This window comes from Phyllobates terribilis, unplaced genomic scaffold, assembly GCF_046119375.1.
Source record: "Phyllobates terribilis strain yellow unplaced genomic scaffold, ASM4611937v1 Scaffold_28__1_contigs__length_16237799, whole genome shotgun sequence".
Classification (NCBI taxonomy): domain Eukaryota; kingdom Metazoa; phylum Chordata; class Amphibia; order Anura; family Dendrobatidae; genus Phyllobates; species Phyllobates terribilis.
In genome coordinates, this window is record NW_027362788.1 from 13,474,657 (window position 1) to 13,618,835 (window position 144,179).

Here is a 144,179-nt window from a genome sequence, read left to right on the forward strand (position 1 = left end):
TTCCGCTGAAGTTTAAAAATGCTTTGGAACTCTTCAATTGTTCTCGGAATTCTGCTGACGTTTAAAAATGCTTCGGAACTCTTCTATTGTTCTCCGAATTCTGCTGAAGTTTAAAAATGCTTTGAAACTCTTCCATTGTTCCCGGATTTCTGCTGAAGTTTAAAAATGCTTTGGAACTCTTCCATTGTTCCTCAAATTCTGCTGAAGTTTAAAAATCCTACGGAACTCTTTCATTCTTGAAGGAAATCCGCTGATGTTTAAAAATGTTTTGGAACTCTTCCATTGTTCTCAGAATTCCGCTGACGTTTAATAATGCTTCGCAACTCTTTCATTGTTCTCGGAATTCAGCTGACATTTAAAAATGCTTCGGAACGCTTACATAGTTCTCGGATTTCCGCTGACATTTAAAAATGCTTCGGAACTCTTCCATTGTTCTTGGTATTACGATGACATTTAGTAATGCTTCGCAACACTTTCATTGTTCAAGCAATTCCGCTGAAGTTTAAAAATGCTTCGGAACTCTTCCATTGTTCTCGGATTTCGGCTAACGTTTCAAAATGCTTCGGAACTCTTCCATTTCTCGGAAATCAGCTGAAGTTTAAAATGCTTCAGGACTCTTCCATTGTTCTTGGAATTCTGCTGAAGTTTTAAAATGCTTCGGAACTCTTCCATTGTTCTTGGAATTTCGTTGAAATTTAAAAATGATTCAGAACTCTTCCATTGTTCTCGGAATTATGCTGAAGTTTAAAAATGCTTCGGAACTCTTCCATTGTTCTCGGAATTCCGCTGACGTTTAATAATGCTTTGCAACTCTTCCATTGTTCTCGGAATTCCGCTGACGTTTAAAAATGCTTCACAACTCTTCCATTGTTCTCGGAATTCCGCTGACCTTTAAAAATGCTTCGGAACTCTTCGATTGTTCTCCAAATTCCGCTGAAGTTTAAAAATGCTTCGGAACTCTTCCATTTTTCTCAGAATTCCGCTGACGTTTAAAAATGCTTCGGAAATCTTTCATTGTTTTCAAAAATCCGCTGACGTTTAAAAATGCTTCAGAACTCTTCCATTGTTCGCGGAATTTCCCTGACATTTAAAAATGCTTCGGAACTCTTCTATTGTTCTCGGAATTCCGCTGACTTTTAAAAATGTTTCGGAACTCTTCCATTGTTCTCGGAATTCCGCTGAAGTTTAAGAATGCTTCGGAACTCTTCCATTGTTCTCGGAATTCTGCTGAAGTTTAAAAATGCTTCGGAACTCTTCCATTGTTTTCAGAATTCCGCTGACATTTAAAAATGCTTTTTAACTCTTCCATTGTTCTCGGAATTCTGCTGACATTTAAAAATGCTTCGGAACTCTTCCATATTTCTCGGAATTCGGCTGACATTTAAAAATGCTTCGGACCTCTTCCATTGTTCTCGGAATTCTGCTGACGTTTAAAAATGCTTCAAAACTCTTCCATTGTTCTCGGTATTCCGCTGACTTTTAAAAATGCTTCGGAACTCTTCCATTGTTCTCGGAATTCCGCTGAAGTTTAAATATGCTTCGGAACTCTTCCATTGTTCTCGGAATTATTTTGAAGATTAAAAATGCTTCGGAACTCTTCCATTGTTTTCAGATTTCCGCTGACATTTAAAAATGCTTCGGAACTCTTCCATTGTTCTCGGAATCCCGCTAACATTTAAAAATTCTTCGGAACTCTTCCATTGTTCTCGGAATCCCGCTAACATTTAAAAATTCTTCAGAACTATTCCATTGAACTCAGAATTCCGCTGACGTTTAAAAATGCTTCGGAACTCTTCCATTGTTCTCAGAATTCTGCTGACGTTTAAAAATGCTTCACAACTCTTCCATTGTTCTCGGAATTCCGCTGACATTTAAAAATGCTTCGGAACTCTTCCATTGTTCTCAGAATTCGGGTGAAGTTTGAAAATGCTTCGGAACTCTTCTATTGTTCTCGGAATTCCGCTGAAGTTTAAAAATGCTTCGGAACTCTTCCATTGTTCTCGTAATTCCGCTGAAGTTTAAAAATGCTTCGGAACTCTTCCATTGTTCTCGGAATTCCGCTGACGTTTTAAAATGCTTCGGTACTCTTCCATTGTTCTCGGATTTTCGCTGACATATAAAAATGCTTCGGAAATCTTGCATTGCTCTCAGCATTCCGCTGATGTTTAAAAATGCTTTAGAACTCTTCCATTGTTCTCGCAATTCCGCTTACGTTTAAAAATGCTTCAGAACACTTCAATTGTTCTTGGAATTCTGCTGAAGTTTTAAAATGCTTTGGAACTCTTACATTGTTCTCGGAATTCTGCTGACATGTAAAAATGCTTCGGAACTCTTCCATTGTTCTCGGAATTCCGCTGAAGTTTAAAAATGCTTTGGAACTCTTCAATTGTTCTCGGAATTCTGCTGACGTTTAAAAATGCTTCGGAACTCTTCTATTGTTCGCCGAATTCTGCTGAAGTTTAAAAATGCTTTGAAACTCTTCCATTGTTCCCGGATTTCTGCTGAAGTTTAAAAATGCTTTGGAACTCTTCCATTGTTCCTCAAATTCTGCTGAAGTTTAAAAATCCTACGGAACTCTTTCATTCTTGAAGGAAATCTGCTGATGTTTAAAAATGTTTCGGAACTCTTCCATTGTTCTCAGAATTCCGCTGACGTTTAATAATGCTTCGCAACTCTTTCATTGTTCTCGGAATTCAGCTGACATTTAAAAATGCTTCGGAACGCTTACATTGTTCTCGGAATTCCGGTGAAGTTTAAAAATGCTTCGGAACTCTTACATTGTTCTCAGAATTCCGCTGAAGTTTAAACATGCTTTGGTACCCTTCTATTATTCTCAGAATTCTGCTGACTTTTAAAAATGCTTCGGAACTCTTCCATAGTTCCAGGAATTCCGCTGAAGTTTAAAAATGCTCCGGAACTCTTCCATTGTTCTCGGAATTCCGCTGACGCTTAAAATTGCTTCACAACTCTTCTTTTGTTCTCGGAATTCCGCTGACTTTTAAAAATGCTTCGGAACTCTTCCATTGTTCTCGGAATTCCGCTGAAGTTTAAGAATGCTTCGGAACTCTTCCATTGTTCTCGGAATTCTGCTGAAGTTTTGAAGTTTAAAAATGCTTCGGAATTCTTCCATTGTCCTCGGAATTCTGCTGACGCTTAAAAATGCTTCACAACTCTTCTATTGTTCTCGGAATTCCGCTGACTTTTAAAAATGCTTCGGAACTCTTCCATTGTTCTCGGAATTCCGCTGAAGGTTAAGAATGCTTCGGAACTCTCCCATTGTTCTCGGAATTCTGCTGAAGTTTAAAAATGCTTCGGAACTCTTCTATTGTTTTCAGAATTCCGCTGACATTAAAAAATGCTTCGGAACTCTTCCATATTTCTCGGAATTCCGCTGACATTTAAAAATGCTTCTGAACTCTTCCATTGTTCTCAGAATTCGGGTGAAGTTTAAAAATGCTTCAGAACTCTTCTATTGTTCTCGGAATTCCGCTGAAGTTTAAAAATGATTCACAACTCTTCCATTGTTCTCGGAATTCCGCTGACTTTTAAAAATGCTTCGGAACTCTTACATTGTTCTCAGAATTCGGGTGAAGTTTAAAAATGCTTCGGAACTCTTCTATTGTTCTCGGAATTCCGCTGAAGTTTAAAAATGCTTAAAATCTCTTGCATTGTTCTCGGAATTCTGCTCATATTTAAAAATGCTTCGGAACTCTTCCATTGTTCTCGTAATTCCGCTGAAGTTTAAAAATGCTTCGGAACTCTTCCATTGTTCTCGGAATTCCACTGACTTTTTAAAATGCTTCGGTACTCTATCATTGTTCTCGGAATTCCGCTGACATATAAAAATGCTTCGGAAATCTTGCATTGTTCTCGGCATTCCGCTGATGTTTAAAAATGCTTTAGAACTCTTCCATTGTTCTCGCAGTTCCGCTGACGTTTAAAAATGCTTCGAAACACTTCAATTGTTCTTTTTAATTCTACTGAAGTTTTAAAATGCTTTGGAACTCTTACATTGTTCTCGGAATTCCGCTGAAGTTTAAAAATGCTTTGGAACTCTTACATTGTTCTCGGAATTCTTCTGACATTTAAAAATGCTTCGGAACTCTTCTATTGTTCTCCGAATTCTGCTGAAGTTTAAAAATGCTTTGAAACTCTTCCATTGTTCCCGGATTTCTGCTGAAGTTTAAAAATGCTTTGGAACTCTTCCATTGTTCCTCAAATTCTGCTGAAGTTTAAAAATTCTTCGGAACTCTTTCATTCTTGAAGGAAATCCGCTGATGTTTAAAAATGTTTCGGAACTTTTCCATTGTTCTCATAATTCCGCTGACGTTTAATAATGCTTTGCAACTCTTTCATTGTTCTCGGAATTCAGCTGACATTTAAAAATGCTTTGGAACGCTTCCATTGTTCTCGGAATTCCGCTGAAGGTTAAGAATGCTTCGGAACTCTCCCATTGTTCTCGGAATTCTGCTGAAGTTTAAAAATGCTTCGGAACTCTTCTATTGTTTTCAGAATTCCGCTGACATTTAAAAATGCTTCGGAACTCTTCCATATTTCTCGGAATTCCGCTGACATTTAAAAATGCTTCTGAACTCTTCCATTGTTCTCAGAATTCGGGTGAAGTTTAAAAATGCTTCAGAACTCTTCTATTGTTCTCGGAATTCCGCTGAAGTTTAAAAATGATTCACAACTCTTCCATTGTTCTCGGAATTCCGCTGACTTTTAAAAATGCTTCGGAACTCTTACATTGTTCTCAGAATTCGGGTGAAGTTTAAAAATGCTTCGGAACTCTTCTATTGTTCTCGGAATTCCGCTGAAGTTTAAAAATGCTTAAAATCTCTTGCATTGTTCTCGGAATTCTGCTCATATTTAAAAATGCTTCGGAACTCTTCCATTGTTCTCGTAATTCCGCTGAAGTTTAAAAATGCTTCGGAACTCTTCCATTGTTCTCGGAATTCCACTGACTTTTTAAAATGCTTCGGTACTCTTCCATTGTTCTCGGAATTCCGCTGACATATAAAAATGCTTCGGAAATCTTGCATTGTTCTCGGCATTCCGCTGATGTTTAAAAATGCTTTAGAACTCTTCCATTGTTCTCGCAGTTCCGCTGACGTTTAAAAATGCTTCGAAACACTTCAATTGTTCTTTTTAATTCTACTGAAGTTTTAAAATGCTTTGGAACTCTTACATTGTTCTCGGAATTCCGCTGAAGTTTAAAAATGCTTTGGAACTCTTACATTGTTCTCGGAATTCTTCTGACATTTAAAAATGCTTCGGAACTCTTCTATTGTTCTCCGAATTCTGCTGAAGTTTAAAAATGCTTTGAAACTCTTCCATTGTTCCCGGATTTCTGCTGAAGTTTAAAAATGCTTTGGAACTCTTCCATTGTTCCTCAAATTCTGCTGAAGTTTAAAAATTCTTCGGAACTCTTTCATTCTTGAAGGAAATCCGCTGATGTTTAAAAATGTTTCGGAACTTTTCCATTGTTCTCATAATTCCGCTGACGTTTAATAATGCTTTGCAACTCTTTCATTGTTCTCGGAATTCAGCTGACATTTAAAAATGCTTTGGAACGCTTCCATTGTTCTCGGAATTATGCTGAAGTTTCAAAATGCTTCGGAACTCTTCCATTGTTCTCGGAATTCCGCTGACGTTTAATAATGCTTTGCAACTCTTCCATTGTTCTCGGAATTCCGCTGACCTTTAAAAATGCTTCGGAACTCTTCCATTTTTCTCAGAATACCGCTGACGTTTAAAAATGCTTTGGAAATCTTCCATTGTTTTCAAAAATCCGCTGACATTTAAAAATGCTTCGGAACTCTTCCATTGTTCTTGGTATTACGATGACATTTAGTAATGCTTCGCAACACTTTCATTGTTCAAGGAATTCCGCTGAAGTTTAAAAATGCTTTGGAACTCTTCCATTGTTCTCATAATTCCGCTGACGTTTAATAATGCTTCGCAACTCTTTCGTTGTTCTCGGAATTCAGCTGACATTTAAAAATGCTTCGGAACGCTTCCATTGTTCTCGAATTTCCGCTGACGTTTCAAAATGCTTCGGAACTCTTCCATTTCTCGGAAATCAGCTGAAGTTTAAAATGCTTCAGGACTCTTCCATTGTTCTTGGAATTCTGCTGAAGTTTTAAAATGCTTCGGAACTCTTCCATTGTTCTCGGAATTCCGTTGAAATTTAAAAATGCTTCGGAACTCTTCCATTGTTCTCGGAATTATGCTGAAGTTTAAAAATGCTTCGGAACTTTTCCATTGTTCTCGGAATTCCGCTGACGTTTTAAAATGCTTCGGTACTCTTCCATTGTTCTCGAAATCTTGCTGACATATAAAAATGCTTCAGAAATCTTGCATTGCTCTCGGCATTCCGCTGATGTTTAAAAATGCTTTAGAACTCTTCCATTGTTCTCGCAATTCCGCTTACGTTTAAAAATGCTTCGGAACACTTCAATTGTTCTTGGAATTCTGCTGAAGTTTTAAAATGCTTTGGAACTCTTACATTGTTCTCGGAATTCTGCTGACATTTAAAAATGCTTCGGAACTCTTCCATTGTTCTCGGAATTCCGCTGAAGTTTAAAAATGCTTTGGAACTCTTCAATTGTTCTCGGAATTCTGCTGACGTTTAAAAATGCTTCGGAACTCTTCTATTGTTCTCTGAATTCTGCTGAAGTTTAAAAATGCTTTGAAACTCTTCCATTGTTCCCGGATTTCTGCTGAAGTTTAAAAATGCTTTGGAACTCTTCCATTGTTGCTCAAATTCTGCTGAAGTTTAAAAATCCTACGGAACTCTTTCATTCTTGAAGGAAATCCGCTGATGTTTAAAAATGTTTTGGAACTCTTCCATTGTTCTCAGAATTCCGCTGACGTTTAATAATGCTTCGCAACTCTTTCATTGTTCTCGGAATTCAGCTGACATTTAAAAATGCTTCGGAACGCTTACATTGTTCTCGGATTTCCGCTGACATTTAAAAATGCTTCGGAACTCTTCCATTGTTCTTGGTATTACGATGACATTTAGTAATGCTTCGCAACACTTTCATTGTTCAAGCAATTCCGCTGAAGTTTAAAAATGCTTCGGAACTCTTCCATTGTTCTCGGATTTCGGCTAACGTTTCAAAATGCTTCGGAACTCTTCCATTTCTCGGAAATCAGCTGAAGTTTAAAATGCTTCAGGACTCTTCCATTGTTCTTGGAATTCTGCTGAAGTTTTAAAATGCTTCGGAACTCTTCCATTGTTCTTGGAATTTCGTTGAAATTTAAAAATGATTCAGAACTCTTCCATTGTTCTCGGAATTATGCTGAAGTTTAAAAATGCTTCGGAACTCTTCCATTGTTCTCGGAATTCCGCTGACGTTTAATAATGCTTTGCAACTCTTCCATTGTTCTCGGAATTCCGCTGACGTTTAAAAATGCTTCACAACTCTTCCATTGTTCTCGGAATTCCGCTGACCTTTAAAAATGCTTCGGAACTCTTCGATTGTTCTCCAAATTCCGCTGAAGTTTAAAAATGCTTCGGAACTCTTCCATTTTTCTCAGAATTCCGCTGACGTTTAAAAATGCTTCGGAAATCTTTCATTGTTTTCAAAAATCCGCTGACGTTTAAAAATGCTTCAGAACTCTTCCATTGTTCGCGGAATTTCCCTGACATTTAAAAATGCTTCGGAACTCTTCTATTGTTCTCGGAATTCCGCTGACTTTTAAAAATGTTTCGGAACTCTTCCATTGTTCTCGGAATTCCGCTGAAGTTTAAGAATGCTTCGGAACTCTTCCATTGTTCTCGGAATTCTGCTGAAGTTTAAAAATGCTTCGGAACTCTTCCATTGTTTTCAGAATTCCGCTGACATTTAAAAATGCTTTGGAACTCTTCCATTGTTCTCGGAATTCTGCTGACATTTAAAAATGCTTCGGAACTCTTCCATATTTCTCGGAATTCGGCTGACATTTAAAAATGCTTCGGACCTCTTCCATTGTTCTCGGAATTCTGCTGACGTTTAAAAATGCTTCAAAACTCTTCCATTGTTCTCGGTATTCCGCTGACTTTTAAAAATGCTTCGGAACTCTTCCATTGTTCTCGGAATTCCGCTGAAGTTTAAATATGCTTCGGAACTCTTCCATTGTTCTCGGAATTATTTTGAAGATTAAAAATGCTTCGGAACTCTTCCATTGTTTTCAGATTTCCGCTGACATTTAAAAATGCTTCGGAACTCTTCCATTGTTCTCGGAATCCCGCTAACATTTAAAAATTCTTCGGAACTCTTCCATTGTTCTCGGAATCCCGCTAACATTTAAAAATTCTTCAGAACTATTCCATTGAACTCAGAATTCCGCTGACGTTTAAAAATGCTTCGGAACTCTTCCATTGTTCTCAGAATTCTGCTGACGTTTAAAAATGCTTCACAACTCTTCCATTGTTCTCGGAATTCCGCTGACATTTAAAAATGCTTCGGAACTCTTCCATTGTTCTCAGAATTCGGGTGAAGTTTGAAAATGCTTCGGAACTCTTCTATTGTTCTCGGAATTCCGCTGAAGTTTAAAAATGCTTCGGAACTCTTCCATTGTTCTCGGAATTCCGCTGACGTTTTAAAATGCTTCGGTACTCTTCCATTGTTCTCGGATTTTCGCTGACATATAAAAATGCTTCGGAAATCTTGCATTGCTCTCAGCATTCCGCTGATGTTTAAAAATGCTTTAGAACTCTTCCATTGTTCTCGCAATTCCGCTTACGTTTAAAAATGCTTCAGAACACTTCAATTGTTCTTGGAATTCTGCTGAAGTTTTAAAATGCTTTGGAACTCTTACATTGTTCTCGGAATTCTGCTGACATGTAAAAATGCTTCGGAACTCTTCCATTGTTCTCGGAATTCCGCTGAAGTTTAAAAATGCTTTGGAACTCTTCAATTGTTCTCGGAATTCTGCTGACGTTTAAAAATGCTTCGGAACTCTTCTATTGTTCTCCGAATTCTGCTGAAGTTTAAAAATGCTTTGAAACTCTTCCATTGTTCCCGGATTTCTGCTGAAGTTTAAAAATGCTTTGGAACTCTTCCATTGTTCCTCAAATTCTGCTGAAGTTTAAAAATCCTACGGAACTCTTTCATTCTTGAAGGAAATCCGCTGATGTTTAAAAATGTTTCGGAACTCTTCCATTGTTCTCAGAATTCCGCTGACGTTTAATAATGCTTCGCAACTCTTTCATTGTTCTCGGAATTCAGCTGACATTTAAAAATGCTTCGGAACGCTTACATTTTTCTCGGAATTCCGGTGAAGTTTAAAAATGCTTCGGAACTCTTACATTGTTCTCAGAATTCCGCTGAAGTTTAAACATGCTTTGGTACACTTCTATTATTCTCAGAATTCTGCTGACTTTTAAAAATGCTTCGGAACTCTTCCATAGTTCCAGGAATTCCGCTGAAGTTTAAAAATGCTCCGGAACTCTTCCATTGTTCTCGGAATTCCGCTGACGCTTAAAATTGCTTCACAACTCTTCTTTTGTTCTCGGAATTCCGCTGACTTTTAAAAATGCTTCGGAACTCTTCCATTGTTCTCGGAATTCCGCTGAAGTTTAAGAATGCTTCGGAACTCTTCCATTGTTCTCGGAATTCTGCTGAAGTTTTGAAGTTTAAAAATGCTTCGGAATTCTTCCATTGTTCTCGGAATTCTGCTGACGCTTAAAAATGCTTCACAACTCTTCTATTGTTCTCGGAATTCCGCTGACTTTTAAAAATGCTTCGGAACTCTTCCATTGTTCTCGGAATTCCGCTGAAGGTTAAGAATGCTTCGGAACTCTCCCATTGTTCTCGGAATTCTGCTGAAGTTTAAAAATGCTTCGGAACTCTTCTATTGTTTTCAGAATTCCGCTGACATTTAAAAATGCTTCGGAACTCTTCCATATTTCTCGGAATTCCGCTGACATTTAAAAATGCTTCGGAACTCTTCCATTGTTCTCAGAATTCGGGTGAAGTTTAAAAATGCTTCAGAACTCTTCTATTGTTCTCGGAATTCCGCTGAAGTTTAAAAATGATTCACAACTCTTCCATTGTTCTCGGAATTCCGCTGACTTTTAAAAATGCTTCGGAACTCTTACATTGTTCTCAGAATTCGGGTGAAGTTTAAAAATGCTTCGGAACTCTTCTATTGTTCTCGGAATTCCGCTGAAGTTTAAAAATGCTTAAAATCTCTTGCATTGTTCTCGGAATTCTGCTCATATTTAAAAATGCTTCGGAACTCTTCCATTGTTCTCGTAATTCCGCTGAAGTTTAAAAATGCTTCGGAACTCTTCCATTGTTCTCGGAATTCCACTGACTTTTTAAAATGCTTCGGTACTCTTCCATTGTTCTCGGAATTCCGCTGACATATAAAAATGCTTCGGAAATCTTGCATTGTTCTCGGCATTCCGCTGATGTTTAAAAATGCTTTAGAACTCTTCCATTGTTCTCGCAGTTCCGCTGACGTTTAAAAATGCTTCAGAACACTTCAATTGTTCTTGGAATTCTGCTGAAGTTTTAAAATGCTTTGGAACTCTTACATTGTTCTCGGAATTCTGCTGACATGTAAAAATGCTTCGGAACTCTTCCATTGTTCTCGGAATTCCGCTGAAGTTTAAAAATGCTTTGGAACTCTTCAATTGTTCTCGGAATTCTGCTGACGTTTAAAAATGCTTCGGAACTCTTCTATTGTTCTCCGAATTCTGCTGAAGTTTAAAAATGCTTTGAAACTCTTCCATTGTTCCCGGATTTCTGCTGAAGTTTAAAAATGCTTTGGAACTCTTCCATTGTTCCTCAAATTCTGCTGAAGTTTAAAAATCCTACGGAACTCTTTCATTCTTGAAGGAAATCCGCTGATGTTTAAAAATGTTTCGGAACTCTTCCATTGTTCTCAGAATTCCGCTGACGTTTAATAATGCTTCGCAACTCTTTCATTGTTCTCGGAATTCAGCTGACATTTAAAAATGCTTCGGAACGCTTACATTTTTCTCGGAATTCCGGTGAAGTTTAAAAATGCTTCGGAACTCTTACATTGTTCTCAGAATTCCGCTGAAGTTTAAACATGCTTTGGTACACTTCTATTATTCTCAGAATTCTGCTGACTTTTAAAAATGCTTCGGAACTCTTCCATAGTTCCAGGAATTCCGCTGAAGTTTAAAAATGCTCCGGAACTCTTCCATTGTTCTCGGAATTCCGCTGACGCTTAAAATTGCTTCACAACTCTTCTTTTGTTCTCGGAATTCCGCTGACTTTTAAAAATGCTTCGGAACTCTTCCATTGTTCTCGGAATTCCGCTGAAGTTTAAGAATGCTTCGGAACTCTTCCATTGTTCTCGGAATTCTGCTGAAGTTTTGAAGTTTAAAAATGCTTCGGAATTCTTCCATTGTTCTCGGAATTCTGCTGACGCTTAAAAATGCTTCACAACTCTTCTATTGTTCTCGGAATTCCGCTGACTTTTAAAAATGCTTCGGAACTCTTCCATTGTTCTCGGAATTCCGCTGAAGGTTAAGAATGCTTCGGAACTCTCCCATTGTTCTCGGAATTCTGCTGAAGTTTAAAAATGCTTCGGAACTCTTCTATTGTTTTCAGAATTCCGCTGACATTTAAAAATGCTTCGGAACTCTTCCATATTTCTCGGAATTCCGCTGACATTTAAAAATGCTTCGGAACTCTTCCATTGTTCTCAGAATTCGGGTGAAGTTTAAAAATGCTTCAGAACTCTTCTATTGTTCTCGGAATTCCGCTGAAGTTTAAAAATGATTCACAACTCTTCCATTGTTCTCGGAATTCCGCTGACTTTTAAAAATGCTTCGGAACTCTTACATTGTTCTCAGAATTCGGGTGAAGTTTAAAAATGCTTCGGAACTCTTCTATTGTTCTCGGAATTCCGCTGAAGTTTAAAAATGCTTAAAATCTCTTGCATTGTTCTCGGAATTCTGCTCATATTTAAAAATGCTTCGGAACTCTTCCATTGTTCTCGTAATTCCGCTGAAGTTTAAAAATGCTTCGGAACTCTTCCATTGTTCTCGGAATTCCACTGACTTTTTAAAATGCTTCGGTACTCTTCCATTGTTCTCGGAATTCCGCTGACATATAAAAATGCTTCGGAAATCTTGCATTGTTCTCGGCATTCCGCTGATGTTTAAAAATGCTTTAGAACTCTTCCATTGTTCTCGCAGTTCCGCTGACGTTTAAAAATGCTTCGAAACACTTCAATTGTTCTTTTTAATTCTACTGAAGTTTTAAAATGCTTTGGAACTCTTACATTGTTCTCGGAATTCCGCTGAAGTTTAAAAATGCTTTGGAACTCTTACATTGTTCTCGGAATTCTTCTGACATTTAAAAATGCTTCGGAACTCTTCTATTGTTCTCCGAATTCTGCTGAAGTTTAAAAATGCTTTGAAACTCTTCCATTGTTCCCGGATTTCTGCTGAAGTTTAAAAATGCTTTGGAACTCTTCCATTGTTCCTCAAATTCTGCTGAAGTTTAAAAATTCTTCGGAACTCTTTCATTCTTGAAGGAAATCCGCTGATGTTTAAAAATGTTTCGGAACTTTCCATTGTTCTCATAATTCCGCTGACGTTTAATAATGCTTTGCAACTCTTTCATTGTTCTCGGAATTCAGCTGACATTTAAAAATGCTTTGGAACGCTTCCATTGTTCTCGGAATTATGCTGAAGTTTCAAAATGCTTCGGAACTCTTCCATTGTTCTCGGAATTCCGCTGACGTTTAATAATGCTTTGCAACTCTTCCATTGTTCTCGGAATTCCGCTGACCTTTAAAAATGCTTCGGAACTCTTCCATTGTTTTCAGAATTCCGCTGACATTTAAAAATGCTTTGGAACTCTTCCATTGTTCTCGGAATTCTGCTGACATTTAAAAATGCTTCGGAACTCTTCCATATTTCTCGGAATTCGGCTGACATTTAAAAATGCTTCGGACCTCTTCCATTGTTCTCGGAATTCTGCTGACGTTTAAAAATGCTTCAAAACTCTTCCATTGTTCTCGGTATTCCGCTGACTTTTAAAAATGCTTCGGAACTCTTCCATTGTTCTCGGAATTCCGCTGAAGTTTAAATATGCTTCGGAACTCTTCCATTGTTCTCGGAATTATTTTGAAGATTAAAAATGCTTCGGAACTCTTCCATTGTTTTCAGATTTCCGCTGACGTTTAAAAATGCTTCGGAACTCTTCCATTGTTCTCAGAATTCTGCTGACGTTTAAAAATGCTTCACAACTCTTCCATTGTTCTCGGAATTCCGCTGACATTTAAAAATGCTTCGGAACTCTTCCATTGTTCTCAGAATTCGGGTGAAGTTTGAAAATGCTTCGGAACTCTTCTATTGTTCTCGGAATTCCGCTGAAGTTTAAAAATGCTTCGGAACTCTTCCATTGTTCTCGTAATTCCGCTGAAGTTTAAAAATGCTTCGGAACTCTTCCATTGTTCTCGGAATTCCGCTGACGTTTTAAAATGCTTCGGTACTCTTCCATTGTTCTCGGATTTTCGCTGACATATAAAAATGCTTCGGAAATCTTGCATTGCTCTCAGCATTCCGCTGATGTTTAAAAATGCTTTAGAACTCTTCCATTGTTCTCGCAATTCCGCTTACGTTTAAAAATGCTTCAGAACACTTCAATTGTTCTTGGAATTCTGCTGAAGTTTTAAAATGCTTTGGAACTCTTACATTGTTCTCGGAATTCTGCTGACATGTAAAAATGCTTCGGAACTCTTCCATTGTTCTCGGAATTCCGCTGAAGTTTAAAAATGCTTTGGAACTCTTCAATTGTTCTCGGAATTCTGCTGACGTTTAAAAATGCTTCGGAACTCTTCTATTGTTCTCCGAATTCTGCTGAAGTTTAAAAATGCTTTGAAACTCTTCCATTGTTCCCGGATTTCTGCTGAAGTTTAAAAATGCTTTGGAACTCTTCCATTGTTCCTCAAATTCTGCTGAAGTTTAAAAATCCTACGGAACTCTTTCATTCTTGAAGGAAATCCGCTGATGTTTAAAAATGTTTCGGAACTCTTCCATTGTTCTCAGAATTCCGCTGACGTTTAATAATGCTTCGCAACTCTTTCATTGTTCTCGGAATTCAGCTGACATTTAAAAATGCTTCGGAACGCTTACATTTTTCTCGGAATTCCGGTGAAGTTTAAAAATGCTTCGGAACTCTTACATTGTTCTCAGAATTCCGCTGAAGTTTAAACATGCTTTGGTACCCTTCTATTATTCTCAGAATTCTGCTGACTTTTAAAAATGCTTCGGAACTCTTCCATAGTTCCAGGAATTCCGCTGAAGTTTAAAAATGCTCCGGAACTCTTCCATTGTTCTCGGAATTCCGCTGACGCTTAAAATTGCTTCACAACTCTTCTTTTGTTCTCGGAATTCCGCTGACTTTTAAAAATGCTTCGGAACTCTTCCATTGTTCTCGGAATTCCGCTGAAGTTTAAGAATGCTTCGGAACTCTTCCATTGTTCTCGGAATTCTGCTGAAGTTTTGAAGTTTAAAAATGCTTCGGAATTCTTCCATTGTTCTCGGAATTCTGCTGACGCTTAAAAATGCTTCACAACTCTTCTATTGTTCTCGGAATTCCGCTGACTTTTAAAAATGCTTCGGAACTCTTCCATTGTTCTCGGAATTCCGCTGAAGGTTAAGAATGCTTCGGAACTCTCCCATTGTTCTCGGAATTCTGCTGAAGTTTAAAAATGCTTCGGAACTCTTCTATTGTTTTCAGAATTCCGCTGACATTTAAAAATGCTTCGGAACTCTTCCATATTTCTCGGAATTCAGCTGACATTTAAAAATGCTTCGGAACTCTTCCATTGTTCTCAGAATTCGGGTGAAGTTTAAAAATGCTTCAGAACTCTTCTATTGTTCTCGGAATTCCGCTGAAGTTTAAAAATGATTCACAACTCTTCCATTGTTCTCGGAATTCCGCTGACTTTTAAAAATGCTTCGGAACTCTTACATTGTTCTCAGAATTCGGGTGAAGTTTAAAAATGCTTCGGAACTCTTCTATTGTTCTCGGAATTCCGCTGAAGTTTAAAAATGCTTAAAATCTCTTGCATTGTTCTCGGAATTCTGCTCATATTTAAAAATGCTTCGGAACTCTTCCATTGTTCTCGTAATTCCGATGAAGTTTAAAAATGCTTCGGAACTCTTCCATTGTTCTCGGAATTCCACTGACTTTTTAAAATGCTTCGGTACTCTTCCATTGTTCTCGGAATTCCGCTGACATATAAAAATGCTTCGGAAATCTTGCATTGTTCTCGGCATTCCGCTGATGTTTAAAAATGCTTTAGAACTCTTCCATTGTTCTCGCAGTTCCGCTGACGTTTAAAAATGCTTCGAAACACTTCAATTGTTCTTTTTAATTCTACTGAAGTTTTAAAATGCTTTGGAACTCTTACATTGTTCTCGGAATTCCGCTGAAGTTTAAAAATGCTTCGGAACTCTTCTATTGTTCTCCGAATTCTGCTGAAGTTTAAAAATGCTTTGAAACTCTTCCATTGTTCCCGGATTTCTGCTGAAGTTTAAAAATGCTTTGGAACTCTTCCATTGTTCCTCAAATTCTGCTGAAGTTTAAAAATTCTTCGGAACTCTTTCATTCTTGAAGGAAATCCGCTGATGTTTAAAAATGTTTCGGAACTTTTCCATTGTTCTCATAATTCCGCTGACGTTTAATAATGCTTTGCAACTCTTTCGTTGTTCTCGGAATTCAGCTGACATTTAAAAATGCTTCACAACTCTTCCATTGTTCTCGGAATTCCGCTGACCTTTAAAAATGCTTCGGAACTCTTCCATTTATCTCAGAATACCGCTGACGTTTAAAAATGCTTCGGAAATCTTCCATTGTTTTCAAAAATCCGCTGACATTTAAAAATGCTTCGGAACTCTTCCATTGTTCTTGGTATTACGATGACATTTAGTAATGCTTCGCAACACTTTCATTGTTCAAGGAATTCCGCTGAAGTTTAAAAATGCTTCGGAACTCTTCCATTGTTCTCGGATTTCGGCTGACGTTTCAAAATGCTTCGGAACTCTTCCATTTCTCGGAAATCAGCTGAAGTTTAAAATGCTTCAGGACTCTTCCATTGTTCTTGGAATTCTGCTGAAGTTTTAAAATGCTTCGGAACTCTTCCATTGTTCTCGGAATTCCGTTGAAATTTAAAAATGATTCAGAACTCTTCCATTGTTCTCGGAATTATGCTGAAGTTTAAAAATGCTTCGGAACTCTTCCAATGTTCTCGGAATTCCGCTGACGTTTAATAATGCTTTGCAACTCTTCCATTGTTCTCGGAATTCCGCTGACGTTTAAAAATGCTTCACAACTCTTCCATTGTTCTCGGAATTCCGCTGACCTTTAAAAATGATTCGGAACTCTTCGATTTTTCTCCAAATTCCGCTGAAGTTTAAAAATGCTTCGGAACTCTTCCATTTTTCTCAGAATTCCGCTGACGTTTAAAAATGCTTCGGAAATCTTCCATTGTTTTCAAAAATCCGCTGACGTTTAAAATTGCTTCAGAACTCTTCCATTGTTCGCGGAATTTCCCTAACATTTAAAAATACTTCGGAACTCTTCTATTGTTCTCGGAATTCCGCTGACTTTTAAAAATGTTTCGGAACTCTTCCATTGTTCTCGGAATTCCGCTGAAGTTTAAGAATGCTTCGGAACTCTTCCATTGTTCTCGGAATTCTGCTGAAGTTTAAAAATGCTTCGGAACTCTTCCATTGTTTTCAGAATTCCGCTGACATTTAAAAATGCTTTGGAACTCTTCCATTGTTCTCGGAATTCTGCTGACATTTAAAAATGCTTCGGAACTCTTCCATATTTCTCGGAATTCCGCTGACATTTAAAAATGCTTCGGACCTCTTCCATTGTTCTCGGAATTCTGCTGACGTTTAAAAATGCTTCAAAACTCTTCCATTGTTCTCGGTATTCCGCTGACTTTTAAAAATGCTTCGGAACTCTTCCATTGTTCTCGGAATTCCGCTGAAGTTTAAATATGCTTCGGAACTCTTCCATTGTTCTCGGAATTATTTTGAAGATTAAAAATGCTTCGGAACTCTTCCATTGTTTTCAGATTTCCGCTGACATTTAAAAATGCTTCGGAACTCTTCCATTGTTCTCGGAATCCCGCTAACATTTAAAAATTCTTCAGAACTATTCCATTGAATTCAGAATTCCGCTGACGTTTAAAAATGCATCACAACTCTTCCATTGTTCTCGGAATTCCGCTGACTTTTAAAAATGCTTCGGAACTCTTCCATTGTTCTCAGAATTCGGGTGAAGTTTGAAAATGCTTCGGAACTCTTCTATTGTTCTCGGAATTCCGCTGAAGTTTAAAAATGCATAAAATCTCTTCCATTGTTCTCGGAATTCTGCTCATGTTTAAAAATGCTTCGGAACTCTTCCATTGTTCTCGTAATTCCGCTGAAGTTTAAAAATGCTTCGGAACTCTTCCATTGTTCTCGGAATTCCGCTGACGTTTTAAAATGCTTCAGTACTCTTCCATTGTTCTCGGATTTCCGCTGACATATAAAAATGCTTCGGAAATCTTGCATTGCTCTCGGCATTCCGCTGATGATTAAAAATGCTTTAGAACTCTTCCATTGTTCTCGCAATTCCGCTGAAGTTTAAAAATGCTTTGGAACACTTCAATTGTTCTTGGAATGCTGCTGAAGTTTTAAAATGCTTTGGAACTCTTACATTGTTCTCGGAATTCTGCTGACATGTAAAAATGCTTCGGAACTCTTCCATTGTTCTCGGAATTCCGCTGAAGTTTAAAAATGCTTTGGAACTCTTCAATTGTTCTCGGAATTCTGCTGACGTTTAAAAATGCTTCGGAACTCTTCTATTGTTCTCCGAATTCTGCTGAAGTTTAAAAATGCTTTGAAACTCTTCCATTGTTCCCGGATTTCTGCTGAAGTTTAAAAATGCTTTGGAACTCTTCCATTGTTCCTCAAATTCTGCTGAAGTTTAAAAATCCTACGGAACTCTTTCATTCTTGAATGAAATCCGCTGATGTTTAAAAATGTTTCGGAACTCTTCCATTGTTCTCAGAATTCCGCTGACGTTTAATAATGCTTTGCAACTCTTTCATTGTTCTCGAAATTCAGCTGACATTTAAAAATGCTTCGGAACGCTTACATTGTTCTCGGATTTCCGCTGACATTTAAAAATGCTTCGGAACTCTTCCATTGTTCTTGGTATTACGATGACATTTAGTAATGCTTCGCAACACTTTCATTGTTCTCGAAATTCAGCTGACATTTAAAATTGCTTCGGAACGCTTACATTGTTCTCGGATTTCCGCTGACATTTAAAAATGCTTCGGAACTCTTCCATTGTTCTTGGTATTACGATGACATTTAGTAATGCTTCGCAACACTTTCATTGTTCAAGGAATTCCGCTGAAGTTTAAAAATGCTTCGGAACTCTTCCATTGTTCTCGGATTTCGGCTGACGTTTCAAAATGCTTCGGAACTCTTCCATTTCTTGGAAATCAGCTGAAGTTTAAAATGCTTCAGGACTCTTCCATTGTTCTTGGAATTCTGTTGAAGTTTTAAAATGCTTCGGATCTCTTCCATTGTTCTCGGAATTCCGTTGAAATTTAAAAGTGATTCAGAACTCTTCCATTGTTCTCGGAATTATGCTGAAGTTTAAAAATGCTTCGGAACTCTTCCAATGTTCTCGGAATTCCGCTGACGTTTAATAATGCTTTGCAACACTTCCATTGTTCTCGGAATTCCGCTGACGTTTAAAAATGCTTCACAACTCTTCCATTGTTCTCGGAATTCCGCTGACCTTTAAAAATGCTTCGGAACTCTTCGATTTTTCTCCAAATTCCGCTGAAGTTTAAAAATGCTTCGGAACTCTTCCATTTTTCTCAGAATTCCGCTGACGTTTAAAAATGCTTCGGAAATCTTCCATTGTTTTCAAAAATCCGCTGACGTTTAAAATTGCTTCAGAACTCTTCCATTGTTCGCGGAATTTCCCTGACATTTAAAAATGCTTTAGAACTCTTCCATTGTTCTCGGAATTCTGCTGACTTTTAAAAATGCTTCGGAACTCTTCCATATTTCTCGGAATTCCGCTGACATTTAAAAATGCTTCGGACCTCTTCCATTGTTCTCGGAATTCTGCTGACGTTTAAAAATGCTTCAAAACTCTTCCATTGTTCTCGGTATGCCGCTGACTTTTAAAAATGCTTCGGAACTCTTCCATTGTTCTCGGAATTCCGCTGAAGTTTAAATATGCTTCGGAACTCTTCCATTGTTCTCGGAATTATTTTGAAGATTAAAAATGCTTCGGAACTCTTCCATTGTTTTCAGATTTCCGCTGACATTTAAAAATGCTTCGGAACTCTTCCATTGTTCTCGGAATCCCGCTAACATTTAAAAATTCTTCAGAACTATTCCATTGAACTCAGAATTCCGCTGACGTTTAAAAATGCTTCGGAACTCTTCCATTGTTCTCAGAATTCTGCTGACGTTTAAAAATGCTTCACAACTCTTCCATTGTTCTCGGAATTCCGCTGACATTTAAAAATGCTTCGGAACTCTTCCATTGTTCTCAGAATTCGGGTGAAGTTTGAAAATGCTTCGGAACTCTTCTATTGTTCTCGGAATTCCGCTGAAGTTTAAAAATGCTTAAAATCTCTTCCATTGTTCTCGGAATTCTGCTCATGTTTAAAAATGCTTCGGAACTCTTCCATTGTTCTCGTAATTCCGCTGAAGTTTAAAAATGCTTCGGAACTCTTCCATTGTTCTCGGAATTCCGCTGACGTTTTAAAATGCTTCGGTACTCTTCCATTGTTCTCGGATTTTCGCTGACATATAAAAATGCTTCGGAAATCTTGCATTGCTCTCAGCATTCCGCTGATGTTTAAAAATGCTTTAGAACTCTTCCATTGTTCTCGCAATTCCGCTTACGTTTAAAAATGCTTCAGAACACTTCAATTGTTCTTGGAATTCTGCTGAAGTTTTAAAATGCTTTGGAACTCTTCCATTGTTCTCGGATTTTCGCTGACATATAAAAATGCTTCGGAACTCTTGCATTGTTCTCGGAATTCCGCTGAAGTTTAAAAATGCTTTGGAACTCTTCAATTGTTCTCGGAATTCTGCTGACGTTTAAAAATGCTTCGGAACTCTTCTATTGTTCTCCGAATTCTGCTGAAGTTTAAAAATGCTTTGAAACTCTTCCATTGTTCCCGGATTTCTGCTGAAGTTTAAAAATGCTTTGGAACTCTTCCATTGTTCCTCAAATTCTGCTGAAGTTTAAAAATCCTACGAAACTCTTTCATTCTTGAAGGAAATCCGCTGATGTTTAAAAATGTTTCGGAACTCTTCCATTGTTCTCAGAATTCCGCTGACGTTTAATAATGCTTCGCAACTCTTTCATTGTTCTCGGAATTCAGCTGACATTTAAAAATGCTTCGGAACGCTTACATTGTTCTCGGAATTCCGCTGAAGTTTAAAAATGCTTCGGAACTCTTACATTGTTCTCAGAATTCCGCTGAAGTTTAAACATGCTTTGGTACCCTTCTATTATTCTCAGAATTCTGCTGACTTTTAAAAATGCTTCGGAACTCTTCCATTGTTCCAGGAATTCCGCTGAAGTTTAAAAATGCTCCGGAACTCTTCCATTGTTCTTGGAATTCCGCTGACGCTTAAAATTGCTTCACAACTCTTCTTTTGTTCTCGGAATTCCGCTGACTTTTAAAAATGCTTCGGAACTCTTCCATTGTTCTCGGAATTCCGCTGAAGTTTAAGAATGCTTCGGAACTCTTCCATTGTTCTCGGAATTCTGCTGAAGTTTTGAAGTTTAAAAATGCTTCGGAATTCTTCCATTGTTCTCGGAATTCTGCTGACGCTTAAAAATGCTTCACAACTCTTCTATTGTTCTCGGAATTCCGCTGACTTTTAAAAATGCTTCGGAACTCTTCCATTGTTCTCGGAATTCCGCTGAAGGTTAAGAATGCTTCGGAACTCTCCCATTGTTCTCGGAATTCTGCTGAAGTTTAAAAATGCTTCGGAACTCTTCTATTGTTTTCAGAATTCCGCTGACATATAAAAATGCTTCGGAACTCTTCCATATTTCTCGGAATTCCGCTGACATTTAAAAATGCTTCGGAACTCTTCCATTGTTCTCAGAATTCGGGTGAAGTTTAAAAATGCTTCAGAACTCTTCTATTGTTCTCGGAATTCCGCTGAAGTTTAAAAATGCTTAAAATCTCTTGCATTGTTCTCGGAATTCTGCTCATATTTAAAAATGCTTCGGAACTCTTCCATTGTTCTCGTAATTCCGCTGAAGTTTAAAAATGCTTCGGAACTCTTCCATTGTTCTCGGAATTCCACTGACTTTTTAAAATGCTTCGGTACTCTTCCATTGTTCTCGGAATTCCGCTGACATATAAAAATGCTTCGGAAATCTTGCATTGTTCTCGGCATTCCGCTGATGTTTAAAAATGCTTTAGAACTCTTCCATTGTTCTCGCAGTTCCGCTGACGTTTAAAAATGCTTCGAAACACTTCAATTGTTCTTTTTAATTCTACTGAAGTTTTAAAATGCTTTGGAACTCTTACATTGTTCTCGGAATTCCGCTGAAGTTTAAAAATGCTTTGGAACTCTTACATTGTTCTCGGAATTCTTCTGACATTTAAAAATGCTTCGGAACTCTTCTATTGTTCTCCGAATTCTGCTGAAGTTTAAAAATGCTTTGAAACTCTTCCATTGTTCCCGGATTTCTGCTGAAGTTTAAAAATGCTTTGGAACTCTTCCATTGTTCCTCAAATTCTGCTGAAGTTTAAAAATTCTTCGGAACTCTTTCATTCTTGAAGGAAATCCGCTGATGTTTAAAAATGTTTCGGAACTTTTCCATTGTTCTCATAATTCCGCTGACGTTTAATAATGCTTTGCAACTCTTTCGTTGTTCTCGGAATTCAGCTGACATTTAAAAATGCTTTGGAACGCTTCCATTGTTCTCGGAATTATGCTGAAGTTTCAAAATGCTTCGGAACTCTTCCATTGTTCTCGGAATTCCGCTGACGTTTAATAATGCTTTGCAACTCTTCCATTGTTCTCAGAATACCGCTGACGTTTAAAAATGCTTCGGAAATCTTCCATTGTTTTCAAAAATCCGCTGACATTTAAAAATGCTTCGGAACTCTTCCATTGTTCTTGGTATTACGATGACATTTAGTAATGCTTCGCAACACTTTCATTGTTCAAGGAATTCCGCTGAAGTTTAAAAATGCTTCGGAACTCTTCCATTGTTCTCGGATTTCGGCTGACGTTTCAAAATGCTTCGGAACTCTTCCATTTCTCGGAAATCAGCTGAAGTATAAAATGCTTCAGGACTCTTCCATTGTTCTTGGAATTCTGCTGAAGTTTTAAAATGCTTCGGAACTCTTCCATTGTTCTCAGAATTCCGTTGAAATTTAAAAATGATTCAGAACTCTTCCATTGTTCTCGGAATTATGCTGAAGTTTAAAAATGCTTCGGAACTCTTCCAATGTTCTCGGAATTCCGCTGACGTTTAATAATGCTTTGGAACTCTTCCATTGTTCTCGGAATTCCGCTGACGTTTAAAAATGCTTCACAACTCTTCCATTGTTCTCGGAATTCCGCTGAAGTTTAAGAATGCTTCGGAACTCTTCCATTGTTCTCGGAATTCTGCTGAAGTTTAAAAATGCTTCGGAACTCTTCCATTGTTTTCAGAATTCCGCTGACATTTAAAAATGCTTTGGAACTCTTCCATTGTTCTCGGAATTCTGCTGACATTTAAAAATGCTTCGGAACTCTTCCATATTTCTCGGAATTCCGCTGACATTTAAAAATGCTTCGGACCTCTTCCATTGTTCTCGGAATTCTGCTGACGTTTAAAAATGCTTCAAAACTCTTCCATTGTTCTCGGTATTCCGCTGACTTTTAAAAATGCTTCGGAACTCTTCCATTGTTCTCGGAATTCCGCTGAAGTTTAAATATGCTTCGGAACTCTTCCATTGTTCTCGGAATTATTTTGAAGATTAAAAATGCTTCGGAACTCTTCCATTGTTTTCAGATTTCCGCTGACATTTAAAAATGCTTCGGAACTCTTCCATTGTTCTCGGAATCCCGCTAACATTTAAAAATTCTTCAGAACTATTCCATTGAATTCAGAATTCCGCTGACGTTTAAAAATGCATCACAACTCTTCCATTGTTCTCGGAATTCCGCTGACTTTTAAAAATGCTTCGGAACTCTTCCATTGTTCTCAGAATTCGGGTGAAGTTTGAAAATGCTTCGGAACTCTTCTATTGTTCTCGGAATTCCGCTGAAGTTTAAAAATGCATAAAATCTCTTCCATTGTTCTCGGAATTCTGCTCATGTTTAAAAATGCTTCGGAACTCTTCCATTGTTCTCGTAATTCCGCTGAAGTTTAAAAATGCTTCGGAACTCTTCCATTGTTCTCGGAATTCCGCTGACGTTTTAAAATGCTTCAGTACTCTTCCATTGTTCTCGGATTTCCGCTGACATATAAAAATGCTTCGGAAATCTTGCATTGCTCTCGGCATTCTGCTGATGTTTAAAAATGCTTTAGAACTCTTCCATTGTTCTCGCAATTCCGCTGAAGTTTAAAAATGCTTTGGAACACTTCAATTGTTCTTGGAATGCTGCTGAAGTTTTAAAATGCTTTGGAACTCTTACATTGTTCTCGGAATTCTGCTGACATGTAAAAATGCTTCGGAACTCTTCCATTGTTCTCGGAATTCCGCTGAAGTTTAAAAATGCTTTGGAACTCTTCAATTGTTCTCGGAATTCTGCTGACGTTTAAAAATGCTTCGGAACTCTTCTATTGTTCTCCGAATTCTGCTGAAGTTTAAAAATGCTTTGAAACTCTTCCATTGTTCCCGGATTTCTGCTGAAGTTTAAAAATGCTTTGGAACTCTTCCATTGTTCCTCAAATTCTGCTGAAGTTTAAAAATCCTACGGAACTCTTTCATTCTTGAATGAAATCCGCTGATGTTTAAAAATGTTTCGGAACTCTTCCATTGTTCTCAGAATTCCGCTGACGTTTAATAATGCTTTGCAACTCTTTCATTGTTCTCGAAATTCAGCTGACATTTAAAAATGCTTCGGAACGCTTACATTGTTCTCGGATTTCCGCTGACATTTAAAAATGCTTCGGAACTCTTCCATTGTTCTTGGTATTACGATGACATTTAGTAATGCTTCGCAACACTTTCATTGTTCTCGAAATTCAGCTGACATTTAAAATTGCTTCGGAACGCTTACATTGTTCTCGGATTTCCGCTGACATTTAAAAATGCTTCGGAACTCTTCCATTGTTCTTGGTATTACGATGACATTTAGTAATGCTTCGCAACACTTTCATTGTTCAAGGAATTCCGCTGAAGTTTAAAAATGCTTCGGAACTCTTCCATTGTTCTCGGATTTCGGCTGACGTTTCAAAATGCTTCGGAACTCTTCCATTTCTTGGAAATCAGCTGAAGTTTAAAATGCTTCAGGACTCTTCCATTGTTCTTGGAATTCTGTTGAAGTTTTAAAATGCTTCGGATCTCTTCCATTGTTCTCGGAATTCCGTTGAAATTTAAAAGTGATTCAGAACTCTTCCATTGTTCTCGGAATTATGCTGAAGTTTAAAAATGCTTCGGAACTCTTCCAATGTTCTCGGAATTCCGCTGACGTTTAATAATGCTTTGCAACTCTTCCATTGTTCTCGGAATTCCGCTGACGTTTAAAAATGCTTCACAACTCTTCCATTGTTCTCGGAATTCCGCTGACCTTTAAAAATGCTTCGGAACTCTTCGATTTTTCTCCAAATTCCGCTGAAGTTTAAAAATGCTTCGGAACTCTTCCATTTTTCTCAGAATTCCGCTGACGTTTAAAAATGCTTCGGAAATCTTCCATTGTTTTCAAAAATCCGCTGACGTTTAAAATTGCTTCAGAACTCTTCCATTGTTCGCGGAATTTCCCTGACATTTAAAAATGCTTTAGAACTCTTCCATTGTTCTCGGAATTCTGCTGACTTTTAAAAATGCTTCGGAACTCTTCCATATTTCTCGGAATTCCGCTGACATTTAAAAATGCTTCGGACCTCTTCCATTGTTCTCGGAATTCTGCTGACGTTTAAAAATGCTTCAAAACTCTTCCATTGTTCTCGGAATTCCGCTGAAGTTTAAATATGCTTCGGAACTCTTCCATTGTTCTCGGAATTATTTTGAAGATTAAAAATGCTTCGGAACTCTTCCATTGTTTTCAGATTTCCGCTGACATTTAAAAATGCTTCGGAACTCTTCCATTGTTCTCGGAATCCCGCTAACATTTAAAAATTCTTCAGAACTATTCCATTGAACTCAGAATTCCGCTGACGTTTAAAAATGCTTCGGGACTCTTCCATTGTTCTTGGAATTCTGCTGAAGTTTTAAAATGCTTCGGAACTCTTCCATTGTTCTCAGAATTCCGTTGAAATTTAAAAATGATTCAGAACTCTTCCATTGTTCTCGGAATTATGCTGAAGTTTAAAAATGCTTCGGAACTCTTCCAATGTTCTCGGAATTCCGCTGACGTTTAATAATGCTTTGGAACTCTTCCATTGTTCTCGGAATTCCGCTGACGTTTAAAAATGCTTCACAACTCTTCCATTGTTCTCGGAATTCCGCTGAAGTTTAAGAATGCTTCGGAACTCTTCCATTGTTCTCGGAATTCTGCTGAAGTTTAAAAATGCTTCGGAACTCTTCCATTGTTTTCAGAATTCCGCTGACATTTAAAAATGCTTTGGAACTCTTCCATTGTTCTCGGAATTCTGCTGACATTTAAAAATGCTTCGGAACTCTTCCATATTTCTCGGAATTCCGCTGACATTTAAAAATGCTTCGGACCTCTTCCATTGTTCTCGGAATTCTGCTGACGTTTAAAAATGCTTCAAAACTCTTCCATTGTTCTCGGTATTCCGCTGACTTTTAAAAATGCTTCGGAACTCTTCCATTGTTCTCGGAATTCCGCTGAAGTTTAAATATGCTTCGGAACTCTTCCATTGTTCTCGGAATTATTTTGAAGATTAAAAATGCTTCGGAACTCTTCCATTGTTTTCAGATTTCCGCTGACATTTAAAAATGCTTCGGAACTCTTCCATTGTTCTCGGAATCCCGCTAACATTTAAAAATTCTTCAGAACTATTCCATTGAATTCAGAATTCCGCTGACGTTTAAAAATGCATCACAACTCTTCCATTGTTCTCGGAATTCCGCTGACTTTTAAAAATGCTTCGGAACTCTTCCATTGTTCTCAGAATTCGGGTGAAGTTTGAAAATGCTTCGGAACTCTTCTATTGTTCTCGGAATTCCGCTGAAGTTTAAAAATGCATAAAATCTCTTCCATTGTTCTCGGAATTCTGCTCATGTTTAAAAATGCTTCGGAACTCTTCCATTGTTCTCGTAATTCCGCTGAAGTTTAAAAATGCTTCGGAACTCTTCCATTGTTCTCGGAATTCCGCTGACGTTTTAAAATGCTTCAGTACTCTTCCATTGTTCTCGGATTTCCGCTGACATATAAAAATGCTTCGGAAATCTTGCATTGCTCTCGGCATTCTGCTGATGTTTAAAAATGCTTTAGAACTCTTCCATTGTTCTCGCAATTCCGCTGAAGTTTAAAAATGCTTTGGAACACTTCAATTGTTCTTGGAATGCTGCTGAAGTTTTAAAATGCTTTGGAACTCTTACATTGTTCTCGGAATTCTGCTGACATGTAAAAATGCTTCGGAACTCTTCCATTGTTCTCGGAATTCCGCTGAAGTTTAAAAATGCTTTGGAACTCTTCAATTGTTCTCGGAATTCTGCTGACGTTTAAAAATGCTTCGGAACTCTTCTATTGTTCTCCGAATTCTGCTGAAGTTTAAAAATGCTTTGAAACTCTTCCATTGTTCCCGGATTTCTGCTGAAGTTTAAAAATGCTTTGGAACTCTTCCATTGTTCCTCAAATTCTGCTGAAGTTTAAAAATCCTACGGAACTCTTTCATTCTTGAATGAAATCCGCTGATGTTTAAAAATGTTTCGGAACTCTTCCATTGTTCTCAGAATTCCGCTGACGTTTAATAATGCTTTGCAACTCTTTCATTGTTCTCGAAATTCAGCTGACATTTAAAAATGCTTCGGAACGCTTACATTGTTCTCGGATTTCCGCTGACATTTAAAAATGCTTCGGAACTCTTCCATTGTTCTTGGTATTACGATGACATTTAGTAATGCTTCGCAACACTTTCATTGTTCTCGAAATTCAGCTGACATTTAAAATTGCTTCGGAACGCTTACATTGTTCTCGGATTTCCGCTGACATTTAAAAATGCTTCGGAACTCTTCCATTGTTCTTGGTATTACGATGACATTTAGTAATGCTTCGCAACACTTTCATTGTTCAAGGAATTCCGCTGAAGTTTAAAAATGCTTCGGAACTCTTCCATTGTTCTCGGATTTCGGCTGACGTTTCAAAATGCTTCGGAACTCTTCCATTTCTTGGAAATCAGCTGAAGTTTAAAATGCTTCAGGACTCTTCCATTGTTCTTGGAATTCTGTTGAAGTTTTAAAATGCTTCGGATCTCTTCCATTGTTCTCGGAATTCCGTTGAAATTTAAAAGTGATTCAGAACTCTTCCATTGTTCTCGGAATTATGCTGAAGTTTAAAAATGCTTCGGAACTCTTCCAATGTTCTCGGAATTCCGCTGACGTTTAATAATGCTTTGCAACTCTTCCATTGTTCTCGGAATTCCGCTGACGTTTAAAAATGCTTCACAACTCTTCCATTGTTCTCGGAATTCCGCTGACCTTTAAAAATGCTTCGGAACTCTTCGATTTTTCTCCAAATTCCGCTGAAGTTTAAAAATGCTTCGGAACTCTTCCATTTTTCTCAGAATTCCGCTGACGTTTAAAAATGCTTCGGAAATCTTCCATTGTTTTCAAAAATCCGCTGACGTTTAAAATTGCTTCAGAACTCTTCCATTGTTCGCGGAATTTCCCTGACATTTAAAAATGCTTTAGAACTCTTCCATTGTTCTCGGAATTCTGCTGACTTTTAAAAATGCTTCGGAACTCTTCCATATTTCTCGGAATTCCGCTGACATTTAAAAATGCTTCGGACCTCTTCCATTGTTCTCGGAATTCTGCTGACGTTTAAAAATGCTTCAAAACTCTTCCATTGTTCTCGGAATTCCGCTGAAGTTTAAATATGCTTCGGAACTCTTCCATTGTTCTCGGAATTATTTTGAAGATTAAAAATGCTTCGGAACTCTTCCATTGTTTTCAGATTTCCGCTGACATTTAAAAATGCTTCGGAACTCTTCCATTGTTCTCGGAATCCCGCTAACATTTAAAAATTCTTCAGAACTATTCCATTGAACTCAGAATTCCGCTGACGTTTAAAAATGCTTCGGAACTCTTCCATTGTTCTCAGAATTCTGCTGACGTTTAAAAATGCTTCACAACTCTTCCATTGTTCTCGGAATTCCGCTGACATTTAAAAATGCTTCGGAACTCTTCCATTGTTCTCAGAATTCGGGTGAAGTTTGAAAATGCTTCGGAACTCTTCTATTGTTCTCGGAATTCCGCTGAAGTTTAAAAATGCTTAAAATCTCTTCCATTGTTCTCGGAATTCTGCTCATGTTTAAAAATGCTTCGGAACTCTTCCATTGTTCTCGTAATTCCGCTGAAGTTTAAAAATGCTTCGGAACTCTTCCATTGTTCTCGGAATTCCGCTGACGTTTTAAAATGCTTCGGTACTCTTCCATTGTTCTCGGATTTTCGCTGACATATAAAAATGCTTCGGAAATCTTGCATTGCTCTCAGCATTCCGCTGATGTTTAAAAATGCTTTAGAACTCTTCCATTGTTCTCGCAATTCCGCTTACGTTTAAAAATGCTTCAGAACACTTCAATTGTTCTTGGAATTCTGCTGAAGTTTTAAAATGCTTTGGAACTCTTACATTGTTCTCGGAATTCTGCTGACATGTAAAAATGCTTCGGAACTCTTCCATTGTTCTCGGAATTCCGCTGAAGTTTAAAAATGCTTTGGAACTCTTCAATTGTTCTCGGAATTCTGCTGACGTTTAAAAATGCTTCGGAACTCTTCTATTGTTCTCCGAATTCTGCTGAAGTTTAAAAATGCTTTGAAACTCTTCCATTGTTCCCGGATTTCTGCTGAAGTTTAAAAATGCTTTGGAACTCTTCCATTGTTCCTCAAATTCTGCTGAAGTTTAAAAATCCTACGAAACTCTTTCATTCTTGAAGGAAATCCGCTGATGTTTAAAAATGTTTCGGAACTCTTCCATTGTTCTCAGAATTCCGCTGACGTTTAATAATGCTTCGCAACTCTTTCATTGTTCTCGGAATTCAGCTGACATTTAAAAATGCTTCGGAACGCTTACATTGTTCTCGGAATTCCGCTGAAGTTTAAAAATGCTTCGGAACTCTTACATTGTTCTCAGAATTCCGCTGAAGTTTAAACATGCTTTGGTACCCTTCTATTATTCTCAGAATTCTGCTGACTTTTAAAAATGCTTCGGAACTCTTCCATTGTTCCAGGAATTCCGCTGAAGTTTAAAAATGCTCCGGAACTCTTCCATTGTTCTTGGAATTCCGCTGACGCTTAAAATTGCTTCACAACTCTTCTTTTGTTCTCGGAATTCCGCTGACTTTTAAAAATGCTTCGGAACTCTTCCATTGTTCTCGGAATTCCGCTGAAGTTTAAGAATGCTTCGGAACTCTTCCATTGTTCTCGGAATTCTGCTGAAGTTTTGAAGTTTAAAAATGCTTCGGAATTCTTCCATTGTTCTCGGAATTCTGCTGACGCTTAAAAATGCTTCACAACTCTTCTATTGTTCTCGGAATTCCGCTGACTTTTAAAAATGCTTCGGAACTCTTCCATTGTTCTCGGAATTCCGCTGAAGGTTAAGAATGCTTCGGAACTCTCCCATTGTTCTCGGAATTCTGCTGAAGTTTAAAAATGCTTCGGAACTCTTCTATTGTTTTCAGAATTCCGCTGACATATAAAAATGCTTCGGAACTCTTCCATATTTCTCGGAATTCCGCTGACATTTAAAAATGCTTCGGAACTCTTCCATTGTTCTCAGAATTCGGGTGAAGTTTAAAAATGCTTCAGAACTCTTCTATTGTTCTCGGAATTCCGCTGAAGTTTAAAAATGATTCACAACTCTTCCATTGTTCTCGGAATTCCGCTGACTTTTAAAAATGCTTCGGAACTCTTCCATTGTTCTCAGAATTCGGGTGAAGTTTAAAAATGCTTCGGAACTCTTCTATTGTTCTCGGAATTCCGCTGAAGTTTAAAAATGCTTAAAATCTCTTGCATTGTTCTCGGAATTCTGCTCATATTTAAAAATGCTTCGGAACTCTTCCATTGTTCTCGTAATTCCGCTGAAGTTTAAAAATGCTTCGGAACTCTTCCATTGTTCTCGGAATTCCACTGACTTTTTAAAATGCTTCGGTACTCTTCCATTGTTCTCGGAATTCCGCTGACATATAAAAATGCTTCGGAAATCTTGCATTGTTCTCGGCATTCCGCTGATGTTTAAAAATGCTTTAGAACTCTTCCATTGTTCTCGCAGTTCCGCTGACGTTTAAAAATGCTTCGAAACACTTCAATTGTTCTTTTTAATTCTACTGAAGTTTTAAAATGCTTTGGAACTCTTACATTGTTCTCGGAATTCCGCTGAAGTTTAAAAATGCTTTGGAACTCTTACATTGTTCTCGGAATTCTTCTGACATTTAAAAATGCTTCGGAACTCTTCTATTGTTCTCCGAATTCTGCTGAAGTTTAAAAATGCTTTGAAACTCTTCCATTGTTCCCGGATTTCTGCTGAAGTTTAAAAATGCTTTGGAACTCTTCCATTGTTCCTCAAATTCTGCTGAAGTTTAAAAATTCTTCGGAACTCTTTCATTCTTGAAGGAAATCCGCTGATGTTTAAAAATGTTTCGGAACTTTTCCATTGTTCTCATAATTCCGCTGACGTTTAATAATGCTTTGCAACTCTTTCGTTGTTCTCGGAATTCAGCTGACATTTAAAAATGCTTTGGAACGCTTCCATTGTTCTCGGAATTATGCTGAAGTTTCAAAATGCTTCGGAACTCTTCCATTGTTCTCGGAATTCCGCTGACGTTTAATAATGCTTTGCAACTCTTCCATTGTTCTCGGAATTCCGCTGACGTTTAAAAATGCTTCACAACTCTTCCATTGTTCTCGGAATTCCGCTGACCTTTAAAAATGCTTCGGAACTCTTCCATTTTTCTCAGAATACCGCTGACGTTTAAAAATGCTTCGGAAATCTTCCATTGTTTTCAAAAATCCGCTGACATTTAAAAATGCTTCGGAACTCTTCCATTGTTCTTGGTATTACGATGACATTTAGTAATGCTTCGCAACACTTTCATTGTTCAAGGAATTCCGCTGAAGTTTAAAAATGCTTCGGAACTCTTCCATTGTTCTCGGATTTCGGCTGACGTTTCAAAATGCTTCGGAACTCTTCCATTTCTCGGAAATCAGCTGAAGTTTAAAATGCTTCAGGACTCTTCCATTGTTCTTGGAATTCTGCTGAAGTTTTAAAATGCTTCGGAACTCTTCCATTGTTCTCAGAATTCCGTTGAAATTTAAAAATGATTCAGAACTCTTCCATTGTTCTCGGAATTATGCTGAAGTTTAAAAATGCTTCGGAACTCTTCCAATGTTCTCGGAATTCCGCTGACGTTTAATAATGCTTTGGAACTCTTCCATTGTTCTCGGAATTCCGCTGACGTTTAAAAATGCTTCACAACTCTTCCATTGTTCTCGGAATTCCGCTGACCTTTAAAAATGATTCGGAACTCTTCGATTTTTCTCCAAATTCCGCTGAAGTTTAAAAATGCTTCGGAACTCTTCCATTTTTCTCAGAATTCCGCTGACGTTTAAAAATGCTTCGGAAATCTTCCATTGTTTTCAAAAATCCGCTGACGTTTAAAATTGCTTCAGAACTCTTCCATTGTTCGCGGAATTTCCCTAACATTTAAAAATACTTCGGAACTCTTCTATTGTTCTCGGAATTCCGCTGACTTTTAAAAATGTTTCGGAACTCTTCCATTGTTCTCGGAATTCCGCTGAAGTTTAAGAATGCTTCGGAACTCTTCCATTGTTCTCGGAATTCTGCTGAAGTTTAAAAATGCTTCGGAACTCTTCCATTGTTTTCAGAATTCCGCTGACATTTAAAAATGCTTTGGAACTCTTCCATTGTTCTCGGAATTCTGCTGACATTTAAAAATGCTTCGGAACTCTTCCATATTTCTCGGAATTCCGCTGACATTTAAAAATGCTTCGGACCTCTTCCATTGTTCTCGGAATTCTGCTGACGTTTAAAAATGCTTCAAAACTCTTCCATTGTTCTCGGTATTCCGCTGACTTTTAAAAATGCTTCGGAACTCTTCCATTGTTCTCGGAATTCCGCTGAAGTTTAAATATGCTTCGGAACTCTTCCATTGTTCTCGGAATTATTTTGAAGATTAAAAATGCTTCGGAACTCTTCCATTGTTTTCAGATTTCCGCTGACATTTAAAAATGCTTCGGAACTCTTCCATTGTTCTCGGAATCCCGCTAACATTTAAAAATTCTTCAGAACTATTCCATTGAATTCAGAATTCCGCTGACGTTTAAAAATGCATCACAACTCTTCCATTGTTCTCGGAATTCCGCTGACTTTTAAAAATGCTTCGGAACTCTTCCATTGTTCTCAGAATTCGGGTGAAGTTTGAAAATGCTTCGGAACTCTTCTATTGTTCTCGGAATTCCGCTGAAGTTTAAAAATGCTTAAAATCTCTTCCATTGTTCTCGGAATTCTGCTCATGTTTAAAAATGCTTCGGAACTCTTCCATTGTTCTCGTAATTCCGCTGAAGTTTAAAAATGCTTCGGAACTCTTCCATTGTTCTCGGAATTCCGCTGACGTTTTAAAATGCTTCAGTACTCTTCCATTGTTCTCGGATTTCCGCTGACATATAAAAATGCTTCGGAAATCTTGCATTGCTCTCGGCATTCCGCTGATGTTTAAAAATGCTTTAGAACTCTTCCATTGTTCTCGCAATTCCGCTGAAGTTTAAAAATGCTTTGGAACACTTCAATTGTTCTTGGAATTCTGCTGAAGTTTTAAAATGCTTTGGAACTCTTACATTGTTCTCGGAATTCTGCTGACATGTAAAAATGCTTCGGAACTCTTCCATTGTTCTCGGAATTCCGCTGAAGTTTAAAAATGCTTTGGAACTCTTCAATTGTTCTCGGAATTCTGCTGACGTTTAAAAATGCTTCGGAACTCTTCTATTGTTCTCCGAATTCTGCTGAAGTTTAAAAATGCTTTGAAACTCTTCCATTGTTCCCGGATTTCTGCTGAAGTTTAAAAATGCTTTGGAACTCTTCCATTGTTCCTCAAATTCTGCTGAAGTTTAAAAATCCTACGGAACTCTTTCATTCTTGAATGAAATCCGCTGATGTTTAAAAATGTTTCGGAACTCTTCCATTGTTCTCAGAATTCCGCTGACGTTTAATAATGCTTTGCAACTCTTTCATTGTTCTCGAAATTCAGCTGACATTTAAAAATGCTTCGGAACGCTTACATTGTTCTCGGATTTCCGCTGACATTTAAAAATGCTTCGGAACTCTTCCATTGTTCTTGGCATTACGATGACATTTAGTAATGCTTCGCAACACTTTCATTTTTCTCGAAATTCAGCTGACATTTAAAAATGCTTCGGAACGCTTACATTGTTCTCGGATTTCCGCTGACATTTAAAAATGCTTCGGAACTCTTCCATTGTTCTTGGTATTACGATGACATTTAGTAATGCTTCGCAACACTTTCATTGTTCAAGGAATTCCGCTGAAGATTAAAAATGCTTCGGAACTCTTCCATTGTTCTCGGATTTCGGCTGACGTTTCAAAATGCTTCGGAACTCTTCCATTTCTTGGAAATCAGCTGAAGTTTAAAATGCTTCAGGACTCTTCCATTGTTCTTGGAATTCTGTTGAAGTTTTAAAATGCTTCGGATCTCTTCCATTGTTCTCGGAATTCCGTTGAAATTTAAAAGTGATTCAGAACTCTTCCATTGTTCTCGGAATTATGCTGAAGTTTAAAAATGCTTCGGAACTCTTCCAATGTTCGCGGAATTTCCCTGACATTTAAAAATACTTCGGAACTCTTCTATTGTTCTCGGAATTCCGCTGACTTTTAAAAATGTTTCGGAACTCTTCCATTGTTCTCGGAATTCCGCTGAAGTTTAAGAATGTTTCGGAACTCTTCCATTGTTCTCGGAATTCTGCTGAAGTTTAAAAATGCTTCGGAACTCTTCCATTGTTTTCAGAATTCCGCTGACATTTAAAAATGCTTTGGAACTCTTCCATTGTTCTCGGAATTCTGCTGACATTTAAAAATGCTTCGGAACTCTTCCATATTTCTCGGAATTCCGCTGACATTTAAAAATGCTTCGGACCTCTTCCATTGTTCTCGGAATTCTGCTGACGTTTAAAAATGCTTCAAAACTCTTCCATTGTTCTCGGTATGCCGCTGACTTTTAAAAATGCTTCGGAACTCTTCCATTGTTCTCGGAATTCCGCTGAAGTTTAAATATGCTTCGGAACTCTTCCATTGTTCTCGGAATTATTTTGAAGATTAAAAATGCTTCGGAAATCTTCCATTGTTTTCGAAAATCCGCTGACGTTTAAAAATGCTTCAGAACTCTTCCATTGTTCGCGGAATTCCCCTGACATTTAAAAATGCTTCGGAACTCTTCTATTGTTCTCGGAATTCCGCTGACTTTTAAAAATGCTTCGGAACTCTTCCATTGTTCTCGGAATTCCGCTGAAGTTTAAGAATGCTTCGGAACTCTTCCATTGTTCTCGGAATTCTGCTGAAGTTTAAAAATGCTTCGGAACTCTTCCATTGTTTTCAGATTTCCGCTGACATTTAAAAATGCTTCGGAACTCTTCCATTGTTCTCGGAATCCCGCTAACATTTAAAAATTCTTCAGAACTATTCCAATGAACTCAGAATTCCGCTGACGTTTAAAAATGCTTCGGAACTCTTCCATTGTTCTCAGAATTCTGCTGACGTTTAAAAATGCTTCACAACTCTTCCATTGTTCTCGGAATTCCGCTGACATTTAAAAATGCTTCGGAACTCTTCCATTGTTCTCAGAATTCGGGTGAAGTTTGAAAATGCTTCGGAACTCTTCTATTGTTCTCGGAATTCCGCTGAAGTTTAAAAATGCTTAAAATCTCTTCCATTGTTCTCGGAATTCTGCTCATGTTTAAAAATGCTTCGGAACTCTTCCATTGTTCTCGTAATTCCGCTGAAGTTTAAAAATGCTTCGGAACTCTTCCATTGTTCTCGGAATTCCGCTGACGTTTTAAAATGCTTCGGTACTCTTCCATTGTTCTCGGATTTTCGCTGACATATAAAAATGCTTCGGAAATCTTGCATTGCTCTCAGCATTCCGCTGATGTTTAAAAATGCTTTAGAACTCTTCCATTGTTCTCGCAATTCCGCTTACGTTTAAAAATGCTTCAGAACACTTCAATTGTTCTTGGAATTCTGCTGAAGTTTTAAAATGCTTTGGAACTCTTACATTGTTCTCGGAATTCTGCTGACATGTAAAAATGCTTCGGAACTCTTCCATTGTTCTCGGAATTCCGCTGAAGTTTAAAAATGCTTTGGAACTCTTCAATTGTTCTCGGAATTCTGCTGACGTTTAAAAATGCTTCGGAACTCTTCTATTGTTCTCCGAATTCTGCTGAAGTTTAAAAATGCTTTGAAACTCTTCCATTGTTCCCGGATTTCTGCTGAAGTTTAAAAATGCTTTGGAACTCTTCCATTGTTCCTCAAATTCTGCTGAAGTTTAAAAATCCTACGAAACTCTTTCATTCTTGAAGGAAATCCGCTGATGTTTAAAAATGTTTCGGAACTCTTCCATTGTTCTCAGAATTCCGCTGACGTTTAATAATGCTTCGCAACTCTTTCATTGTTCTCGGAATTCAGCTGACATTTAAAAATGCTTCGGAACGCTTACATTGTTCTCGGAATTCCGGTGAAGTTTAAAAATGCTTCGGAACTCTTACATTGTTCTCAGAATTCCGCTGAAGTTTAAACATGCTTTGGTACCCTTCTATTATTCTCAGAATTCTGCTGACTTTTAAAAATGCTTCGGAACTCTTCCATTGTTCCAGGAATCCCGCTGAAGTTTAAAAATGCTCCGGAACTCTTCCATTGTTCTTGGAATTCCGCTGACGCTTAAAATTGCTTCACAACTCTTCATTTGTTCTCGGAATTCCGCTGACTTTTAAAAATGCTTCGGAACTCTTCCATTGTTCTCGGAATTCCGCTGAAGTTTAAGAATGCTTCGGAACTCTTCCATTGTTCTCGGAATTCTGCTGAAGTTTTGAAGTTTAAAAATGCTTCGGAATTCTTCCATTGTTCTCGGAATTCTGCTGACGCTTAAAAATGCTTCACAACTCTTCTATTGTTCTCGGAATTCCGCTGACTTTTAAAAATGCTTCGGAACTCTTCCATTGTTCTCGGAATTCCGCTGAAGGTTAAGAATGCTTCGGAACTCTCCCATTGTTCTCGGAATTCTGCTGAAGTTTAAAAATGCTTCGGAACTCTTCTATTGTTTTCAGAATTCCGCTGACATATAAAAATGCTTCGGAACTCTTCCATATTTCTCGGAATTCCGCTGACATTTAAAAATGCTTCGGAACTCTTCCATTGTTCTCAGAATTCGGGTGAAGTTTAAAAATGCTTCAGAACTCTTCTATTGTTCTCGGAATTCCGCTGAAGTTTAAAAATGATTCACAACTCTTCCATTGTTCTCGGAATTCCGCTGACTTTTAAAAATGCTTCGGAACTCTTCCATTGTTCTCAGAATTCGGGTGAAGTTTAAAAATGCTTCAGAACTCTTCTATTGTTCTCGGAATTCCGTGAAAGTTTAAAAATGATTCACAACTCTTCCATTGTTCTCGGAATTCCGCTGACTTTTAAAAATGCTTCGGAACTCTTCCATTGTTCTCAGAATTCGGGTGAAGTTTAAAAATGCTTCGGAACTCTTCTATTGTTCTCGGAATTCCGCTGAAGTTTAAAAATGCTTAAAAACTCTTGCAGTGTTCTCGGAATTCTGCTCATATTTAAAAATGCTTCGGAACTCTTCCATTGTTCTCGGAATTCCGCTGAAGGTTAAGAATGCTTCGGAACTCTCCCATTGTTCTCGGAATTCTGCTGAAGTTTAAAAATGCTTCGGAACTCTTCTATTGTTTTCAGAATTCCGCTGACATATAAAAATGCTTCGGAACTCTTCCATATTTCTCGGAATTCCGCTGACATTTAAAAATGCTTCGGAACTCTTCCATTGTTCTCAGAATTCGGGTGAAGTTTAAAAATGCTTCAGAACTCTTCTATTGTTCTCGGAATTCCGCTGAAGTTTAAAAATGATTCACAACTCTTCCATTGTTCTCGGAATTCCGCTGACTTTTAAAAATGCTTCGGAACTCTTCCATTGTTCTCAGAATTCGGGTGAAGTTTAAAAATGCTTCAGAACTCTTCTATTGTTCTCGGAATTCCGTGAAAGTTTAAAAATGATTCACAACTCTTCCATTGTTCTCGGAATTCCGCTGACTTTTAAAAATGCTTCGGAACTCTTCCATTGTTCTCGTAATTCCGCTGAAGTTTAAAAATGCTTAAAAACTCTTGCAGTGTTCTCGGAATTCTGCTCATATTTAAAAATGCTTCGGAACTCTTCCATTGTTCTCGTAATTCCGCTGAAGTTTAAAAATGCTTCGGAACTCTTCCATTGTTCTCGGAATTCCACTGACTTTTTAAAATGCTTCGGAACTCTTCCATTGTTCTCAGAATTCGGGTGAAGTTTAAAAATGCTTTGAAACTCTTCCATTGTTCCCGGATTTCTGCTGAAGTTTAAAAATGCTTTGGAACTCTTCCATTGTTCCTCAAATTCTGCTGAAGTTTAAAAATTCTTCGGAACTCTTTCATTCTTGAAGGAAATCCGCTGATGTTTAAAAATGTTTCGGAACTCTTCCATTGTTCTCATAATTCCGCTGACGTTTAATAATGCTTCGCAACTCTTTCGTAGTTCTCGGAATTCAGCTGACATTTAAAAATGCTTTGGAACGCTTCCATTGTTCTCGAATTTCCGCTGACGTTTCAAAATGCTTCGGAACTCTTCCATTTCTCGGAAATCAGCTGAAGTTTAAAATGCTTCAGGACTCTTCCATTGTTCTTGGAATTCTGCTGAAGTTTTAAAATGCTTCGGAACTCTTCCATTGTTCTCGGAATTCCGTTGAAATTTAAAAATGCTTCGGAACTCTTCCATTGTTCTCGGAATTATGCTGAAGTTTAAAAATGCTTCGGAACTCTTCCATTGTTCTCGGAATTCCGCTGACGTTTAATAATGCTTTGCAACTATTCCATTGTTCTCGGAATTCCGCTGACGTTTAAAAATGCTTCACAACTCTTCCATTGTTCTCGGAATTCCGCTGACCTTTAAAAATGCTTCGGAACCCTCCGATTGTTCTCCAAATTCCGCTGAAGTTTAAAAATGCTTCGGAACTCTTCTATTGTTCTCGGAATTCCGCTGACATATAAAAATGCTTCGGAAATCTTGCATTGCTCTCGGCATTCCGCTGATGTTTAAAAATGCTTTAGAACTCTTCCATTGTTCTCGCAATTCCGCTTACGTTTAAAAATGCTTTGGAACACTTCAATTGTTCTTGGAATTCTGCTGAAGTTTTAAAATGCTTTGGAACTCTTACATTGTTCTCGGAATTCTGCTGACATTTAAAAATGCGTCGGAACTCTTCCATTGTTCTCGGAATTCCGCTGAAGTTTAAAAATGCTTTGGAACTCTTTAATTGTTCTCGGAATTCTGCTGACGTTTAAAAATGCTTCGGAACTCTTCTATTGTTCTCCGAATTCTGCTGAAGTTTAAAAATGCTTTGAAACTCTTCCATTGTTCCCGAATTTCTGCTGAAGTTTAAAAATGCTTTGGAACTCTTCCATTGTTCATCAAATTCTGCTGAAGTTTAAAAATCCTACGGAACTCTTTCATTCTTGAAGGAAATCCGCTGATGTTTAAAAATGTTTCGGAACTCTTCCATTGTTCTCAGAATTCCGCTGACGTTTAATAATGCTTCGCAACTCTTTCATTGTTCCAGGAATTCAGCTGACATTTAAAAATGCTTCGGAACTCTTCGATTGTTCTCCAAATTCCGCTGAAGTTTAAAAATGCTTCGGAACTCTTCCATTTTTCTCAGAATTCCGCTGACGTTTAAAAATGCTTCGGAAATCTTCCATTGTTTTCGAAAATCCGCTGACGTTTAAAAATGCTTCAGAACTCTTCCATTGTTCGCGGAATTCCCCTGACATTTAAAAATGCTTCGGAACTCTTCTATTGTTCTCGGAATTCCGCTGACTTTTAAAAATGCTTCGGAACTCTTCCATTGTTCTCGGAATTCCGCTGAAGTTTAAGAATGCTTCGGAACTCTTCCATTGTTCTCGGAATTCCGCTGAAGTTTAAAAATGCTTAAAATCTCTTGCATTGTTCTCGGAATTCTGCTCATATTTAAAAATGCTTCGGAACTCTTCCATTGTTCTCGTAATTCCGCTGAAGTTTAAAAATGCTTCGGAACTCTTCCATTGTTCTCGGAATTCCACTGACTTTTTAAAATGCTTCGGTACTCTTCCATTGTTCTCGGAATTCCGCTGACATATAAAAATGCTTCGGAAATCTTGCATTGTTCTCGGCATTCCGCTGATGTTTAAAAATGCTTTAGAACTCTTCCATTGTTCTCGCAGTTCCGCTGACGTTTAAAAATGCTTCGAAACACTTCAATTGTTCTTTTTAATTCTACTGAAGTTTTAAAATGCTTTGGAACTCTTACATTGTTCTCGGAATTCCGCTGAAGTTTAAAAATGCTTTGGAACTCTTACATTGTTCTCGGAATTCTTCTGACATTTAAAAATGCTTCGGAACTCTTCTATTGTTCTCCGAATTCTGCTGAAGTTTAAAAATGCTTTGAAACTCTTCCATTGTTCCCGGATTTCTGCTGAAGTTTAAAAATGCTTTGGAACTCTTCCATTGTTCCTCAAATTCTGCTGAAGTTTAAAAATTCTTCGGAACTCTTTCATTCTTGAAGGAAATCCGCTGATGTTTAAAAATGTTTCGGAACTTTTCCATTGTTCTCATAATTCCGCTGACGTTTAATAATGCTTCGCAACTCTTTCGTTGTTCTCGGAATTCAGCTGACATTTAAAAATGCATTGGAACGCTTCCATTGTTCTCGGAATTATGCTGAAGTTTCAAAATGCTTCGGAACTCTTCCATTGTTCTCGGAATTCCGCTGACGTTTAATAATGCTTTGCAACTCTTCCATTGTTCTCGGAATTCCGCTGACGTTTAAAAATGCTTCACAACTCTTCCATTGTTCTCGGAATTCCGCTGACCTTTAAAAATGCTTCGGAACTCTTCCATTTTTCTCAGAATACTGCTGACGTTTAAAAATGCTTCGGAAATCTTCCATTGTTTTCAAAAATCCGCTGACATTTAAAAATGCTTCGGAACTCTTCCATTGTTCTTGGTATTACGATGACATTTAGTAATGCTTCGCAACACTTTCATTGTTCAAGGAATTCCGCTGAAGTTTAAAAATGCTTCGGAACTCTTCCATTGTTCTCGGATTTCGGCTGACGTTTCAAAATGCTTCGGAACTCTTCCATTTCTCGGAAATCAGCTGAAGTTTAAAATGCTTCAGGACTCTTCCATTGTTCTTGGAATTCTGCTGAAGTTTTAAAATGCTTCGGAACTCTTCCATTGTTCTCGGAATTCCGTTGAAATTTAAAAATGATTCAGAACTCTTCCATTGTTCTCGGAATTATGCTGAAGTTTAAAAATGCTTCGGAACTCTTCCAATGTTCTCGGAATTCCGCTGACGTTTAATAATGCTTTGCAACTCTTCCATTGTTCTCGGAATTCCGCTGACATTTAAAAATGCTTCACAACTCTTCCATTGTTCTCGGAATTCCGCTGACCTTTAAAAATGATTCGGAACTCTTCGATTTTTCTCCAAATTCCGCTGAAGTTTAAAAATGCTTCGGAACTCTTCCATTTTTCTCAGAATTCCGCTGACGTTTAAAAATGCTTCGGAAATCTTCCATTGTTTTCAAAAATCCGCTGACGTTTAAAATTGCTTCAGAACTCTTCCATTGTTCGCGGAATTTCCCTAACATTTAAAAATACTTCGGAACTCTTCTTTTGTTCTCGGAATTCCGCTGACTTTTAAAAATGTTTCGGAACTCTTCCATTGTTCTCGGAATTCCGCTGAAGTTTAAGAATGCTTCGGAACTCTTCCATTGTTCTCGGAATTCCGCTGACGTTTTAAAATGCTTCGGTACTCTTCCATTGTTCTCGGATTTTCGCTGACATATAAAAATGCTTCGGAAATCTTGCATTGCTCTCAGCATTCCGCTGATGTTTAAAAATGCTTTAGAACTCTTCCATTGTTCTCGCAATTCCGCTTACGTTTAAAAATGCTTCAGAACACTTCAATTGTTCTTGGAATTCTGCTGAAGTTTTAAAATGCTTTGGAACTCTTACATTGTTCTCGGAATTCTGCTGACATGTAAAAATGCTTCGGAAATCTTCCATTGTTCTCGGAATTCCGCTGAAGTTTAAAAATGCTTTGGAACTCTTCAATTGTTCTCGGAATTCTGCTGACGTTTAAAAATGCTTCGGAACTCTTCTATTGTTCTCCGAATTCTGCTGAAGTTTAAAAATGCTTTGAAACTCTTCCATTGTTCCCGGATTTCTGCTGAAGTTTAAAAATGCTTTGGAACTCTTCCATTGTTCCTCAAATTCTGCTGAAGTTTAAAAATCCTACGAAACTCTTTCATTCTTGAATTAAATCCGCTGATGTTTAAAAATGTTTCGGAACTCTTCCATTGTTCTCAGAATTCCGCTGACGTTTAATAATGCTTCGCAACTCTTTCATTGTTCTCGGAATTCAGCTGACATTTAAAAATGCTTCGGAACGCTTACATTGTTCTCGGAATTCCGGTGAAGTTTAAAAATGCTTCGGAACTCTTACATTGTTCTCAGAATTCCGCTGAAGTTTAAACATGCTTTGGTACCCTTCTATTATTCTCAGAATTCTGCTGACTTTTAAAAATGCTTCGGAACTCTTCCATTGTTCCAGGAATTCCGCTGAAGTTTAAAAATGCTCCGGAACTCTTCCATTGTTCTTGGAATTCCGCTGACGCTTAAAATTGCTTCACAACTCTTCTTTTGTTCTCGGAATTCCGCTGACTTTTAAAAATGCTTCGGAACTCTTCCATTGTTCTCGGAATTCCGCTGAAGTTTAAGAATGCTTCGGAACTCTTCCATTGTTCTCGGAATTCTGCTGAAGTTTTGAAGTTTAAAAATGCTTCGGAATTCTTCCATTGTTCTCGGAATTCTGCTGACGCTTAAAAATGCTTCACAACTCTTCTATTGTTCTCGGAATTCCGCTGACTTTTAAAAATGCTTCGGAACTCTTCCATTGTTCTCGGAATTCCGCTGAAGGTTAAGAATGCTTCGGAACTCTCCCATTGTTCTCGGAATTCTGCTGAAGTTTAAAAATGCTTCGGAACTCTTCTATTGTTTTCAGAATTCCGCTGACATATAAAAATGCTTCGGAACTCTTCCATATTTCTCGGAATTCCGCTGACATTTAAAAATGCTTCGGAACTCTTCCATTGTTCTCAGAATTCGGGTGAAGTTTAAAAATGCTTCAGAACTCTTCTATTGTTCTCGGAATTCCGCTGAAGTTTAAAAATGATTCACAACTCTTCCATTGTTCTCGGAATTCCGCTGACTTTTAAAAATGCTTCGGAACTCTTCCATTGTTCTCAGAATTCGGGTGAAGTTTAAAAATGCTTCGGAACTCTTCTATTGTTCTCGGAATTCCGCTGAAGTTTAAAAATGCTTAAAATCTCTTGCATTGTTCTCGGAATTCTGCTCATATTTAAAAATGCTTCGGAACTCTTCCATTGTTCTCGAAATTCTGCTGACGTTTAAAAATGCTTCAAAACTCTTCCATTGTTCTCGGTATGCCGCTGACTTTTAAAAATGCTTCGGAACTCTTCCATTGTTCTCGGAATTCCGCTGAAGTTTAAATATGCTTCGGAACTCTTCCATTGTTCTCGGAATTATTTTGAAGATTAAAAATGCTTCGGAACTCTTCCATTGTTTTCAGATTTCCGCTGACATTTAAAAATGCTTCGGAACTCTTCCATTGTTCTCGGAATCCCGCTAACATTTAAAAATTCTTCAGAACTATTCCATTGAACTCAGAATTCCGCTGACATTTAAAAATGCTTCGGAACTCTTCCATTGTTCTCAGAATTCTGCTGACGTTTAAAAATGCTTCACAACTCTTCCATTGTTCTCGGAATTCCGCTGACATTTAAAAATGCTTCGGAACTCTTCCATTGTTCTCAGAATTCGGGTGAAGTTTGAAAATGCTTCGGAACTCTTCTATTGTTCTCGGAATTCCGCTGAAGTTTAAAAATGCTTAAAATCTCTTCCATTGTTCTCGGAATTCTGCTCATGTTTAAAAATGCTTCGGAACTCTTCCATTGTTCTCGTAATTCCGCTGAAGTTTAAAAATGCTTCGGAACTCTTCCATTGTTCTCGGAATTCCGCTGACGTTTTAAAATGCTTCGGTACTCTTCCATTGTTCTCGGATTTTCGCTGACATATAAAAATGCTTCGGAAATCTTGCATTGCTCTCAGCATTCCGCTGATGTTTAAAAATGCTTTAGAACTCTTCCATTGTTCTCGCAATTCCGCTTACGTTTAAAAATGCTTCAGAACACTTCAATTGTTTTTGGAATTCTGCTGAAGTTTTAAAATGCTTTGGAACTCTTACATTGTTCTCGGAATTCTGCTGACATGTAAAAATGCTTCAGAACTCTTCCATTGTTCTCGGAATTCCGCTGAAGTTTAAAAATGCTTTGAAACTCTTCCATTGTTCCCGGATTTCTGCTGAAGTTTAAAAATGCTTTGGAACTCTTCCATTGTTCCTCAAATTCTGCTGAAGTTTAAAAATCCTACGGAACTCTTTCATTCTTGAAGGAAATCCGCTGATGTTTAAAAATGTTTCGGAACTCTTCCATTGTTCTCAGAATTCCGCTGACGTTTAATAATGCTTCGCAACTCTTTCATTGTTCTCGGAATTCAGCTGACATTTAAAAATGCTTTGGAACGCTTACATTGTTCTCGGAATTCCGGTGAAGTTTAAAAATGCTTCGGAACTCTTACATTGTTCTCAGAATTCCGCTGAAGTTTAAACATGCTTTGGTACCCTTCTATTATTCTCAGAATTCTGCTGACTTTTAAAAATGCTTCGGAACTCTTCCATTGTTCCAGGAATTCCGCTGAAGTTTAAAAATGCTCCGGAACTCTTCCATTGTTCTCGGAATTCCGCTGACGCTTAAAATTGCTTCACAACTCTTCTTTTGTTCTCGGAATTCCGCTGACTTTTAAAAATGCTTCGGAACTCTTCCATTGTTCTCGGAATTCCGCTGAAGTTTAAGAATGCTTCGGAACTCTTCCATTGTTCTCGGAATTCTGCTGAAGTTTTGAAGTTTAAAAATGCTTCGAAATTCTTCCATTGTTCTCGGAATTCTGCTGACGCTTAAAAATGCTTCACAACTCTTCTATTGTTCTCGGAATTCCGCTGACTTTTAAAAATGCTTCGGAACTCTTCTATTGTTCTCGGAATTCCGCTGAAGTTTAAAAATGCTTAAAATCTCTTGCATTGTTCTCGGAATTCTGCTCATATTTAAAAATGCTTCGGAACTCTTCCATTGTTCTCGTAATTCCGCTGAAGTTTAAAAATGCTTCGGAACTCTTCCATTGTTCTCGGAATTCCACTGACTTTTTAAAATGCTTCGGTACTCTTCGATTGTTCTCGGAATTCCGCTGACATATAAAAATGCTTCGGAAATCTTGCATTGTTCTCGGCATTCCGCTGATGTTTAAAAATGCTTTAGAACTCTTCCATTGTTCTCGCAATTCCGCTGACGTTTAAAAATGCTTCGAAACACTTCAATTGTTCTTTTTAATTCTACTGAAGTTTTAAAATGCTTTGGAACTCTTACATTGTTCTCGGAATTCCGCTGAAGTTTAAAAATGCTTTGGAACTCTTACATTGTTCTCGGAATTCTTCTGACATTTAAAAATGCTTCGGAACTCTTCTATTGTTCTCCGAATTCTGCTGAAGTTTAAAAATGCTTTGAAACTCTTCCATTGTTCCCAGATTTCTGCTGAAGTTTAAAAATGCTTTGGAACTCTTCCATTGTTCCTCAAATTCTGCTGAAGTTTAAAAATTCTTCGGAACTCTTTCATTCTTGAAGGAAATCCGCTGATGTTTAAAAATGTTTCGGAACTTTTCCATTGTTCTCATAATTCCGCTGACGTTTAATAATGCTTCGCAACTCTTTCGTTGTTCTCGGAATTCAGCTGACATTTAAAAATGCTTCGGAACTCTTCCATTGTTCTCGGAATTCCGCTGACGTTTAATAATGCTTTGCAACTCTTCCATTGTTCTCGGAATTCCGCTGACGTTTAAAAATGCTTCACAACTCTTCCATTGTTCTCGGAATTCCGCTGACCTTTAAAAATGCTTCGGAACTCTTCCATTTTTCTCAGAATACCGCTGACGTTTAAAAATGCTTCGGAAATCTTCCATTGTTTTCAAAAATCCGCTGACATTTAAAAATGCTTCGGAACTCTTCCATTGTTCTTGGTATTACAATGACATTTAGTAATGCTTCGCAACACTTTCATTGTTCAAGGAATTCCGCTGAAGTTTAAAAATGCTTCGGAACTCTTCCATTGTTCTCGGATTTCGGCTGACGTTTCAAAATGCTTCGGAACTCTTCCATTTCTCGGAAATCAGCTGAAGTTTAAAATGCTTCAGGACTTTTCCATTGTTCTTGGAATTCTGCTGAAGTTTTAAAATGCTTCGGAACTCTTCCATTGTTCTCGGAATTCCGTTGAAATTTAAAAATGATTCAGAACTCTTCCATTGTTCTCGGAATTATGCTGAAGTTTAAAAATGCTTCGGAACTCTTCCAATGTTCTCGGAATTCCGCTGACGTTTAATAATGCTTTGCAACTCTTCCATTGTTCTCGGAATTCCGCTGACGTTTAAAAATGCTTCACAACTCTTCCATTGTTCTCGGAATTCCGCTGACCTTTAAAAATGCTTCGGAACTCTTCGATTTTTCTCCAAATTCCGCTGAAGTTTAAAAATGCTACGGAACTCTTCCGTTTTTCTCAGAATTCCGCTGACGTTTAAAAATGCTTCGGAAATCTTCCATTGTTTTCAAAAATCCGCTGACGTTTAAAATTGCTTCAGAACTCTTCCATTGTTCGCGGAATTTCCCTGACATTTAAAAATACTTCGGAACTCTTCTATTGTTCTCGGAATTCCGCTGACTTTTAAAAATGTTTCGGAACTCTTCCATTGTTCTCGGAATTCCGCTGAAGTTTAAGAATGCTTCGGAACTCTTCCATTGTTCTCGGAATTCTGCTGAAGTTTAAAAATGCTTCGGAACTCTTCCATTGTTTTCAGAATTCCGCTGACATTTAAAAATGCTTTGGAACTCTTCCATTGTTCTCGGAATTCTGCTGACATTTAAAAATGCTTCGGAACTCTTCCATATTTCTCGGAATTCCGCTGACATTTAAAAATGCTTCGGACCTCTTCCATTGTTCTCGGAATTCTGCTGACGTTTAAAAATGCTTCAAAACTCTTCCATTGTTGTCGGTATTCCGCTGACTTTTAAAAATGCTTCGGAACTCTTCCATTGTTCTCAGAATTCTGCTGACGCTTAAAAATGCTTCACAACTCTTCCATTGTTCTCGGAATTCCGCTGACTTTTAAAAATGCTTCGGAACTCTTCCATTGTTCTCAAAATTCCGCTGAAGTTTAAAAATGCTTCGGAACTCTTCCATTGTTCTCGGAATTCTGCTGAAGTTTAAAAATGCTTCGGAACTCTTCCATTGTTCTCGGAATTCTGCTGACGTTTAAAAATGCTTCGGAACTCTTCCATTGTTGTCGGAATTCCGCTGACGTTTAAAAATGCTTCACAACTCTTCCATTGTTCTCGTAATTCCGCTGACTTTTAAAAATGCTTCGGAACTCTTCCATTGTTCTCGTAATTCCGCTGAAGTTTAAAAATGCTTCGGAACTCTTCCATTGTTCTCGGAATTCCGCTGACATATAAAAATGCTTCGGAAATCTTGCATTGCTCTCAGCATTCCGCTGATGTTTAAAAATGCTTTAGAACTCTTCCATTGTTCTCGCAATTCCGCTTACGTTTAAAAATGCTTCAGAACACTTCAATTGTTCTTGGAATTCTGCTGAAGTTTTAAAATGCTTTGGAACTCTTACATTGTTCTCGGAATTCTGCTGACATGTAAAAATGCTTCGGAACTCTTCCATTGTTCTCGGAATTCCGCTGAAGTTTAAAAATGCTTTGGAACTCTTCAATTGTTCTCGGAATTCTGCTGACGTTTAAAAATGCTTTGGAACTCTTCCATTGTTCCTCAAATTCTGCTGAAGTTTAAAAATCCTACGGAACTCTTTCATTCTTGAAGGAAATCCGCTGATGTTTAAAAATGTTTCGGAACTCTTCCATTGTTCTCAGAATTCCGCTGACGTTTAATAATGCTTCGCAACTCTTTCATTGTTCTCGGAATTCAGCTGACATTTAAAAATGCTTCGGAACGCTTACATTGTTCTCGGATTTCCGCTGACATTTAAAAATGCTTCGGAACTCTTCCATTGTTCTTGGTATTACGATGACATTTAGTAATGCTTCGCAACACTTTCATTGTTCAAGGAATTCCGCTGAAGTTTAAAAATGCTTCAGAACTCTTCCATTGTTCTCGGATTTCGGCTGATGTTTCAAAATGCTTCGGAACTCTTCCATTTCTCGGAAATCAGCTGAAGTTTAAAATGCTTCAGGACTCTTCCATTGTTCTTGGAATTCTGCTGAAGTTTTAAAATGCTTCGGAACTCTTCCATTGTTCTCGGAATTCCATTGAAATTTAAAAATGCTTCGGAACTCTTCCATTGTTCTTGGAATTATGCTGAAGTTTAAAAATGCTTCGGAACTCTTCCATCGTTCTCGGAATTCCGCTGACGTTTAATAATGCTTTGCAACTCTTCCATTGTTCTCGGAATTCCGCTGACGTTTAAAAATGCTTCACAACTCTTCCATTGTTCTCGGAATTCCGCTGACATTTAAAAATGCTTCGGAACTCTTCCATTGTTCTCGGAATTCCGGTGAAGTTTAAAAATGCTTCGGAACTCTTACATTGTTCTCAGAATTCCGCTGAAGTTTAAACATGCTTTGGTACCCTTCTATTATTCTCAGAATTCTGCTGACTTTTAAAAATGCTTCGGAACTCTTCCATTGTTCCAGGAATTCCGCTGAAGTTTAAAAATGCTCCGGAACTCTTCCATTGTTCTCGGAATTCCGCTGACGCTTAAAATTGCTTCACAACTCTTCTTTTGTTCTCGGAATTCCGCTGACTTTTAAAAATGCTTCGGAACTCTTCCATTGTTCTCGGAATTCCGCTGAAGTTTAAGAATGCTTCGGAACTCTTCCATTGTTCTCGGAATTTTGCTGAAGTTTTGAAGTTTAAAAATGCTTCGGAATTCTTCCATTGTTCTCGGAATTCTGCTGACGCTTAAAAATGCTTCACAACTCTTCTATTGTTCTCGGAATTCCGCTGACTTTTAAAAATGCTTCGGAACTCTTCCATTGTTCTCGGAATTCCCTGAAGGTTAAGAATGCTTCGGAACTCTCCCATTGTTCTCGGAATTCTGCTGAAGTTTAAAAATGCTTCGGAACTCTTCCATTGTTTTCAGAATTCCGCTGACATTTAAAAATGCTTCGGAACTCTTCCATTGTTCTCAGAATTCGGGTGAAGTTTAAAAATGCTTCGGAACTCTTCTATTGTTCTCGGAATTCCGCTGATGTTTAAAAATGCTTAAAATCTCTTGCATTGTTCTCGGAATTCTGCTCATATTTAAAAATGCTTCGGAACTCTTCCATTGTTCTCGTAATTCCGCTGAAGTTTAAAAATGCTTCGGAACTCTTTCATTCTTGAAGGAAATCCGCTGATGTTTAAAAATGTTTAGGAACTCTTCCATTGTTCTCATAATTCCGCTGACGTTTAATAATGCTTCGCAACTCTTTCGTTGTTCTCGGAATTCAGCTGACATTTAAAAATGCTTTGGAACGCTTCCATTGTTCTCGGAATTATGCTGAAGTTTCAAAATGCTTCGGAACTCTTCCATTGTTCTCGGAATTCCGCTGACGTTTAATAATGCTTTGCAACTCTTCCATTGTTCTCGGAATTCCGCTGACGTTTAAAAATGCTTCACAACTCTTCCATTGTTCTCGGAATTCCGCTGACCTTTAAAAATGCTTCGGAACTCTTCCATTGTTCTCAGAATTCGGGTGAAGTTTGAAAATGCTTTGGAACTCTTCTATTGTTCTCGGAATTCCGCTGAAGTTTAAAAATGCTTAAAATCTCTTCCATTGTTCTCGGAATTCTGCTCATGTTTAAAAATGCTTCGGAAATCTTCCATTGTTCTCGTAATTCCGCTGAAGTTTAAAAATGCTTCGGAACTCTTCCATTGTTCTCGGAATTCCGCTGACGTTTTAAAATGATTCGGTACTCTTCCATTGTTCTCGGAATTCCGCTGACATATAAAAATGCTTCGGAAATCTTGCATTGCTCTCGGCATTCCGCTGATGTTTAAAAATGCTTTAGAACTCTTCCATTGTTCTCGCAATTCCGCTTACGTTTAAAAATGCTTCGGAACACTTCAATTGTTCTTGGAATTCTGCTGAAGTTTTAAAATGCTTTGGAACTCTTACATTGTTCTCGGAATTCTGCTGACATTTAAAAATGCGTCGGAACTCTTCCATTGTTCTCGGAATTCCGCTGAAGTTTAAAAATGCTTTGGAACTCTTCAATTGTTCTCGGAATTCTGCTGACGTTTAAAAATGCTTCGGAACTCTTCTATTGTTCTCCGAATTCTGCTGAAGTTTAAAAATGCTTTGAAACTCTTCCATTGTTCCCGGATTTCTGCTGAAGTTTAAAAATGCTTTGGAACTCTTCCATTGTTCCTCAAATTCTGCTGAAGTTTAAAAATCCTACGGAACTCTTTCATTCTTGAAGGAAATCCGCTGATGTTTAAAAATGTTTCGGAACTCTTCCATTGTTCTCAGAATTCCGCTGACGTTTAATAATGCTTCGCAACTCTTTCATTGTTCTCGGAATTCAGCTGACATTTAAAAATGCTTCGGAACGCTTACATTGTTCTCGGATTTCCGCTGACATTTAAAAATGCTTCGGAACTCTTCCATTGTTCTTGGTATTACGATGACATTTAGTAATGCTTCGCAACACTTTCATTGTTCAAGGAATTCCGCTGAAGTTTAAAAATGCTTCAGAACTCTTCCATTGTTCTCGGATTTCGGCTGACGTTTCAAAATGCTTCGGAACTCTTCCATTTCTCGGAAATCAGCTGAAGTTTAAAATGCTTCAGGACTCTTCCATTGTTCTTGGAATTCTGCTGAAGTTTTAAAATGCTTCGGAACTCTTCCATTGTTCTCGGAATTCCATTGAAATTTAAATATGCTTCGGAACTCTTCCATTGTTCTTGGAATTATGCTGAAGTTTAAAAATGCTTCGGAACTCTTCCATTAATCTCGGAATTCTGCTGACGTTGAATAATGCTTTGCAACTCTTCCATTGTTCTCGGAATTCCGCTGACGTTTAAAAATGCTTCACAACTCTTCCATTGTTCTCGGAATTCCGCTGACATTTAAAAATGCTTTGGTACCCTTCTATTATTCTCAGAATTCTGCTCACTATTAAAAATGCTTCGGAACTCTTCCATTGTTCCAGGAATTCCACTGAAGTTTAAAAATGCTCCGTAACTCTTCCATTGTTCTCGGAATTCCGCTGACGCTTAAAATTGCTTCACAACTCTTCCATTGTTCTCGTAATTCCGCTGACTTTTAAAAATGCTTCGGAACTCTTCCATTGTTCTCGTAATTCCGCTGAAGTTTAAAAATGCTTCGGAACTCTTCCATTGTTCTCGGAATTCCGCTGACATATAAAAATGCTTCGGAAATCTTGCATTGCTCTCAGCATTCCGCTGATGTTTAAAAATGCTTTAGAACTCTTCCATTGTTCTCGCAATTCCGCTTACGTTTAAAAATGCTTCAGAACACTTCAATTGTTCTTGGAATTCTGCTGAAGTTTTAAAATGCTTTGGAACTCTTACATTGTTCTCGGAATTCTGCTGACATGTAAAAATGCTTCGGAACTCTTCCATTGTTCTCGGAATTCCGCTGAAGTTTAAAAATGCTTTGGAACTCTTCAATTGTTCTCGGAATTCTGCTGACGTTTAAAAATGCTTCGCAACTCTTCTATTGTTCTACGAATTCTGCTGAAGTTTAAAAATGCTTTGAAACTCTTCCATTGTTCCCGGATTTCTGCTGAAGTTTAAAAATGCTTTGGAACTCTTCCATTGTTCCTCAAATTCTGCTGAAGTTAAAAAATCCTACGGAACTCTTTCATTCTTGAAGGAAATCCGCTGATGTTTAAAAATGTTTCGGAACTCTTCCATTGTTCTCAGAATTCCGCTGACGTTTAATAATGCTTCGCAACTCTTTCATTGTTCTCGGAATTCAGCTGACATTTAAAAATGCTTCGGAACACTTACATTGTTCTCGGATTTCCGCTGACATTTAAAAATGCTTCGGAACTCTTCCATTGTTCTTGGTATTACGATGACATTTAGTAATGCTTCGCAACACTTTCATTGTTCAAGGAATTCCGCTGAAGTTTAAAAATGCTTCAGAACTCTTCCATTGTTCTCGGATTTCGGCTGACGTTTCAAAATGCTTCGGAACTCTTCCATTTCTCGGAAATCAGCTGAAGTTTAAAATGCTTCAGGACTCTTCCATTGTTCTTGGAATTCTGCTGAAGTTTTAAAATGCTTCGGAACTCTTCCATTGTTCTCGGAATTCCATTGAAATTTAAAAATGCTTCGGAACTCTTCCATTGTTCTTGGAATTATGCTGAAGTTTAAAAATGCTTCGGAACTCTTCCATCGTTCTCGGAATTCCGCTGATGTTTAATAATGCTTTGCAACTCTTCCATTGTTCTCGGAATTCCGCTGACGTTTAAAAATGCTTCACAACTCTTCCATTGTTCTCGGAATTCCGCTGACATTTAAAAATGCTTCGGAACTCTTCCATTGTTCTCGGAATTCCGGTGAAGTTTAAAAATGCTTCGGAACTCTTACATTGTTCTCAGAATTCCGCTGAAGTTTAAACATGCTTTGTTACCCTTCTATTATTCTCAGAATTCTGCTGACTTTTAAAAATGCTTCGGAACTCTTCCATTGTTCCAGGAATTCCGCTGAAGTTTAAAAATGCTCCGGAACTCTTCCATTTTTCTCGGAATTCCGCTGACGCTTAAAATTGCTTCACAACTCTTCTTTTGTTCTCGGAATTCCGCTGACTTTTAAAAATGCTTCGGAACTCTTCCATTGTTCTCGGAATTCCGCTGAAGTTTAAGAATGCTTCGGAACTCTTCCATTGTTCTCGGAATTTTGCTGAAGTTTTGAAGTTTAAAAATGCTTCGGAATTCTTCCATTGTTCTCGGAATTCTGCTGACGCTTAAAAATGCTTCACAACTCTTCTATTGTTCTCGGAATTCCGCTGACTTTTAAAAATGCTTCGGAACTCTTCCATTGTTCTCGGAATTCCGCTGAAGGTTAAGAATGCTTCGGAACTCTCCCATTGTTCTCGGAATTCTGCTGAAGTTTAAAAATGCTTCGGAACTCTTCCATTGTTCTCGGAATTCCGCTGAAGGTTAAGAATGCTTCGGAACTCTCCCATTGTTCTCGGAATTCCGCTGAAGTTTAAAAATGATTCACAACTCTTCCATTGTTCTCGGAATTCCGCTGACTTTTAAAAATGCTTCGGAACTCTTCCATTGTTCTCAGAATTCGGGTGAAGTTTAAAAATGCTTCGGAACTCTTCTATTGTTCTCGGAATTCCGCTGAAGTTTAAAAATGCTTAAAATCTCTTGCATTGTTCTCGGAATTCTGCTCATATTTAAAAATGCTTCGGAACTCTTCCATTGTTCTCGGAATTCCGCTGAAGTTTAAAATTGCTTCGGAACTCTTCCATTGTTCTCGGAATTCCCTGACTTTTTAAAATGCTTCGGTACTCTTCCATTGTTCTCGGAATTCCGCTGACATATAAAAATGCTTCGGAAATCTTGCATTGTTCTCGGCATTCCGCTGATGTTTAAAAATGCTTTAGAACTCTTCCATTGTTCTCGCAATTCCGCTGACGTTTAAAAATGCTTCGAAACACTTCAATTGTTCTTTTTAATTCTACTGAAGTTTTAAAATGCTTTGGAACTCTTACATTGTTCTGGGAATTCCGCTGAAGTTTAAAAATGCTTTGGAACTCTTACATTGTTCTCGGAATTCTTCTGACATTTAAAAATGCTTCGGAACTCTTCTATTGTTCTCCGAATTCTGCTGAAGTTTAAAAATGCTTTGAAACTCTTCCATTGTTCCCGGATTTCTGCTGAAGTTTAAAAATGCTTTGGAACTCTTCCATTGTTCCTCAAATTCTGCTGAAGTTTAAAAATTCTTCGGAACTCTTTCATTCTTGAAGGAAATCCGCTGATGTTTAAAAATGTTTAGGAACTCTTCCATTGTTCTCATAATTCCGCTGACGTTTAATAATGCTTCGCAACTCTTTCGTTGTTCTCGGAATTCAGCTGACATTTAAAAATGCTTTGGAACGCTTCCATTGTTCTCGGAATTATGCTGAAGTTTCAAAATGCTTCGGAACTCTTCCATTGTTCTCGGAATTCCGCTGACGTTTAATAATGCTTTGCAACTCTTCCATTGTTCTCGGAATTCCGCTGACGTTTAAAAATGCTTCACAACTCTTCCATTGTTCTCGGAATTCCGCTGACCTTTAAAAATGCTTCGGAACCCTCCGATTGTTCTCCAAATTCCGCTGAAGTTTAAAAATGCTTCGGAACTCTTCCATTGTTCTCAGAATTCGGGTGAAGTTTGAAAATGCTTTGGAACTCTTCTATTGTTCTCGGAATTCCGCTGAAGTTTAAAAATGCTTAAAATCTCTTCCATTGTTCTCGGAATTCTGCTCATGTTTAAAAATGCTTCGGAAATCTTCCATTGTTCTCGTAATTCCGCTGAAGTTTAAAAATGCTTCGGAACTCTTCCATTGTTCTCGGAATTCCGCTGACGTTTTAAAATGATTCGGTACTCTTCCATTGTTCTCGGAATTCCGCTGACATATAAAAATGCTTCGGAAATCTTGCATTGCTCTCGGCATTCCGCTGATGTTTAAAAATGCTTTAGAACTCTTCCATTGTTCTCGCAATTCCGCTTACGTTTAAAAATGCTTCGGAACACTTCAATTGTTCTTGGAATTCTGCTGAAGTTTTAAAATGCTTTGGAACTCTTACATTGTTCTCGGAATTCTGCTGACATTTAAAAATGCGTCGGAACTCTTACATTGTTCTCGGAATTCCGCTGAAGTTTAAAAATGCTTTGGAACTCTTCAATTGTTCTCGGAATTCTGCTGACGTTTAAAAATGCTTCGGAACTCTTCTGTTGTTCTCCGAATTCTGCTGAAGTTTAAAAATGCTTTGAAACTCTTCCATTGTTCCCGGATTTCTGCTGAAGTTTAAAAATGCTTTGGAACTCTTCCATTGTTCCTCAAATTCTGCTGAAGTTTAAAAATCCTACGGAACTCTTTCATTCTTGAAGGAAATCCGCTGATGTTTAAAAATGTTTCGGAACTCTTCCATTGTTCTCAGAATTCCGCTGACGTTTAATAATGCTTCGCAACTCTTTCATTGTTCTCGGAATTCAGCTGACATTTAAAAATGCTTCGGAACGCTTACATTGTTCTCGGATTTCCGCTGACATTTAAAAATGCTTCGGAACTCTTCCATTGTTCTTGGTATTACGATGACATTTAGTAATGCTTCGCAACACTTTCATTGTTCAAGGAATTCCGCTGAAGTTTAAAAATGCTTCAGAACTCTTCCATTGTTCTCGGATTTCGGCTGACGTTTCAAAATGCTTCGGAACTCTTCCATTTCTCGGAAATCAGCTGAAGTTTAAAATGCTTCAGGACTCTTCCATTGTTCTTGGAATTCTGCTGAAGTTTTAAAATGCTTCGGAACTCTTCCATTGTTCTCGGAATTCCATTGAAATTTAAATATGCTTCGGAACTCTTCCATTGTTCTTGGAATTATGCTGAAGTTTAAAAATGCTTCGGAACTCTTCCATTGTTCTCGGAATTCCGCTGACGTTGAATAATGCTTTGCAACTCTTCCATTGTTCTCGGATTTCCGCTGACGTTTAAAAATGCTTCACAACTCTTCCATTGTTCTCGGAATTCCGCTGACATTTAAAAATGCTTTGGTACCCTTCTATTATTCTCAGAATTCTGCTGACTTTTAAAAATGCTTCGGAACTCTTCCATTTTTCCAGGAATTCCGCTGAAGTTTAAAAATGCTCCGTAACTCTTCCATTGTTCTCGGAATTCCGCTGACGCTTAAAATTGCTTCACAACTCTTCTTTTGTTCTCGGAATTCCGCTGACTTTTAAAAATGCTTCGGAACTCTTCCATTGTTCTCGGAATTCCGCTGAAGTTTAAGAATGCTTCGGAACTCTTCCATTGTTCTCGGAATTCTGCTGAAGTTTTGAAGTTTAAAAATGCTTCGGAATTCTTCCATTGTTCTCGGAATTCTGCTGACGCTTAAAAATGCTTCACAACTCTTCTATTGTTCTCGGAATTCTGCTGACTTTTAAAAATGCTTCGGAACTCTTCCATTGTTCTCGGAATTCCGCTGAAGGTTAAGAATGCTTCGGAACTCTCCCATTGTTCTCGGAATTCTGCTGAAGTTTAAAAATGCTTCGGAACTCTTCCATTGTTTTCAGAATTCCGCTGATATTTAAAAATGCTTCGGAACTCTTCCATTTTTCTCGGAATTCCGCTGACATTTAAAAATGCTTCGGAACTCTTCCATTGTTCTCAGAATTCGGGTGAAGTTTAAAAATGCTTCAGAACTCTTCTATTGTTCTCGGAATTCCGCTGAAGTTTAAAAATGATTCACAACTCTTCCATTGTTCTCGGAATTCCGCTGACTTTTAAAAATGCTTCGGAACTCTTCCATTGTTCTCAGAATTCGGGTGAAGTTTAAAAATGCTTCGGAACTCTTCTATTGTTCTCGGAATTCCGCTGAAGTTTAAAAATGCTTAAAATCTCTTGCATTGTTCTCGGAATTCTGCTCATATTTAAAAATGCTTCGGAACTCTTCCATTGTTCTCGTAATTCCCTGACTTTTTAAAATGCTTCGGTACTCTTCCATTGTTCACGGAATTCCGCTGACATATAAAAATGCTTCGGAAATCTTGCATTGTTCTCGGCATTCCGCTGATGTTTAAAAATGCTTTAGAACTCTTCCATTGTTCTCGCAATTCCGCTGACGTTTAAAAATGCTTCGAAACACTTCAATTGTTCTTTTTAATTCTACTGAAGTTTTAAAATGCTTTGGAACTCTTACATTGTTCTCGGAATTCTTCTGACATTTAAAAATGCTTCGGAACTCTTCTATTGTTCTCCGAATTCTGCTGAAGTTTAAAAATGCTTTGAAACTCTTCCATTGTTCCCGGATTTCTGCTGAAGTTTAAAAATGCTTTGGAACTCTTCCATTGTTCCTCAAATTCTGCTGAAGTTTAAAAATTCTTCGGAACTCTTTCATTCTTGAAGGAAATCCGCTGATGTTTAAAAATGTTTCGGAACTCTTCCATTGTTCTCATAATTCCGCTGACGTTTAATAATGCTTCGCAACTCTTTCGTTGTTCTCGGAATTCAGCTGACATTTAAAAATGCTTTGGAACGCTTCCATTGTTCTCGGAATTATGCTGAAGTTTCAAAATGCTTCGGAACTCTCCCATTGTTCTCGTAATTCCGCTGACGTTTAATAATGCTTTGCAACTCTTCCATTGTTCTCGGAATTCCGCTGACGTTTAAAAATGCTTCACAACTCTTCCATTGTTCTCGGAATTCCGCTGACCTTTAAAAATGCTTCGGAACCCTCCGATTGTTCTCCAAATTCCGCTGAAGTTTAAAAATGCTTCGGAACTCTTCCATTGTTCTCAGAATTCGGGTGAAGTTTGAAAATGCTTTGGAACTCTTCTATTGTTCTCGGAATTCCGCTGAAGTTTAAAAATGCTTAAAATCTCTTTCATTGTTCTCGGAATTCTGCTCATGTTTAAAAATGCTTCACAAATCTTCCATTGTTCTCGTAATTCCGCTGAAGTTTAAAAATGCTTCGGAACTCTTCCATTGTTCTCGGAATTCCGCTGACGTTTTAAAATGATTCGGTACTCTTCCATTGTTCTCGGAATTCCGCTGACATATAAAAATGCTTCGGAAATCTAGCATTGCTCTCGGCATTCCGCTGATGTTTAAAAATGCTTTAGAACTCTTCCATTGTTCTTGCAATTCCGCTTACGTTTAAAAATGCTTCGGAACACTTCAATTGTTCTTGGAATTCTGCTGAAGTTTTAAAATGCTTTGGAACTCTTCAATTGTTCTCGGAATTCTGCTGACGTTTAAAAATGCTTCGGAACTCTTCTATTGTTCTCCGAATTTTGCTGAAGTTTAAAAATGCTTTGAAACTCTTCCATTGTTCCCGGATTTCTGCTGAAGTTAAAAAATGCTTTGGAACTCTTCCATTGTTCCTCAAATTCTGCTGAAGTTTAAAAATCCTACGGAACTCTTTCATTCGTGAAGGAAATCCGCTGATGTTTAAAAATGTTTCGGAACTCTTCCATTGTTCTCAGAATTCCGCTGACGTTTAATAATGCTTCGCAACTCTTTCATTGTTCTCGGAAATCAGCTGACATTTAAAAATGCTTCGGAACGCTTACATTGTTCTCGGATTTCCGCTGACATTTAAAAATGCTTCGGAACTCTTCCATTGTTCTTGGTATTACGATGACATTTAGTAATGCTTCGCAACACTTTCATTGTTCAAGGAATTCCGCTGAAGTTTAAAAATGCTTCAGAACTCTTCCATTGTTCTCGGATTTCGGCTGACGTTTCAAAATGCTTCGGAACTCTTCCATTTCTCGGAAATCAGCTGAAGTTTAAAATGCTTCAGGACTCTTCCATTGTTCTTGGAATTCTGCTGAAGTTTTAAAATGCTTCGGAACTCTTCCATTGTTCTCGGAATTCCATTGAAATTTAAATATGCTTCGGAACTCTTCCATTGTTCTTGGAATTATGCTGAAGTTTAAAAATGCTTCGGAACTCTTCCATTGTTCTCGGAATTCCGCTGACGTTGAATAATGCTTTGCAACTCTTCCATTGTTCTCGGATTTCCGCTGACGTTTAAAAATGCTTCACAACTCTTCCATTGTTCTCGGAATTCCGCTGACATTTAAAAATGCTTTGGTACCCTTCTATTATTCTCAGAATTCTGCTGACTTTTAAAAATGCTTCGGAACTCTTCCATTGTTCCAGGAATTCCGCTGAAGTTTAAAAATGCTCCGTAACTCTTCCATTGTTCTCGGAATTCCGCTGACGCTTAAAATTGCTTCACAACTCTTCTTTTGTTCTCGGAATTCCGCTGACTTTTAAAAATGCTTCGGAACTCTTCCATTGTTCTCGGAATTCCGCTGAAGTTTAAGAATGCTTCGGAACTCTTCCATTGTTCTCGGAATTCTGCTGAAGTTTTGAAGTTTAAAAATGCTTCGGAATTCTTCCATTGTTCTCGGAATTCTGCTGACGCTTAAAAATGCTTCACAACTCTTCTATTGTTCTCGGAATTCTGCTGACTTTTAAAAATGCTTCGGAACTCTTCCATTGTTCTCGGAATTCCGCTGAAGGTTAAGAATGCTTCGGAACTCTCCCATTGTTCTCGGAATTCTGCTGAAGTTTAAAAATGCTTCGGAACTCTTCCATTGTTTTCAGAATTCCGCTGACATTTAAAAATGCTTCGGAACTCTTCCATTTTTCTCGGAATTCCGCTGACATTTAAAAATGCTTCGGAACTCTTGCATTGTTCTCAGAATTCGGGTGAAGTTTAAAAATGCTTCAGAACTCTTCTATTGTTCTCGGAATTCCGCTGAAGTTTAAAAATGATTCACAACTCTTCCATTGTTCTCGGAATTCCGCTGACTTTTAAAAATGCTTCGGAACTCTTCCATTGTTCTCAGAATTCGGGTGAAGTTTAAAAATGCTTCGGAACTCTTCTATTGTTCTCGGAATTCCGCTGAAGTTTAAAAATGCTTAAAATCTCTTGCATTGTTCTCGGAATTCTGCTCATATTTAAAAATGCTTCGGAACTCTTCCATTGTTCTCGTAATTCCCTGACTTTTTAAAATGCTTCGGTACTCTTCCATTGTTCTCGGAATTCCGCTGACATATAAAAATGCTTCGGAAATCTTGCATTGTTCTCGGCATTCCGCTGATGTTTAAAAATGCTTTAGAACTCTTCCATTGTTCTCGCAATTCCGCTGACGTTTAAAAATGCTTCGAAACACTTCAATTGTTCTTTTTAATTCTACTGAAGTTTTAAAATGCTTTGGAACTCTTACATTGTTCTCGGAATTCCGCTGAAGTTTAAAAATGCTTTGGAACTCTTACATTGTTCTCGGAATTCTTCTGACATTTAAAAATGCTTCGGAACTCTTCTATTGTTCTCCGAATTCTGCTGAAGTTTAAAAATGCTTTGAAACTCTTCCATTGTTCCCGGATTTCTGCTGAAGTTTAAAAATGCTTTGGAACTCTTCCATTGTTCCTCAAATTCTGCTGAAGTTTAAAAATTCTTCGGAACTCTTTCATTCTTGAAGGAAATCCGCTGATGTTTAAAAATGTTTCGGAACTCTTCCATTGTTCTCATAATTCCGCTGACGTTTAATAATGCTTCGCAACTCTTTCGTTGTTCTCGGAATTCAGCTGACATTTAAAAATGCTTTGGAACGCTTCCATTGTTCTCGGAATTATGCTGAAGTTTCAAAATGCTTCGGAACACTTCCATTGTTCTCGTAATTCCGCTGACGTTTAATAATGCTTTGCAACTCTTCCATTGTTCTCGGAATTCCGCTGACGTTTAAAAATGCTTCACAACTCTTCCATTGTTCTCGGAATTCCGCTGACCTTTGAAAATGCTTTGGAACTCTTCTATTGTTCTCGGAATTCCGCTGAAGTTTAAAAATGCTTAAAATCTCTTTCATTGTTCTCGGAATTCTGCTCATGTTTAAAAATGCTTCGGAAATCTTCCATTGTTCTCGTAATTCCGCTGAAGTTTAAAAATGCTTCGGAACTCTTCCATTGTTCTCGGAATTCCGCTGACGTTTTAAAATGATTCGGTACTCTTCCATTGTTCTCGGAATTCCGCTGACATATAAAAATGCTTCGGAAATCTAGCATTGCTCTCGGCATTCCGCTGATGTTTAAAAATGCTTTAGAACTCTTCCATTGTTCTCGCAATTCCGCTTACGTTTAAAAATGCTTCGGAACACTTCAATTGTTCTTGGAATTCTGCTGAAGTTTTAAAATGCTTTGGAACTCTTCAATTGTTCTCGGAATTCTGCTGACGTTTAAAAATGCTTCGGAACGCTTACATTGTTCTCGGATTTCCGCTGACATTTAAAAATGCTTCGGAACTCTTCCATTGTTCTTGGTATTACGATGACATTTAGTAATGCTTCGCAACACTTTCATTGTTCAAGGAATTCCGCTGAAGTTTAAAAATGCTTCAGAACTCTTCCATTGTTCTCGGATTTCAGCTGACGTTTCAAAATGCTTCGGAACTCTTCCATTTCTCGGAAATCAGCTGAAGTTTAAAATGCTTCAGGACTCTTCCATTGTTCTTGGAATTCTGCTGAAGTTTTAAAATGCTTCGGAACTCTTCCATTGTTCTCGGAATTCCATTGAAATTTAAATATGCTTCGGAACTCTTCCATTGTTCTTGGAATTATGCTGAAGTTTAAAAATGCTTCGGAACTCTTCCATTGTTCTCGGAATTCCGCTGACGTTGAATAATGCTTTGCAACTCTTCCATTGTTCTCGGATTTCCGCTGACGTTTAAAAATGCTTCACAACTCTTCCATTGTTCTCGGAATTCCGCTGACATTTAAAAATGCTTTGGTACCCTTCTATTATTCTCAGAATTCTGCTGACTTTTAAAAATGCTTCGGAACTCTTCCATTGTTCCAGGAATTCCGCTGAAGTTTAAAAATGCTCCGTAACTCTTCCATTGTTCTCGGAATTCCGCTGACGCTTAAAATTGCTTCACAACTCTTCTTTTGTTCTCGGAATTCCGCTGACTTTTAAAAATGCTTCGGAACTCTTCCATTGTTCTCGGAATTCCGCTGAAGTTTAAGAATGCTTCGGAACTCTTCCATTGTTCTCGGAATTCTGCTGAAGTTTTGAAGTTTAAAAATGCTTCGGAATTCTTCCATTGTTCTCGGAATTCTGCTGACGCTTAAAAATGCTTCACAACTCTTCTATTGTTCTCGGAATTCTGCTGACTTTTAAAAATGCTTCGGAACTCTTCCATTGTTCTCGGAATTCCGCTGAAGGTTAAGAATGCTTCGGAACTCTCCCATTGTTCTCGGAATTCTGCTGAAGTTTAAAAATGCTTCGGAACTCTTCCATTGTTTTCAGAATTCCGCTGACATTTAAAAATGCTTCGGAACTCTTCCATTTTTCTCGGAATTCCGCTGACATTTAAAAATGCTTCGGAACTCTTGCATTGTTCTCAGAATTCGGGTGAAGTTTAAAAATGCTTCAGAACTCTTCTATTGTTCTCGGAATTCCGCTGAAGTTTAAAAATGATTCACAACTCTTCCATTGTTCTCGGAATTCCGCTGACTTTTAAAAATGCTTCGGAACTCTTCCATTGTTCTCAGAATTCGGGTGAAGTTTAAAAATGCTTCGGAACTCTTCTATTGTTCTCGGAATTCCGCTGAAGTTTAAAAATGCTTAAAATCTCTTGCATTGTTCTCGGAATTCTGCTCATATTTAAAAATGCTTCGGAACTCTTCCATTGTTCTCGTAATTCCCTGACTTTTTAAAATGCTTCGGTACTCTTCCATTGTTCTCGGAATTCCGCTGACATATAAAAATGCTTCGGAAATCTTGCATTGTTCTCGGCATTCCGCTGATGTTTAAAAATGCTTTAGAACTCTTCCATTGTTCTCGCAATTCCGCTGACGTTTAAAAATGCTTCGAAACACTTCAATTGTTCTTTTTAATTCTACTGAAGTTTTAAAATGCTTTGGAACTCTTACATTGTTCTCGGAATTCCGCTGAAGTTTAAAAATGCTTTGGAACTCTTACATTGTTCTCGGAATTCTTCTGACATTTAAAAATGCTTCGGAACTCTTCTATTGTTCTCCGAATTCTGCTGAAGTTTAAAAATGCTTTGAAACTCTTCCATTGTTCCCGGATTTCTGCTGAAGTTTAAAAATGCTTTGGAACTCTTCCATTGTTCCTCAAATTCTGCTGAAGTTTAAAAATTCTTCGGAACTCTTTCATTCTTGAAGGAAATCCGCTGATGTTTAAAAATGTTTCGGAACTCTTCCATTGTTCTCATAATTCCGCTGACGTTTAATAATGCTTCGCAACTCTTTCGTTGTTCTCGGAATTCAGCTGACATTTAAAAATGCTTTGGAACGCTTCCATTGTTCTCGGAATTATGCTGAAGTTTCAAAATGCTTCGGAACACTTCCATTGTTCTCGTAATTCCGCTGACGTTTAATAATGCTTTGCAACTCTTCCATTGTTCTCGGAATTCCGCTGACGTTTAAAAATGCTTCACAACTCTTCCATTGTTCTCGGAATTCCGCTGACCTTTGAAAATGCTTTGGAACTCTTCTATTGTTCTCGGAATTCCGCTGAAGTTTAAAAATGCTTAAAATCTCTTTCATTGTTCTCGGAATTCTGCTCATGTTTAAAAATGCTTCGGAAATCTTCCATTGTTCTCGTAATTCCGCTGAAGTTTAAAAATGCTTCGGAACTCTTCCATTGTTCTCGGAATTCCGCTGACGTTTTAAAATGATTCGGTACTCTTCCATTGTTCTCGGAATTCCGCTGACATATAAAAATGCTTCGGAAATCTAGCATTGCTCTCGGCATTCCGCTGATGTTTAAAAATGCTTTAGAACTCTTCCATTGTTCTCGCAATTCCGCTTACGTTTAAAAATGCTTCGGAACACTTCAATTGTTCTTGGAATTCTGCTGAAGTTTTAAAATGCTTTGGAACTCTTCAATTGTTCTCGGAATTCTGCTGACGTTTAAAAATGCTTCGGAACTCTTCTATTGTTCTCCGAATTTTGCTGAAGTTTAAAAATGCTTTGAAACTCTTGCATTGTTCCCGGATTTCTGCTGAAGTTAAAAAATGCTTTGGAACTCTTCCATTGTTCCTCAAATTCTGCTGAAGTTTAAAAATCCTACGGAACTCTTTCATTCGTGAAGGAAATCCGCTGATGTTTAAAAATGTTTCGGAACTCTTCCATTGTTCTCAGAATTCCGCTGACGTTTAATAATGCTTCGCAACTCTTTCATTGTTCTCGGAATTCAGCTGACATTTAAAAATGCTTCGGAACGCTTACATTGTTCTCGGATTTCCGCTGACATTTAAAAATGCTTCGGAACTCTTCCATTGTTCTTGGTATTACGATGACATTTAGTAATGCTTCGCAACACTTTCATTGTTCAAGGAATTCCGCTGAAGTTTAAAAAAGCTTCAGAACTCTTCCATTGTTCTCGGATTTCGGCTGACGTTTCAAAATGCTTCGGAACTCTTCCATTTCTCGGAAATCAGCTGAAGTTTAAAATGCTTCAGGACTCTTCCATTGTTCTTGGAATTCTGCTGAAGTTTTAAAATGCTTCGTAACTCTTCCATTGTTCTCGGAATTCCATTGAAATTTAAAAATGCTTCGGAACTCTTCCATTGTTCTTGGAATTATGCTGAAGTTTAAAAATGCTTCGGAACTCTTCCATTGTTCTCGGAATTCCGCTGATGTTGAATAATGCTTTGCAACTCTTCCATTGTTCTCGGAATTCCGCTGACGTTTAAAAATGCTTCACAACTCTTCCATTGTTCTCGGAATTCCGCTGACATTTAAAAATGCTTTGGTACCCTTCTATTATTCTCAGAATTCTGCTGACTTTTAAAAATGCTTCGGAACTCTTCCATTGTTCCAGGAATTCCGCTGAAGTTTAAAAATGCTTCGGAACTCTTCCATTGTTCTCGGAATTCCGCTGAAGTTTAAGAATGCTTTGGAACTCTTCCATTGTTCTCGGAATTCTGCTGAAGTTTTGAAGTTTAAAAATGCTTCGGAATTCTTCCATTGTTCTCGGAATTCTGCTGACGCTTAAAAATGCTTCACAACTCTTCTATTGTTCTCGGAATTCTGCTGACTTTTAAAAATGCTTCGGAACTCTTCCATTGTTCTCGGAATTCCGCTGAAGGTTAAGAATGCTTCGGAACTCTCCCATTGTTCTCGGAATTCTGCTGAAGTTTAAAAATGCTTCGGAACTCTTCCATTGTTTTCAGAATTCCGCTGACATTTAAAAATGCTTCGGAACTCTTCCATATTTCTCGGAATTCCGCTGACATTTAAAAATGCTTCGGAACTCTTCCATTGTTCTCAGAATTCGGGTGAAGTTTAAAAATGCTTCAGAACTCTTCTACTGTTCTCGGAATTCCGCTGAAGTTTAAAAATGATTCACAACTCTTCCATTGTTCTCGGAATTCCGCTGACTTTTAAAAATGCTTCGGAATTCTTCCATTGTTCTCAGAATTTGGGTGAAGTTTAAAAATGCTTCGGAACTCTTCTATTGTTCTCGGAATTCCGCTGAAGTTTAAAAATGCTTAAAATCTCTTGCATTGTTCTCGGAATTCTGCTCATATTTAAAAATGCTTCGGAACTCTTCCATTGTTCTCGTAATTCCGCTGAAGTTTAAAAATGCTTCGGAACTATTCCATTGTTCTCAGAATTCCACTGACTTTTTAAAATGCTTCGGAACTCTTCCATTGTTCTCAGAATTCGGGTGAAGTTTAAAAATGCTTCGGAACTCTTCCATTGTTCTCGGAATTCCGCTGACGTTGAATAATGCTTTGCAACTCTTCCATTGTTCTCGGAATTCCGCTGACGTTTAAAAATGCTTCACAACTCTTCCATTGTTCTCGGAATTCCGCTGACATTTAAAAATGCTTTGGTACCCTTCTATTATTCTCAGAATTCTGCTGACTTTTAAAAATGCTTCGGAACTCTTCCATTGTTCCAGGAATTCCGCTGAAGTTTAAAAATGCTCCGTAACTCTTCCATTGTTCTCGGAATTCCGCTGACGCTTAAAATTGCTTCACAACTCTTCTTTTGTTCTCGGAATTCCGCTGTCTTTTAAAAATGCTTCGGAACTCTTCCATTGTTCTCGGAATTCCGCTGAAGTTTAAGAATGCTTCGGAACTCTTCCATTGTTCTCGGAATTCTGCTGAAGTTTTGAAGTTTAAAAATGCTTCGGAATTCTTCCATTGTTCTCGGAATTCCGCTGAAGGTTAAGAATGCTTCGGAACTCTCCCATTGTTCTCGGAATTCTGCTGACGCTTAAAAATGCTTCGGAACTCTTCCATTGTTCTCGGAATTCCGCTGAAGGTTAAGAATGCTTCGGAACTCTCCCATTGTTCTCGGAATTCTGCTGAAGTTTAAAAATGCTTCGGAACTCTTCCATTGTTTTCAGAATTCCGCTGACATTTAAAAATGCTTCGGAACTCTTCCATATTTCTCGGAATTCCGCTGACATTTAAAAATGCTTTGGAACTCTTCCATTGTTCTCGGAATTCCGCTGACTTTTAAAAATGCTTCGGAACTCTTCCATTGTTCTCAGAATTCGGGTGAAGTTTAAAAATGCTTCGGAACTCTTCTATTGTTCTCGGAATTCCGCTGAAGTTTAAAAATGCTTAAAAACTCTTGCATTGTTCTCGGAATTCTGCTCATATTTAAAAATGCTTCGGAACTCTTCCATTGTTCTCGTAATTCCGCTGAAGTTTAAAAATGCTTCGGAACTCTTCCATTGTTCTCGGAATTCCACTGACTTTTTAAAATGCTTCGGAACTCTTCCATTGTTCTCAGAATTCGGGTGAAGTTTAAAAATGCTTTGAAACTCTTCCATTGTTCCCGGATTTCTGCTGAAGTTTAAAAATGCTTTGGAACTCTTCCATTGTTCCTCAAATTCTGCTGAAGTTTAAAAATTCTTCGGAACTCTTTCATTCTTGAAGGAAATCCGCTGATGTTTAAAAATGTTTCGGAACTCTTCCATTGTTCTCATAATTCCGCTGACGTTTAATAATGCTTCGCAACTCTTTCGTAGTTCTCGGAATTCAGCTGACATTTAAAAATGCTTTGGAACGCTTCCATTGTTCTCGAATTTCCGCTGACGTTTCAAAATGCTTCGGAACTCTTCCATTTCTCGGAAATCAGCTGAAGTTTAAAATGCTTCAGGACTCTTCCATTGTTCTTGGAATTCTGCTGAAGTTTTAAAATGCTTCGGAACTCTTCCATTGTTCTCGGAATTCCGTTGAAATTTAAAAATGCTTCGGAACTCTTCCATTGTTCTCGGAATTATGCTGAAGTTTAAAAATGCTTCGGAACTCTTCCATTGTTCTCGGAATTCCGCTGACGTTTAATAATGCTTTGCAACTCTTCCATTGTTCTCGGAATTCCGCTGACGTTTAAAAATGCTTCACAACTCTTCCATTGTTCTCGGAATTCCGCTGACCTTTAAAAATGCTTCGGAACCCTCCGATTGTTCTCCAAATTCCGCTGAAGTTTAAAAATGCTTCGGAACTCTTCCATTGTTCTCAGAATTCGGGTGAAGTTTGAAAATGCTTCGGAACTCTTCTATTGTTCTCGGAATTCCGCTGAAGTTTAAAAATGCTTAAAATCTCTTCCATTGTTCTCGGAATTCTGCTCATGTTTAAAAATGCTTCGGAACTCTTCCATTGTTCTCGTAATTCCGCTGAAGTTTAAAAATGCTTCGGAACTCTTCCATTGTTCTCGGAATTCCGCTGACGTTTTAAAATGCTTCGGTACTCTTCCATTGTTCTCGGAATTCCGCTGACATATAAAAATGCTTCGGAAATCTTGCATTGCTCTCGGCATTCCGCTGATGTTTAAAAATGCTTTAGAACTCTTCCATTGTTCCCGCAATTCCGCTTACGTTTAAAAATGCTTTGGAACACTTCAATTGTTCTTGGAATTCTGCTGAAGTTTTAAAATGCTTTGGAACTCTTACATTGTTCTCGGAATTCTGCTGACATTTAAAAATGCGTCGGAACGCTTCCATTGTTCTCGGAATTCCGCTGAAGTTTAAAAATGCTTTGGAACTCTTTAATTGTTCTCGGAATTCTGCTGACGTTTAAAAATGCTTCGGAACTCTTCTATTGTTCTCCGAATTCTGCTGAAGTTTAAAAATGCTTTGAAACTCTTCCATTGTTCCCGAATTTCTGCTGAAGTTTAAAAATGCTTTGGAACTCTTCCATTGTTCATCAAATTCTGCTGAAGTTTAAAAATCCTACGGAGCTCTTTCATTCTTGAAGGAAATCCGCTGATGTTTAAAAATGTTTCGGAACTCTTCCATTGTTCTCAGAATTCCGCTGACGTTTAATAATGCTTCGCAACTCTTTCATTGTTCTAGGAATTCAGCTGACATTTAAAAATGCTTCGGAACTCTTCGATTGTTCTCCAAATTCCGCTGAAGTTTAAAAATGCTTCGGAACTCTTCCATTTTTCTCAGAATTCCGCTGACGTTTAAAAATGCTTCGGAAATCTTCCATTGTTTTCAAAAATCCGCTGACGTTTAAAAATGCTTCAGAACTCTTCCATTGTTCGCGGAATTCCCCTGACATTTAAAAATGCTTCGGAACTCTTCTATTGTTCTCGGAATTCCGCTGACTTTTAAAAATGCTTCGGAACTCTTCCATTGTTCTCGGAATTCCGCTGAAGTTTAAGAATGCTTCGGAACTCTTCCATTGTTCTCGGAATTCTGCTGAAGTTTAAAAATGCTTCGGAACTCTTCCATTGTTTTCAGAATTCCGCTGACATTTAAAAATGCTTTGGAACTCTTCCTTTGTTCTCGGAATTCTGCTGACATTTAAAAATGCTTCGGAGCTCTTCCATATTTCTCGGAATTCCGCTGACATTTAAAAATGCTTCCGACCTCTTCCATTGTTCTCGGAATTTTGCTGACGTTTAAAAATGCTTCAAAACTCTTCCATTGTTCTCGGTATTCCGCTGACTTTTAAAAATGCTTCGGAACTCTTCCATTGTTCTCAGAATTCGGGTGAAGTTTGAAAATGCTTCGGAACTCTTCTATTGTTCTCGGAATTCCGCTGACGTTTTAAAATGATTCGGTACTCTTCCATTGTTCTCGGAATTCCGCTGACATATAAAAATGCTTCGGAAATCTTGCATTGCTCTCGGCATTCCGCTGATGTTTAAAAATGCTTTAGAACTCTTCCATTGTTCTCGCAATTCCGCTTACGTTTAAAAATGCTTCGGAACACTTCAATTGTTCTTGGAATTCTGCTGAAGTTTTAAAATGCTTTGGAACTCTTACATTGTTCTCGGAATTCTGCTGACATTTAAAAATGCGTCGGAACTCTTACATTGTTCTCGGAATTCCGCTGAAGTTTAAAAATGCTTTGGAACTCTTCAATTGTTCTCGGAATTCTGCTGACGTTTAAAAATGCTTCGGAACTCTTCTGTTGTTCTCCGAATTCTGCTGAAGTTTAAAAATGCTTTGAAACTCTTCCATTGTTCCCGGATTTCTGCTGAAGTTTAAAAATGCTTTGGAACTCTTCCATTGTTCCTCAAATTCTGCTGAAGTTTAAAAATCCTACGGAACTCTTTCATTCTTGAAGGAAATCCGCTGATGTTTAAAAATGTTTCGGAACTCTTCCATTGTTCTCAGAATTCCGCTGACGTTTAATAATGCTTCGCAACTCTTTCATTGTTCTCGGAATTCAGCTGACATTTAAAAATGCTTCGGAACGCTTACATTGTTCTCGGATTTCCGCTGACATTTAAAAACGCTTCGGAACTCTTCCATTGTTCTTGGTATTACGATGACATTTAGTAATGCTTCGCAACACTTTCATTGTTCAAGGAATTCCGCTGAAGTTTAAAAATGCTTCAGAACTCTTCCATTGTTCTCGGATTTCGGCTGACGTTTCAAAATGCTTCGGAACTCTTCCATTTCTCGGAAATCAGCTGAAGTTTAAAATGCTTCAGGACTCTTCCATTGTTCTTGGAATTCTGCTGAAGTTTTAAAATGCTTCGGAACTCTTCCATTGTTCTCGGAATTCCATTGAAATTTAAATATGCTTCGGAACTCTTCCATTGTTCTTGGAATTATGCTGAAGTTTAAAAATGCTTCGGAACTCTTCCATTGTTCTCGGAATTCCGCTGACGTTGAATAATGCTTTGCAACTCTTCCATTGTTCTCGGATTTCCGCTGACGTTTAAAAATGCTTCACAACTCTTCCATTGTTCTCGGAATTCCGCTGACATTTAAAAATGCTTTGGTACCCTTCTATTATTCTCAGAATTCTGCTGACTTTTAAAAATGCTTCGGAACTCTTCCATTGTTCCAGGAATTCCGCTGAAGTTTAAAAATGCTCCGTAACTCTTCCATTGTTCTCGGAATTCCGCTGACGCTTAAAATTGCTTCACAACTCTTCTTTTGTTCTCGGAATTCCGCTGACTTTTAAAAATGCTTCGGAACTCTTCCATTGTTCTCGGAATTCCGCTGAAGTTTAAGAATGCTTCGGAACTCTTCCATTGTTCTCGGAATTCTGCTGAAGTTTTGAAGTTTAAAAATGCTTCGGAATTCTTCCATTGTTCTCGGAATTCTGCTGACGCTTAAAAATGCTTCACAACTCTTCTATTGTTCTCGGAATTCTGCTGACTTTTAAAAATGCTTCGGAACTCTTCCATTGTTCTCGGAATTCCGCTGAAGGTTAAGAATGCTTCGGAACTCTCCCATTGTTCTCGGAATTCCGCTGACTTTTAAAAATGCTTCGGAACTCTTCCATTGTTCTCAGAATTCGGGTGAAGTTTAAAAATGCTTCGGAACTCTTCTATTGTTCTCGGAATTCCGCTGAAGTTTAAAAATGCTTAAAATCTCTTGCATTGTTCTCGGAATTCTGCTCATATTTAAAAATGCTTCGGAACTCTTCCATTGTTCTCGTAATTCCCTGACTTTTTAAAATGCTTCGGTACTCTTCCATTGTTCTCGGAATTCCGCTGACATATAAAAATGCTTCGGAAATCTTGCATTGTTCTCGGCATTCCGCTGATGTTTAAAAATGCTTTAGAACTCTTCCATTGTTCTCGCAATTCCGCTGACGTTTAAAAATGCTTCGAAACACTTCAATTGTTCTTTTTAATTCTACTGAAGTTTTAAAATGCTTTGGAACTCTTACATTGTTCTCGGAATTCCGCTGAAGTTTAAAAATGCTTTGGAACTCTTACATTGTTCTCGGAATTCTTCTGACATTTAAAAATGCTTCGGAACTCTTCTATTGTTCTCCGAATTCTGCTGAAGTTTAAAAATGCTTTGAAACTCTTCCATTGTTCCCGGATTTCTGCTGAAGTTTAAAAATGCTTTGGAACTCTTCCATTGTTCCTCAAATTCTGCTGAAGTTTAAAAATTCTTCGGAACTCTTTCATTCTTGAAGGAAATCCGCTGATGTTTAAAAATGTTTCGGAACTCTTCCATTGTTCTCATAATTCCGCTGACGTTTAATAATGCTTCGCAACTCTTTCGTTGTTCTCGGAATTCAGCTGACATTTAAAAATGCTTTGGAACGCTTCCATTGTTCTCGGAATTATGCTGAAGTTTCAAAATGCTTCGGAACTCTTCCATTGTTCTCGTAATTCCGCTGACGTTTAATAATGCTTTGCAACACTTCCATTGTTCTCGGAATTCCGCTGACGTTTAAAAATGCTTCACAACTCTTCCATTGTTCTCGGAATTCCGCTGACCTTTAAAAATGCTTCGGAACCCTCCGATTGTTCTCCAAATTCCGCTGAAGTTTAAAAATGCTTCGGAACTCTTCCATTGTTCTCAGAATTCGGGTGAAGTTTGAAAATGCTTTGGAACTCTTCTATTGTTCTCGGAATTCCGCTGAAGTTTAAAAATGCTTAAAATCTCTTTCATTGTTCTCGGAATTCTGCTCATGTTTAAAAATGCTTCGGAAATCTTCCATTGTTCTCGTAATTCCGCTGAAGTTTAAAAATGCTTCGGAACTCTTCCATTGTTCTCGGAATTCCGCTGACGTTTTAAAATGATTCGGTACTCTTCCATTGTTCTCGGAATTCCGCTGACATATAAAAATGCTTCGGAAATCTAGCATTGCTCTCGGCATTCCGCTGATGTTTAAAAATGCTTTAGAACTCTTCCATTGTTCTCGCAATTCCGCTTACGTTTAAAAATGCTTCGGAACACTTCAATTGTTCTTGGAATTCTGCTGAAGTTTTAAAATGCTTTGGAACTCTTACATTGTTCTCGGAATTCTGCTGACATTTAAAAATGCGTCGGAACTCTTCCATTGTTCTCGGAATTCCGCTGAAGTTTAAAAATGCTTTGGAACTCTTCAATTGTTCTCGGAATTCTGCTGACGTTTAAAAATGCTTCGGAACTCTTCTATTGTTCTCCGAATTTTGCTGAAGTTTAAAAATGCTTTGAAACTCCTCCATTGTTCCCGGATTTCTGCTGAAGTTAAAAAATGCTTTGGAACTCTTCCATTGTTCCTCAAATTCTGCTGAAGTTTAAAAATCCTACGGAACTCTTTCATTCGTGAAGGAAATCCGCTGATGTTTAAAAATGTTTCGGAACTCTTCCATTGTTCTCAGAATTCCGCTGACGTTTAATAATGCTTCGCAACTCTTTCATTGTTCTCGGAATTCAGCTGACATTTAAAAATGCTTCGGAACGCTTACATTGTTCTCGGATTTCCGCTGACATTTAAAAATGCTTCGGAACTCTTCCATTGTTCTTGGTATTACGATGACATTTAGTAATGCTTCGCAACACTTTCATTGTTCAAGGAATTCCGCTGAAGTTTAAAAAAGCTTCAGAACTCTTCCATTGTTCTCGGATTTCGGCTGACGTTTCAAAATGCTTCGGAACTCTTCCATTTCTCGGAAATCAGCTGAAGTTTAAAATGCTTCAGGACTCTTCCATTGTTCTTGGAATTCTGCTGAAGTTTTAAAATGCTTCGTAACTCTTCCATTGTTCTCGGAATTCCATTGAAATTTAAAAATGCTTCGGAACTCTTCCATTGTTCTTGGAATTATGCTGAAGTTTAAAAATGCTTCGGAACTCTTCCATTGTTCTCGGAATTCCGCTGACGTTGAATAATGCTTTGCAACTCTTCCATTGTTCTCGGAATTCCGCTGACGTTTAAAAATGCTTCACAACTCTTCCATTGTTCTCGGAATTCCGCTGACATTTAAAAATGCTTTGGTACCCTTCTATTATTCTCAGAATTCTGCTGACTTTTAAAAATGCTTCGGAACTCTTCCATTGTTCCAGGAATTCCGCTGAAGTTTAAAAATGCTTCGGAACTCTTCCATTGTTCTCGGAATTCCGCTGAAGTTTAAGAATGCTTTGGAACTCTTCCATTGTTCTCGGAATTCTGCTGAAGTTTTGAAGTTTAAAAATGCTTCGGAATTCTTCCATTGTTCTCGGAATTCTGCTGACGCTTAAAAATGCTTCACAACTCTTCTATTGTTCTCGGAATTCTGCTGACTTTTAAAAATGCTTCGGAACTCTTCCATTGTTCTCGGAATTCCGCTGAAGGTTAAGAATGCTTCGGAACTCTCCCATTGTTCTCGGAATTCTGCTGAAGTTTAAAAATGCTTCGGAACTCTTCCATTGTTTTCAGAATTCCGCTGACATTTAAAAATGCTTCGGAACTCTTCCATATTTCTCGGAATTCCGCTGACATTTAAAAATGCTTCGGAACTCTTCCATTGTTCTCAGAATTCGGGTGAAGTTTAAAAATGCTTCAGAACTCTTCTACTGTTCTCGGAATTCCGCTGAAGTTTAAAAATGATTCACAACTCTTCCATTGTTCTCGGAATTCCGCTGACTTTTAAAAATGCTTCGGAACTCTTCCATTGTTCTCAGAATTTGGGTGAAGTTTAAAAATGCTTCGGAACTCTTCTATTGTTCTCGGAATTCCGCTGAAGTTTAAAAATGCTTAAAATCTCTTGCATTGTTCTCGGAATTCTGCTCATATTTAAAAATGCTTCGGAACTCTTCCATTGTTCTCGGAATTCCGCTGACTTTTAAAAATGCTTCGGAACTCTTCCATTGTTCTCAGAATTTGGGTGAAGTTTAAAAATGCTTCGGAACTCTTCTATTGTTCTCGGAATTCCGCTGAAGTTTAAAAATGCTTAAAATCTCTTGCATTGTTCTCGGAATTCTGCTCATATTTAAAAATGCTTCGGAACTCTTCCATTGTTCTCGTAATTCCGCTGAAGTTTAAAAATGCTTCGGAACTCTTCCATTGTTCTCGGAATTCCACTGACTTTTTAAAATGCTTCGGAACTCTTCCATTGTTCTCAGAATTCGGGTGAAGTTTAAAAATGCTTCGGAACTCTTCCATTGTTCTCGGAATTCCGCTGACATTTAAAAATGCTTTGGTACCCTTCTATTATTCTCAGAATTCTGCTGACTTTTAAAAATGCTTCGGAACTCTTCCATTGTTCCAGGAATTCCGCTGAAGTTTAAAAATGCTCCGTAACTCTTCCATTGTTCTCGGAATTCCGCTGACGCTTAAAATTGCTTCACAACTCTTCTTTTGTTCTCGGAATTCCGCTGTCTTTTAAAAATGCTTCGGAACTCTTCCATTGTTCTCGGAATTCCGCTGAAGTTTAAGAATGCTTCGGAACTCTTCCATTGTTCTCGGAATTCTGCTGAAGTTTTGAAGTTTAAAAATGCTTCGGAATTCTTCCATTGTTCTCGGAATTCTGCTGACGCTTAAAAATGCTTCACAACTCTTCTATTGTTCTCGGAATTCTGCTGACTTTTAAAAATGCTTCGGAACTCTTCCATTGTTCTCGGAATTCCGCTGAAGGTTAAGAATGCTTCGGAACTCTCCCATTGTTCTCGGAATTCTGCTGAAGTTTAAAAATGCTTCGGAACTCTTCCATTGTTTTCAGAATTCCGCTGACATTTAAAAATGCTTCGGAACTCTTCCATATTTCTCGGAATTCCGCTGACATTTAAAAATGCTTCGGAACTCTTCCATTGTTCTCGGAATTCCGCTGACTTTTAAAAATGCTTCGGAACTCTTCCATTGTTCTCAGAATTCGGGTGAAGTTTAAAAATGCTTCGGAACTCTTCTATTGTTCTCGGAATTCCGCTGAAGTTTAAAAATGCTTAAAAACTCTTGCATTGTTCTCGGAATTCTGCTCATATTTAAAAATGCTTCGGAACTCTTCCATTGTTCTCGTAATTCCGCTGAAGTTTAAAAATGCTTCGGAACTCTTCCATTGTTCTCGGAATTCCACTGACTTTTTAAAATTCTTCGGAACTCTTCCATTGTTCTCAGAATTCGGGTGAAGTTTAAAAATGCTTTGAAACTCTTCCATTGTTCCCGGATTTCTGCTGAAGTTTAAAAATGCTTTGGAACTCTTCCATTGTTCCTCAAATTCTGCTGAAGTTTAAAAATTCTTCGGAACTCTTTCATTCTTGAAGGAAATCCGCTGATGTTTAAAAATGTTTCGGAACTCTTCCATTGTTCTCATAATTCCGCTGACGTTTAATAATGCTTCGCAACTCTTTCGTAGTTCTCGGAATTCAGCTGACATTTAAAAATGCTTTGGAACGCTTCCATTGTTCTCGAATTTCCGCTGACGTTTCAAAATGCTTCGGAACTCTTCCATTTCTCGGAAATCAGCTGAAGTTTAAAATGCTTCAGGACTCTTCCATTGTTCTTGGAATTCTGCTGAAGTTTTAAAATGCTTCGGAACTCTTCCATTGTTCTCGGAATTCCGTTGAAATTTAAAAATGCTTCGGAACTCTTCCATTGTTCTCGGAATTATGCTGAAGTTTAAAAATGCTTCGGAACTCTTCCATTGTTCTCGGAATTCCGCTGACGTTTAATAATGCTTTGCAACTCTTCCATTGTTCTCGGAATTCCGCTGACGTTTAAAAATGCTTCTCAACTCTTCCATTGTTCTCGGAATTCCGCTGACCTTTAAAAATGCTTCGGAACCCTCCGATTGTTCTCCAAATTCCGCTGAAGTTTAAAAATGCTTCGGAACTCTTCCATTGTTCTCAGAATTCGGGTGAAGTTTGAAAATGCTTCGGAACTCTTCTATTGTTCTCGGAATTCCGCTGAAGTTTAAAAATGCTTAAAATCTCTTCCATTGTTCTCGGAATTCTGCTCATGTTTAAAAATGCTTCGGAACTCTTCCATTGTTCTCGTAATTCCGCTGAAGTTTAAAAATGCTTCGGAACTCTTCCATTGTTCTCGGAATTCCGCTGACGTTTTAAAATGCTTCGGTACTCTTCCATTGTTCTCGGAATTCCGCTGACATATAAAAATGCTTCGGAAATCTTGCATTGCTCTCGGCATTCCGCTGATGTTTAAAAATGCTTTAGAACTCTTCCATTGTTCTCGCAATTCCGCTTACGTTTAAAAATGCTTTGGAACACTTCAATTGTTCTTGGAATTCTGCTGAAGTTTTAAAATGCTTTGGAACTCTTACATTGTTCTCGGAATTCTGCTGACATTTAAAAATGCGTCGGAACTCTTCCATTGTTCTCGGAATTCCGCTGAAGTTTAAAAATGCTTTGGAACTCTTTAATTGTTCTCGGAATTCTGCTGACGTTTAAAAATGCTTCGGAACTCTTCTATTGTTCTCCGAATTCTGCTGAAGTTTAAAAATGCTTTGAAACTCTTCCATTGTTCCCGAATTTCTGCTGAAGTTTAAAAATGCTTTGGAACTCTTCCATTGTTCATCAAATTCTGCTGAAGTTTAAAAATCCTACGGAACTCTTTCATTCTTGAAGGAAATCCGCTGATGTTTAAAAATGTTTCGGAACTCTTCCATTGTTCTCAGAATTCCGCTGACGTTTAATAATGCTTCGCAACTCTTTCATTGTTCTAGGAATTCAGCTGACATTTAAAAATGCTTCGGAACTCTTCGATTGTTCTCCAAATTCCGCTAAAGTTTAAAAATGCTTCGGAACTCTTCCATTTTTCTCGGAATTCTGCTGAAGTTTAAAAATGCTTCGGAACTCTTCCATTTTTCTCAGAATTCTACTGACGTTTAAAAATGCTTCGGAAATCTTCCATTGTTTTCAAAAATCCGTTGACGTTTAAAAATGCTTCAGAACTCTTCTATTGTTCTCGGAATTCCGCTGAAGTTTAAAAATGCTTTGAAACTCTTCCATTGTTCCCGGATTTCTGCTGAAGTTTAAAAATGCTTTGGAACTCTTACATTGTTCTCAGAATTCCGCTGAAGTTTAAACATGCTTTGGTACCCTTCTATTATTCTCGGAATTCTGCTGACTTTTAAAAATGCTTCGGAACTCTTCCATTGTTCCAGGAATTCCGCTGAAGTTTAAAAATGCTTCGGAACTCTTCCATTGTTCTCGGAATTCCGCTGACGCTTAAAATTGCTTCACAACTCTTCTATTGTTCTCGGAATTCCGCTGACTTTTAAAAATGCTTCGGAACTCTTCCATTGTTCTCGGAATTCCGCTGAAGTTTAAGAATGCTTCGGAACTCTTCCATTGTTCCAGGAATTCCGCTGAAGTTTAAAAATGCTTCGGAACTCTTCCATTGTTTTCAGAATTCCGCTGACATTTAAAAATGCTTTGGAACTCTTCCTTTGTTCTCGGAATTCTGCTGACATTTAAAAATGCTTCGGAGCTCTTCCATATTTCTCGGAATTCCGCTGACATTTAAAAATGCTTCGGACCTCTTCCATTGTTCTCGGAATTTTGCTGACGTTTAAAAATGCTTCAAAACTCTTCCATTGTTCTCGGTATTCCGCTGACTTTTAAAAATGCTTCGGAACTCTTCCATTGTTCTCAGAATTCGGGTGAAGTTTGAAAATGCTTCGGAACTCTTCTATTGTTCTCGGAATTCCGCTGAAGTTTAAAAATGCTTAAAATCTCTTCCATTGTTCTCGGAATTCTGCTCATGTTTAAAAATGCTTCGGAACTCTTCCATTGTTCTCGTAATTCCGCTGAAGTTTAAAAATGCTTCGGAACTCTTCCATTGTTCTCGGAATTCCGCTGACGTTTTAAAATGCTTCGGTACTCTTCCATTGTTCTCGGATTTCCGCTGACATATAAAAATGCTTCGGAAATCTTGCATTGCTCTCGGCATTCCGCTGACGTTTAATAATGCTTTGCAACTCTTCCATTGTTCTCGGAATTCCGCTGACGTTTAAAAATGCTTCACAACTCTTCCATTGTTCTCGGAATTCCGCTGACCTTTAAAAATGCTTCGGAACTCTTCGATTGTTCTCCAAATTCCGCTGAAGTTTAAAAATGCTTCGGAACTCTTCCATTTTTCCCAGAATTCCGCTGACGTTTAAAAATGCTTCGGAAATCTTCCATTGTTTTCAAAAATCCGCAGACGTTTAAAAATGCTTCAGAACTCTTCCATTGTTCGCGGAATTCCCCTGACATTTAAAAATGCTTCGGAACTCTTCTATTGTTCTCGGAATTCCGCTGACTTTTAAAAATGCTTCGGAACTCTTCCATTGTTCTCGGAATTCTGCTGAAGTTTAAAAATGCTTCGGAACTCTTCCATTGTTTTCAGATTTCCGCTGACATTTAAAAATGCTTCGGAACTCTTCCATTGTTCTCGGAATCTCGCTAACATTTAAAAATTCTTCAGAACTATTCCATTGAACTCAGAATTCCGCTGACATTTAAAAATGCTTCGGAACACTTCCATTGTTCTCAAAGTTCTGCTGACGTTTAAAAATGCTTCACAACTCTTCCATTGTTCTCGAAATTCCGCTGACTTTTAAAAATGCTTCGGAACTCTTCCATTGTTCTCAAAATTCCGCTGAAGTTTAAAAATGCTTCGGAACTCTTCTATTGTTCTCGGAATTCTGCTGAAGTTTAAAAATGCTTCGGAACTCTTCCATTGTTGTCGGAATTCCGCTGACGTTTAAAAATGCTTCACAACGCTTCCATTGTTCTCGGAATTCCGCTGACTTTTAAAAATGCTTCGGAACTCTTCCATTGTTCTCAGAATTCGGGTGAAGTTTGAAAATGCTTCGGAACTCTTCTATTGTTCTCGGAATTCCGCTGAAGTTTAAAAATGCTTAAAATCTCTTCCATTGTTCTCGGAATTCTGCTCATGTTTAAAAATGCTTCGGAACTCTTCCATTGTTCTCGGAATTCCGCTGACATTTAAAAATGCTTTGGTACCCTTCTATTATTCTCAGAATTCTGCTGACTTTTAAAAATGCTTCGGAACTCTTCCATTGTTCCAGGAATTCCGCTGAAGTTTAAAAATGCTCCGTAACTCTTCCATTGTTCTCGGAATTCCGCTGACGCTTACAATTGCTTCACAACTCTTCTTTTGTTCTCGGAATTCCGCTGACTTTTAAAAATGCTTCGGAACTCTTCCATTGTTCTCGGAATTCCGCTGAAGTTTAAGAATGCTTCGGAACTCTTCCATTGTTCTCGGAATTCTGCTGAAGTTTTGAAGTTTAAAAATGCTTCGGAATTCTTCCATTGTTCTCGGAATTCTGCTGACGCTTAAAAATGCTTCACAACTCTTCTATTGTTCTCGGAATTCTGCTGACTTTTAAAAATGCTTCGGAACTCTTCCATTGTTCTCGGAATTCCGCTGAAGGTTAAGAATGCTTCGGAACTCTCCCATTGTTCTCGGAATTCTGCTGAAGTTTAAAAATGCTTCGGAACTCTTCCATTGTTTTCAGAATTCCGCTGACATTTAAAAATGCTTCGGAACTCTTCCATATTTCTCGGAATTCCGCTGACATTTAAAAATGCTTCGGAACTCTTCCATTGTTCTCAGAATTCGGGTGAAGTTTAAAAATGCTTCAGAACTCTTCTACTGTTCTCGGAATTCCGCTGAAGTTTAAAAATGATTCACAACTCTTCCATTGTTCTCGGAATTCCGCTGACTTTTAAAAATGCTTCGGAACTCTTCCATTGTTCTCAGAATTTGGGTGAAGTTTAAAAATGCTTCGGAACTCTTCTATTGTTCTCGGAATTCCGCTGAAGTTTAAAAATGCTTAAAATCTCTTGCATTGTTCTCGGAATTCTGCTCATATTTAAAAATGCTTCGGAACTCTTCCATTGTTCTCGGAATTCCGCTGAAGTTTAAAAATGCTTCGGAACTCTTCCATTGTTCTCGGAATTCCACTGACTTTTTAAAATGCTTCGGAACTCTTCCATTGTTCTCAGAATTCGGGTGAAGTTTAAAAATGCTTCGGAACTCTTCCATTGTTCTCGGAATTCCGCTGACGTTGAATAATGCTTTGCAACTCTTCCATTGTTCTCGGAATTCCGCTGACGTTTAAAAATGCTTCACAACTCTTCCATTGTTCTCGGAATTCCGCTGACATTTAAAAATGCTTTGGTACCCTTCTATTATTCTCAGAATTCTGCTGACTTTTAAAAATGCTTCGGAACTCTTCCATTGTTCCAGGAATTCCGCTGAAGTTTAAAAATGCTCCGTAACTCTTCCATTGTTCTCGGAATTCCGCTGACGCTTAAAATTGCTTCACAACTCTTCTTTTGTTCTCGGAATTCCGCTGTCTTTTAAAAATGCTTCGGAACTCTTCCATTGTTCTCGGAATTCCGCTGAAGTTTAAGAATGCTTCGGAACTCTTCCATTGTTCTCAGAATTCTGCTGAAGTTTTGAAGTTTAAAAATGCTTCGGAATTCTTCCATTGTTCTCGGAATTCTGCTGACGCTTAAAAATGCTTCACAACTCTTCTATTGTTCTCGGAATTCTGCTGACTTTTAAAAATGCTTCGGAACTCTTCCATTGTTCTCGGAATTCCGCTGAAGGTTAAGAATGCTTCGGAACTCTCCCATTGTTCTCGGAATTCTGCTGAAGTTTAAAAATGCTTCGGAACTCTTCCATTGTTTTCAGAATTCCGCTGACATTTAAAAATGCTTCGGAACTCTTCCATATTTCTCGGAATTCCGCTGACATTTAAAAATGCTTCGGAACTCTTCCATTGTTTTCAGAATTCCGCTGACATTTAAAAATGCTTTGGAACTCTTCCTTTGTTCTCGGAATTCTGCTGACATTTAAAAATGCTTCGGAGCTCTTCCATATTTCTCGGAATTCCGCTGACATTTAAAAATGCTTCGGACCTCTTCCATTGTTCTCGGAATTTTGCTGACGTTTAAAAATGCTTCAAAACTCTTCCATTGTTCTCGGTATTCCGCTGACTTTTAAAAATGCTTCGGAACTCTTCCATTGTTCTCAGAATTCGGGTGAAGTTTGAAAATGCTTCGGAACTCTTCTATTGTTCTCGGAATTCCGCTGAAGTTTAAAAATGCTTAAAATCTCTTCCATTGTTCTCGGAATTCTGCTCATGTTTAAAAATGCTTCGGAACTCTTCCATTGTTCTCGTAATTCCGCTGAAGTTTAAAAATGCTTCGGAACTCTTCCATTGTTCTCGGAATTCCGCTGACGTTTTAAAATGCTTCGGTACTCTTCCATTGTTCTCGGATTTCCGCTGACATATAAAAATGCTTCGGAAATCTTGCATTGCTCTCGGCATTCCGCTGACGTTTAATAATGCTTTGCAACTCTTCCATTGTTCTCGGAATTCCGCTGACGTTTAAAAATGCTTCACAACTCTTCCATTGTTCTCGGAATTCCGCTGACCTTTAAAAATGCTTCGGAACTCTTTGATTGTTCTCCAAATTCCGCTGAAGTTTAAAAATGCTTCGGAACTCTTCCATTTTTCCCAGAATTCCGCTGACGTTTAAAAATGCTTCGGAAATCTTCCATTGTTTTCAAAAATCCGCAGACGTTTAAAAATGCTTCAGAACTCTTCCATTGTTCGCGGAATTCCCCTGACATTTAAAAATGCTTCGGAACTCTTCCATTGTTCTCGGAATTCTGCTGAAGTTTAAAAATGCTTCGGAACTCTTCCATTGTTTTCAGATTTCCGCTGACATTTAAAAATGCTTCGGAACTCTTCCATTGTTCTCGGAATCTCGCTAACATTTAAAAATTCTTCAGAACTATTCCATTGAACTCAGAATTCCGCTGACATTTAAAAATGCTTCGGAACACTTCCATTGTTCTCAAAATTCTGCTGACGTTTAAAAATGCTTCACAACTCTTCCATTGTTCTCGAAATTCCGCTGACTTTTAAAAATGCTTCGGAACTCTTCCATTGTTCTCAAAATTCCGCTGAAGTTTAAAAATGCTTCGGAACTCTTCTATTGTTCTCGGAATTCTGCTGAAGTTTAAAAATGCTTCGGAACTCTTCCATTGTTGTCGGAATTCCGCTGACGTTTAAAAATGCTTCACAACGCTTCCATTGTTCTCGGAATTCCGCTGACTTTTAAAAATGCTTCGGAACTCTTCCATTGTTCTCAGAATTCGGGTGAAGTTTGAAAATGCTTCGGAACTCTTCTATTGTTCTCGGAATTCCGCTGAAGTTTAAAAATGCTTAAAATCTCTTCCATTGTTCTCGGAATTCTGCTCATGTTTAAAAATGCTTCGGAACTCTTCCATTGTTCTCGGAATTCCGCTGACATTTAAAAATGCTTTGGTACCCTTCTATTATTCTCAGAATTCTGCTGACTTTTAAAAATGCTTCGGAACTCTTCCATTGTTCCAGGAATTCCGCTGAAGTTTAAAAATGCTCCGTAACTCTTCCATTGTTCTCGGAATTCCGCTGACGCTTACAATTGCTTCACAACTCTTCTTTTGTTCTCGGAATTCCGCTGACTTTTAAAAATGCTTCGGAACTCTTCCATTGTTCTCGGAATTCCGCTGAAGTTTAAGAATGCTTCGGAACTCTTCCATTGTTCTCGGAATTCTGCTGAAGTTTTGAAGTTTAAAAATGCTTCGGAATTCTTCCATTGTTCTCGGAATTCTGCTGACGCTTAAAAATGCTTCACAACTCTTCTATTGTTCTCGGAATTCTGCTGACTTTTAAAAATGCTTCGGAACTCTTCCATTGTTCTCGGAATTCCGCTGAAGGTTAAGAATGCTTCGGAACTCTCCCATTGTTCTCGGAATTCTGCTGAAGTTTAAAAATGCTTCGGAACTCTTCCATTGTTTTCAGAATTCCGCTGACATTTAAAAATGCTTCGGAACTCTTCCATATTTCTCGGAATTCCGCTGACATTTAAAAATGCTTCGGAACTCTTCCATTGTTCTCAGAATTCGGGTGAAGTTTAAAAATGCTTCAGAACTCTTCTACTGTTCTCGGAATTCCGCTGAAGTTTAAAAATGATTCACAACTCTTCCATTGTTCTCGGAATTCCGCTGACTTTTAAAAATGCTTCGGAACTCTTCCATTGTTCTCAGAATTTGGGTGAAGTTTAAAAATGCTTCGGAACTCTTCTATTGTTCTCGGAATTCCGCTGAAGTTTAAAAATGCTTAAAATCTCTTGCATTGTTCTCGGAATTCTGCTCATATTTAAAAATGCTTCGGAACTCTTCCATTGTTCTCGGAATTCCGCTGAAGTTTAAAAATGCTTCGGAACTCTTCCATTGTTCTCGGAATTCCACTGACTTTTTAAAATGCTTCGGAACTCTTCCATTGTTCTCAGAATTCGGGTGAAGTTTAAAAATGCTTCGGAACTCTTCCATTGTTCTCGGAATTCCGCTGACGTTGAATAATGCTTTGCAACTCTTCCATTGTTCTCGGAATTCCGCTGACGTTTAAAAATGCTTCACAACTCTTCCATTGTTCTCGGAATTCCGCTGACATTTAAAAATGCTTTGGTACCCTTCTATTATTCTCAGAATTCTGCTGACTTTTAAAAATGCTTCGGAACTCTTCCATTGTTCCAGGAATTCCGCTGAAGTTTAAAAATGCTCCGTAACTCTTCCATTGTTCTCGGAATTCCGCTGACGCTTAAAATTGCTTCACAACTCTTCTTTTGTTCTCGGAATTCCGCTGTCTTTTAAAAATGCTTCGGAACTCTTCCATTGTTCTCGGAATTCCGCTGAAGTTTAAGAATGCTTCGGAACTCTTCCATTGTTCTCAGAATTCTGCTGAAGTTTTGAAGTTTAAAAATGCTTCGGAATTCTTCCATTGTTCTCGGAATTCTGCTGACGCTTAAAAATGCTTCACAACTCTTCTATTGTTCTCGGAATTCTGCTGACTTTTAAAAATGCTTCGGAACTCTTCCATTGTTCTCGGAATTCCGCTGAAGGTTAAGAATGCTTCGGAACTCTCCCATTGTTCTCGGAATTCTGCTGAAGTTTAAAAATGCTTCGGAACTCTTCCATTGTTTTCAGAATTCCGCTGACATTTAAAAATGCTTCGGAACTCTTCCATATTTCTCGGAATTCCGCTGACATTTAAAAATGCTTCGGAACTCTTCCATTGTTTTCAGAATTCCGCTGACATTTAAAAATGCTTTGGAACTCTTCCTTTGTTCTCGGAATTCTGCTGACATTTAAAAATGCTTCGGAGCTCTTCCATATTTCTCGGAATTCCGCTGACATTTAAAAATGCTTCGGACCTCTTCCATTGTTCTCGGAATTTTGCTGACGTTTAAAAATGCTTCAAAACTCTTCCATTGTTCTCGGTATTCCGCTGACTTTTAAAAATGCTTCGGAACTCTTCCATTGTTCTCAGAATTCGGGTGAAGTTTGAAAATGCTTCGGAACTCTTCTATTGTTCTCGGAATTCCGCTGAAGTTTAAAAATGCTTAAAATCTCTTCCATTGTTCTCGGAATTCTGCTCATGTTTAAAAATGCTTCGGAACTCTTCCATTGTTCTCGTAATTCCGCTGAAGTTTAAAAATGCTTCGGAACTCTTCCATTGTTCTCGGAATTCCGCTGACGTTTTAAAATGCTTCGGTACTCTTCCATTGTTCTCGGATTTCCGCTGACATATAAAAATGCTTCGGAAATCTTGCATTGCTCTCGGCATTCCGCTGACGTTTAATAATGCTTTGCAACTCTTCCATTGTTCTCGGAATTCCGCTGACGTTTAAAAATGCTTCACAACTCTTCCATTGTTCTCGGAATTCCGCTGACCTTTAAAAATGCTTCGGAACTCTTTGATTGTTCTCCAAATTCCGCTGAAGTTTAAAAATGCTTCGGAACTCTTCCATTTTTCCCAGAATTCCGCTGACGTTTAAAAATGCTTCGGAAATCTTCCATTGTTTTCAAAAATCCACAGACGTTTAAAAATGCTTCAGAACTCTTCCATTGTTCGCGGAATTCCCCTGACATTTAAAAATGCTTCGGAACTCTTCTATTGTTCTCGGAATTCCGCTGACTTTTAAAAATGCTTCGGAACTCTTCCATTGTTCTCGGAATTCTGCTGAAGTTTAAAAATGCTTCGGAACTCTTCCATTGTTTTCAGATTTCCGCTGACATTTAAAAATGCTTCGGAACTCTTCCATTGTTCTCGGAATCTCGCTAACATTTAAAAATTCTTCAGAACTATTCCATTGAACTCAGAATTCCGCTGACATTTAAAAATGCTTCGGAACACTTCCATTGTTCTCAAAATTCTGCTGACGTTTAAAAATGCTTCACAACTCTTCCATTGTTCTCGAAATTCCGCTGACTTTTAAAAATGCTTCGGAACTCTTCCATTGTTCTCAAAATTCCGCTGAAGTTTAAAAATGCTTCGGAACTCTTCTATTGTTCTCGGAATTCTGCTGAAGTTTAAAAATGCTTCGGAACTCTTCCATTGTTGTCAGAATTCCGCTGACGTTTAAAAATGCTTCACAACGCTTCCATTGTTCTCGGAATTCCGCTGACTTTTAAAAATGCTTCGGAACTCTTCCATTGTTCTCAGAATTCGGGTGAAGTTTGAAAATGCTTCGGAACTCTTCTATTGTTCTCGGAATTCCGCTGAAGTTTAAAAATGCTTAAAATCTCTTCCATTGTTCTCGGAATTCTGCTCATGTTTAAAAATGCTTCGGAACTCTTCCATTGTTCTCGGAATTCCGCTGACATTTAAAAATGCTTTGGTACCCTTCTATTATTCTCAGAATTCTGCTGACTTTTAAAAATGCTTCGGAACTCTTCCATTGTTCCAGGAATTCCGCTGAAGTTTAAAAATGCTCCGTAACTCTTCCATTGTTCTCGGAATTCCGCTGACGCTTAAAATTGCTTCACAACTCTTCTTTTGTTCTCGGAATTCCGCTGACTTTTAAAAATGCTTCGGAACTCTTCCATTGTTCTCGGAATTCCGCTGAAGTTTAAGAATGCTTCGGAACTCTTCCATTGTTCTCGGAATTCTGCTGAAGTTTTGAAGTTTAAAAATGCTTCGGAATTCTTCCATTGTTCTCGGAATTCTGCTGACGCTTAAAAATGCTTCACAACTCTTCTATTGTTCTCGGAATTCTGCTGACTTTTAAAAATGCTTCGGAACTCTTCCATTGTTCTCGGAATTCCGCTGAAGGTTAAGAATGCTTCGGAACTCTCCCATTGTTCTCGGAATTCTGCTGAAGTTTAAAAATGCTTCGGAACTCTTCCATTGTTTTCAGAATTCCGCTGACATTTAAAAATGCTTCGGAACTCTTCCATATTTCTCGGAATTCCGCTGACATTTAAAAATGCTTCGGAACTCTTCCATTGTTCTCAGAATTCGGGTGAAGTTTAAAAATGCTTCAGAACTCTTCTACTGTTCTCGGAATTCCGCTGAAGTTTAAAAATGATTCACAACTCTTCCATTGTTCTCGGAATTCCGCTGACTTTTAAAAATGCTTCGGAACTCTTCCATTGTTCTCAGAATTTGGGTGAAGTTTAAAAATGCTTCGGAACTCTTCTATTGTTCTCGGAATTCCGCTGAAGTTTAAAAATGCTTAAAATCTCTTGCATTGTTCTCGGAATTCTGCTCATATTTAAAAATGCTTCGGAACTCTTCCATTGTTCTCGGAATTCCGCTGACTTTTAAAAATGCTTCGGAACTCTTCCATTGTTCTCAGAATTTGGGTGAAGTTTAAAAATGCTTCGGAACTCTTCTATTGTTCTCGGAATTCCGCTGAAGTTTAAAAATGCTTAAAATCTCTTGCATTGTTCTCGGAATTCTGCTCATATTTAAAAATGCTTCGGAACTCTTCCATTGTTCTCGTAATTCCGCTGAAGTTTAAAAATGCTTCGGAACTCTTCCATTGTTCTCGGAATTCCACTGACTTTTTAAAATGCTTCGGAACTCTTCCATTGTTCTCAGAATTCGGGTGAAGTTTAAAAATGCTTCGGAACTCTTCCATTGTTCTCGGAATTCCGCTGACGTTGAATAATGCTTTGCAACTCTTCCATTGTTCTCGGAATTCCGCTGACGTTTAAAAATGCTTCACAACTCTTCCATTGTTCTCGGAATTCCGCTGACATTTAAAAATGCTTTGGTACCCTTCTATTATTCTCAGAATTCTGCTGACTTTTAAAAATGCTTCGGAACTCTTCCATTGTTCCAGGAATTCCGCTGAAGTTTAAAAATGCTCCGTAACTCTTCCATTGTTCTCGGAATTCCGCTGACGCTTAAAATTGCTTCACAACTCTTCTTTTGTTCTCGGAATTCCGCTGTCTTTTAAAAATGCTTCGGAACTCTTCCATTGTTCTCGGAATTCCGCTGAAGTTTAAGAATGCTTCGGAACTCTTCCATTGTTCTCAGAATTCTGCTGAAGTTTTGAAGTTTAAAAATGCTTCGGAATTCTTCCATTGTTCTCGGAATTCTGCTGACGCTTAAAAATGCTTCACAACTCTTCTATTGTTCTCGGAATTCTGCTGACTTTTAAAAATGCTTCGGAACTCTTCCATTGTTCTCGGAATTCCGCTGAAGGTTAAGAATGCTTCGGAACTCTCCCATTGTTCTCGGAATTCTGCTGAAGTTTAAAAATGCTTCGGAACTCTTCCATTGTTTTCAGAATTCCGCTGACATTTAAAAATGCTTCGGAACTCTTCCATATTTCTCGGAATTCCGCTGACATTTAAAAATGCTTCGGAACTCTTCCATTGTTCTCGGAATTCCGCTGACTTTTAAAAATGCTTCGGAACTCTTCCATTGTTCTCAGAATTCGGGTGAAGTTTAAAAATGCTTCGGAACTCTTCTATTGTTCTCGGAATTCCGCTGAAGTTTAAAAATGCTTAAAAACTCTTGCATTGTTCTCGGAATTCTGCTCATATTTAAAAATGCTTCGGAACTCTTCCATTGTTCTCGTAATTCCGCTGAAGTTTAAAAATGCTTCGGAACTCTTCCATTGTTCTCGGAATTCCACTGACTTTTTAAAATGCTTCGGAACTCTTCCATTGTTCTCAGAATTCGGGTGAAGTTTAAAAATGCTTTGAAACTCTTCCATTGTTCCCGGATTTCTGCTGAAGTTTAAAAATGCTTTGGAACTCTTCCATTGTTCCTCAAATTCTGCTGAAGTTTAAAAATTCTTCGGAACTCTTTCATTCTTGAAGGAAATCCGCTGATGTTTAAAAATGTTTCGGAACTCTTCCATTGTTCTCATAATTCCGCTGACGTTTAATAATGCTTCGCAACTCTTTCGTAGTTCTCGGAATTCAGCTGACATTTAAAAATGCTTTGGAACGCTTCCATTGTTCTCGAATTTCCGCTGACGTTTCAAAATGCTTCGGAACTCTTCCATTTCTCGGAAATCAGCTGAAGTTTAAAATGCTTCAGGACTCTTCCATTGTTCTTGGAATTCTGCTGAAGTTTTAAAATGCTTCGGAACTCTTCCATTGTTCTTGGAATTCCGTTGAAATTTAAAAATGCTTCGGAACTCTTCCATTGTTCTCGGAATTCCGCTGACGTTTAATAATGCTTTGCAACTCTTCCATTGTTCTCGGAATTCCGCTGACGTTTAAAAATGCTTCACAACTCTTCCATTGTTCTCGGAATTCCGCTGACCTTTAAAAATGCTTCGGAACCCTCCGATTGTTCTCCAAATTCCGCTGAAGTTTAAAAATGCTTCGGAACTCTTCCATTGTTCTCAGAATTCGGGTGAAGTTTGAAAATGCTTCGGAACTCTTCTATTGTTCTCGGAATTCCGCTGAAGTTTAAAAATGCTTAAAATCTCTTCCATTGTTCTCGGAATTCTGCTCATGTTTAAAAATGCTTCGGAACTCTTCCATTGTTCTCGTAATTCCGCTGAAGTTTAAAAATGCTTCGGAACTCTTCCATTGTTCTCGGAATTCCGCTGACGTTTTAAAATGCTTCGGTACTCTTCCATTGTTCTCGGAATTCCGCTGACATATAAAAATGCTTCGGAAATCTTGCATTGCTCTCGGCATTCCGCTGATGTTTAAAAATGCTTTAGAACTCTTCCATTGTTCTCGCAATTCCGCTTACGTTTAAAAATGCTTTGGAACACTTCAATTGTTCTTGGAATTCTGCTGAAGTTTTAAAATGCTTTGGAACTCTTACATTGTTCTCGGAATTCTGCTGACATTTAAAAATGCGTCGGAACTCTTCCATTGTTCTCGGAATTCCGCTGAAGTTTAAAAATGCTTTGGAACTCTTTAATTGTTCTCGGAATTCTGCTGACGTTTAAAAATGCTTCGGAACTCTTCTATTGTTCTCCGAATTCTGCTGAAGTTTAAAAATGCTTTGAAACTCTTCCATTGTTCCCGAATTTCTGCTGAAGTTTAAAAATGCTTTGGAACTCTTCCATTGTTCATCAAATTCTGCTGAAGTTTAAAAATCCTACGGAACTCTTTCATTCTTGAAGGAAATCCGCTGATGTTTAAAAATGTTTCGGAACTCTTCCATTGTTCTCAGAATTCCGCTGACGTTTAATAATGCTTCGCAACTCTTTCATTGTTCTAGGAATTCAGCTGACATTTAAAAATGCTTCGGAACTCTTCGATTGTTCTCCAAATTCCGCTAAAGTTTAAAAATGCTTCGGAACTCTTCCATTTTTCTCGGAATTCTGCTGAAGTTTAAAAATGCTTCGGAACTCTTCCATTGTTTTCAGAATTCCGCTGACATTTAAAAATGCTTTGGAACTCTTCCTTTGTTCTCGGAATTCTGCTGACATTTAAAAATGCTTCGGAGCTCTTCCATATTTCTCGGAATTCCGCTGACATTTAAAAATGCTTCGGACCTCTTCCATTGTTCTCGGAATTTTGCTGACGTTTAAAAATGCTTCAAAACTCTTCCATTGTTCTCGGTATTCCGCTGACTTTTAAAAATGCTTCGGAACTCTTCCATTGTTCTCAGAATTCGGGTGAAGTTTGAAAATGCTTCGGAACTCTTCTATTGTTCTCGGAATTCCGCTGAAGTTTAAAAATGCTTAAAATCTCTTCCATTGTTCTCGGAATTCTGCTCATGTTTAAAAATGCTTCGGAACTCTTCCATTGTTCTCGTAATTCCGCTGAAGTTTAAAAATGCTTCGGAACTCTTCCATTGTTCTCGGAATTCCGCTGACTTTTAAAAATGCTTCGGAACTCTTCCATTGTTCTCAGAATTCGGGTGAAGTTTAAAAATGCTTCGGAACTCTTCTATTGTTCTCGGAATTCCGCTGAAGTTTAAAAATGCTTAAAAACTCTTTCATTGTACTCGGAATTCTGCTCATATTTAAAAATGCTTCGGAACTCTTCCATTGTTCTCGTAATTCCGCTGACATTTAAAAATGCTTTGGAACGCTTCCATTGTTCTCGAATTTCCGCTGACGTTTCAAAATGCTTCGGAACTCTTCCATTTCTCGGAAATCAGCTGAAGTTTAAAATGCTTCAGGACTCTTCCATTGTTCTTGGAATTCTGCTGAAGTTTTAAAATGCTTCGGAACTCTTCCATTGTTCTCGGAATTCCGTTGAAATTTAAAAATGCTTCGGAACTCTTCCATTGTTCTCGGAATTATGCTGAAGTTTAAAAATGCTTCGGAACTCTTCCATTGTTCTCGGAATTCCGCTGACGTTTAATAATGCTTTGCAACTCTTCCATTGTTCTCGGAATTCCGCTGACGTTTAAAAATGCTTCACAACTCTTCCATTGTTCTCGGAATTCCGCTGACCTTTAAAAATGCTTCGGAACCCTCCGATTGTTCTCCAAATTCCGCTGAAGTTTAAAAATGCTTCGGAACTCTTCCATTGTTCTCAGAATTCGGGTGAAGTTTGAAAATGCTTCGGAACTCTTCTATTGTTCTCGGAATTCCGCTGAAGTTTAAAAATGCTTAAAATCTCTTCCATTGTTCTCGGAATTCTGCTCATGTTTAAAAATGCTTCGGAACTCTTCCATTGTTCTCGTAATTCCGCTGAAGTTTAAAAATGCTTCGGAACTCTTCCATTGTTCTCGGAATTCCGCTGACGTTTTAAAATGCTTCGGTACTCTTCCATTGTTCTCGGAATTCCGCTGACATATAAAAATGCTTCGGAAATCTTGCATTGCTCTCGGCATTCCGCTGATGTTTAAAAATGCTTTAGAACTCTTCCATTGTTCTCGCAATTCCGCTTACGTTTAAAAATGCTTTGGAACACTTCAATTGTTCTTGGAATTCTGCTGAAGTTTTAAAATGCTTTGGAACTCTTACATTGTTCTCGGAATTCTGCTGACATTTAAAAATGCGTCGGAACTCTTCCATTGTTCTCGGAATTCCGCTGAAGTTTAAAAATGCTTTGGAACTCTTTAATTGTTCTCGGAATTCTGCTGACGTTTAAAAATGCTTCGGAACTCTTCTATTGTTCTCCGAATTCTGCTGAAGTTTAAAAATGCTTTGAAACTCTTCCATTGTTCCCGAATTTCTGCTGAAGTTTAAAAATGCTTTGGAACTCTTCCATTGTTCATCAAATTCTGCTGAAGTTTAAAAATCCTACGGAACTCTTTCATTCTTGAAGGAAATCCGCTGATGTTTAAAAATGTTTCGGAACTCTTCCATTGTTCTCAGAATTCCGCTTACGTTTAATAATGCTTCGCAACTCTTTCATTGTTCTAGGAATTCAGCTGACATTTAAAAATGCTTCGGAACTCTTCGATTGTTCTCCAAATTCCGCTAAAGTTTAAAAATGCTTCGGAACTCTTCCATTTTTCTCGGAATTCTGCTGAAGTTTAAAAATGCTTCGGAACTCTTCCATTGTTCTCGGAATTCTGCTGAAGTTTAAAAATGCTTCGGAACTCTTCCATTGTTTTCAGAATTCCGCTGACATTTAAAAATGCTTTGGAACTCTTCCTTTGTTCTCGGAATTCTGCTGACGTTTAAAAATGCTTCGGAACTCTTCTATTGTTCTCCGAATTTTGCTGAAGTTTAAAAATGCTTTGAAACTCTTGCATTGTTCCCGGATTTCTGCTGAAGTTAAAAAATGCTTTGGAACTCTTCCATTGTTCCTCAAATTCTGCTGAAGTTTAAAAATCCTACGGAACTCTTTCATTCGTGAAGGAAATCCGCTGATGTTTAAAAATGTTTCGGAACTCTTCCATTGTTCTCAGAATTCCGCTGACGTTTAATAATGCTTCGCAACTCTTTCATTGTTCTCGGAATTCAGCTGACATTTAAAAATGCTTCGGAACGCTTACATTGTTCTCGGATTTCCGCTGACATTTAAAAATGCTTCGGAACTCTTCCATTGTTCTTGGTATTACGATGACATTTAGTAATGCTTCGCAACACTTTCATTGTTCAAGGAATTCCGCTGAAGTTTAAAAAGGCTTCAGAACTCTTCCATTGTTCTCGGATTTCGGCTGACGTTTCAAAATGCTTCGGAACTCTTCCATTTCTCGGAAATCAGCTGAAGTTTAAAATGCTTCAGGACTCTTCCATTGTTCTTGGAATTCTGCTGAAGTTTTAAAATGCTTCGTAACTCTTCCATTGTTCTCGGAATTCCATTGAAATTTAAAAATGCTTCGGAACTCTTCCATTGTTCTTGGAATTATGCTGAAGTTTAAAAATGCTTCGGAACTCTTCCATTGTTCTCGGAATTCCGCTGATGTTGAATAATGCTTTGCAACTCTTCCATTGTTCTCGGAATTCCGCTGACGTTTAAAAATGCTTCACAACTCTTCCATTGTTCTCGGAATTCCGCTGACATTTAAAAATGCTTTGGTACCCTTCTATTATTCTCAGAATTCTGCTGACTTTTAAAAATGCTTCGGAACTCTTCCATTGTTCCAGGAATTCCGCTGAAGTTTAAAAATGCTTCGGAACTCTTCCATTGTTCTCGGAATTCCGCTGAAGTTTAAGAATGCTTTGGAACTCTTCCATTGTTCTCGGAATTCTGCTGAAGTTTTGAAGTTTAAAAATGCTTCGGAATTCTTCCATTGTTCTCGGAATTCTGCTGACGCTTAAAAATGCTTCACAACTCTTCTATTGTTCTCGGAATTCTGCTGACTTTTAAAAATGCTTCGGAACTCTTCCATTGTTCTCGGAATTCCGCTGAAGGTTAAGAATGCTTCGGAACTCTCCCATTGTTCTCGGAATTCTGCTGAAGTTTAAAAATGCTTCGGAACTCTTCCATTGTTTTCAGAATTCCGCTGACATTTAAAAATGCTTCGGAACTCTTCCATATTTCTCGGAATTCCGCTGACATTTAAAAATGCTTCGGAACTCTTCCATTGTTCTCAGAATTCGGGTGAAGTTTAAAAATGCTTCAGAACTCTTCTACTGTTCTCGGAATTCCGCTGAAGTTTAAAAATGATTCACAACTCTTCCATTGTTCTCGGAATTCCGCTGACTTTTAAAAATGCTTCGGAATTCTTCCATTGTTCTCAGAATTTGGGTGAAGTTTAAAAATGCTTCGGAACTCTTCTATTGTTCTCGGAATTCCGCTGAAGTTTAAAAATGCTTAAAATCTCTTGCATTGTTCTCGGAATTCTGCTCATATTTAAAAATGCTTCGGAACTCTTCCATTGTTCTCGTAATTCCGCTGAAGTTTAAAAATGCTTCGGAACTATTCCATTGTTCTCAGAATTCCACTGACTTTTTAAAATGCTTCGGAACTCTTCCATTGTTCTCAGAATTCGGGTGAAGTTTAAAAATGCTTCGGAACTCTTCCATTGTTCTCGGAATTCCGCTGACGTTGAATAATGCTTTGCAACTCTTCCATTGTTCTCGGAATTCCGCTGACGTTTAAAAATGCTTCACAACTCTTCCATTGTTCTCGGAATTCCGCTGACATTTAAAAATGCTTTGGTACCCTTCTATTATTCTCAGAATTCTGCTGACTTTTAAAAATGCTTCGGAACTCTTCCATTGTTCCAGGAATTCCGCTGAAGTTTAAAAATGCTCCGTAACTCTTCCATTGTTCTCGGAATTCCGCTGACGCTTAAAATTGCTTCACAACTCTTCTTTTGTTCTCGGAATTCCGCTGTCTTTTAAAAATGCTTCGGAACTCTTCCATTGTTCTCGGAATTCCGCTGAAGTTTAAGAATGCTTCGGAACTCTTCCATTGTTCTCGGAATTCTGCTGAAGTTTTGAAGTTTAAAAATGCTTCGGAATTCTTCCATTGTTCTCGGAATTCCGCTGAAGGTTAAGAATGCTTCGGAACTCTCCCATTGTTCTCGGAATTCTGCTGACGCTTAAAAATGCTTCGGAACTCTTCCATTGTTCTCGGAATTCCGCTGAAGGTTAAGAATGCTTCGGAACTCTCCCATTGTTCTCGGAATTCTGCTGAAGTTTAAAAATGCTTCGGAACTCTTCCATTGTTTTCAGAATTCCGCTGACATTTAAAAATGCTTCGGAACTCTTCCATATTTCTCGGAATTCCGCTGACATTTAAAAATGCTTTGGAACTCTTCCATTGTTCTCGGAATTCCGCTGACTTTTAAAAATGCTTCGGAACTCTTCCATTGTTCTCAGAATTCGGGTGAAGTTTAAAAATGCTTCGGAACTCTTCTATTGTTCTCGGAATTCCGCTGAAGTTTAAAAATGCTTAAAAACTCTTGCATTGTTCTCGGAATTCTGCTCATATTTAAAAATGCTTCGGAACTCTTCCATTGTTCTCGTAATTCCGCTGAAGTTTAAAAATGCTTCGGAACTCTTCCATTGTTCTCGGAATTCCACTGACTTTTTAAAATGCTTCGGAACTCTTCCATTGTTCTCAGAATTCGGGTGAAGTTTAAAAATGCTTTGAAACTCTTCCATTGTTCCCGGATTTCTGCTGAAGTTTAAAAATGCTTTGGAACTCTTCCATTGTTCCTCAAATTCTGCTGAAGTTTAAAAATTCTTCGGAACTCTTTCATTCTTGAAGGAAATCCGCTGATGTTTAAAAATGTTTCGGAACTCTTCCATTGTTCTCATAATTCCGCTGACGTTTAATAATGCTTCGCAACTCTTTCGTAGTTCTCGGAATTCAGCTGACATTTAAAAATGCTTTGGAACGCTTCCATTGTTCTCGAATTTCCGCTGACGTTTCAAAATGCTTCGGAACTCTTCCATTTCTCGGAAATCAGCTGAAGTTTAAAATACTTCAGGACTCTTCCATTGTTCTTGGAATTCTGCTGAAGTTTTAAAATGCTTCGGAACTCTTCCATTGTTCTCGGAATTCCGTTGAAATTTAAAAATGCTTCGGAACTCTTCCATTGTTCTCGGAATTATGCTGAAGTTTAAAAATGCTTCGGAACTCTTCCATTGTTCTCGGAATTCCGCTGACGTTTAATAATGCTTTGCAACTCTTCCATTGTTCTCGGAATTCCGCTGACGTTTAAAAATGCTTCACAACTCTTCCATTGTTCTCGGAATTCCGCTGACCTTTAAAAATGCTTCGGAACCCTCCGATTGTTCTCCAAATTCCGCTGAAGTTTAAAAATGCTTCGGAACTCTTCCATTGTTCTCAGAATTCGGGTGAAGTTTGAAAATGCTTCGGAACTCTTCTATTGTTCTCGGAATTCCGCTGAAGTTTAAAAATGCTTAAAATCTCTTCCATTGTTCTCGGAATTCTGCTCATGTTTAAAAATGCTTCGGAACTCTTCCATTGTTCTCGTAATTCCGCTGAAGTTTAAAAATGCTTCGGAACTCTTCCATTGTTCTCGGAATTCCGCTGACGTTTTAAAATGCTTCGGTACTCTTCCATTGTTCTCGGAATTCCGCTGACATATAAAAATGCTTCGGAAATCTTGCATTGCTCTCGGCATTCCGCTGATGTTTAAAAATGCTTTAGAACTCTTCCATTGTTCCCGCAATTCCGCTTACGTTTAAAAATGCTTTGGAACACTTCAATTGTTCTTGGAATTCTGCTGAAGTTTTAAAATGCTTTGGAACTCTTACATTGTTCTCGGAATTCTGCTGACATTTAAAAATGCGTCGGAACGCTTCCATTGTTCTCGGAATTCCGCTGAAGTTTAAAAATGCTTTGGAACTCTTTAATTGTTCTCGGAATTCTGCTGACGTTTAAAAATGCTTCGGAACTCTTCTATTGTTCTCCGAATTCTGCTGAAGTTTAAAAATGCTTTGAAACTCTTCCATTGTTCCCGAATTTCTGCTGAAGTTTAAAAATGCTTTGGAACTCTTCCATTGTTCATCAAATTCTGCTGAAGTTTAAAAATCCTACGGAGCTCTTTCATTCTTGAAGGAAATCCGCTGATGTTTAAAAATGTTTCGGAACTCTTCCATTGTTCTCAGAATTCCGCTGACGTTTAATAATGCTTCGCAACTCTTTCATTGTTCTAGGAATTCAGCTGACATTTAAAAATGCTTCGGAACTCTTCGATTGTTCTCCAAATTCCGCTGAAGTTTAAAAATGCTTCGGAACTCTTCCATTTTTCTCAGAATTCCGCTGACGTTTAAAAATGCTTCGGAAATCTTCCATTGTTTTCAAAAATCCGCTGACGTTTAAAAATGCTTCAGAACTCTTCCATTGTTCGCGGAATTCCCCTGACATTTAAAAATGCTTCGGAACTCTTCTATTGTTCTCGGAATTCCGCTGACTTTTAAAAATGCTTCGGAACTCTTCCATTGTTCTCGGAATTCCGCTGAAGTTTAAGAATGCTTCGGAACTCTTCCATTGTTCTCGGAATTCTGCTGAAGTTTAAAAATGCTTCGGAACTCTTCCATTGTTTTCAGAATTCCGCTGACATTTAAAAATGCTTTGGAACTCTTCCTTTGTTCTCGGAATTCTGCTGACATTTAAAAATGCTTCGGAGCTCTTCCATATTTCTCGGAATTCCGCTGACATTTAAAAATGCTTCGGACCTCTTCCATTGTTCTCGGAATTTTGCTGACGTTTAAAAATGCTTCAAAACTCTTCCATTGTTCTCGGTATTCCGCTGACTTTTAAAAATGCTTCGGAACTCTTCCATTGTTCTCAGAATTCGGGTGAAGTTTGAAAATGCTTCGGAACTCTTCTATTGTTCTCGGAATTCCGCTGACGTTTTAAAATGATTCGGTACTCTTCCATTGTTCTCGGAATTCCGCTGACATATAAAAATGCTTCGGAAATCTTGCATTGCTCTCGGCATTCCGCTGATGTTTAAAAATGCTTTAGAACTCTTCCATTGTTCTCGCAATTCCGCTTACGTTTAAAAATGCTTCGGAACACTTCAATTGTTCTTGGAATTCTGCTGAAGTTTTAAAATGCTTTGGAACTCTTACATTGTTCTCGGAATTCTGCTGACATTTAAAAATGCGTCGGAACTCTTACATTGTTCTCGGAATTCCGCTGAAGTTTAAAAATGCTTTGGAACTCTTCAATTGTTCTCGGAATTCTGCTGACGTTTAAAAATGCTTCGGAACTCTTCTGTTGTTCTCCGAATTCTGCTGAAGTTTAAAAATGCTTTGAAACTCTTCCATTGTTCCCGGATTTCTGCTGAAGTTTAAAAATGCTTTGGAACTCTTCCATTGTTCCTCAAATTCTGCTGAAGTTTAAAAATCCTACGGAACTCTTTCATTCTTGAAGGAAATCCGCTGATGTTTAAAAATGTTTCGGAACTCTTCCATTGTTCTCAGAATTCCGCTGACGTTTAATAATGCTTCGCAACTCTTTCATTGTTCTCGGAATTCAGCTGACATTTAAAAATGCTTCGGAACGCTTACATTGTTCTCGGATTTCCGCTGACATTTAAAAATGCTTCGGAACTCTTCCATTGTTCTTGGTATTACGATGACATTTAGTAATGCTTCGCAACACTTTCATTGTTCAAGGAATTCCGCTGAAGTTTAAAAATGCTTCAGAACTCTTCCATTGTTCTCGGATTTCGGCTGACGTTTCAAAATGCTTCGGAACTCTTCCATTTCTCGGAAATCAGCTGAAGTTTAAAATGCTTCAGGACTCTTCCATTGTTCTTGGAATTCTGCTGAAGTTTTAAAATGCTTCGGAACTCTTCCATTGTTCTCGGAATTCCATTGAAATTTAAATATGCTTCGGAACTCTTCCATTGTTCTTGGAATTATGCTGAAGTTTAAAAATGCTTCGGAACTCTTCCATTGTTCTCGGAATTCCGCTGACGTTGAATAATGCTTTGCAACTCTTCCATTGTTCTCGGATTTCCGCTGACGTTTAAAAATGCTTCACAACTCTTCCATTGTTCTCGGAATTCCGCTGACATTTAAAAATGCTTTGGTACCCTTCTATTATTCTCAGAATTCTGCTGACTTTTAAAAATGCTTCGGAACTCTTCCATTGTTCCAGGAATTCCGCTGAAGTTTAAAAATGCTCCGTAACTCTTCCATTGTTCTCGGAATTCCGCTGACGCTTAAAATTGCTTCACAACTCTTCTTTTGTTCTCGGAATTCCGCTGACTTTTAAAAATGCTTCGGAACTCTTCCATTGTTCTCGGAATTCCGCTGAAGTTTAAGAATGCTTCGGAACTCTTCCATTGTTCTCGGAATTCTGCTGAAGTTTTGAAGTTTAAAAATGCTTCGGAATTCTTCCATTGTTCTCGGAATTCTGCTGACGCTTAAAAATGCTTCACAACTCTTCTATTGTTCTCGGAATTCTGCTGACTTTTAAAAATGCTTCGGAACTCTTCCATTGTTCTCGGAATTCCGCTGAAGGTTAAGAATGCTTCGGAACTCTCCCATTGTTCTCGGAATTCCGCTGACTTTTAAAAATGCTTCGGAACTCTTCCATTGTTCTCAGAATTCGGGTGAAGTTTAAAAATGCTTCGGAACTCTTCTATTGTTCTCGGAATTCCGCTGAAGTTTAAAAATGCTTAAAATCTCTTGCATTGTTCTCGGAATTCTGCTCATATTTAAAAATGCTTCGGAACTCTTCCATTGTTCTCGTAATTCCCTGACTTTTTAAAATGCTTCGGTACTCTTCCATTGTTCTCGGAATTCCGCTGACATATAAAAATGCTTCGGAAATCTTGCATTGTTCTCGGCATTCCGCTGATGTTTAAAAATGCTTTAGAACTCTTCCATTGTTCTCGCAATTCCGCTGACGTTTAAAAATGCTTCGAAACACTTCAATTGTTCTTTTTAATTCTACTGAAGTTTTAAAATGCTTTGGAACTCTTACATTGTTCTCGGAATTCCGCTGAAGTTTAAAAATGCTTTGGAACTCTTACATTGTTCTCGGAATTCTTCTGACATTTAAAAATGCTTCGGAACTCTTCTATTGTTCTCCGAATTCTGCTGAAGTTTAAAAATGCTTTGAAACTCTTCCATTGTTCCCGGATTTCTGCTGAAGTTTAAAAATGCTTTGGAACTCTTCCATTGTTCCTCAAATTCTGCTGAAGTTTAAAAATTCTTCGGAACTCTTTCATTCTTGAAGGAAATCCGCTGATGTTTAAAAATGTTTCGGAACTCTTCCATTGTTCTCATAATTCCGCTGACGTTTAATAATGCTTCGCAACTCTTTCGTTGTTCTCGGAATTCAGCTGACATTTAAAAATGCTTTGGAACGCTTCCATTGTTCTCGGAATTATGCTGAAGTTTCAAAATGCTTCGGAACTCTTCCATTGTTCTCGTAATTCCGCTGACGTTTAATAATGCTTTGCAACACTTCCATTGTTCTCGGAATTCCGCTGACGTTTAAAAATGCTTCACAACTCTTCCATTGTTCTCGGAATTCCGCTGACCTTTAAAAATGCTTCGGAACCCTCCGATTGTTCTCCAAATTCCGCTGAAGTTTAAAAATGCTTCGGAACTCTTCCATTGTTCTCAGAATTCGGGTGAAGTTTGAAAATGCTTTGGAACTCTTCTATTGTTCTCGGAATTCCGCTGAAGTTTAAAAATGCTTAAAATCTCTTTCATTGTTCTCGGAATTCTGCTCATGTTTAAAAATGCTTCGGAAATCTTCCATTGTTCTCGTAATTCCGCTGAAGTTTAAAAATGCTTCGGAACTCTTCCATTGTTCTCGGAATTCCGCTGACGTTTTAAAATGATTCGGTACTCTTCCATTGTTCTCGGAATTCCGCTGACATATAAAAATGCTTCGGAAATCTAGCATTGCTCTCGGCATTCCGCTGATGTTTAAAAATGCTTTAGAACTCTTCCATTGTTCTCGCAATTCCGCTTACGTTTAAAAATGCTTCGGAACACTTCAATTGTTCTTGGAATTCTGCTGAAGTTTTAAAATGCTTTGGAACTCTTACATTGTTCTCGGAATTCTGCTGACATTTAAAAATGCGTCGGAACTCTTCCATTGTTCTCGGAATTCCGCTGAAGTTTAAAAATGCTTTGGAACTCTTCAATTGTTCTCGGAATTCTGCTGACGTTTAAAAATGCTTCGGAACTCTTCTATTGTTCTCCGAATTTTGCTGAAGTTTAAAAATGCTTTGAAACTCTTCCATTGTTCCCGGATTTCTGCTGAAGTTAAAAAATGCTTTGGAACTCTTCCATTGTTCCTCAAATTCTGCTGAAGTTTAAAAATCCTACGGAACTCTTTCATTCGTGAAGGAAATCCGCTGATGTTTAAAAATGTTTCGGAACTCTTCCATTGTTCTCAGAATTCCGCTGACGTTTAATAATGCTTCGCAACTCTTTCATTGTTCTCGGAATTCAGCTGACATTTAAAAATGCTTCGGAACGCTTACATTGTTCTCGGATTTCCGCTGACATTTAAAAATGCTTCGGAACTCTTCCATTGTTCTTGGTATTACGATGACATTTAGTAATGCTTCGCAACACTTTCATTGTTCAAGGAATTCCGCTGAAGTTTAAAAAAGCTTCAGAACTCTTCCATTGTTCTCGGATTTCGGCTGACGTTTCAAAATGCTTCGGAACTCTTCCATTTCTCGGAAATCAGCTGAAGTTTAAAATGCTTCAGGACTCTTCCATTGTTCTTGGAATTCTGCTGAAGTTTTAAAATGCTTCGTAACTCTTCCATTGTTCTCGGAATTCCATTGAAATTTAAAAATGCTTCGGAACTCTTCCATTGTTCTTGGAATTATGCTGAAGTTTAAAAATGCTTCGGAACTCTTCCATTGTTCTCGGAATTCCGCTGACGTTGAATAATGCTTTGCAACTCTTCCATTGTTCTCGGAATTCCGCTGACGTTTAAAAATGCTTCACAACTCTTCCATTGTTCTCGGAATTCCGCTGACATTTAAAAATGCTTTGGTACCCTTCTATTATTCTCAGAATTCTGCTGACTTTTAAAAATGCTTCGGAACTCTTCCATTGTTCCAGGAATTCCGCTGAAGTTTAAAAATGCTTCGGAACTCTTCCATTGTTCTCGGAATTCCGCTGAAGTTTAAGAATGCTTTGGAACTCTTCCATTGTTCTCGGAATTCTGCTGAAGTTTTGAAGTTTAAAAATGCTTCGGAATTCTTCCATTGTTCTCGGAATTCTGCTGACGCTTAAAAATGCTTCACAACTCTTCTATTGTTCTCGGAATTCTGCTGACTTTTAAAAATGCTTCGGAACTCTTCCATTGTTCTCGGAATTCCGCTGAAGGTTAAGAATGCTTCGGAACTCTCCCATTGTTCTCGGAATTCTGCTGAAGTTTAAAAATGCTTCGGAACTCTTCCATTGTTTTCAGAATTCCGCTGACATTTAAAAATGCTTCGGAACTCTTCCATATTTCTCGGAATTCCGCTGACATTTAAAAATGCTTCGGAACTCTTCCATTGTTCTCAGAATTCGGGTGAAGTTTAAAAATGCTTCAGAACTCTTCTACTGTTCTCGGAATTCCGCTGAAGTTTAAAAATGATTCACAACTCTTCCATTGTTCTCGGAATTCCGCTGACTTTTAAAAATGCTTCGGAACTCTTCCATTGTTCTCAGAATTTGGGTGAAGTTTAAAAATGCTTCGGAACTCTTCTATTGTTCTCGGAATTCCGCTGAAGTTTAAAAATGCTTAAAATCTCTTGCATTGTTCTCGGAATTCTGCTCATATTTAAAAATGCTTCGGAACTCTTCCATTGTTCTCGGAATTCCGCTGACTTTTAAAAATGCTTCGGAACTCTTCCATTGTTCTCAGAATTTGGGTGAAGTTTAAAAATGCTTCGGAACTCTTCTATTGTTCTCGGAATTCCGCTGAAGTTTAAAAATGCTTAAAATCTCTTGCATTGTTCTCGGAATTCTGCTCATATTTAAAAATGCTTCGGAACTCTTCCATTGTTCTCGTAATTCCGCTGAAGTTTAAAAATGCTTCGGAACTCTTCCATTGTTCTCGGAATTCCACTGACTTTTTAAAATGCTTCGGAACTCTTCCATTGTTCTCAGAATTCGGGTGAAGTTTAAAAATGCTTCGGAACTCTTCCATTGTTCTCGGAATTCCGCTGACATTTAAAAATGCTTTGGTACCCTTCTATTATTCTCAGAATTCTGCTGACTTTTAAAAATGCTTCGGAACTCTTCCATTGTTCCAGGAATTCCGCTGAAGTTTAAAAATGCTCCGTAACTCTTCCATTGTTCTCGGAATTCCGCTGACGCTTAAAATTGCTTCACAACTCTTCTTTTGTTCTCGGAATTCCGCTGTCTTTTAAAAATGCTTCGGAACTCTTCCATTGTTCTCGGAATTCCGCTGAAGTTTAAGAATGCTTCGGAACTCTTCCATTGTTCTCGGAATTCTGCTGAAGTTTTGAAGTTTAAAAATGCTTCGGAATTCTTCCATTGTTCTCGGAATTCTGCTGACGCTTAAAAATGCTTCACAACTCTTCTATTGTTCTCGGAATTCTGCTGACTTTTAAAAATGCTTCGGAACTCTTCCATTGTTCTCGGAATTCCGCTGAAGGTTAAGAATGCTTCGGAACTCTCCCATTGTTCTCGGAATTCTGCTGAAGTTTAAAAATGCTTCGGAACTCTTCCATTGTTTTCAGAATTCCGCTGACATTTAAAAATGCTTCGGAACTCTTCCATATTTCTCGGAATTCCGCTGACATTTAAAAATGCTTCGGAACTCTTCCATTGTTCTCGGAATTCCGCTGACTTTTAAAAATGCTTCGGAACTCTTCCATTGTTCTCAGAATTCGGGTGAAGTTTAAAAATGCTTCGGAACTCTTCTATTGTTCTCGGAATTCCGCTGAAGTTTAAAAATGCTTAAAAACTCTTGCATTGTTCTCGGAATTCTGCTCATATTTAAAAATGCTTCGGAACTCTTCCATTGTTCTCGTAATTCCGCTGAAGTTTAAAAATGCTTCGGAACTCTTCCATTGTTCTCGGAATTCCACTGACTTTTTAAAATGCTTCGGAACTCTTCCATTGTTCTCAGAATTCGGGTGAAGTTTAAAAATGCTTTGAAACTCTTCCATTGTTCCCGGATTTCTGCTGAAGTTTAAAAATGCTTTGGAACTCTTCCATTGTTCCTCAAATTCTGCTGAAGTTTAAAAATTCTTCGGAACTCTTTCATTCTTGAAGGAAATCCGCTGATGTTTAAAAATGTTTCGGAACTCTTCCATTGTTCTCATAATTCCGCTGACGTTTAATAATGCTTCGCAACTCTTTCGTAGTTCTCGGAATTCAGCTGACATTTAAAAATGCTTTGGAACGCTTCCATTGTTCTCGAATTTCCGCTGACGTTTCAAAATGCTTCGGAACTCTTCCATTTCTCGGAAATCAGCTGAAGTTTAAAATGCTTCAGGACTCTTCCATTGTTCTTGGAATTCTGCTGAAGTTTTAAAATGCTTCGGAACTCTTCCATTGTTCTCGGAATTCCGTTGAAATTTAAAAATGCTTCGGAACTCTTCCATTGTTCTCGGAATTATGCTGAAGTTTAAAAATGCTTCGGAACTCTTCCATTGTTCTCGGAATTCCGCTGACGTTTAATAATGCTTTGCAACTCTTCCATTGTTCTCGGAATTCCGCTGACGTTTAAAAATGCTTCACAACTCTTCCATTGTTCTCGGAATTCCGCTGACCTTTAAAAATGCTTCGGAACCCTCCGATTGTTCTCCAAATTCCGCTGAAGTTTAAAAATGCTTCGGAATTCTTCCATTGTTCTCGGAATTCTGCTGACGCTTAAAAATGCTTCACAACTCTTCTATTGTTCTCGGAATTCTGCTGACTTTTAAAAATGCTTCGGAACTCTTCCATTGTTCTCGGAATTCCGCTGAAGGTTAAGAATGCTTCGGAACTCTCCCATTGTTCTCGGAATTCTGCTGAAGTTTAAAAATGCTTCGGAACTCTTCCATTGTTTTCAGAATTCCGCTGACATTTAAAAATGCTTCGGAACTCTTCCATATTTCTCGGAATTCCGCTGACATTTAAAAATGCTTCGGAACTCTTCCATTGTTCTCAGAATTCGGGTGAAGTTTAAAAATGCTTCAGAACTCTTCTACTGTTCTCGGAATTCCGCTGAAGTTTAAAAATGATTCACAACTCTTCCATTGTTCTCGGAATTCCGCTGACTTTTAAAAATGCTTCGGAACTCTTCCATTGTTCTCAGAATTTGGGTGAAGTTTAAAAATGCTTCGGAACTCTTCTATTGTTCTCGGAATTCCGCTGAAGTTTAAAAATGCTTAAAATCTCTTGCATTGTTCTCGGAATTCTGCTCATATTTAAAAATGCTTCGGAACTCTTCCATTGTTCTCGGAATTCCGCTGAAGTTTAAAAATGCTTCGGAACTCTTCCATTGTTCTCGGAATTCCACTGACTTTTTAAAATGCTTCGGAACTCTTCCATTGTTCTCAGAATTCGGGTGAAGTTTAAAAATGCTTCGGAACTCTTCCATTGTTCTCGGAATTCCGCTGACGTTGAATAATGCTTTGCAACTCTTCCATTGTTCTCGGAATTCCGCTGACGTTTAAAAATGCTTCACAACTCTTCCATTGTTCTCGGAATTCCGCTGACATTTAAAAATGCTTTGGTACCCTTCTATTATTCTCAGAATTCTGCTGACTTTTAAAAATGCTTCGGAACTCTTCCATTGTTCCAGGAATTCCGCTGAAGTTTAAAAATGCTCCGTAACTCTTCCATTGTTCTCGGAATTCCGCTGACGCTTAAAATTGCTTCACAACTCTTCTTTTGTTCTCGGAATTCCGCTGTCTTTTAAAAATGCTTCGGAACTCTTCCATTGTTCTCGGAATTCCGCTGAAGTTTAAGAATGCTTCGGAACTCTTCCATTGTTCTCAGAATTCGGGTGAAGTTTGAAAATGCTTCGGAACTCTTCTATTGTTCTCGGAATTCCGCTGAAGTTTAAAAATGCTTAAAATCTCTTCCATTGTTCTCGGAATTCTGCTCATGTTTAAAAATGCTTCGGAACTCTTCCATTGTTCTCGTAATTCCGCTGAAGTTTAAAAATGCTTCGGAACTCTTCCATTGTTCTCGGAATTCCGCTGACGTTTTAAAATGCTTCGGTACTCTTCCATTGTTCTCGGAATTCCGCTGACATATAAAAATGCTTCGGAAATCTTGCATTGCTCTCGGCATTCCGCTGATGTTTAAAAATGCTTTAGAACTCTTCCATTGTTCTCGCAATTCCGCTTACGTTTAAAAATGCTTTGGAACACTTCAATTGTTCTTGGAATTCTGCTGAAGTTTTAAAATGCTTTGGAACTCTTACATTGTTCTCGGAATTCTGCTGACATTTAAAAATGCGTCGGAACTCTTCCATTGTTCTCGGAATTCCGCTGAAGTTTAAAAATGCTTTGGAACTCTTTAATTGTTCTCGGAATTCTGCTGACGTTTAAAAATGCTTCGGAACTCTTCTATTGTTCTCCGAATTCTGCTGAAGTTTAAAAATGCTTTGAAACTCTTCCATTGTTCCCGAATTTCTGCTGAAGTTTAAAAATGCTTTGGAACTCTTCCATTGTTCATCAAATTCTGCTGAAGTTTAAAAATCCTACGGAACTCTTTCATTCTTGAAGGAAATCCGCTGATGTTTAAAAATGTTTCGGAACTCTTCCATTGTTCTCAGAATTCCGCTGACGTTTAATAATGCTTCGCAACTCTTTCATTGTTCTAGGAATTCAGCTGACATTTAAAAATGCTTCGGAACTCTTCGATTGTTCTCCAAATTCCGCTAAAGTTTAAAAATGCTTCGGAACTCTTCCATTTTTCTCGGAATTCTGCTGAAGTTTAAAAATGCTTCGGAACTCTTCCATTTTTCTCAGAATTCTACTGACGTTTAAAAATGCTTCGGAAATCTTCCATTGTTTTCAAAAATCCGTTGACGTTTAAAAATGCTTCAGAACTCTTCTATTGTTCTCGGAATTCCGCTGAAGTTTAAAAATGCTTTGAAACTCTTCCATTGTTCCCGGATTTCTGCTGAAGTTTAAAAATGCTTTGGAACTCTTACATTGTTCTCAGAATTCCGCTGAAGTTTAAACATGCTTTGGTACCCTTCTATTATTCTCGGAATTCTGCTGACTTTTAAAAATGCTTCGGAACTCTTCCATTGTTCCAGGAATTCCGCTGAAGTTTAAAAATGCTTCGGAACTCTTCCATTGTTCTCGGAATTCCGCTGACGCTTAAAATTGCTTCACAACTCTTCTATTGTTCTCGGAATTCCGCTGACTTTTAAAAATGCTTCGGAACTCTTCCATTGTTCTCGGAATTCCGCTGAAGTTTAAGAATGCTTCGGAACTCTTCCATTGTTCCAGGAATTCCGCTGAAGTTTAAAAATGCTTCGGAACTCTTCCATTGTTTTCAGAATTCCGCTGACATTTAAAAATGCTTCGGAGCTCTTCCATATTTCTCGGAATTCCGCTGACATTTAAAAATGCTTCGGACCTCTTCCATTGTTCTCGGAATTTTGCTGACGTTTAAAAATGCTTCAAAACTCTTCCATTGTTCTCGGTATTCCGCTGACTTTTAAAAATGCTTCGGAACTCTTCCATTGTTCTCAGAATTCGGGTGAAGTTTGAAAATGCTTCGGAACTCTTCTATTGTTCTCGGAATTCCGCTGAAGTTTAAAAATGCTTAAAATCTCTTCCATTGTTCTCGGAATTCTGCTCATGTTTAAAAATGCTTCGGAACTCTTCCATTGTTCTCGTAATTCCGCTGAAGTTTAAAAATGCTTCGGAACTCTTCCATTGTTCTCGGAATTCCGCTGACGTTTTAAAATGCTTCGGTACTCTTCCATTGTTCTCGGATTTCCGCTGACATATAAAAATGCTTCGGAAATCTTGCATTGCTCTCGGCATTCCGCTGACGTTTAATAATGCTTTGCAACTCTTCCATTGTTCTCGGAATTCCGCTGACGTTTAAAAATGCTTCACAACTCTTCCATTGTTCTCGGAATTCCGCTGACCTTTAAAAATGCTTCGGAACTCTTCGATTGTTCTCCAAATTCCGCTGAAGTTTAAAAATGCTTCGGAACTCTTCCATTTTTCCCAGAATTCCGCTGACGTTTAAAAATGCTTCGGAAATCTTCCATTGTTTTCAAAAATCCGCAGACGTTTAAAAATGCTTCAGAACTCTTCCATTGTTCGCGGAATTCCCCTGACATTTAAAAATGCTTCGGAACTCTTCTATTGTTCTCGGAATTCCGCTGACTTTTAAAAATGCTTCGGAACTCTTCCATTGTTCTCGGAATTCTGCTGAAGTTTAAAAATGCTTCGGAACTCTTCCATTGTTTTCAGATTTCCGCTGACATTTAAAAATGCTTCGGAACTCTTCCATTGTTCTCGGAATCTCGCTAACATTTAAAAATTCTTCAGAACTATTCCATTGAACTCAGAATTCCGCTGACATTTAAAAATGCTTCGGAACACTTCCATTGTTCTCAAAATTCTGCTGACGTTTAAAAATGCTTCACAACTCTTCCATTGTTCTCGAAATTCCGCTGACTTTTAAAAATGCTTCGGAACTCTTCCATTGTTCTCAAAATTCCGCTGAAGTTTAAAAATGCTTCGGAACTCTTCTATTGTTCTCGGAATTCTGCTGAAGTTTAAAAATGCTTCGGAACTCTTCCATTGTTGTCGGAATTCCGCTGACGTTTAAAAATGCTTCACAACGCTTCCATTGTTCTCGGAATTCCGCTGACTTTTAAAAATGCTTCGGAACTCTTCCATTGTTCTCAGAATTCGGGTGAAGTTTGAAAATGCTTCGGAACTCTTCTATTGTTCTCGGAATTCCGCTGAAGTTTAAAAATGCTTAAAATCTCTTCCATTGTTCTCGGAATTCTGCTCATGTTTAAAAATGCTTCGGAACTCTTCCATTGTTCTCGGAATTCCGCTGACATTTAAAAATGCTTTGGTACCCTTCTATTATTCTCAGAATTCTGCTGACTTTTAAAAATGCTTCGGAACTCTTCCATTGTTCCAGGAATTCCGCTGAAGTTTAAAAATGCTCCGTAACTCTTCCATTGTTCTCGGAATTCCGCTGACGCTTAAAATTGCTTCACAACTCTTCTTTTGTTCTCGGAATTCCGCTGACTTTTAAAAATGCTTCGGAACTCTTCCATTGTTCTCGGAATTCCGCTGAAGTTTAAGAATGCTTCGGAACTCTTCCATTGTTCTCGGAATTCTGCTGAAGTTTTGAAGTTTAAAAATGCTTCGGAATTCTTCCATTGTTCTCGGAATTCTGCTGACGCTTAAAAATGCTTCACAACTCTTCTATTGTTCTCGGAATTCTGCTGACTTTTAAAAATGCTTCGGAACTCTTCCATTGTTCTCGGAATTCCGCTGAAGGTTAAGAATGCTTCGGAACTCTCCCATTGTTCTCGGAATTCTGCTGAAGTTTAAAAATGCTTCGGAACTCTTCCATTGTTTTCAGAATTCCGCTGACATTTAAAAATGCTTCGGAACTCTTCCATATTTCTCGGAATTCCGCTGACATTTAAAAATGCTTCGGAACTCTTCCATTGTTCTCAGAATTCGGGTGAAGTTTAAAAATGCTTCAGAACTCTTCTACTGTTCTCGGAATTCCGCTGAAGTTTAAAAATGATTCACAACTCTTCCATTGTTCTCGGAATTCCGCTGACTTTTAAAAATGCTTCGGAACTCTTCCATTGTTCTCAGAATTTGGGTGAAGTTTAAAAATGCTTCGGAACTCTTCTATTGTTCTCGGAATTCCGCTGAAGTTTAAAAATGCTTAAAATCTCTTGCATTGTTCTCGGAATTCTGCTCATATTTAAAAATGCTTCGGAACTCTTCCATTGTTCTCGGAATTCCGCTGAAGTTTAAAAATGCTTCGGAACTCTTCCATTGTTCTCGGAATTCCACTGACTTTTTAAAATGCTTCGGAACTCTTCCATTGTTCTCAGAATTCGGGTGAAGTTTAAAAATGCTTCGGAACTCTTCCATTGTTCTCGGAATTCCGCTGACGTTGAATAATGCTTTGCAACTCTTCCATTGTTCTCGGAATTCCGCTGACGTTTAAAAATGCTTCACAACTCTTCCATTGTTCTCGGAATTCCGCTGACATTTAAAAATGCTTTGGTACCCTTCTATTATTCTCAGAATTCTGCTGACTTTTAAAAATGCTTCGGAACTCTTCCATTGTTCCAGGAATTCCGCTGAAGTTTAAAAATGCTCCGTAACTCTTCCATTGTTCTCGGAATTCCGCTGACGCTTAAAATTGCTTCACAACTCTTCTTTTGTTCTCGGAATTCCGCTGTCTTTTAAAAATGCTTCGGAACTCTTCCATTGTTCTCGGAATTCCGCTGAAGTTTAAGAATGCTTCGGAACTCTTCCATTGTTCTCAGAATTCTGCTGAAGTTTTGAAGTTTAAAAATGCTTCGGAATTCTTCCATTGTTCTCGGAATTCTGCTGACGCTTAAAAATGCTTCACAACTCTTCTATTGTTCTCGGAATTCTGCTGACTTTTAAAAATGCTTCGGAACTCTTCCATTGTTCTCGGAATTCCGCTGAAGGTTAAGAATGCTTCGGAACTCTCCCATTGTTCTCGGAATTCTGCTGAAGTTTAAAAATGCTTCGGAACTCTTCCATTGTTTTCAGAATTCCGCTGACATTTAAAAATGCTTCGGAACTCTTCCATATTTCTCGGAATTCCGCTGACATTTAAAAATGCTTCGGAACTCTTCCATTGTTTTCAGAATTCCGCTGACATTTAAAAATGCTTTGGAACTCTTCCTTTGTTCTCGGAATTCTGCTGACATTTAAAAATGCTTCGGAGCTCTTCCATATTTCTCGGAATTCCGCTGACATTTAAAAATGCTTCGGACCTCTTCCATTGTTCTCGGAATTTTGCTGACGTTTAAAAATGCTTCAAAACTCTTCCATTGTTCTCGGTATTCCGCTGACTTTTAAAAATGCTTCGGAACTCTTCCATTGTTCTCAGAATTCGGGTGAAGTTTGAAAATGCTTCGGAACTCTTCTATTGTTCTCGGAATTCCGCTGAAGTTTAAAAATGCTTAAAATCTCTTCCATTGTTCTCGGAATTCTGCTCATGTTTAAAAATGCTTCGGAACTCTTCCATTGTTCTCGTAATTCCGCTGAAGTTTAAAAATGCTTCGGAACTCTTCCATTGTTCTCGGAATTCCGCTGACTTTTAAAAATGCTTCGGAACTCTTCCATTGTTCTCAGAATTCGGGTGAAGTTTAAAAATGCTTCGGAACTCTTCTATTGTTCTCGGAATTCCGCTGAAGTTTAAAAATGCTTAAAAACTCTTGCATTGTTCTCGGAATTCTGCTCATATTTAAAAATGCTTCGGAACTCTTCCATTGTTCTCGTAATTCCGCTGACATTTAAAAATGCTTTGGAACGCTTCCATTGTTCTCGAATTTCCGCTGACGTTTCAAAATGCTTCGGAATTCTTCCATTTCTCGGAAATCAGCTGAAGTTTAAAATGCTTCAGGACTCTTCCATTGTTCTTGGAATTCTGCTGAAGTTTTAAAATGCTTCGGAACTCTTCCATTGTTCTCGGAATTCCGTTGAAATTTAAAAATGCTTCGGAACTCTTCCATTGTTCTCGGAATTATGCTGAAGTTTAAAAATGCTTCGGAACTCTTCCATTGTTCTCGGAATTCCGCTGACGTTTAATAATGCTTTGCAACTCTTCCATTGTTCTCGGAATTCCGCTGACGTTTAAAAATGCTTCACAACTCTTCCATTGTTCTCGGAATTCCGCTGACCTTTAAAAATGCTTCGGAACCCTCCGATTGTTCTCCAAATTCCGCTGAAGTTTAAAAATGCTTCGGAACTCTTCCATTGTTCTCAGAATTCGGGTGAAGTTTGAAAATGCTTCGGAACTCTTCTATTGTTCTCGGAATTCCGCTGAAGTTTAAAAATGCTTAAAATCTCTTCCATTGTTCTCGGAATTCTGCTCATGTTTAAAAATGCTTCGGAACTCTTCCATTGTTCTCGTAATTCCGCTGAAGTTTAAAAATGCTTCGGAACTCTTCCATTGTTCTCGGAATTCCGCTGACGTTTTAAAATGCTTCGGTACTCTTCCATTGTTCTCGGAATTCCGCTGACATATAAAAATGCTTCGGAAATCTTGCATTGCTCTCGGCATTCCGCTGATGTTTAAAAATGCTTTAGAACTCTTCCATTGTTCTCGCAATTCCGCTTACGTTTAAAAATGCTTTGGAACACTTCAATTGTTCTTGGAATTCTGCTGAAGTTTTAAAATGCTTTGGAACTCTTACATTGTTCTCGGAATTCTGCTGACATTTAAAAATGCGTCGGAACTCTTCCATTGTTCTCGGAATTCCGCTGAAGTTTAAAAATGCTTTGGAACTCTTTAATTGTTCTCGGAATTCTGCTGACGTTTAAAAATGCTTCGGAACTCTTCTATTGTTCTCCGAATTCTGCTGAAGTTTAAAAATGCTTTGAAACTCTTCCATTGTTCCCGAATTTCTGCTGAAGTTTAAAAATGCTTTGGAACTCTTCCATTGTTCATCAAATTCTGCTGAAGTTTAAAAATCCTACGGAACTCTTTCATTCTTGAAGGAAATCCGCTGATGTTTAAAAATGTTTCGGAACTCTTCCATTGTTCTCAGAATTCCGCTTACGTTTAATAATGCTTCGCAACTCTTTCATTGTTCTAGGAATTCAGCTGACATTTAAAAATGCTTCGGAACTCTTCGATTGTTCTCCAAATTCCGCTAAAGTTTAAAAATGCTTCGGAACTCTTCCATTTTTCTCGGAATTCTGCTGAAGTTTAAAAATGCTTCGGAACTCTTCCATTGTTCTCGGAATTCTGCTGAAGTTTAAAAATGCTTCGGAACTCTTCCATTGTTTTCAGAATTCCGCTGACATTTAAAAATGCTTTGGAACTCTTCCTTTGTTCTCGGAATTCTGCTGACATTTAAAAATGCTTCGGAGCTCTTCCATATTTCTCGGAATTCCGCTGACATTTAAAAATGCTTCGGACCTCTTCCATTGTTCTCGGAATTTTGCTGACGTTTAAAAATGCTTCAAAACTCTTCCATTGTTCTCGGTATTCCGCTGACTTTTAAAAATGCTTCGGAACTCTTCCATTGTTCTCAGAATTCGGGTGAAGTTTGAAAATGCTTCGGAACTCTTCTATTGTTCTCGGAATTCCGCTGAAGTTTAAAAATGCTTAAAATCTCTTCCATTGTTCTCGGAATTCTGCTCATGTTTAAAAATGCTTCGGAACTCTTCCATTGTTCTCGGAATTCCGCTGACGTTTTAAAATGCTTCGGTACTCTTCCATTGTTCTCGGATTTCCGCTGACATATAAAAATGCTTCGGAAATCTTGCATTGCTCTCGGCATTCCGCTGACGTTTAATAATGCTTTGCAACTCTTCCATTGTTCTCGGAATTCCGCTGACGTTTAAAAATGCTTCACAACTCTTCCATTGTTCTCGGAATTCCGCTGACCTTTAAAAATGCTTCGGAACTCTTCGATTGTTCTCCAAATTCCGCTGAAGTTTAAAAATGCTTCGGAACTCTTCCATTTTTCCCAGAATTCCGCTGACGTTTAAAAATGCTTCGGAAATCTTCCATTGTTTTCAAAAATCCGCAGACGTTTAAAAATGCTTCAGAACTCTTCCATTGTTCGCGGAATTCCCCTGACATTTAAAAATGCTTCGGAACTCTTCTATTGTTCTCGGAATTCCGCTGACTTTTAAAAATGCTTCGGAACTCTTCCATTGTTCTCGGAATTCTGCTGAAGTTTAAAAATGCTTCGGAACTCTTCCATTGTTTTCAGATTTCCGCTGACATTTAAAAATGCTTCGGAACTCTTCCATTGTTCTCGGAATCTCGCTAACATTTAAAAATTCTTCAGAACTATTCCATTGAACTCAGAATTCCGCTGACATTTAAAAATGCTTCGGAACACTTCCATTGTTCTCAAAATTCTGCTGACGTTTAAAAATGCTTCACAACTCTTCCATTGTTCTCGAAATTCCGCTGACTTTTAAAAATGCTTCGGAACTCTTCCATTGTTCTCAAAATTCCGCTGAAGTTTAAAAATGCTTCGGAACTCTTCTATTGTTCTCGGAATTCTGCTGAAGTTTAAAAATGCTTCGGAACTCTTCCATTGTTGTCGGAATTCCGCTGACGTTTAAAAATGCTTCACAACGCTTCCATTGTTCTCGGAATTCCGCTGACTTTTAAAAATGCTTCGGAACTCTTCCATTGTTCTCAGAATTCGGGTGAAGTTTGAAAATGCTTCGGAACTCTTCTATTGTTCTCGGAATTCCGCTGAAGTTTAAAAATGCTTAAAATCTCTTCCATTGTTCTCGGAATTCTGCTCATGTTTAAAAATGCTTCGGAACTCTTCCATTGTTCTCGGAATTCCGCTGACATTTAAAAATGCTTTGGTACCCTTCTATTATTCTCAGAATTCTGCTGACTTTTAAAAATGCTTCGGAACTCTTCCATTGTTCCAGGAATTCCGCTGAAGTTTAAAAATGCTCCGTAACTCTTCCATTGTTCTCGGAATTCCGCTGACGCTTAAAATTGCTTCACAACTCTTCTTTTGTTCTCGGAATTCCGCTGACTTTTAAAAATGCTTCGGAACTCTTCCATTGTTCTCGGAATTCCGCTGAAGTTTAAGAATGCTTCGGAACTCTTCCATTGTTCTCGGAATTCTGCTGAAGTTTTGAAGTTTAAAAATGCTTCGGAATTCTTCCATTGTTCTCGGAATTCTGCTGACGCTTAAAAATGCTTCACAACTCTTCTATTGTTCTCGGAATTCTGCTGACTTTTAAAAATGCTTCGGAACTCTTCCATTGTTCTCGGAATTCCGCTGAAGGTTAAGAATGCTTCGGAACTCTCCCATTGTTCTCGGAATTCTGCTGAAGTTTAAAAATGCTTCGGAACTCTTCCATTGTTTTCAGAATTCCGCTGACATTTAAAAATGCTTCGGAACTCTTCCATTTTTCTCGGAATTCCGCTGACATTTAAAAATGCTTCGGAACTCTTCCATTGTTCTCAGAATTCGGGTGAAGTTTAAAAATGCTTCAGAACTCTTCTATTGTTCTCGGAATTCCGCTGAAGTTTAAAAATGATTCACAACTCTTCCATTGTTCTCGGAATTCCGCTGACTTTTAAAAATGCTTCGGAACTCTTCCATTGTTCTCAGAATTCGGGTGAAGTTTAAAAATGCTTCGGAACTCTTCTATTGTTCTCGGAATTCCGCTGAAGTTTAAAAATGCTTAAAATCTCTTGCATTGTTCTCGGAATTCTGCTCATATTTAAAAATGCTTCGGAACTCTTCCATTGTTCTCGTAATTCCCTGACTTTTTAAAATGCTTCGGTACTCTTCCATTGTTCTCGGAATTCCGCTGACATATAAAAATGCTTCGGAAATCTTGCATTGTTCTCGGCATTCCGCTGATGTTTAAAAATGCTTTAGAACTCTTCCATAGTTCTCGCAATTCCGCTGACGTTTAAAAATGCTTCGAAACACTTCAATTGTTCTTTTTAATTCTACTGAAGTTTTAAAATGCTTTGGAACTCTTCCATTGTTCCTCAAATTCTGCTGAAGTTTAAAAATCCTACGGAACTCTTTCATTCGTGAAGGAAATCCGCTGATGTTTAAAAATGTTTCGGAACTCTTCCATTGTTCTCAGAATTCCGCTGACGTTTAATAATGCTTCGCAACTCTTTCATTGTTCTCGGAATTCAGCTGACATTTAAAAATGCTTCGGAACGCTTACATTGTTCTCGGATTTCCGCTGACATTTAAAAATGCTTCGGAACTCTTCCATTGTTCTTGGTATTACGATGACATTTAGTAATGCTTCGCAACACTTTCATTGTTCAAGGAATTCCGCTGAAGTTTAAAAAAGCTTCAGAACTCTTCCATTGTTCTCGGATTTCGGCTGACGTTTCAAAATGCTTCGGAACTCTTCCATTTCTCGGAAATCAGCTGAAGTTTAAAATGCTTCAGGACTCTTCCATTGTTCTTGGAATTCTGCTGAAGTTTTAAAATGCTTCGTAACTCTTCCATTGTTCTCGGAATTCCATTGAAATTTAAAAATGCTTCGGAACTCTTCCATTGTTCTTGGAATTATGCTGAAGTTTAAAAATGCTTCGGAACTCTTCCATTGTTCTCGGAATTCCGCTGACGTTGAATAATGCTTTGCAACTCTTCCATTGTTCTCGGAATTCCGCTGACGTTTAAAAATGCTTCACAACTCTTCCATTGTTCTCGGAATTCCGCTGACATTTAAAAATGCTTTGGTACCCTTCTATTATTCTCAGAATTCTGCTGACTTTTAAAAATGCTTCGGAACTCTTCCATTGTTCCAGGAATTCCGCTGAAGTTTAAAAATGCTTCGGAACTCTTCCATTGTTCTCGGAATTCCGCTGAAGTTTAAGAATGCTTTGGAACTCTTCCATTGTTCTCGGAATTCTGCTGAAGTTTTGAAGTTTAAAAATGCTTCGGAATTCTTCCATTGTTCTCGGAATTCTGCTGACGCTTAAAAATGCTTCACAACTCTTCTATTGTTCTCGGAATTCTGCTGACTTTTAAAAATGCTTCTGAACTCTTCCATTGTTCTCGGAATTCCGCTGAAGGTTAAGAATGCTTCGGAACTCTCCCATTGTTCTCGGAATTCTGCTGAAGTTTAAAAATGCTTCGGAACTCTTCCATTGTTTTCAGAATTCCGCTGACATTTAAAAATGCTTCGGAACTCTTCCATATTTCTCAGAATTCCGCTGACATTTAAAAATGCTTCGGAACTCTTCCATTGTTCTCAGAATTCGGGTGAAGTTTAAAAATGCTTCAGAACTCTTCTACTGTTCTCGGAATTCCGCTGAAGTTTAAAAATGATTCACAACTCTTCCATTGTTCTCGGAATTCCGCTGACTTTTAAAAATGCTTCGGAACTCTTCCATTGTTCTCAGAATTTGGGTGAAGTTTAAAAATGCTTCGGAACTCTTCTATTGTTCTCGGAATTCCGCTGAAGTTTAAAAATGCTTAAAATCTCTTGCATTGTTCTCGGAATTCTGCTCATATTTAAAAATGCTTCGGAACTCTTCCATTGTTCTCGTAATTCCGCTGAAGTTTAAAAATGCTTCGGAACTCTTCCATTGTTCTCGGAATTCCACTGACTTTTTAAAATGCTTCGGAACTCTTCCATTGTTCTCAGAATTCGGGTGAAGTTTAAAAATGCTTCGGAACTCTTCCATTGTTCTCGGAATTCCGCTGACGTTGAATAATGCTTTGCAACTCTTCCATTGTTCTCGGAATTCCGCTGACGTTTAAAAATGCTTCACAACTCTTCCATTGTTCTCGGAATTCCGCTGACATTTAAAAATGCTTTGGTACCCTTCTATTATTCTCAGAATTCTGCTGACTTTTAAAAATGCTTCGGAACTCTTCCATTGTTCCAGGAATTCCGCTGAAGTTTAAAAATGCTCCGTAACTCTTCCATTGTTCTCGGAATTCCGCTGACGCTTAAAATTGCTTCACAACTCTTCTTTTGTTCTCGGAATTCCGCTGTCTTTTAAAAATGCTTCGGAACTCTTCCATTGTTCTCGGAATTCCGCTGAAGTTTAAGAATGCTTCGGAACTCTTCCATTGTTCTCGGAATTCTGCTGAAGTTTTGAAGTTTAAAAATGCTTCGGAATTCTTCCATTGTTCTCGGAATTCTGCTGACGCTTAAAAATGCTTCACAACTCTTCTATTGTTCTCGGAATTCTGCTGACTTTTAAAAATGCTTCGGAACTCTTCCATTGTTCTCGGAATTCCGCTGAAGGTTAAGAATGCTTCGGAACTCTCCCATTGTTCTCGGAATTCTGCTGAAGTTTAAAAATGCTTCGGAACTCTTCCATTGTTTTCAGAATTCCGCTGACATTTAAAAATGCTTCGGAACTCTTCCATATTTCTCGGAATTCCGCTGACATTTAAAAATGCTTCGGAACTCTTCCATTGTTCTCGGAATTCCGCTGACTTTTAAAAATGCTTCGGAACTCTTCCATTGTTCTCAGAATTCGGGTGAAGTTTAAAAATGCTTCGGAACTCTTCTATTGTTCTCGGAATTCCGCTGAAGTTTAAAAATGCTTAAAAACTCTTGCATTGTTCTCGGAATTCTGCTCATATTTAAAAATGCTTCGGAACTCTTCCATTGTTCTCGTAATTCCGCTGAAGTTTAAAAATGCTTCGGAACTCTTCCATTGTTCTCGGAATTCCACTGACTTTTTAAAATGCTTCGGAACTCTTCCATTGTTCTCAGAATTCGGGTGAAGTTTAAAAATGCTTTGAAACTCTTCCATTGTTCCCGGATTTCTGCTGAAGTTTAAAAATGCTTTGGAACTCTTCCATTGTTCCTCAAATTCTGCTGAAGTTTAAAAATTCTTCGGAACTCTTTCATTCTTGAAGGAAATCCGCTGATGTTTAAAAATGTTTCGGAACTCTTCCATTGTTCTCATAATTCCGCTGACGTTTAATAATGCATCGCAACTCTTTCGTAGTTCTCGGAATTCAGCTGACATTTAAAAATGCTTTGGAACGCTTCCATTGTTCTCGAATTTCCGCTGACGTTTCAAAATGCTTCGGAACTCTTCCATTTCTCGGAAATCAGCTGAAGTTTAAAATGCTTCAGGACTCTTCCATTGTTCTTGGAATTCTGCTGAAGTTTTAAAATGCTTCGGAACTCTTCCATTGTTCTCGGAATTCCGTTGAAATTTAAAAATGCTTCGGAACTCTTCCATTGTTCTCGGAATTATGCTGAAGTTTAAAAATGCTTCGGAACTCTTCCATTGTTCTTGGAATTCCGCTGACGTTTAATAATGCTTTGCAACTCTTCCATTGTTCTCGGAATTCCGCTGACGTTTAAAAATGCTTCACAACTCTTCCATTGTTCTCGGAATTCCGCTGACCTTTAAAAATGCTTCGGAACCCTCCGATTGTTCTCCAAATTCCGCTGAAGTTTAAAAATGCTTCGGAACTCTTCCATTGTTCTCAGAATTCGGGTGAAGTTTGAAAATGCTTCGGAACTCTTCTATTGTTCTCGGAATTCCGCTGAAGTTTAAAAATGCTTAAAATCTCTTCCATTGTTCTCGGAATTCTGCTCATGTTTAAAAATGCTTCGGAACTCTTCCATTGTTCTCGTAATTCCGCTGAAGTTTAAAAATGCTTCGGAACTCTTCCATTGTTCTCGGAATTCCGCTGACGTTTTAAAATGCTTCGGTACTCTTCCATTGTTCTCGGAATTCCGCTGACATATAAAAATGCTTCGGAAATCTTGCATTGCTCTCGGCATTCCGCTGATGTTTAAAAATGCTTTAGAACTCTTCCATTGTTCTCGCAATTCCGCTTACGTTTAAAAATGCTTTGGAACACTTCAATTGTTCTTGGAATTCTGCTGAAGTTTTAAAATGCTTTGGAACTCTTACATTGTTCTCGGAATTCTGCTGACATTTAAAAATGCGTCGGAACTCTTCCATTGTTCTCGGAATTCCGCTGACATATAAAAATGCTTCGGAAATCTTGCATTGCTCTCGGCATTCCGCTGATGTTTAAAAATGCTTTAGAACTCTTCCATTGTTCTCGCAATTCCGCTTACGTTTAAAAATGCTTTGGAACACTTCAATTGTTCTTGGAATTCTGCTGAAGTTTTAAAATGCTTTGGAACTCTTACATTGTTCTCGGAATTCTGCTGACATTTAAAAATGCGTCGGAACTCTTCCATTGTTCTCGGAATTCCGCTGACATATAAAAATGCTTCGGAAATCTTGCATTGCTCTCGGCATTCCGCTGATGTTTAAAAATGCTTTGGAACTCTTTAATTGTTCTCGGAATTCTGCTGACGTTTAAAAATGCTTCGGAACTCTTCTATTGTTCTCCGAATTCTGCTGAAGTTTAAAAATGCTTTGAAACTCTTCCATTGTTCCCGAATTTCTGCTGAAGTTTAAAAATGCTTTGGAACTCTTCCATTGTTCATCAAATTCTGCTGAAGTTTAAAAATCCTACGGAACTCTTTCATTCTTGAAGGAAATCCGCTGATGTTTAAAAATGTTTCGGAACTCTTCCATTGTTCTCAGAATTCCGCTGACGTTTAATAATGCTTCGCAACTCTTTCATTGTTCTAGGAATTCAGCTGACATTTAAAAATGCTTCGGAACTCTTCGATTGTTCTCCAAATTCCGCTGAAGTTTAAAAATGCTTCGGAACTCTTCCATTTTTCTCAGAATTCCGCTGACGTTTAAAAATGCTTCGGAAATCTTCCATTGTTTTCAAAAATCCGCTGACGTTTAAAAATGCTTCAGAACTCTTCCATTGTTCGCGGAATTCCCCTGACATTTAAAAATGCTTCGGAACTCTTCTATTGTTCTCGGAATTCCGCTGACTTTTAAAAATGCTTCGGAACTCTTCCATTGTTCTCGGAATTCCGCTGAAGTTTAAGAATGCTTCGGAACTCTTCCATTGTTCTCGGAATTCTGCTGAAGTTTAAAAATGCTTCGGAACTCTTCCATTGTTTTCAGAATTCCGCTGACATTTAAAAATGCTTTGGAACTCTTCCTTTGTTCTCGGAATTCTGCTGACATTTAAAAATGCTTCGGAGCTCTTCCATATTTCTCGGAATTCCGCTGACATTTAAAAATGCTTCGGACCTCTTCCATTGTTCTCGGAATTTTGCTGACGTTTAAAAATGCTTCAAAACTCTTCCATTGTTCTCGGTATTCCGCTGACTTTTAAAAATGCTTCGGAACTCTTCCATTGTTCTCAGAATTCGGGTGAAGTTTGAAAATGCTTCGGAACTCTTCTATTGTTCTCGGAATTCCGCTGAAGTTTAAAAATGCTTAAAATCTCTTCCATTGTTCTCAGAATTCTGCTCATGTTTAAAAATGCTTCGGAACTCTTCCATTGTTCTCGTAATTCCGCTGAAGTTTAAAAATGCTTCGGAACTCTTCCATTGTTCTCGGAATTCCGCTGACGTTTTAAAATGCTTCGGTACTCTTCCATTGTTCTCGGATTTCCGCTGACATATAAAAATGCTTCGGAAATCTTGCATTGCTCTAGGCATTCCGCTGACGTTTAATAATGCTTTGCAACTCTTCCATTGTTCTCGGAATTCCGCTGACTTTTAAAAATGCTTCACAACTCTTCCATTGTTCTCGGAATTCCGCTGACCTTTAAAAATGCTTCGGAACTCTTCGATTGTTCTCCAAATTCCGCTGAAGTTTAAAAATGCTTCGGAACTCTTCCATTTTTCTCAGAATTCCGCTGACGTTTAAAAATGCTTCGGAAATCTTCCATTGTTTTCAAAAATCCGCAGACGTTTAAAAATGCTTCAGAACTCTTCCATTGTTCGCGGAATTCCCCTGACATTTAAAAATGCTTCGGAACTCTTCTATTGTTCTCGGAATTCCGCTGACTTTTAAAAATGCTTCGGAACTCTTCCATTGTTCTCGGAATTCTGCTGAAGTTTAAAAATGCTTCGGAACTCTTCCATTGTTTTCAGATTTCCGCTGACATTTAAAAATGCTTCGGAACTCTTCCATTGTTCTCGGAATCTCGCTAACATTTAAAAATTCTTCAGAACTATTCCATTGAACTCAGAATTCCGCTGACATTTAAAAATGCTTCGGAACACTTCCATTGTTCTCAAAATTCTGCTGACGTTTAAAAATGCTTCACAACTCTTCCATTGTTCTCGAAATTCCGCTGACTTTTAAAAATGCTTCGGAACTCTTCCATTGTTCTCAAAATTCCGCTGAAGTTTAAAAATGCTTCGGAACTCTTCTATTGTTCTCGGAATTCTGCTGAAGTTTAAAAATGCTTCGGAACTCTTCCATTGTTGTCGGAATTCCGCTGACGTTTAAAAATGCTTCACAACGCTTCCATTGTTCTCGGAATTCCGCTGACTTTTAAAAATGCTTCGGAACTCTTCCATTGTTCTCAGAATTCGGGTGAAGTTTGAAAATGCTTCGGAACTCTTCTATTGTTCTCGGAATTCCGCTGAAGTTTAAAAATGCTTAAAATCTCTTCCATTGTTCTCGGAATTCTGCTCATGTTTAAAAATGCTTCGGAACTCTTCCATTGTTCTCAGAATTCGGGTGAAGTTTGAAAATGCTTCGGAACTCTTCTATTGTTCTCGGAATTCCGCTGAAGTTTAAAAATGCTTAAAATCTCTTCCATTGTTCTCGGAATTCTGCTCATGTTTAAAAATGCTTCGGAACTCTTCCAATGTTCTCGTAATTCCGCTGAAGTTTAAAAATGCTTCGGAACTCTTCCATTGTTCTCGGAATTCCGCTGACGTTTTAAAATGCTTCGGTACTCTTCCATTGTTCTCGGATTTCCGCTGACATATAAAAATGCTTCGGAACTCTTCCATTGTTCTCAGAATTCGGGTGAAGTTTAAAAATGCTTTGAAACTCTTCCATTGTTCCCGGATTTCTGCTGAAGTTTAAAAATGCTTTGGAACTCTTCCATTGTTCCTCAAATTCTGCTGAAGTTTAAAAATTCTTCGGAACTCTTTCATTCTTGAAGGAAATCCGCTGATGTTTAAAAATGTTTCGGAACTCTTCCATTGTTCTCATAATTCCGCTGACGTTTAATAATGCATCGCAACTCTTTCGTAGTTCTCGGAATTCAGCTGACATTTAAAAATGCTTTGGAACGCTTCCATTGTTCTCGAATTTCCGCTGACGTTTCAAAATGCTTCGGAACTCTTCCATTTCTCGGAAATCAGCTGAAGTTTAAAATGCTTCAGGACTCTTCCATTGTTCTTGGAATTCTGCTGAAGTTTTAAAATGCTTCGGAACTCTTCCATTGTTCTCGGAATTCCGTTGAAATTTAAAAATGCTTCGGAACTCTTCCATTGTTCTCGGAATTATGCTGAAGTTTAAAAATGCTTCGGAACTCTTCCATTGTTCTTGGAATTCCGCTGACGTTTAATAATGCTTTGCAACTCTTCCATTGTTCTCGGAATTCCGCTGACGTTTAAAAATGCTTCACAACTCTTCCATTGTTCTCGGAATTCCGCTGACCTTTAAAAATGCTTCGGAACCCTCCGATTGTTCTCCAAATTCCGCTGAAGTTTAAAAATGCTTCGGAACTCTTCCATTGTTCTCAGAATTCGGGTGAAGTTTGAAAATGCTTCGGAACTCTTCTATTGTTCTCGGAATTCCGCTGAAGTTTAAAAATGCTTAAAATCTCTTCCATTGTTCTCGGAATTCTGCTCATGTTTAAAAATGCTTCGGAACTCTTCCATTGTTCTCGTAATTCCGCTGAAGTTTAAAAATGCTTCGGAACTCTTCCATTGTTCTCGGAATTCCGCTGACGTTTTAAAATGCTTCGGTACTCTTCCATTGTTCTCGGAATTCCGCTGACATATAAAAATGCTTCGGAAATCTTGCATTGCTCTCGGCATTCCGCTGATGTTTAAAAATGCTTTAGAACTCTTCCATTGTTCTCGCAATTCCGCTTACGTTTAAAAATGCTTTGGAACACTTCAATTGTTCTTGGAATTCTGCTGAAGTTTTAAAATGCTTTGGAACTCTTACATTGTTCTCGGAATTCTGCTGACATTTAAAAATGCGTCGGAACTCTTCCATTGTTCTCGGAATTCCGCTGAAGTTTAAAAATGCTTTGGAACTCTTTAATTGTTCTCGGAATTCTGCTGACGTTTAAAAATGCTTCGGAACTCTTCTATTGTTCTCCGAATTCTGCTGAAGTTTAAAAATGCTTTGAAACTCTTCCATTGTTCCCGAATTTCTGCTGAAGTTTAAAAATGCTTTGGAACTCTTCCATTGTTCATCAAATTCTGCTGAAGTTTAAAAATCCTACGGAACTCTTTCATTCTTGAAGGAAATCCGCTGATGTTTAAAAATGTTTCGGAACTCTTCCATTGTTCTCAGAATTCCGCTGACGTTTAATAATGCTTCGCAACTCTTTCATTGTTCTAGGAATTCAGCTGACATTTAAAAATGCTTCGGAACTCTTCGATTGTTCTCCAAATTCCGCTGAAGTTTAAAAATGCTTCGGAACTCTTCCATTTTTCTCAGAATTCCGCTGACGTTTAAAAATGCTTCGGAAATCTTCCATTGTTTTCAAAAATCCGCTGACGTTTAAAAATGCTTCAGAACTCTTCCATTGTTCGCGGAATTCCCCTGACATTTAAAAATGCTTCGGAACTCTTCTATTGTTCTCGGAATTCCGCTGACTTTTAAAAATGCTTCGGAACTCTTCCATTGTTCTCGGAATTCCGCTGAAGTTTAAGAATGCTTCGGAACTCTTCCATTGTTCTCGGAATTCTGCTGAAGTTTAAAAATGCTTCGGAACTCTTCCATTGTTTTCAGAATTCCGCTGACATTTAAAAATGCTTTGGAACTCTTCCTTTGTTCTCGGAATTCTGCTGACATTTAAAAATGCTTCGGAGCTCTTCCATATTTCTCGGAATTCCGCTGACATTTAAAAATGCTTCGGACCTCTTCCATTGTTCTCGGAATTTTGCTGACGTTTAAAAATGCTTCAAAACTCTTCCATTGTTCTCGGTATTCCGCTGACTTTTAAAAATGCTTCGGAACTCTTCCATTGTTCTCAGAATTCGGGTGAAGTTTGAAAATGCTTCGGAACTCTTCTATTGTTCTCGGAATTCCGCTGAAGTTTAAAAATGCTTAAAATCTCTTCCATTGTTCTCAGAATTCTGCTCATGTTTAAAAATGCTTCGGAACTCTTCCATTGTTCTCGTAATTCCGCTGAAGTTTAAAAATGCTTCGGAACTCTTCCATTGTTCTCGGAATTCCGCTGACGTTTTAAAATGCTTCGGTACTCTTCCATTGTTCTCGGATTTCCGCTGACATATAAAAATGCTTCGGAAATCTTGCATTGCTCTCGGCATTCCGCTGACGTTTAATAATGCTTTGCAACTCTTCCATTGTTCTCGGAATTCCGCTGACTTTTAAAAATGCTTCACAACTCTTCCATTGTTCTCGGAATTCCGCTGACCTTTAAAAATGCTTCGGAACTCTTCGATTGTTCTCCAAATTCCGCTGAAGTTTAAAAATGCTTCGGAACTCTTCCATTTTTCTCAGAATTCCGCTGACGTTTAAAAATGCTTCGGAAATCTTCCATTGTTTTCAAAAATCCGCAGACGTTTAAAAATGCTTCAGAACTCTTCCATTGTTCGCGGAATTCCCCTGACATTTAAAAATGCTTCGGAACTCTTCTATTGTTCTCGGAATTCCGCTGACTTTTAAAAATGCTTCGGAACTCTTCCATTGTTCTCGGAATTCTGCTGAAGTTTAAAAATGCTTCGGAACTCTTCCATTGTTTTCAGATTTCCGCTGACATTTAAAAATGCTTCGGAACTCTTCCATTGTTCTCGGAATCTCGCTAACATTTAAAAATTCTTCAGAACTATTCCATTGAACTCAGAATTCCGCTGACATTTAAAAATGCTTCGGAACACTTCCATTGTTCTCAAAATTCTGCTGACGTTTAAAAATGCTTCACAACTCTTCCATTGTTCTCGAAATTCCGCTGACTTTTAAAAATGCTTCGGAACTCTTCCATTGTTCTCAAAATTCCGCTGAAGTTTAAAAATGCTTCGGAACTCTTCTATTGTTCTCGGAATTCTGCTGAAGTTTAAAAATGCTTCGGAACTCTTCCATTGTTGTCGGAATTCCGCTGACGTTTAAAAATGCTTCACAACGCTTCCATTGTTCTCGGAATTCCGCTGACTTTTAAAAATGCTTCGGAACTCTTCCATTGTTCTCAGAATTCGGGTGAAGTTTGAAAATGCTTCGGAACTCTTCTATTGTTCTCGGAATTCCGCTGAAGTTTAAAAATGCTTAAAATCTCTTCCATTGTTCTCGGAATTCTGCTCATGTTTAAAAATGCTTCGGAACTCTTCCATTGTTCTCAGAATTCGGGTGAAGTTTGAAAATGCTTCGGAACTCTTCTATTGTTCTCGGAATTCCGCTGAAGTTTAAAAATGCTTAAAATCTCTTCCATTGTTCTCGGAATTCTGCTCATGTTTAAAAATGCTTCGGAACTCTTCCAATGTTCTCGTAATTCCGCTGAAGTTTAAAAATGCTTCGGAACTCTTCCATTGTTCTCGGAATTCCGCTGACGTTTTAAAATGCTTCGGTACTCTTCCATTGTTCTCGGATTTCCGCTGACATATAAAAATGCTTCGGAAATCTTGCATTGCTCTCGGCATTCCGCTGATGTTTAAAAATGCTTTAGAACTCTTCCATTGTTCTCGCAATTCCGCTTACGTTTAAAAATGCTTCGGAACACTTCAATTGTTCTTGGAATTCTGCTGAAGTTTTAAAATGCTTTGGAACTCTTACATTGTTCTCGGAATTCTGCTGACATTTAAAAATGCTTCGGAACTCTTCCATTGTTCTCGGAATTCCGCTGAAGTTTAAAAATGCTTTGGAACTCTTCAATTGTTCTCGGAATTCTGCTTACGTTTAAAAATGCTTCGGAACTCTTCTATTGTTCTCCGAATTCTGCTGAAGTTTAAAAATGCTTTGAAACTCTTCCATTGTTCCCGGATTTCTGCTGAAGTTTAAAAATGCTTTGGAACTCTTCCATTGTTCCTCAAATTCTGCTGAAGTTTAAAAATCCTACGGAACTCTTTCATTCTTGAAGGAAATCCGCTGATGTTTAAAAATGTTTCGGAACTCTTCCATTGTTCTCAGAATTCCGCTGACGTTTAATAATGCTTCGCAACTCTTTCATTGTTCTCGGAATTCAGCTGACATTTAAAAATGCTTCGGAACGCTGACATTGTTCTCGGATTTCCGCTGACATTTAAAAATGCTTCGGAACTCTTCCATTGTTCTTGGTATTACGATGACATTTAGTAATGCTTCGCAACACTTTCATTGTTCAAGGAATTCCGCTGAAGTTTAAAAATGCTTCGGAACTCTTCCATTGTTCTCGGATTTCGGCTGACGATTCAAAATGCTTCGGAACTCTTCCATTTCTCGGAAATCAGCTGAAGTTTAAAATGCTTCAGGACTCTTCCATTGTTCTTGGAATTCTGCTGAAGTTTTAAAATGCTTCGGAACTCTTCCATTGTTCCAGGAATTCCGCTGAAGTTTAAAAATGCTCCGTAACTCTTCCATTGTTCTCGGAATTCCGCTGACGCTTAAAATTGCTTCACAACTCTTCTTTTGTTCTCGGAATTCCGCTGTCTTTTAAAAATGCTTCGGAACTCTTCCATTGTTCTCGGAATTCCGCTGAAGTTTAAGAATGCTTCGGAACTCTTCCATTGTTCTCGGAATTCTGCTGAAGTTTTGAAGTTTCAAAATGCTTCGGAATTCTTCCATTGTTCTCGGAATTCTGCTGACGCTTAAAAATGCTTCACAACTCTTCTATTGTTCTAGGAATTCTGCTGACTTTTAAAAATGCTTCGGAACTCTTCCATTGTTCTCGGAATTCCGCTGAAGGTTAAGAATGCTTCGGAACTCTCCCATTGTTCTCGGAATTCTGCTGAAGTTTAAAAATGCTTCGGAACTCTTCCATTGTTTTCAGAATTCCGCTGACATTTAAAAATGCTTCGGAACTCTTCCATATTTCTCGGAATTCCGCTGACATTTAAAAATGCTTCGGAACTCTTCCATTGTTCTCAGAATTCGGGTGAAGTTTAAAAATGCTTCAGAACTCTTCTATTGTTCTCGGAATTCCGTGAAAGTTTAAAAATGATTCACAACTCTTCCATTGTTCTCGGAATTCCGCTGACTTTTAAAAATGCTTCGGAACTCTTCCATTGTTCTCAGAATTCGGGTGAAGTTTGAAAATGCTTCGGAACTCTTCTATTGTTCTCGGAATTCCGCTGAAGTTTAAAAATGCTTAAAATCTCTTCCATTGTTCTCGGAATTCTGCTCATGTTTAAAAATGCTTCGGAACTCTTCCATTGTTCTCGTAATTCCGCTGAAGTTTAAAAATGCTTCGGAACTCTTCCATTGTTCTCGGAATTCCGCTGACGTTTTAAAATGCTTCGGTACTCTTCCATTGTTCTCGGAATTCCGCTGACATATAAAAATGCTTCGGAAATCTTGCATTGCTCTCGGCATTCCGCTGATGTTTAAAAATGCTTTAGAACTCTTCCATTGTTCTCGCAATTCCGCTTACGTTTAAAAATGCTTTGGAACACTTCAATTGTTCTTGGAATTCTGCTGAAGTTTTAAAATGCTTTGGAACTCTTACATTGTTCTCGGAATTCTGCTGACATTTAAAAATGCGTCGGAACTCTTCCATTGTTCTCGGAATTCCGCTGAAGTTTAAAAATGCTTTGGAACTCTTTAATTGTTCTCGGAATTCTGCTGACGTTTAAAAATGCTTCGGAACTCTTCTATTGTTCTCCGAATTCTGCTGAAGTTTAAAAATGCTTTGAAACTCTTCCATTGTTCCCGAATTTCTGCTGAAGTTTAAAAATGCTTTGGAACTCTTCCATTGTTCATCAAATTCTGCTGAAGTTTAAAAATCCTACGGAACTCTTTCATTCTTGAAGGAAATCCGCTGATGTTTAAAAAAGTTTCGGAACTCTTCCATTGTTCTCAGAATTCCGCTGACGTTTAATAATGCTTCGCAACTCTTTCATTGTTCTAGGAATTCAGCTGACATTTAAAAATGCTTCGGAACTCTTCGATTGTTCTCCAAATTCCGCTGAAGTTTAAAAATTCTTCGGAACTCTTCCATTTTTCTCAGAATTCCGCTGACGTTTAAAAATGCTTCGGAAATCTTCCATTGTTTTCAAAAATCCGCTGACGTTTAAAAATGCTTCAGAACTCTTCCATTGTTCGCGGAATTCCCCTGACATTTAAAAATGCTTCGGAACTCTTCTATTGTTCTCGGAATTCCGCTGACTTTTAAAAATGCTTCGGAACTCTTCCATTGTTCTCGGAATTCCGCTGAAGTTTAAGAATGCTTCGGAACTCTTCCATTGTTCTCGGAATTCTGCTGAAGTTTAAAAATGCTTCGGAACTCTTCCATTGTTTTCAGAATTCCGCTGACATTTAAAAATGCTTTGGAACTCTTCCTTTGTTCTCGGAATTCTGCTGACATTTAAAAATGCTTCGGAGCTCTTCCATATTTCTCGGAATTCCGCTGACATTTAAAAATGCTTCGGACCTCTTCCATTGTTCTCGGAATTTTGCTGACGTTTAAAAATGCTTCAAAACTCTTCCATTGTTCTCGGTATTCCGCTGACTTTTAAAAATGCTTCGGAACTCTTCCATTGTTCTCAGAATTCGGGTGAAGTTTGAAAATGCTTCGGAACTCTTCTATTGTTCTCGGAATTCCGCTGAAGTTTAAAAATGCTTAAAATCTCTTCCATTGTTCTCGGAATTCTGCTCATGTTTAAAAATGCTTCGGAACTCTTCCATTGTTCTCGTAATTCCGCTGAAGTTTAAAAATGCTTCGGAACTCTTCCATTGTTCTCGGAATTCCGCTGACGTTTTAAAATGCTTCGGTACTCTTCCATTGTTCTCGGATTTCCGCTGACATATAAAAATGCTTCGGAAATCTTGCATTGCTCTAGGCATTCCGCTGACGTTTAATAATGCTTTGCAACTCTTCCACTGTTCTCGGAATTCCGCTGACTTTTAAAAATGCTTCACAACTCTTCCATTGTTCTCGGAATTCCGCTGACCTTTAAAAATGCTTCGGAACTCTTCGATTGTTCTCCAAATTCCGCTGAAGTTTAAAAATGCTTCGGAACTCTTCCATTTTTCTCAGAATTCCGCTGACGTTTAAAAATGCTTCGGAAATCTTCCATTGTTTTCAAAAATCCGCAGATGTTTAAAAATGCTTCAGAACTCTTCCATTGTTCGCGGAATTCCCCTGACATTTAAAAATGCTTCGGAACTCTTCTATTGTTCTCGGAATTCCGCTGACTTTTAAAAATGCTTCGGAACTCTTCCATTGTTCTCGGAATTCTGCTGAAGTTTAAAAATGCTTCGGAACTCTTCCATTGTTTTCAGATTTCCGCTGACATTTAAAAATGCTTCGGAACTCTTCCATTGTTCTCGGAATCTCGCTAACATTTAAAAATTCTTCAGAACTATTCCATTGAACTCAGAATTCCGCTGACATTTAAAAATGCTTCGGAACACTTCCATTGTTCTCAAAATTCTGCTGACGTTTAAAAATGCTTCACAACTCTTCCATTGTTCTCGAAATTCCGCTGACTTTTAAAAATGCTTCGGAACTCTTCCATTGTTCTCAAAATTCCGCTGAAGTTTAAAAATGCTTCGGAACTCTTCTATTGTTCTCGGAATTCTGCTGAAGTTTAAAAATGCTTCGGAACTCTTCCATTGTTGTCGGAATTCCGCTGACATTTAAAAATGCTTCACAACGCTTCCATTGTTCTCGGAATTCCGCTGACTTTTAAAAATGCTTCGGAACTCTTCCATTGTTCTCAGAATTCGGGTGAAGTTTGAAAATGCTTCGGAACTCTTCTATTGTTCTCGGAATTCCGCTGAAGTTTAAAAATGCTTAAAATCTCTTCCATTGTTCTCGGAATTCTGCTCATGTTTAAAAATGCTTCGGAACTCTTCCATTGTTCTCAGAATTCGGGTGAAGTTTGAAAATGCTTCGGAACTCTTCTATTGTTCTCGGAATTCCGCTGAAGTTTAAAAATGCTTAAAATCTCTTCCATTGTTCTCGGAATTCTGCTCATGTTTAAAAATGCTTCGGAACTCTTCCAATGTTCTCGTAATTCCGCTGAAGTTTAAAAATGCTTCGGAACTCTTCCATTGTTCTCGGAATTCCGCTGACGTTTTAAAATGCTTCGGTACTCTTCCATTGTTCTCGGATTTCCGCTGACATATAAAAATGCTTCGGAAATCTTGCATTGCTCTCGGCATTCCGCTGATGTTTAAAAATGCTTTAGAACTCTTCCATTGTTCTCGCAATTCCGCTTACGTTTAAAAATGCTTCGGAACACTTCAATTGTTCTTGGAATTCTGCTGAAGTTTTAAAATGCTTTGGAACTCTTACATTGTTCTCGGAATTCTGCTGACATTTAAAAATGCTTCGGAACTCTTCCATTGTTCTCGGAATTCCGCTGAAGTTTAAAAATGCTTTGGAACTCTTCAATTGTTCTCGGAATTCTGCTTACGTTTAAAAATGCTTCGGAACTCTTCTATTGTTCTCCGAATTCTGCTGAAGTTTAAAAATGCTTTGAAACTCTTCCATTGTTCCCGGATTTCTGCTGAAGTTTAAAAATGCTTTGGAACTCTTCCATTGTTCCTCAAATTCTGCTGAAGTTTAAAAATCCTACGGAACTCTTTCATTCTTGAAGGAAATCCGCTGATGTTTAAAAATGTTTCGGAACTCTTCCATTGTTCTCAGAATTCCGCTGACGTTTAATAATGCTTCGCAACTCTTTCATTGTTCTCGGAATTCAGCTGACATTTAAAAATGCTTCGGAACGCTGACATTGTTCTCGGATTTCCGCTGACATTTAAAAATGCTTCGGAACTCTTCCATTGTTCTTGGTATTACGATGACATTTAGTAATGCTTCGCAACACTTTCATTGTTCAAGGAATTCCGCTGAAGTTTAAAAATGCTTCGGAACTCTTCCATTGTTCTCGGATTTCGGCTGACGATTCAAAATGCTTCGGAACTCTTCCATTTCTCGGAAATCAGCTGAAGTTTAAAATGCTTCAGGACTCTTCCATTGTTCTTGGAATTCTGCTGAAGTTTTAAAATGCTTCGGAACTCTTCCATTGTTCCAGGAATTCCGCTGAAGTTTAAAAATGCTCCGTAACTCTTCCATTGTTCTCGGAATTCCGCTGACGCTTAAAATTGCTTCACAACTCTTCTTTTGTTCTCGGAATTCCGCTGTCTTTTAAAAATGCTTCGGAACTCTTCCATTGTTCTCGGAATTCCGCTGAAGTTTAAGAATGCTTCGGAACTCTTCCATTGTTCTCGGAATTCTGCTGAAGTTTTGAAGTTTCAAAATGCTTCGGAATTCTTCCATTGTTCTCGGAATTCTGCTGACGCTTAAAAATGCTTCACAACTCTTCTATTGTTCTAGGAATTCTGCTGACTTTTAAAAATGCTTCGGAACTCTTCCATTGTTCTCGGAATTCCGCTGAAGGTTAAGAATGCTTCGGAACTCTCCCATTGTTCTCGGAATTCTGCTGAAGTTTAAAAATGCTTCGGAACTCTTCCATTGTTTTCAGAATTCCGCTGACATTTAAAAATGCTTCGGAACTCTTCCATATTTCTCGGAATTCCGCTGACATTTAAAAATGCTTCGGAACTCTTCCATTGTTCTCAGAATTCGGGTGAAGTTTAAAAATGCTTCAGAACTCTTCTATTGTTCTCGGAATTCCGTGAAAGTTTAAAAATGATTCACAACTCTTCCATTGTTCTCGGAATTCCGCTGACTTTTAAAAATGCTTCGGAACTCTTCCATTGTTCTCAGAATTCGGGTGAAGTTTGAAAATGCTTCGGAACTCTTCTATTGTTCTCGGAATTCCGCTGAAGTTTAAAAATGCTTAAAATCTCTTCCATTGTTCTCGGAATTCTGCTCATGTTTAAAAATGCTTCGGAACTCTTCCATTGTTCTCGTAATTCCGCTGAAGTTTAAAAATGCTTCGGAACTCTTCCATTGTTCTCGGAATTCCGCTGACGTTTTAAAATGCTTCGGTACTCTTCCATTGTTCTCGGAATTCCGCTGACATATAAAAATGCTTCGGAAATCTTGCATTGCTCTCGGCATTCCGCTGATGTTTAAAAATGCTTTAGAACTCTTCCATTGTTCTCGCAATTCCGCTTACGTTTAAAAATGCTTTGGAACACTTCAATTGTTCTTGGAATTCTGCTGAAGTTTTAAAATGCTTTGGAACTCTTACATTGTTCTCGGAATTCTGCTGACATTTAAAAATGCGTCGGAACTCTTCCATTGTTCTCGGAATTCCGCTGAAGTTTAAAAATGCTTTGGAACTCTTTAATTGTTCTCGGAATTCTGCTGACGTTTAAAAATGCTTCGGAACTCTTCTATTGTTCTCCGAATTCTGCTGAAGTTTAAAAATGCTTTGAAACTCTTCCATTGTTCCCGAATTTCTGCTGAAGTTTAAAAATGCTTTGGAACTCTTCCATTGTTCATCAAATTCTGCTGAAGTTTAAAAATCCTACGGAACTCTTTCATTCTTGAAGGAAATCCGCTGATGTTTAAAAATGTTTCGGAACTCTTCCATTGTTCTCAGAATTCCGCTGACGTTTAATAATGCTTCGCAACTCTTTCATTGTTCTAGGAATTCAGCTGACATTTAAAAATGCTTCGGAACTCTTCGATTGTTCTCCAAATTCCGCTGAAGTTTAAAAATTCTTCGGAACTCTTCCATTTTTCTCAGAATTCCGCTGACGTTTAAAAATGCTTCGGAAATCTTCCATTGTTTTCAAAAATCCGCTGACGTTTAAAAATGCTTCAGAACTCTTCCATTGTTCGCGGAATTCCCCTGACATTTAAAAATGCTTCGGAACTCTTCTATTGTTCTCGGAATTCCGCTGACTTTTAAAAATGCTTCGGAACTCTTCCATTGTTCTCGGAATTCCGCTGAAGTTTAAGAATGCTTCGGAACTCTTCCATTGTTCTCGGAATTCTGCTGAAGTTTAAAAATGCTTCGGAACTCTTCCATTGTTTTCAGAATTCCGCTGACATTTAAAAATGCTTTGGAACTCTTCCTTTGTTCTCGGAATTCTGCTGACATTTAAAAATGCTTCGGAGCTCTTCCATATTTCTCGGAATTCCGCTGACATTTAAAAATGCTTCGGACCTCTTCCATTGTTCTCGGAATTTTGCTGACGTTTAAAAATGCTTCAAAACTCTTCCATTGTTCTCGGTATTCCGCTGACTTTTAAAAATGCTTCGGAACTCTTCCATTGTTCTCAGAATTCGGGTGAAGTTTGAAAATGCTTCGGAACTCTTCTATTGTTCTCGGAATTCCGCTGAAGTTTAAAAATGCTTAAAATCTCTTCCATTGTTCTCGGAATTCTGCTCATGTTTAAAAATGCTTCGGAACTCTTCCATTGTTCTCGTAATTCCGCTGAAGTTTAAAAATGCTTCGGAACTCTTCCATTGTTCTCGGAATTCCGCTGACGTTTTAAAATGCTTCGGTACTCTTCCATTGTTCTCGGATTTCCGCTGACATATAAAAATGCTTCGGAAATCTTGCATTGCTCTAGGCATTCCGCTGACGTTTAATAATGCTTTGCAACTCTTCCACTGTTCTCGGAATTCCGCTGACTTTTAAAAATGCTTCACAACTCTTCCATTGTTCTCGGAATTCCGCTGACCTTTAAAAATGCTTCGGAACTCTTCGATTGTTCTCCAAATTCCGCTGAAGTTTAAAAATGCTTCGGAACTCTTCCATTTTTCTCAGAATTCCGCTGACGTTTAAAAATGCTTCGGAAATCTTCCATTGTTTTCAAAAATCCGCAGATGTTTAAAAATGCTTCAGAACTCTTCCATTGTTCGCGGAATTCCCCTGACATTTAAAAATGCTTCGGAACTCTTCTATTGTTCTCGGAATTCCGCTGACTTTTAAAAATGCTTCGGAACTCTTCCATTGTTCTCGGAATTCTGCTGAAGTTTAAAAATGCTTCGGAACTCTTCCATTGTTTTCAGATTTCCGCTGACATTTAAAAATGCTTCGGAACTCTTCCATTGTTCTCGGAATCTCGCTAACATTTAAAAATTCTTCAGAACTATTCCATTGAACTCAGAATTCCGCTGACATTTAAAAATGCTTCGGAACACTTCCATTGTTCTCAAAATTCTGCTGACGTTTAAAAATGCTTCACAACTCTTCCATTGTTCTCGAAATTCCGCTGACTTTTAAAAATGCTTCGGAACTCTTCCATTGTTCTCAAAATTCCGCTGAAGTTTAAAAATGCTTCGGAACTCTTCTATTGTTCTCGGAATTCTGCTGAAGTTTAAAAATGCTTCGGAACTCTTCCATTGTTGTCGGAATTCCGCTGACATTTAAAAATGCTTCACAACGCTTCCATTGTTCTCGGAATTCCGCTGACTTTTAAAAATGCTTCGGAACTCTTCCATTGTTCTCAGAATTCGGGTGAAGTTTGAAAATGCTTCGGAACTCTTCTATTGTTCTCGGAATTCCGCTGAAGTTTAAAAATGCTTAAAATCTCTTCCATTGTTCTCGGAATTCTGCTCATGTTTAAAAATGCTTCGGAACTCTTCCATTGTTCTCAGAATTCGGGTGAAGTTTGAAAATGCTTCGGAACTCTTCTATTGTTCTCGGAATTCCGCTGAAGTTTAAAAATGCTTAAAATCTCTTCCATTGTTCTCGGAATTCTGCTCATGTTTAAAAATGCTTCGGAACTCTTCCAATGTTCTCGTAATTCCGCTGAAGTTTAAAAATGCTTCGGAACTCTTCCATTGTTCTCGGAATTCCGCTGACGTTTTAAAATGCTTCGGTACTCTTCCATTGTTCTCGGATTTCCGCTGACATATAAAAATGCTTCGGAAATCTTGCATTGCTCTCGGCATTCCGCTGATGTTTAAAAATGCTTTAGAACTCTTCCATTGTTCTCGCAATTCCGCTTACGTTTAAAAATGCTTCGGAACACTTCAATTGTTCTTGGAATTCTGCTGAAGTTTTAAAATGCTTTGGAACTCTTACATTGTTCTCGGAATTCTGCTGACATTTAAAAATGCTTCGGAACTCTTCCATTGTTCTCGGAATTCCGCTGAAGTTTAAAAATGCTTTGGAACTCTTCAATTGTTCTCGGAATTCTGCTTACGTTTAAAAATGCTTCGGAACTCTTCTATTGTTCTCCGAATTCTGCTGAAGTTTAAAAATGCTTTGAAACTCTTCCATTGTTCCCGGATTTCTGCTGAAGTTTAAAAATGCTTTGGAACTCTTCCATTGTTCCTCAAATTCTGCTGAAGTTTAAAAATCCTACGGAACTCTTTCATTCTTGAAGGAAATCCGCTGATGTTTAAAAATGTTTCGGAACTCTTCCATTGTTCTCAGAATTCCGCTGACGTTTAATAATGCTTCGCAACTCTTTCATTGTTCTCGGAATTCAGCTGACATTTAAAAATGCTTCGGAACGCTGACATTGTTCTCGGATTTCCGCTGACATTTAAAAATGCTTCGGAACTCTTCCATTGTTCTTGGTATTACGATGAAATTTAGTAATGCTTCGCAACACTTTCATTGTTCAAGGAATTCCGCTGAAGTTTAAAAATGCTTCGGAACTCTTCCATTGTTCTCGGATTTCGGCTGACGATTCAAAATGCTTCGGAACTCTTCCATTTCTCGGAAATCAGCTGAAGTTTAAAATGCTTCAGGACTCTTCCATTGTTCTTGGAATTCTGCTGAAGTTTTAAAATGCTTCGGAACTCTTCCATTGTTCCAGGAATTCCGCTGAAGTTTAAAAATGCTCCGTAACTCTTCCATTGTTCTCGGAATTCCGCTGACGCTTAAAATTGCTTCACAACTCTTCTTTTGTTCTCGGAATTCCGCTGTCTTTTAAAAATGCTTCGGAACTCTTCCATTGTTCTCGGAATTTCGCTGAAGTTTAAGAATGCTTCGGAACTCTTCCATTGTTCTCGGAATTCTGCTGAAGTTTTGAAGTTTAAAAATGCTTCGGAATTCTTCCATTGTTCTCGGAATTCTGCTGACGCTTAAAAATGCTTCACAACTCTTCTATTGTTCTAGGAATTCTGCTGACTTTTAAAAATGCTTCGGAACTCTTCCATTGTTCTCGGAATTCCGCTGAAGGTTAAGAATGCTTCGGAACTCTCCCATTGTTCTCGGAATTCTGCTGAAGTTTAAAAATGCTTCGGAACTCTTCCATTGTTTTCAGAATTCCGCTGACATTTAAAAATGCTTCGGAACTCTTCCATATTTCTCGGAATTCCGCTGACATTTAAAAATGCTTCGGAACTCTTCCATTGTTCTCAGAATTCGGGTGAAGTTTAAAAATGCTTCAGAACTCTTCTATTGTTCTCGGAATTCCGTGAAAGTTTAAAAATGATTCACAACTCTTCCATTGTTCTCGGAATTCCGCTGACTTTTAAAAATGCTTCGGAACTCTTCCATTGTTCTCAGAATTCGGGTGAAGTTTAAAAATGCTTCGGAACTCTTCTATTGTTCTCGGAATTCCGCTGAAGTTTAAAAATGCTTAAAAACTCTTGCAGTGTTCTCGGAATTCTGCTCATATTTAAAAATGCTTCGGAACTCTTCCATTGTTCTCGTAATTCCGCTGAAGTTTAAAAATGCTTCGGAACTCTTCCATTGTTCTCGGAATTCCACTGACTTTTTAAAATGCTTCGGAACTCTTCCATTGTTCTCAGAATTCGGGTGAAGTTTAAAAATGCTTTGAAACTCTTCCATTGTTCCCGGATTTCTGCTGAAGTTTAAAAATGCTTTGGAACTCTTCCATTGTTCCTCAAATTCTGCTGAAGTTTAAAAATTCTTCGGAACTCTTTCATTCTTGAAGGAAATCCGCTGATGTTTAAAAATGTTTCGGAACTCTTCCATTGTTCTCATAATTCCGCTGACGTTTAATAATGCTTCGCAACTCTTTCGTAGTTCTCGGAATTCAGCTGACATTTAAAAATGCTTTGGAACGCTTCCATTGTTCTCGAATTTCCGCTGACGTTTCAAAATGCTTCGGAACTCTTCCATTTCTCGGAAATCAGCTGAAGTTTAAAATGCTTCAGGACTCTTCCATTGTTCTTGGAATTCTGCTGAAGTTTTAAAATGCTTCGGAACTCTTCCATTGTTCTCGGAATTCCGTTGAAATTTAAAAATGCTTCGGAACTCTTCCATTGTTCTCGGAATTATGCTGAAGTTTAAAAATGCTTCGGAACTCTTCCATTGTTCTCGGAATTCCGCTGACGTTTAATAATGCTTTGCAACTATTCCATTGTTCTCGGAATTCCGCTGACGTTTAAAAATGCTTCACAACTCTTCCATTGTTCTCGGAATTCCGCTGACCTTTAAAAATGCTTCGGAACCCTCCGATTGTTCTCCAAATTCCGCTGAAGTTTAAAAATGCTTCGGAACTCTTCTATTGTTCTCGGAATTCCGCTGACATATAAAAATGCTTCGGAAATCTTGCATTGCTCTCGGCATTCCGCTGATGTTTAAAAATGCTTTAGAACTCTTCCATTGTTCTCGCAATTCCGCTTACGTTTAAAAATGCTTTGGAACACTTCAATTGTTCTTGGAATTCTGCTGAAGTTTTAAAATGCTTTGGAACTCTTACATTGTTCTCGGAATTCTGCTGACATTTAAAAATGCGTCGGAACTCTTCCATTGTTCTCGGAATTCCGCTGAAGTTTAAAAATGCTTTGGAACTCTTTAATTGTTCTCGGAATTCTGCTGACGTTTAAAAATGCTCCGGAACTCTTCTATTGTTCTCCGAATTCTGCTGAAGTTTAAAAATGCTTTGAAACTCTTCCATTGTTCCCGAATTTCTGCTGAAGTTTAAAAATGCTTTGGAACTCTTCCATTGTTCATCAAATTCTGCTGAAGTTTAAAAATCCTACGGAACTCTTTCATTCTTGAAGGAAATCCGCTGATGTTTAAAAATGTTTCGGAACTCTTCCATTGTTCTCAGAATTCCGCTGACGTTTAATAATGCTTCGCAACTCTTTCATTGTTCTAGGAATTCAGCTGACATTTAAAAATGCTTCGGAACTCTTCGATTGTTCTCCAAATTCCGCTGAAGTTTAAAAATGCTTCGGAACTCTTCCATTTTTCTCAGAATTCCGCTGACGTTTAAAAATGCTTCGGAAATCTTCCATTGTTTTCGAAAATCCGCTGACGTTTAAAAATGCTTCAGAACTCTTCCATTGTTCGCGGAATTCCCCTGACATTTAAAAATGCTTCGGAACTCTTCTATTGTTCTCGGAATTCCGCTGACTTTTAAAAATGCTTCGGAACTCTTCCATTGTTCTCGGAATTCCGCTGAAGTTTAAGAATGCTTCGGAACTCTTCCATTGTTCTCGGAATTCTGCTGAAGTTTAAAAATGCTTCGGAACTCTTCCATTGTTTTCAGAATTCCGCTGACATTTAAAAATGCTTTGGAACTCTTCCTTTGTTCTCGGAATTCTGCTGACATTTAAAAATGCTTCGGAGCTCTTCCATATTTCTCGGAATTCCGCTGACATTTAAAAATGCTTCGGACCTCTTCCATTGTTCTCGGAATTTTGCTGACGTTTAAAAATGCTTCAAAACTCTTCCATTGTTCTCGGTATTCCGCTGACTTTTAAAAATGCTTCGGAACTCTTCCATTGTTCTCAGAATTCGGGTGAAGTTTGAAAATGCTTCGGAACTCTTCTATTGTTCTCGGAATTCCACTGAAGTTTAAAAATGCTTAAAATCTCTTCCATTGTTCTCGGAATTCTGCTCATGTTTAAAAATGCTTCGGAACTCTTCCATTGTTCTCGTAATTCCGCTGAAGTTTAAAAATGCTTCGGAACTCTTCCATTGTTCTCGGAATTCCGCTGACGTTTTAAAATGCTTCGGTACTCTTCCATTGTTCTCGGATTTCCGCTGACATATAAAAATGCTTCGGAAATCTTGCATTGCTCTCGGCATTCCGCTGACGTTTAATAATGCTTTGCAACTCTTCCATTGTTCTCGGAATTCCGCTGACGTTTAAAAATGCTTCACAACTCTTCCATTGTTCTCGGAATTCCGCTGACCTTTAAAAATGCTTCGGAACTCTTCGATTGTTCTCCAAATTCCGCTGAAGTTTAAAAATGCTTCGGAACTCTTCCATTTTTCTCAGAATTCCGCTGACGTTTAAAAATGCTTCGGAAATCTTCCATTGTTTTCAAAAATCCGCAGACGTTTAAAAATGCTTCAGAACTCTTCCATTGTTCGCGGAATTCCCCTGACATTTAAAAATGCTTCGGAACTCTTCTATTGTTCTCGGAATTCCGCTGACTTTTAAAAATGCTTCGGAACTCTTCCATTGTTCTCGGAATTCTGCTGAAGTTTAAAAATGCTTCGGAACTCTTCCATTGTTTTCAGATTTCCGCTGACATTTAAAAATGCTTCGGAACTCTTCCATTGTTCTCGGAATCTCGCTAACATTTAAAAATTCTTCAGAACTATTCCATTGAACTCAGAATTCCGCTGACATTTAAAAATGCTTCGGAACACTTCCATTGTTCTCAAAATTCTGCTGACGTTTAAAAATGCTTCACAACTCTTCCATTGTTCTCGAAATTCCGCTGACTTTTAAAAATGCTTCGGAACTCTTCCATTGTTCTCAAAATTCCGCTGAAGTTTAAAAATGCTTCGGAACTCTTCTATTGTTCTCGGAATTCTGCTGAAGTTTAAAAATGCTTCGGAACTCTTCCATTGTTGTCGGAATTCCGCTGACGTTTAAAAATGCTTCACAACGCTTCCATTGTTCTCGGAATTCCGCTGACTTTTAAAAATGCTTCGGAACTCTTCCATTGTTCTCAGAATTCGGGTGAAGTTTGAAAATGCTTCGGAACTCTTCTATTGTTCTCGGAATTCCGCTGAAGTTTAAAAATGCTTAAAATCTCTTCCATTGTTCTCGGAATTCTGCTCATGTTTAAAAATGCTTCGGAACTCTTCCATTGTTCTCAGAATTCGGGTGAAGTTTGAAAATGCTTCGGAACTCTTCTATTGTTCTCGGAATTCCGCTGAAGTTTAAAAATGCTTAAAATCTCTTCCATTGTTCTCGGAATTCTGCTCATGTTTAAAAATGCTTCGGAACTCTTCCAATGTTCTCGTAATTCCGCTGAAGTTTAAAAATGCTTCGGAACTCTTCCATTGTTCTCGGAATTCCGCTGACGTTTTAAAATGCTTCGGTACTCTTCCATTGTTCTCGGATTTCCGCTGACATATAAAAATGCTTCGGAAATCTTGCATTGCTCTCGGCATTCCGCTGATGTTTAAAAATGCTTTAGAACTCTTCCATTGTTCTCGCAATTCCGCTTACGTTTAAAAATGCTTCGGAACACTTCAATTGTTCTTGGAATTCTGCTGAAGTTTTAAAATGCTTTGGAACTCTTACATTGTTCTCGGAATTCTGCTGACATTTAAAAATGATTCGGAACTCTTCCATTGTTCTCGGAATTCCGCTGAAGTTTAAAAATGCTTTGGAACTCTTCAATTGTTCTCGGAATTCTGCTGACGTTTAAAAATGCTTCGGAACTCTTCTATTGTTCTCCGAATTCTGCTGAAGTTTAAAAATGCTTTGAAACTCTTCCATTGTTCCCGGATTTCTGCTGAAGTTTAAAAATGCTTCGGACCTCTTCCATTGTTCTCGGAATTTTGCTGACGTTTAAAAATGCTTCAAAACTCTTCCATTGTTCTCGGTATTCCGCTGACTTTTAAAAATGCTTCGGAACTCTTCCATTGTTCTCAGAATTCGGGTGAAGTTTGAAAATGCTTCGGAACTCTTCTATTGTTCTCGGAATTCCACTGAAGTTTAAAAATGCTTAAAATCTCTTCCATTGTTCTCGGAATTCTGCTCATGTTTAAAAATGCTTCGGAACTCTTCCATTGTTCTCGTAATTCCGCTGAAGTTTAAAAATGCTTCGGAACTCTTCCATTGTTCTCGGAATTCCGCTGACGTTTTAAAATGCTTCGGTACTCTTCCATTGTTCTCGGATTTCCGCTGACATATAAAAATGCTTCGGAAATCTTGCATTGCTCTCGGCATTCCGCTGACGTTTAATAATGCTTTGCAACTCTTCCATTGTTCTCGGAATTCCGCTGACGTTTAAAAATGCTTCACAACTCTTCCATTGTTCTCGGAATTCCGCTGACCTTTAAAAATGCTTCGGAACTCTTCGATTGTTCTCCAAATTCCGCTGAAGTTTAAAAATGCTTCGGAACTCTTCCATTTTTCTCAGAATTCCGCTGACGTTTAAAAATGCTTCGGAAATCTTCCATTGTTTTCAAAAATCTGCAGACGTTTAAAAATGCTTCAGAACTCTTCCATTGTTCGCGGAATTCCCCTGACATTTAAAAATGCTTCGGAACTCTTCTATTGTTCTCGGAATTCCGCTGACTTTTAAAAATGCTTCGGAACTCTTCCATTGTTCTCGGAATTCTGCTGAAGTTTAAAAATGCTTCGGAACTCTTCCATTGTTTTCAGATTTCCGCTGACATTTAAAAATGCTTCGGAACTCTTCCATTGTTCTCGGAATCTCGCTAACATTTAAAAATTCTTCAGAACTATTCCATTGAACTCAGAATTCCGCTGACATTTAAAAATGCTTCGGAACACTTCCATTGTTCTCAAAATTCTGCTGACGTTTAAAAATGCTTCACAACTCTTCCATTGTTCTCGAAATTCCGCTGACTTTTAAAAATGCTTCGGAACTCTTCCATTGTTCTCAAAATTCCGCTGAAGTTTAAAAATGCTTCGGAACTCTTCTTTGTTCTCGGAATTCTGCTGAAGTTTAAAAATGCTTCGGAACTCTTCCATTGTTGTCGGAATTCCGCTGACGTTTAAAAATGCTTCACAACGCTTCCATTGTTCTCGGAATTCCGCTGACTTTTAAAAATGCTTCGGAACTCTTCCATTGTTCTCAGAATTCGGGTGAAGTTTGAAAATGCTTCGGAACTCTTCTATTGTTCTCGGAATTCCGCTGAAGTTTAAAAATGCTTAAAATCTCTTCCATTGTTCTCGGAATTCTGCTCATGTTTAAAAATGCTTCGGAACTCTTCCAATGTTCTCGTAATTCCGCTGAAGTTTAAAAATGCTTCGGAACTCTTCCATTGTTCTCGGAATTCCGCTGACGTTTTAAAATGCTTCGGTACTCTTCCATTGTTCTCGGATTTCCGCTGACATATAAAAATGCTTCGGAAATCTTGCATTGCTCTCGGCATTCCGCTGATGTTTAAAAATGCTTTAGAACTCTTCCATTGTTCTCGCAATTCCGCTTACGTTTAAAAATGCTTCGGAACACTTCAATTGTTCTTGGAATTCTGCTGAAGTTTTAAAATGCTTTGGAACTCTTACATTGTTCTCGGAATTCTGCTGACATTTAAAAATGCTTCGGAACTCTTCCATTGTTCTCGGAATTCCGCTGAAGTTTAAAAATGCTTTGGAACTCTTCAATTGTTCTCGGAATTCTGCTGACGTTTAAAAATGCTTCGGAACTCTTCTATTGTTCTCCGAATTCTGCTGAAGTTTAAAAATGCTTTGAAACTCTTCCATTGTTCCCGGATTTCTGCTGAAGTTTAAAAATGCTTTGGAACTCTTCCATTGTTCCTCAAATTCTGCTGAAGTTTAAAAATCCTACGGAACTCTTTCATTCTTGAAGGAAATCCGCTGATGTTTAAAAATGTTTCGGAACTCTTCCATTGTTCTCAGAATTCCGCTGACGTTTAATTATGCTTCGCAACTCTTTCATTGTTCTCGGAATTCAGCTGACATTTAAAAATGCTTCGGAACGCTGACATTGTTCTCGGATTTCCGCTGACATTTAAAAATGCTTCGGAACTCTTCCATTGTTCTTGGTATTACGATGACATTTAGTAATGCTTCGCAACACTTTCATTGTTCAAGGAATTCCGCTGAAGTTTAAAAATGCTTCGGAACTCTTCCATTGTTCTCGGATTTCGGCTGACGATTCAAAATGCTTCGGAACTCTTCCATTTCTCGGAAATCAGCTGAAGTTTAAAATGCTTCAGGACTCTTCCATTGTTCTTGGAATTCTGCTGAAGTTTTAAAATGCTTCGGAACTCTTCCATTGTTCCAGGAATTCCGCTGAAGTTTAAAAATGCTCCGTAACTCTTCCATTGTTCTCGGAATTCCGCTGACGCTTAAAATTGCTTCACAACTCTTCTTTTGTTCTCGGAATTCCGCTGTCTTTTAAAAATGCTTCGGAACTCTTCCATTGTTCTCGGAATTCCACTGAAGTTTAAGAATGCTTCGGAACTCTTCCATTGTTCTCGGAATTCTGCTGAAGTTTTGAAGTTTAAAAATGCTTCGGAATTCTTCCATTGTTCTCGGAATTCTGCTGACGCTTAAAAATGCTTCACAACTCTTCTATTGTTCTCGGAATTCTGCTGACTTTTAAAAATGCTTCGGAACTCTTCCATTGTTCTCGGAATTCCGCTGAAGGTTAAGAATGCTTCGGAACTCTCCCATTGTTCTCGGAATTCTGCTGAAGTTTAAAAATGCTTCGGAACTCTTCCATTGTTTTCAGAATTCCGCTGACATTTAAAAATGCTTCGGAACTCTTCCATATTTCTCGGAATTCCGCTGACATTTAAAAATGCTTCGGAACTCTTCCATTGTTCTCAGAATTCGGGTGAAGTTTAAAAATGCTTCAGAACTCTTCTATTGTTCTCGGAATTCCGTGAAAGTTTAAAAATGATTCACAACTCTTCCATTGTTCTCGGAATTCCGCTGACTTTTAAAAATGCTTCGGAACTCTTCCATTGTTCTCAGAATTCGGGTGAAGTTTAAAAATGCTTCGGAACTCTTCTATTGTTCTCGGAATTCCGCTGAAGTTTAAAAATGCTTAAAAACTCTTGCATTGTTCTCGGAATTCTGCTCATATTTAAAAATGCTTCGGAACTCTTCCATTGTTCTCGTAATTCCGCTGAAGTTTAAAAATGCTTCGGAACTCTTCCATTGTTCTCGGAATTCCACTGACTTTTTAAAATGCTTCGGAACTCTTCCATTGTTCTCAGAATTCGGGTGAAGTTTAAAAATGCTTTGAAACTCTTCCATTGTTCCCGGATTTCTGCTGAAGTTTAAAAATGCTTTGGAACTCTTCCATTGTTCCTCAAATTCTGCTGAAGTTTAAAAATTCTTCGGAACTCTTTCATTCTTGAAGGAAATCCGCTGATGTTTAAAAATGTTTCGGAACTCTTCCATTGTTCTCATAATTCCGCTGACGTTTAATAATGCTTCGCAACTCTTTCGTAGTTCTCGGAATTCAGCTGACATTTAAAAATGCTTTGGAACGCTTCCATTGTTCTCGAATTTCCGCTGACGTTTCAAAATGCTTCGGAACTCTTCCATTTCTCGGAAATCAGCTGAAGTTTAAAATGCTTCAGGACTCTTCCATTGTTCTTGGAATTCTGCTGAAGTTTTAAAATGCTTCGGAACTCTTCCATTGTTCTCGGAATTCCGTTGAAATTTAAAAATGCTTCAGAACTCTTCCATTGTTCTCGGAATTATGCTGAAGTTTAAAAATGCT